At 30.7% G+C, this 132,922-nt stretch overlaps 1 protein-coding gene across 1 annotated transcript; it reads left to right on the top strand.

The window, feature by feature from the left end:
- Positions 1-44,365: 44,365 nt before the first annotated feature.
- LOC147067849 (uncharacterized) lies at positions 44,366-128,294 on the top strand. The gene is made up of 10 exons (XM_085952561.1): positions 44,366-44,634; positions 105,170-105,291; positions 109,508-109,616; positions 120,838-120,950; positions 121,268-121,380; positions 122,096-122,174; positions 122,912-123,060; positions 123,390-123,503; positions 124,210-124,355; positions 127,716-128,294. The coding sequence occupies exons 1-10, from the start codon at positions 44,575-44,577 to the stop codon at positions 127,908-127,910; spliced, it is 1,200 nt and encodes a 399-aa protein (XP_085808687.1). The 5' UTR covers positions 44,366-44,574; the 3' UTR covers positions 127,911-128,294.
- Positions 128,295-132,922: the final 4,628 nt, after the last annotated feature.

The raw sequence follows: 132,922 nt of genomic DNA, 5'->3' as shown, positions 1-132,922 counted from the left end.
CTCCGCCGAATTTTACTTGTATATTGGTACGACCGCGTTACAAACACCCGAGTTCGTGAGCGGACTCAGCAGCCTTCGGTGATTGAGGTTATCGAAGAGACGCTTTACGTGGCTGGGACATGTGTTTCGGATGTCGCGAAAGAGTGACACTTCGTACCCTTGAGGCACAGCCTCAATGGCTCCGTCGTCGTGGCCGGCCCTCCCTCAACCTGCAGCGGTGCAACAAAAGCGATTTACGCGTTGCAGGTATGGCATGGCGGGAGGCGCAAAAGTTGGCGATGGATCGAGGGAAGTGGCGCGAACTTGTGTTTGCCCTATGCCCTAATGCTGGGTCACGACAGGGTGAAAGAAGAAGAAGACCTATTTAAAAAATAAAAGCATATTACTGCAGGGCTATTCCAACTACATAGTTACTGCCATAACACATTTCCGTTATTTTTCTTGATCTGAAATAACACAGATAACTCTCGGATAAATTCTGTATACACATCACCTATCTAAAATGCAAGTTACCACTTAACACCCGTTGCGCATGTATTATAACACTGATATTTTTTATTATTTAATTTTGTAATTTATTTAAACCAAAAAAGGAACTGTAATTATGTAACTATGTCCTATATTTCGGTTAATACATATTATTGTATTATATGTGGCATTTATAGGTAATATTTATAACATTGTATATTCTACATTGTCTTTGCAGTTTGTTGAAAATAATTTTGCGTACTCAATAACATGCGGGCATAAACTATGACAACTTTTATTTGGCGCACGGCGCGTTGACGCAAGTGTTGCAATGACAGTATTAATTTTCTAAATAGCCACATCTTATGATGTACCTAATTGTTGTCCTCTATCTCGCTCTAACCATTTAGCGCTAAAAACCATTATACCTGACAGTTCATATCTCAATAATAGGCCTACTAGTTTGTTTTACTATAATATGACTATAGCTCTTGGTCGTGCATAGATACAACCAAAAGCTATAACCGCCGACTTCAACCACACACTGTGGACTGAGTTTCTAATACACGTATAGACGCAGCCTCCGCCAAACGTAGCGTCTCACTATGAGTATGATAAACCTCGTAGCTTCTATACTTTACTATGCATCAACGATTTAAGATACTTGATAATTTGACTCTATTGCTCTATCTTGACTTACATCTATGGTAGGTACCCCCCATATGTATGGTCACCTACCAATCAGAAGTGGTTTCATATGCACCTGTAGTTGAAAAAAAAAACGTTATCAAGATCGCACCATTTAAAATGTATTCTATAAAATAATTCTTTGAGTGTCCAGTCTGAGAGAGTCACCAATTTCAAAGTATTACGAATAGCGAAAGAATGTAAAAGGTTCGTAGCTTCTCAATATTAAGTGCCGAAAAATTGCTTACCTAGAGCACATATTGCGTCATAACAAATATAAGATACTGCCATTGATATTGGAGAAAAAAAATGAAGGGCGCCGATGTAAGGGTAGAAAGTAAAAACATTACTGGATTATGATATACCGAAATGTTGTTTTGGAGAGTACAAGGTCAAGATGAGTTCTTAAATGCGATTGACAACTCTGGAAAGACTAGACATACCAATTTAAAAAAAAAGTAGATTAATAGGTTTTTAAAGTTATTTTTAAAACGAATGTTGCGTGTACGTTATTGTAAAAATGTCTTGGAGAAGATAAAAAATATATTAAATAACAATTAAAATATTCTCTTTTTATGAGTAAGTAAATGAACATTGAACAAGTTGAAAATTTTTAATTAATATCCTTTTATTATTTTTCTCTTTTTAAAGATGGTTCGTATTATATTAAGCAGGGTTTAATTTGTTAATCATGAGAGAAAGAAATAATTAACTAGAATGAAATCTGTTTATTCCTTAAATAAATAAAATATGTCCAGAGTGCTTTAAAGGAGATTAAAATGATCATAAAGAAAAGAACGTTATAATTATACAGATAAAAAAATATCTATTTACTATTTTGCTGTCTGACTATTTCGTATGTCAATAAAGATTATCCACAATTTTGGCAGGAACAAAATCATATTATGAAATAACAAGTAAAAATTATTTGGAGAAATAAATAAATAACTAGGTATTATTAAACTATAATATTTACAACGTTTAAAAAAAGGGAAGATTAAAATCATTACCTAAAACAGTACGTTCAAAATATTTATCGAGGGAAGGAATTGTACAAATAAACTTGACATTCTCAATAAAACAGTTGCTATTGACTTTAGTACTCTATAAACCCGTAGGGCGTAGACAATCTCACGTTACGTCGAAACCCGCATCGATGGAGCTAGTTGAGAATAGAGATCAGTAAACTTTGTAAAGATACTACGGCATAGTTAAGATTTAATACAAATGAACAAAGAACCACCGTAATTTGGAATACCTCAGACATGTTGATATCGATTGTAACTTTTTAATCACGTTTAACTATTGATATATCTAATTATTTTGTATTTTGATTCGTTTCGATAATATATCGATAATACATCAATATTATTGCGTTATTCTGGGATTACATACAGAAAATTGCGCAAGCCTCTACATCTTTTGGTCTTTGCAGCTATGACGCGTGACGGAGTATCAATGTTAATCTGCAGATAATAAATTAACGTGTTTAATTTTAATTGCTATATGGCTTAAAAAGCTAGCACTCAAAAAAGGCAGCGTTCCAATACTTCCAATGAATACTTGTGCCACCACAAAAATTAAAAAAATACATCGATAATTTGAAATCTATTGAATACACAAAAAAATATTAAGATATTAGGAACCAATACACCCTCCTCCACCCGCTGTGTCTCTACAGCCGTGAATTATGCACGGACGCTTTCCACAGCGCTGTATTGCGACATAATGAATATTGTGTAATTGCTCACATTTCGTCCCGAACGCAGCCGCGCGGGGCCGATTATTTGCAACCATGCACCTCGGTGCTTAAAACTGACTCTAGAAAGAAAGTTAGGTGAAAAAAATTGGTCTCTGTTGCAATCAGGTCCGCGTGGCCAATTGGGCCCATGTGAGGATGGATCCTGGCAAACAGCTCCGCTCGTTCGGATTCCATAAACGGGCAATTCCAGAGGACGGATATTAGGAACCATTGAAGTTAAGCGCCCTCCACCGAAACCCGCCACGCACCACACTTGGTTTTAATCGAGCGTATCGCGGGACCCTACAATTGGTGATGTGAAGCATCTGAAACAATTGGACTGGGAGTGTCCTGGGAGAAGATGCCCAAGACTTAAGTTGCTATGCTCAAAGTGAGCTCTGACTGAGTTTATTCTAATACAAAGTGCCAAGAAGAGAAAAGCACATGAAAATTACGAAATGAAAATGAAGTTATATTGTGTATCCAGCAAAGAAAACGAAGCTAATCATACGGACAGCAAAAATTATGTGAAGAGATCTTCACGCCCGCAGTACATTATAAATATATCGTGATAGAGATTGCTAAGCAGATGCAATGGCAATGAGCTGGACATGTCGTTCGGCGAGTAGACAACCGGTGAACAAATGCCGTCATATAAAGGCATCCAAAAGGTACTAAACTCCCACAGGGATACCCTATAATCCGCTGGATAGATGAACGCATAAAGTTCAGCGGATGTACGTGGCAGTACCGAACTAGAGGCCGAAGAGAGTGGAGGGAGCTAGGAGAGGCCTTCATTCAGAAGTGGATCGATCCTGGCTGATGATCACGACATTATATCGTGAATTTGACCATAAACATTTCGTTTAGCGCAGAGGAATTTGAATGAATTCGAGACTGTTGCACGGACAATATTGTATGTTAATAATGATATATTTTTAATAACGAATGCTACATTCTTAAATCTTGCGTGTTATCTACTCATGCATATAAAAATAACATAGAGATAAGACCAAAATATGAAGAAATTCACGTGCTCTTATTATTATGAGATTTCGGTATGTTTTTAGTGTGGTCGAATTGGCAGCTATACAAAAAATAATATTTCCTGTCTGCAGAATTGTAACATTACAACATAACTAGTTCGTTTAATGTGATTGTTCATTCAAATATTTAAAACTTATATAAAAACATGCATTACAACTGAATTAAGATAATTTTGTCTTACTGCAGACCAGACAATCACAGAGCACAAACGTGTTATTATTTTTACAAATGAACCTGCAATGAAAAATTACTTGCAGCTAATATAATCATTACTCTCAGTAAACTTCTTCTATGCCTTACTTTTATATATTTAGATTTTCGATAAATACGTAATAGTGAAGTGTGATTAAACCTGTCAAAGTAATTTAATTGATTTATATACAGATTTAAAACAAAACATACCCTTGTTTGCAATGCTTTTTAAAACGAAATAAAAGAATTTTGTTTCACTTAGTTTCATTCTCAAATGAAATGGAACCATCTAAAAAAATACGTTTTAAAAATGTTAATTTATCATCCAGGATTTACTGAGTAGGGTAAGCCTGCAAAGAGAATAAGAAATATACTTTTTGCTGTTACACACCATTAAGGGTTCGCGTGCAGAAGTTTGCGGACTCCAACACAGAAGCATTATTTCCAGGATACAAATGGTTAAGGTTTTCGTACTGGCTGGATATAACGAACAAAGCAAACATTACGGACGTCTATATTTGCTTTTATCGGTTTTGATATTGACACTAAAAAAAGAAAATCAGCAGCGTCAGGAAACAATAATCAATACTGTTTTTATGTCCCGTGGAAAGCTACGAGAAGCCGTTAATGCTATTACCAACCTGCCACGTTTACAAATAAATAATTGATGACGAGTTACAATAAATATACACTTTCTCATAGTTTACTTACGGACTATTAAAACTGCCCAATAAAATAAACACGTACGTTTCTATTTGGGTTATATCCTCTAATTATTTTACGAAATTATGTATAACCTGAATGTGTTTTTTTTGTAAATAAGTATAGGTAAGGTGTTTATTGATAAAAACAAAATCAAACTATGTAATTTATTATAAAAATATAGCTGGACAATAAAGAAGCACTATTATTTTATATCGTGCGGTGGCTGGACTCTGCAGAAGTATGAATCTTCACAGTGATCAAGTGGAACTGTTTTGTTCTCTTGCCTCTTTTAAATTGAGTTGTTCTAAAATTTACGACTCAATGTACTTAACCGCCTTTTGGATTATATTTTTTTCTTTTATTACCTGTATTCTCTTCATAAATATTTGTTTTTATGTTTTTCAGTATTTAAAAAAAAAATATTCTCTCAGGATTACTAATTGTGTGTTTTTTTCTTTTAATAATTTTTAATAGTTCTCTCTAATAAATTCTTAGTAATTGTTTTTAATATTTGAATTTATTATGCTTTTTGTGTCCGCCTGTTATTGGGACTATCACATATTATTTTATTTTATGTTCTCATTTTAATAATTATTGTTCTCCTGTGATTGATCCTGTTGGTTGACTTAATTAATTAAATAAAACAAAATATTATATTAGAATATGTTTTATAACAAAATATTAAATAAAAAAAGAATAGCAAAATATTATTTTATCCCACCGAGTGAAAAAATTGATAATTTAGTACGATAAAATGAAAAATAAACTTTATCGTATAAAGAATAGACTTTACAGAAAAATAGTTTATCTCTGATCATGGGCCCATTTTCCTTATTTCAACACTTAGACGTCTTCGTCTCAACGTTTACGTCAACTTTCTTAATCACAGTAGAATTTCTTTATTATCCGAATACTTTTTGTCATTTCCCTTTTGCTTAGACTTTTACTATTATGTGTGTCATTTTACTCCAATCAACGGATTTTGGAAATTCATTTTTAAAAAGCACTTTATGAATTTACATCAAACATGAATATTAATAACGACTAATTAAGCTTTAAGACTAATTAAATTATTTAATAATATTAAATATGTACATATATTATTTATTACATTTTGATGACAAACAGGTAAAAACTTTGAAATTTTTTTTAATATTCTTTTGGTCCAAAAATCTTCTATACTTAGTATGATATTCTCCTGTATAGATTGTTTTGCGTGAATTCAACTGATGTTGGCATTTTTTTGAATTATGAATCATGTGCCATGGATTTATAAGCAAGTTAAATCGAATATATCATTATAACAGTGGAGAAAAATATTATTTTCCCCTACTATAACATTTCATACACATTTCTCCTACTGATACCTAATTATCAGGTAGGTATAAATAACGGTAGACCTGTCAACGCCCAACAGTACGGTATAGTACAGAGATGGCGAACCTTTTTAGGTACGCGTGCCGAAATTTCCCAATTAATATTTTTTAACTGTCCGACGTGCCAAGCAGTTTTTTATGGCGAATTTTTTTTAAGTTTTATAAAAAAATAGTTAATAATTCTATTAAAAAGGTTCAAAAATTAATTACATTTGAGTTACTGCTATTCTATCTTTCACCGTATTTGTAGCCGAAGGCATACATTTTATTCATAAAATATTTTTTTCCTTATTTTCAAATTACTCAAAGTGAGATTTTAAATCACTCTTCTTTATATTATATTCTCCGTCACTCAGCGGTTTTCCATTTTTTAGAGATTTTGTTTCCACGTTTGAGGTAAAATAACAAGCAGTTATTTATATTTGAATGACTGCCGATAATTAATTTGATAAGGTTTGTTGATTGTATATTTGTATGTTTAATTCCCTGACCCCAAGGACCAACCTATGCAATAGTATGATTACATTAAATTAAGCGTAATGATTTGCCAGTAATTTTTTATACAATGCAATTTGTCATTATTTATGCATGAATTTCATCGTTTCCGTTTGCGCATCGATTGGTACCTAAACATATTAAGAAAAACCCTAGAAAATACGGATGGTTATGTCTTTATTATTTTTTTATTATTATAAGTAAATACTTACTGATGTACTAATATATATATATTTATTTGTAAAACTTTTTTATAAAAAAATACATTTTTTAACTATATATAAAATAGTAATATTTCTTTCCTCTTCAAAATAAACATTCGCGTGCCATAGGTTCGCCATCCCTGGTATAGTACGAGTACAATATTCTTTCATAATAAATCAGCTGTTAAGTGTTTCTTTAGTCTTTTAGCTTATAAACAACGAGATTAAGATTTGAGAATATTACAGTATTTTATTGAACTATTGTATACTAAAATAATGTTTTTTGAAAAAAAAAATTGACACATAGTAGGATTCGAACCTGTGTCCCTCAGGATGTGGGCTAATTAGTTAACTTTATCGCAATAGGATAGGAAATGTATTCATAATGATCAGTGCACACGTCCGCGGATTCAAATCTTGCTGGGTGACACATTTGTTTCAAAAAAGGTTTTTTTCTAGTGGTTATATAATATTTCTCAGAAGTGTTTTCAAATTATGTGTATTCAATAAAAAAACAATGTATACATATTATGTAAGTCATATTTTTATTTTTCGTATTACTTCCTGACTGATTTCACAGTCATTTTAATTGGAATATAATTGATTGGCAAAATTACAATCAAATTTTAAGATAGAGTTCATAAAAAGCTTTACAAAATTATCATTATTAAAAAAACCTTTGATTTGGTGTAGATTGAGGATTGTCTAATTCTAAAATAATATTGTACATACAAAACAATTGATGGTTTTACAAACAAAAGTGGCAGTCTCCATTTTCGAAAAATGTGTGCAAGTCAATAAAAATGTCTTATAGCTTTCTTATAGGTAAAATTTCTGCAAAAGTATTCTTGAATGTTGTTTCTATACTAATAACAAATAAAATTTAAAGTTCGTTTTTTCAGAAAGTATACCTATAAGAATTTTTATTTTTTTATTGACTTAAAAAAATGAAAACTGCTATTTTTGTTTCTGGAACTCTCAATTTAATAAGAGTGATATCCATAAATTGTTTTTTAATAAGAGCATATTACTACAGCCTGCGTATTTTCAGGAAAGAAAATTAAAAGCTCAATAATGTTGTGAATCGTCAGTTGTGGAATTAAAAAAGCTCTTTAATCTGTCCGTGTCACGCAAGCTTTCCATGAATTTAATAACGAGCAGCACCTGAAAATTAAGACCTGCTACCCTCCGGTCACAATTTGCCCGCAGAAGCAATTATAAATTAAAAAAATAAAACAAAGCAAATCGTGGCAGGGAAAATCTGGTTTTAACTTTCAGATTAACATCTTTTTGATTGTCCTATCAACATTTACATCTGTTAAGTAAAATTGTTTTAAGTATTAAAACAGTTTAGCTCAGAATAATTATCTGGAATTTTAATAACATTTATTTATATATTCGTGCAGTACATATTAGGTATTTATTATGTTATAATGTACTCTTTTGATGATACTCGATACGTATTCAAATAAAATTATTAGACCACATATTTGCAACCCTTTTTTCCAAACGTGAAATACTCTGAACTATAGTTTAATGATCAAGACTTCTAAGCTAATGATCATATGTATTTAGATATTTTACAGAATAGAAATTGTAATTTTTTTTAATTACTTAAGAAACTAAAAATATCTAACAAAACTAATAAATAAAATAAACTTTAGCCAAAACTCGCGTTATGCTATTTTGGGTTAGGAATATCTTTAATTACACTGAATTAATTTATATAGTTATATTTGAGTCAATATAGCCTCAATCTCTCCTTCAACTATTATACTGGTATTAATATTATCGTCTGAGGGTAGGAACTGATGGAAATTAATTTTAAATTCTAATTGATGAGGGTTTTGTACTTTTAGATAGTAATCGGGTTGTCGATAACATTATTAGTTTATTACTAAGTATAATTTTAATTCGATACCTATCACAATTTATTAAATTCAATAAATTTCGGATAATACAATTTGGTTCAATTTTCTCTCCCCTATTTATAAATAATGTCATTTAAGATCGTTTATTTTGTGAATAGAACGCTTTTAGCAATTTGTTTTGGACTTACTTTATTATTAGAAATAACAAACATTACAAAGTTTTTAGTTATAATTTAAATAGTATTTACTCCACAATTATCATATTACACCATATATGAATTAGATATTACTTATAGTAATAACCTAATAACATATTATCTTAATTAGTACAGAGCGTATTATACTAACTAGATTTTAACAATAAATTAGGATTTTCAAGCGATTCCATTTTTAATTTCACATGTTTATTTACTAACATTAATCTTTGTTACATAATTGCGCTTCAATTAGAAGGAGTACTGTTTGAAATTTCTAATAAAATTTCCCACTACAGTACCTCAGTCACATTATGAGAGGACAAAAGTACAGCATTTTCCAATTTATCATCCAAGGAAAGACCAATGGCAGAAGACTTAAGAACCTCCGTGACTGATACGAGTATAGCTCCACTGAATTGTTCTGGGTAGCAGATGACAAACCTAAGCTCGCCTAGGGGGTGGCATAATAATAAGAAGAATATAATTTCACATTATACATTGCGCTAATGATTGGTTTATTTCTTTCTATTTTATTTCCCTTCTAGACCTACGATCAATGTCCATGAGCTCTTTGTCAATAGGTATACAATCACAAGGTCCAAATATGGCGATGATAGAAGATTGTTTAGCCAAGGTACCCAAACTATACCTATATAATATAGATAATCAAATCAAATGCATATATTATATGCTTACCATTAATATAAAAAGAGGCAAAAATGCACGAGGTAATGGGAAAAAAGATTTTTATAAAAAGTACAAGATTCTCAACAATTTGAAAATATAGCAGTATTTAAGGGGGGACATGCTCGTCGAAGGTCAAAATTGAGTTTTTATTGTATTTTCAAACCATGATCCTGGACACTCCTTAAACGTTGTAGATGATCTATTTATATAATTTTGAAGCCTTATTATCCTTTATAGTTATTTTAAACATTTTATGACTGCATAAAGTATTTTTGTTACATAAAATAGTATTCTTTTAAACCTCTCGCTCTAATGTTTTAGAATATAGTCATATTTCGGTACAGAACTGTGCAGTGGTGTTAAGATTTTTTACATTTATTAATTTTTAAACGCATTTATAAAACCATTAGCATAATTTATTACGAGATAATTTTTGTAAAATATTCACGATAAAAAATTATATTGATAATCTCTGTGATCCCAAATTTGACAAGAATTAGGCATTTTATTATTCAAAAAATCGGCAAGATTAACACATTTCAAGATGATTCTAAAGATATTTATTATAAGCTATGTCTTTGACCATTTAAGTGTGATAAACATCTTATGAATAATGATTGCTTTATAATAATTATTGACCTAAGAATAAGGTAGTGTTTTTTTGAAATACGCCATTTCTTTTGTCATTCCCCAGTGGTTAAGCTACAACATACGGCCGTAGCCATAAATTGACAAACTATAATTGAAGTAGGGAGTAAAATGATATTGACGCGTGTGTTTGAACATGTACCGTTTAAAAAAAAATAAAAAAAAATTCGGTTAGGTACATGTTCAAACACGCGCGTTAACATAATTTTACTCCCTACTTTAATTATAGTTTGTCATTTTATGGCTACGGCCGTATGTTGTAGCTTAACCACTAGGGAATGACAAAAGAAATGGCGTATTTCAAAAAAACACTACCTTATGCTTAGGTCAATAATTATTATAAAGCAATCATTATTCATAAGATTTTTATCACACTTAAATGGTCAAAGACATAGCTTATCATAAATATCTTTAGAATCATCTTCAAATGTGTTAATCTTGCCGATTTTTTGAATAATAAAATGCCTAATTCTTGTCAAATTTGGGATCACAGAGATTATCAAAATAATTTTTTATCGTGAATATTTTACAAAAATTATCTCGTAATAAATTATACTAATGGTTTTATAAATGCGTTTAAAAATTAATAAATGTAAAAAATCTTAACACCACTGCACAGTTCTGTACCGAAATATGACTATATTCTAAAACATTAGAGCGAGAGGTTTAAAAGAATACTATTTTATGTAACAAAAATACTTCATGCAGTCATCAAATGTGTAAAATAACTATAAAAGATAATAAGGCTTCAAAATTATATAAATAGATTATCTACAACGTTTAAGGAGTGTCCAGGATCATGGTTTGAAAATACAATAAAAACTCAATTTTGACCTTCGACGAGCATGTCCCCTTAATTCTGTTGTTTAATTATGAATGATCTTTCAAATGAACAATTATACTGGCATTTTATAAAAATAATGCATTTGAAATAACTCATTAATAAATTTTGTATCCGGAAACGCATTTTTGGATTAATGATGGATTGAGTAACTAGAAACGATAATGTTTTTATTATTTACTATTTATTCATATTGGATAAAAGCAATACATTATACAGTGAAAAGTAGTCAAAACCGTGATATATTGAATGTTATATTAGCATAATTTAAAAGGGATAAATCCGAGCTTTTAAATTAAATTGTCGAAAATGTAAGTGGCTTACAAAGTCGTTTTTTCATAAAATTCAATTTTGTGAGATAAAAAAATAATTGCACATCCTACTGACTATGTACTTGAGCGTAAAAATGAGATGTTTGACGTTTTACAAAAAATCGCGAAAATATCCGAAAAGAAATAAATCGTTTAGCAAGTTCTTCGCCCCAGGCAAAAAGCTTCTTCAGACTCCTCTCCGGGAAGCGGGAAGGCCTCTCCGGGAGCGAAACGGAAAGAGGAAATGGATTTTAATTCACCCGCTGATTCAATTAGCTACTTATCTCAGAAGGAGTAATTTTAACGAGAAAAAAAATGTTTTATGGGCTTAAAGGATTACAAAGGTAAACAATAATAGGTGCTCAATGTAAAAAATTAATGAAATTATCGAGTCGCTAAATACACCGTTTGATTCAGTTAAATATTAACTAACTTACGAAGAGATTGCGTGTCTAATTGTTACATTACATGTTTAAAATGGATATTTTTTTATTGAGCGTATTTTTTTTTTGTAATAGTTACGACAACAATTTTAATAGTAATTATCATCGAAATTATGGCGAAAGATTTCAAGTGAAAACGTCAATATATTTATCGTGAGGTTTTCTAGCACGAAATAAGACATAGTTGGAAGAGCGCCGGGTATATGAAGTGATGTAAGTTCAGTCGACAATAGTAGCTGTAATGATGATCACATTATTTTCATATTTTTTGTGTCATTACTGAAATTACAGCCGTTGCGAACAATTTGTCGCTCCATCTGAAAGGCGCATGCCTTCGTACGTCCGTTCGTACGTTCGACTCTTCTTACTAGAATAATTATTGGAGAACCCGTTTCTTACAGGTGTCCTAAAGACGTTTTAAGATGTCAATCTGTTCCAGTATACTGTCGAATAATAATTTCTTGTCCACGTGTTAAAACTGTGAACCAATAACCCCCTTCAGCGCAGCTAATCGCGTTTCCGTTTTCAAATGAGAAACGCCCCCAAATTTATCATATAGTTTTATTGTCCCGTAGTATACGGATCTGTCAATTTACGTAATTTGAAGTTTTTATAATAAACATATATTTAAAATGATCAGGAGCGATGTTACAATTATTATTAGTAAATTTTTAGTTTATTGCAAAGAAAAAAAGGAGTAGTAATACATTATTTAAACACGCCTCCTAGCACGCGTTACCGCCATGAAAGGTACGTCTACTCACTACTACACTCTACGTCACTAGAAGTCTTTTACATACAACCACAGCGACTTGTCGGAAAATAGTGACATTTATGCTACTGGCCGTCCATGCAATGCTAATGGTGAAGCATGCTTCTCCAGCACCACATAGCAAATACGCTAATTCTCATCCTATCGGATTTCAACATCACATAAAGAGATCAATAAATTCATAAAATCTAGGTGAGACAACAGTTCTTAGAAATCGCAATTTTTTGACTTTTAGTTTCCTTCTCTTAGCTACCAGACTCGTTGACGTTTGCGATGAGGTATATGAAAGCTTTTACTCGAATTGATTTAGTATTTCGATATGTGGGTAAATTATGTTATAAAATCCACCATAATAGTGCCTGTACGTGTGCGTGGATTTACTGGCATTTGTGGCGTAATTTAAACTATCGTGACAATAACTGTTTACACTTAAAAGTGCTGACTGTCTCTCCAATCTCATTCTTCAAGAGTAAGCGAGACGCGATGTTGTCATTTTATGGTACTATTATTGATAGTTAGTAAAAATCGGTTAACATCAAAATGAGAATAGTTCGTTTTTTTGCCGGTAGGTTTGCCACTAACGTTTTACTGCGCAGATGCAGATCGAAAATATCCCTACTGTCACGTGAAAATTCGGAAACTTCAAAACTTTTTTGATTCACGCATGCAAGCTTGCAACTACAGGATAATATATATTTACCCATAAATTTTCTTGTTATGGCAGCGATAATACTTACTGTCAAGAGTAAATCCATGCACATGTAAACGGGATATAAGATCATTTAAATTAGGTGTTCAATCCGGAATAACTTATCTATTTTTTCCGTTAGAAGCAATAACAATAAAGATTTTATTAAATAATTGTGTGGTTGATATAATGGTGTAATGATTTTTTAATGAAAATGAAAGAAAAAATGTTTGAAAGAGGTAAGTGTCATTTTGTATTATTATTGAATATAAGCAATGACCGTTAATTTTATGGCGGTAATTCATGATAATCGTAGAGGCCTTTGAGTAATCAAAACATGATTGATGGCTCGGTTTAAGTATCCGTAAAATAATATTATCTATTAACATATCAATATTCTTTGACATGAATGATTGATTCTGGCCTATATAATAAAGCTTGTGCATATTATGTAGGTAGATATACGAGTTAAGTTAGTACTTAAGTATACATCGGAAACATTGAATAATAATATTAGTTAGAGCTAGATTCTCGCATACGTATACAACATTATTATAAAATAAAGGATATTTGTTTTAATAAAGTAGGTAGATAATTTGTATAAATATTTATATACTGTTAAGTAAAGAACAGACTACTTTAATCCGTTCGAAAACCGACGTCTAAATTTCATCTCAAGTTGAAAATATTATGATATAATATACAAGTAGGTATAATATAAACTATTCAACATATTACATACATACTTAGGTATTTGAACATAAACCCTTTTGGATATTATTTACTCATGTAAACTCTATTATTAAGGGGGATTCTTAAACCAGAAGAGGCACCTAGCGGAAAAATACGAAGCTTGCAATTTGAGACATTTTTTTGTTAATTTACAATTTCAACTGTATTAATTAATAAATAATATGTACTTATCTGAAAACATAAAAAAGAAAAATATTTTTTTTAAGTCAAAGATAAACTTGATATTAAAAAAAATTGTGAAAACAGAATTTGCAGATAATTGCAGATAAAGAGTTTGGTCAACTTTTTTGTGATGAATTTATTTTATTTTATTTTATAAGGCACCTACAAAAGATCAACATATAAAATTAAATTGCGGTATAGCATAAAGCTAATTATGATAAGTTTTAATCTGTTTGCGGTGTCATGACGCATGTTGGATTTATATGACAAATTATATTTCGTTCGGCATGCGTCATTTGCACCCGCAACCCGCAATACGCGCATCGCCTAGCCTCACCTGAGTTAAAAAGGTATATTTCATAAAGGTAGTCGGTAGAAAACAAATTTTATATTGTTCCATATCACTGTGTGATAAAATATGATATTTCAAGTTGGCAAGTACACGACATGTTTAGAAATACGACCAAAAGGTACATGCGGGCAAGACAATGAATAATCTAATTACATGGATTAGCTTGCTAGTTATAATCTGTGGGTTCCTGATAACTATCTAAGTATAAGGAATCAGCGGCATACATTATTGTTTGTTCTCCTGAGGCAGGGATTGGAGAATTTATGTAATATTAATTATGCTTTCTCGTCTCCAATTTTAACGTACACCAAAACTAGCTAATTGTCCTTAAAATGAGGAAAAACTTTTCTCAAGGACTGTAATTAATAAAATAATTAACAAACCACAAACACTATAGTAACAAAGGCTTACATACAAATAAAACAACTAAAATATTTCGTTGGAGAAACCGTATTGTTTCATTTTATATAATATTTGGTAATTTTTTAATATTAGAGCAAATTTGTTACTGTCTTCGGGGTCCAAGCGACATCTGTAAGTAGGTATTTGGTTCTTTTTTGTTTATAGCGGTATAAAATTATTGTTTACAAAATATATAGGTTGTTGCAAAAGATAGCAGCTTCATTGTACTTAATAATATATATATTATATTTATATACTTTTTCCAGCATGTCCGATGATAAGTAGTTCATATCGACTGCATAATCTGTAAACCAGCCAACTGCACTTTTGACCAAAAATGAAATTTTTATGGAATTTTGTTAAAAAGCATGTTTTATATGCTCACACAAAAATTGAAACTCCTAAACCTATGAATAAATGCGTTTTCTTCAAACAGAACAGCTAACCGCACGTGCCAAATTTCCAATATCATAAACAGAAAAATTCACTTTTTATATACATATTTTATTTATATATAAAAAGGGAAGCTAAAATAATGTATTAATTCATATTGCAACTTATTTGTAAAAAAAATATTTATGCAATTGTTAATTTCCGCTAGATAATTAAATTATCATGTTTTTTCTCCTTCCTGAACAATTTGCCCAAATGGAGTTAGTCGCAGTCGATATAAGCCTTTTATTTTTACGAGAAATGGATATTAGCCACATCCTCGACCTATTGAGTCCATAAATACATTTAAAAAACAATTTGTAAATTTTGCCAGATCCGGGATTCAAACCCGGGGCCTTCGATATCATAAGCCGACGCGGTAAGTGATTATTTGATTTTTCGCATTTTAATTGTCCATTTGGGAAAATTTATTTACCTTTACTTTACAAAGAGTGGTATATAATAATATGTTCAAAAAACACCCTTCAAATATTGATTCCACTTACTCGAGTTTTAATTTAGATTTTATATTATTATACCTAAATACATAGTTTTATACTTTTATAGCGCCTTAGAAATGGTATGTTTAATTAATTCAGTGGAATCCTATTTTAATGTATTTGTTTGTTATTTCTATACTTTACAATTAAACTTCGTTTTCATAAATGTCACCAAATAATAATTTGTAATTAATTATTATTCATAACAAGCTGAAGTACCCGGCTTCGCACAGGGTCGCTTCGTGGTTATATATTTTATCTTAGATATTTAAAAAATAATAAGAGGTAATTATTTTTTTTATATTAAAATATCTGTGTAATACAATATGGCAATATGAAAATAAAATTCTAATAGAAGTAAAGGTCAAATAGAAGAACACTAAATTAAAATCGAATCCAAAATATGAAAACGTTATTAATGTTATTGATATAGTAAAAAAATATCACAATTTGATGGAACAAACTAAAAACAAACTTTGTATATTCTATAATACTAATTTAGAAACCTTCGCAGGTGTGCGCACAACAACTGACAAAAGTTTCATCGCAATCGGATGAATGGTATAGGAACGCATACGAATAGAAGAAGAAAAATATGGTTGTATCAATTTACAAACCTTTGCGGGCGTGAGAACAACACTTGATCAAAATTTCATTGCAATCGGATGAATGGTATAGGAACGCATACGAATAGAAGAAGAAGAAGATGGTTGTACTAATTCAGAAACATTCGCGGGTGTTGGCACAATTACTGACGAAAATTTTATTGCAATCGGATGAATGGAATAGGAACGTATACGAATAGAAGAATATAGAATAGAAGAAGAAGAATAAGATGGTTGTACTAATTTAGAAACCTTTACGGGTGTTACCACAACAACTGACGAAGGTTTCATTGCAATCGGATGAATGGTATAGGAACCATACGAATAAAAGAAGATATAATGAAGACGAAGAAGATGGTTGTACTAATTCAGAAACCTTTGCAGGTGTTACCTCAACAACTGACGAAGGTTTCATCGCAATCGGATGAATGGTATAAGAACCATACGAATAAAAGAAAATAGAATGAAGAAGAAGAAGAAGATGATAATTTTTCTAATTCAGAAACCTTCGCGGGTGTGCATACAACCACTTACCAAAATTTCATCGCAATCGGATGAATGGTATAGGAACGCATACGGGACAGACAGACAGACAAACAGAGGGACAGACATTCATTTATATATAAGATATAGCCTATACTCTTTGCGCAAGTGCAAGCAATAAGTTGACAAAGTTTTATCGCAATCGGATGAACGGTATGGCAGCGCATAAAACACGAACAGACAAACAAATATTTATTTTTATATTATAGATTATAGCTTAGCAAACATTTATTCAAATATAATGACGATATTGATAATTAATTATACACAATATGTTGAATTTTTCAATATTTTTACATCGAAGATAATTTAATTAATATATTAGTTATTCAATTAAATTTTCTTTTTGTTGTAATGATAACATAATACTCGTATAACGATATGCCGATAATATTATTGGACCTGCAAAAATTATTAGACGAATTCTCAATTGAAAATTATTTATATTTTTTTTTCTACATTCGATTTTTTATTCAATTTTAAAGTCACATAATACACGAAAATTGTATTTTTAACGACTTCCTCGGTAAAAATTTGGGGGCAGAATAAAACAAATACATTTCCATCCCCGCAGCGAAATAAAACCGCGATTTGAAAATGTGAAATTAAATGAAAGCACGCGCCAGTAGACAAAATAAAAATAATAATACGCATAATGTTGCCAGTGGGAAAAAATGGCGGTGACGCAGAAACATTTGCAATAAATAAAAAAAAACGGCGGCGAAAAGTCTAGAATCGTGAGACCGGCGACGAATGGACGCGGTACTAATCCGAGCAGGGTCGTCGCGATGCCTACCCGACTCTTCTAACCAGACGTTTCCCCTTTTTTATCTCTGTACTCTGTACACACAATAGAGATTGGGTACCCATTTTACTTCTCTATTTTATTTGTGGATATAACAAGTTTTAACAATAAAATATAGAATATGTACCAACATATATGTTAAGCCTGTCTGGAAAACATTATTATGTAATCTAAGTCTACATAATATTATATTATAAGCACAGTGGAAATATTCGCACAAAGCTTTTACGTAAGTAGTAACTAAGTTATTTTTATAGAAGTATGAAGAAATAATATATAAAGAGATAAATCATTATCAATCCTTATTTACGGAACTACATGATTTGTATTTAGGTACTACATCTCTCCACTAACTACTGGCCCATGTCATTTATTATTTCTCAAAACTATGAATTAATATCCGATCATCCTCTATGCAGTCATACTAATTCCATTTTCAAAATGACATTATAAAAATATTAATACTATGAATTTTCGATGACTAATAACGTGCTACCTGTGCTTTTGTATGGCAGTGAGACATGGCATATTACTAAGCTTCAAAAGTCTCGACTTTTGAGCTTTGAGAATCGATGTCTCCGCCGAATTTTAGGGGTACATTGGTACGACAACGTTATAAACACCCTAGTTTGTGAGCAGACACAGCAGCCTTCGATGATTGAGGTAATCACAAAGAGACATTCTACGTGGCTGGGACATATGCTCCGGATGCCGTCAGATAGTGCGACACCTTGTACCCTTGTGGCACACCCTCAAGGGTTCGGTCGTCGTGGCCGGCCCTCCTTCATCCTGCAGCTGTGCTATAAATGCGATCTATGCGCTGCAGATCTGGCATGGCGGGAGGCGCAAGAGTTGGCGATGGATCGAGGGAAGTGGCGCGAACTTATGCTGGGTCGTGACAGGGTGAAAGAAGAAAAAGAGAAGAATTCAATTAAAATCATCATTGTTATCAAATTAACATGACGCGTGTGGTGATAATTTCACAAATAATAAATCATCCTATTAACAATTTATCGTTATTTTATTGTTGTTTTAATATAATAAAACGCTTTTTTTTGTAGTACTTATTCCACTTTTAATCAATAAATTAGGACCAGTTTCGTCCGCCTCAGAGGGACATTTTCAACTGTGTTGAACAACAATGTTGAAAATGTCCCTCTGAGGCGGACGAAACCAGTCCTAATTTATTGATTAAAAGTGGAATAAGTACTACAAAAAAATTGCGTTTTATTATATTAAAACAACAATATAATGCAGTTCCACCATGAATTGACAGTTAACAAAATAAAAGAAATTTATCGTTAGCCGAAAACCTCATATAAATGTAAGTTTTCGCTTGTCTTGTAACAATTTATTATAAAAACCAGTTTTTTCTGAACAGTAAAATAAATATAAAAAAGCGCTATAAAACATAACAGGATGTGCGGAAGTATCATTAATTTTCAACACATTATTCCTGAAAAGAGTTGAAAGTATCTTTTGTCAGTTCACAATGAAGCGGAAACGTAGAATCGTCATTCACTAAAAAGCTTGAATCGATAATTCCGTCTCCTTAATTTCTCATCCCTTCCGCGCGGCATCCCTTGTTGTGACAGAGGTCGCCAAAGCAATTACTCTACAGCAGCGGCTGAGTAGAGTAAGGCGGGATTCTGCCTGGGGGGTTACCAATGTTCTCATTCACTGTTAGTGGTGGGAAAACCAGACTTAGACTATGGAGACGAGGACAATTTATCGGGACATGGGTTAACGGGGACTGGTGAAAACATTTGCGCATTGTTTGAGCCTTTCAAAAAGAGCAAAACGCTGTTTATTAGCTAAATATCCACGCGGGAATTAATATAAAAGCCCGTGATAAGCAGAGGCTAATTTATTTTCGAGGTAATTTTTGACGCTACGGTAAAACACAAAATATTACCAAGTTTGTCACATATAATAATGCAAAGTCACTACTTTTCTGGAGTGGCGAAAGGTGTTTGTTGGAAGTAGGTAGACTATGGTAAGTAACTGAAAGAAAATCCTAGTACAGACATATTATTTACAGAGCTTGAATTGAAATTTTGTTCATCTTCGGTGAAAAAGGTCTTTCAAAAAAAGTTATGGTTTACCGTTTTATAATAGATATTTCACGAAAATATTGTAAACATAGCTATAGCGTCATAGCGCCTGTACACGTGTATGGATTTACTGGCAGTAATACTGCGTATTTTAAACTATTGTGATAATAACTGCTTACACGTAAAAGTGATGACAGTCTCTCCAATTCCATTCTTCAGAAGTAAGCGAGACGCGATGTCGTTATTTTATGGTAAATATTTATGGTATTATAAAATCGGTTTACCTCAAAATGAGTATAATTCGTTTTTTTTTCCGATAGGTTCGCCACTATTGTTCTACTGCGCAGGTGCAGATCAAAAAAATCCCTACTGTCGCATGAAAATTCAGAAGCTTCCAAACTTTTTTGATTTATGCATGCAAGCTTGCAACTGCAGCATTATACATTTTTACCCATAAATTTTCTTGTTATGGCCGCGATAATACTTACTGTCAATAGTAAATCCATGCACGTGTAAATGGGGTATTATTTTGGGGTTTGATTACCTAAAAATTATACCATTGTACCTATAGTATAGATACTATGTAGAAGTAATATATATGGTTTGATCCATGTGCTCTTATTTATATCTGTGCTATTTATGGCAATTGTTAAATGCTTGTAATTTAAACCTTCACCTTGATGAATGTTAAATAATCGTTAAATAGCTAATTTTCATAACTGGTAGGTATTTTTTATATATTATAATAATGTTGAAAGTTCGTGAAGTTAATGAACAAAACATTTTTTTCTCATTTATATTATTATGATTAGTGAGGTAAATATAGAAAATTAAAATATTAAGTATCATTGTACATATAAATACTAAATAGTTTGATTCATAGTTTTTGTAATGCTATTTAAGTTAAGGTCTCATTTGAATAAGAGAATTCAAATGTAAAATTAAACTTTTAAAATAGGCATCTGTGATATTAAGTTATTTGTTATTTCAAAAATAGCTTAGAAAATCTACATATAGAATAAGCCAAAACATATTCTTAGGTTGGTTAAATTGACAATAAAATGCCTTAGCAAACTTTCTGTAATTAGAATGGAAATACATATTTTTTTTGTTAAATTCTGTAATAAATTATATTGACGAACAAAAGAATCGGATTTCGAAAGAAAGCTCATATTTTATTCAAGTTACGTTTTCGACAACTTTTACTTTTTACCTAAATTATTATTTGAATACACAGACAAATATAAAAGGAAAGAAATGGAAAGAAATAATATAAGTACTACTAAAGATTTTTTGTGGAGAGGATTACCTTTCCATACGTCACGCACATCCCTATTTTACCTGTTTTCTTATCTTGACATACTGTTAAAAAGATTTGTTTTCATCCAATAACAAGTTCAATGATTTTTGTTTTAGCAAAGGTCTTGTTTTTTTATGTCAAATATATCGCATTTTCGGCTTTGCAAAATGACAATTTGATTTGTAACATAATCTCTAAATCGTACCGAAAATAAGAATTTTCCTGCTATCAATTTCCTCGAATACGATTATAAAATAATGCTCGTATATTGTATGAACGAAATAAACAAGTGATTAATCGCTGTAAGAGAAAAGTGAGGCAAGTGAAATTTTTTGAGAAAGTCGGGAGCGAAGTACGTTTTCATGTTAACTTGATTAAGTACCGTTCTTTAGGGAAACATCAATGATATTATGTGAAACCGTACTTTGACCCAAGTAGGTGATAATATTTTATTATTATTATGATTATGAAAAAATCTAAAGAAAAATAAAAAAAAATACACACAGTTGCGTCCTAGTTGATAGAGCATCTGTCTCCGACATGGAGAGAAGACGTAGGTTGCGGATTTAATACTGCGCCTGGCAAAATATACTAAAGCTGTGATTTTGCAGAATATTTTGAACAATCACTATTTAAATTCAATGATGCAGAGTGCCATCTCTAACGTATTAATATTTTGAATTATTATTCATTATAATTATCCATGCTAATTTCAATTAATTTTAACAGTTTCTACGATATTACATCCATAGATAATATTTTGAACAGAATCCAACCCGCAGACCATAGATTATAGATAATACTTAGTGCCAACCGCTAAAAACAAAAAACACGCGATTTTGACATGAGATGAAAATGTGTAGGCATGTAGAAAATACGTTCATAGACTCGCTTAGGGGTAGCCAACCTTTTACATACCATTCGCAATTTATTTTCACAGACCAGTTCAGATGCGCCATACAACTCAAGCACCTTTTCTAAATTCTGACGTTCACGGTTGGGGTTGAAAAATAAGGATAGGGGTAGGATCTGCTTCGCTTAGGGGAGAAAAAGGAATAACTGAATCACGCAATTAAATTAATTAATTTATGCCAATTCAAAAAACACACGTTTATTGGAGCACCAATCTACAATAGTCAGAAATGATCCCTTGGACGAGAGGGTGATCGCTGTCGTGGACCCCGCTGATGGTGCTACACTCTGCTGCTCTCGTTTGGTAAAGATAACTCTGTACCACAGTTGTTGGATTTGATGAGAGAGAGAGGGGTGGAGCAAAGAGAGCTTTTGAGCGTTTGGATTTCGCTAGTGTTTCAATGTTTGGTGTTAAATTTGTTACTAAGAGCAGCAGAGAATTCTTTAAATTTCAGTTATTCGCGGCCTTGTTTTGCTTTTAATCAAATTCATGGATGAAAATGTTTGTTCACATCTGTAACAAAGCGACATATATAACTTTTTGCGAATTTTCTCAGCTCTGGAAAATGTTCACAAGGTAATGAACGCCAGAAATTAATTATGTCTCCGCTCGTTCGAGTTCCATTAGCGGGCAATCCCAGAGGATGTGCTCAAAATCTTGGTGGTCATGCCTGCAGGTACAACCCGGCCCGTCTACTATCAAGAAAAACTCGTGAAGTCTGGCGGCGAAGTTGCGATGGCTGGTGAGGAACTGGCTAATCCAGTGCGAAGGTTGGAGTCTTTTAGTTTGGTACCTGCAGAATACGTCTGGAAAAAAACGGTAAGTGTGCCGCCCCTTGGGGGAAGCGGTCCACCTCGCCTGCCATGCCGCAAATGCGGTCGTATGACTTGAACTGAGAGCACTGAGGTGTTGAAAATATGAAGATGACGTATTCAATTATGGCGCCTACTTCAAAAGAATAAGTAATCGCAATGATGCAATGCGCCACTTGTAATCATCCAATTCAGCAAGCCTGGTGCATGCGTCACGGTTTGGCCACCACTGGCTTAAAGCGTCAAATATTATTATCGCGTACTATCACGTGACGTCGAAGTAAGCTGCCGCTATGGAAAATAGTGTGTAATGTCGTTTTTCTTGGTGTTTAAAATGTTATCAAACTGATACTCCCATCCCGTAGCACATTTTGAACCTTTAAAAGAACATTGTCAGTTTGAAAAATCTGCCTAAATCACCAGAACAACAAAGGGGTCACCTCACGCGTACCGCACTGCATTGACACCTGCATGACTCAATGAACGTTTTTCATCATTTTCTACATGCCTACACATTAATTTTCGACTCCAAAAATACGTGTTTTCTTGCGGTTCGTACACTTTGAGTATTTTCTATAAGAATGTTGTATATTATCTATAGTCTGCAGGCTCTGTTCTGTTCAAAATATTATCTATGGATGGTAGATTAAATTTGTCGCTAATAGCATGACAGTACGCGACGTGCATCGTATTGTATTTGAAGCAATATTGTCGTTTTTCAGTGTACATTAATTGATCCAGTACAAAGATATAATAAGATGGACAAAAAAGTCTATAAGTCATACCTAGTATTTATTTCGCTATACCTTCCGGTTAAAGTATGCAAAACACTGGTAAATTGAAATATAAATTAATTGATAAAAGAGTTGTTTTACATATTATTGCAATTTACTAAATCAAAATAAAAATTGGGAATAGCGATTTTATTTTGTGTGTGTAATTGATTTAGTTGTATATAGATAGGCTTACCATACGTCCCGGTTGACCGAGATTGTCCCGGTTTTACACATTGGTCCCGGCGTTCCGGTCGGTTTGGGATTTTGTCCCGGATGTTGTTCTACATATAAATGATTGTCAATAGTAAATTATTATTAATTTAATTTAATAAATCGAACTTATTCTACTTTTATTTAATATCTGAACCGGTTTTGCCTACCTCAGAGGGACATTTTCGAGGGTTTCACAATAAATAAATAAAATAATTTGAATTTCTGCTGCAGCAGACATTTTGTACGTAGTTTAATAATTATAAAACAGTTGTTGGTGGTTAAATTTGTTTCTTTGCACTATTTCCCGGTTTAGAGTTTCATAATTTATTATGGTAAGCCTATCATATACGTATGTTTAAAAAAATATGTTTGTTCCTTCCAATTTCAAATTTCGATTTAAATTTGTTGATCTTTTGTTTGACTTTACTTCTGTCAGAATTATTTTTATTTTGACATATTGTATGCGTAAATACTAAATGCGGTTATTTTGATATTAAAGCATGTAATTATTATTGTTTTGTTAAATAAAAGAAATAATGGTAATAATTGTGCCGCAGATGCCGTGCCGTCATGAGCGTTTATAACAGTTTATTCCATGTCAACATTTATAGTATTTATATAAAATTACTTCCAACAGGTACACTATAATCTTGATATTTAAAAAAATCCCCTATGTGAATCTTTCCCAAATACCACAGATATTAAGCATATTTAATTGTCAATACACTATGGAAGCATTTTGATAAGTATATATTTTTCCCGTTAACTATATGTTTATTACAATGCCACATAAAGCTAATTTATAACGATTTCGGAATACTAGACTAAGTGAGTTTTATACTGTAAGTTGTTGGTAAGAAGTAAGTAGAGACTAAGTCCTTATTTCTAGTTTCCGCCTGTAATCTGACGGAGCTTAATTACTTACCCATGTTTTATAAGAAAATGTTTTCGGAAAATTCTATTAGTTTTCCAAGCAAAATTATAGCTTAATAGATAATTTGGTTCCTAATTTAAAGAATATTTAGCATCGGGGCTTGGCCAGGATTTCCAATCACGATACTACGTTATTAAATTTTTGCAATATTACAAAAAATGTACAGATATACTTAAGTACGAGCTTTATGATATATCAAATAAATGATTCATATGGCAAAGCATTGGTTTGTTCAAAATTAAAATCGAATTTCACCTGCATCGTCGATAGTAGTATTTAAAAAAATTATACCATTTTTAATTAACTATTTTTTTTATTCGCGCCCACACACATATACCACTATGCCAAAGGAGGCATACCTAATTGCGACAAATTTTAACTAATGGCTTTGAATACTCTCTGAAGCGCTTTCCAAATTGAGCTACAATTGGCAATCGGGTTTTGTATTTTAAATCAAAGTAGGTATTACTTTAATTAGTAACCCACGTCACGGATCACTCCAAGATTTTTTGTTGTAGCTTACTTGAACTTGTTAATTAACTATTTTTTTTGTTTAGCGAATAATTCACAAGATTTAAGAATATAACAATCTACCTAATTATTGAACATACATAATTTTGAAAACACTTCTGAAAAAATTTATAAGTATCTAAATAATATATTTTCTCAGAATATCTTATTAATTATGTATGTTCAATATTATTATGTATTTAGGTTTAAAAACAATTATTTTGAATAAAATTCCATAATAAAAAACGTTACATCGTAAGTATGTTTATTCCATATAGAATTATTGACTTTTACCTATTGACACCCGATATTTTTATGGTGGCTCAAAACAATTTGATTCACACCCTTGTCGACAGATGCCCTGGGGCGCTACAAAAAAATCTACACTTCATGATGAAAAATTCTCGTGTTTGAGTGGGTAAACAATGAATATCAAACACGACACATTGTGAGGGCTTGAAAGCCAATAGGTTAAAGTTACTTAATAGTTACAATGTATACATAAAACTTCTTCTTTATTTGTACCCTGTTCAATCCTAATAGAACTTATATGGGCCTCCATAGAGTGGAGGTTTGTATTAACAGATTTTTGTTTTTATGAGAAATGGGTGTTAGCCACTTGCTCAAATTATTATGTCTATACTCTGAATTAGTATTTACATGTAGGTACTTAATATGATGGTTATATAATATAATAAATATGTAAGTAACATTTAACTATGCACACAATTTTACATGTACGGCGTACGAGATGAATAATATAAATATTTAATCGACTACGTCAAGTTTAAGTATTAATAATAAATTTATTTGACGTCTTTTTGCAGTACTGAAACCCAGTGAAATACTATCCCAAGAAGATTCCAAGCTAAGAGGCACAAGGGCTTGCGAAAATTTGTGTAACATCTGTTGCCTATATTAAAATCTAAAGGGGTTCCCGAAAACTACGTTTTGCGCCATCTATGTTACATTGTCGAAAAGAGCAGGCATAAGAATACTGAAAAATACGCCGGTTGGTGGTATACAAGTTCACGCATTTCTTTTTCCAATTAGACTAGAATTAATTATATCCCCACGGCATGGGTCCAGTTTTGTTTATATTATGTATATTCATTATTCACAACAATGAAAATAACATAGCTTGTACACGTAAACACACCACTTGCACTTAGTATATAATGGCAACTTTTATAAAATATAGCAGAATAGGTAACTGGAGATGTACAGCATTGTAGTTAGACCCTGCGTAGGTATTTCCTTTCAACGAAATATACCCACGAGTTAAATTAATTTTCTCATGTTCCTTGTTTATATGACTAATAATAATATACGTTTTGAATGTTTAGCTATGGAGATGATTATATTTCATATTATATTTCATATTATATTTCATATTGTATTATGATATTGTTAATTATTAAGTACTTAGAATGAAAAACTCAATAATATATTATATAATAATATGGGTATAACAAATCCCAATTGTATATCCACTATTAAAATATATTATTTTTATTAAATTATTTTGATTTTCATATTGTAATTATTTAAAGAAAAAATAAAACTATGTAAGCACTTAGTAGAAATACAAAATATATACATACAAATATTATTCTATTTATTTTATTGGAAACTGATTATAGTAGCGTACATCCACTTTAATTTTATCTATCATTTAATGAAGAGAATATTTAGTATTAGTATACTTTATTTACCTTCCATTACACCATAATAGGATAAAATAAAATAATACAAAGTGCAAGTATAATCTATTGATTTTAAAACGACCGAGTTTTCTAGCATACCTACTTCTTTTATATTTAATATTTTTTCTGTATTTGACATGGGTTTACGTACATTTGGATAAATGAATGTACCTATCCTTTGTCTTTTATAATTGAAAGCTTCCATTAAACAGTGATATTTTGAACCTGTTTAAGAGACATAAAATTGTCTGTTGAGTGTCTTTAAGTATAACAATGTCCTAAAGTAACGACATAGATCGTTGTAATTCTGAACTATCATATTACTTGAACACACATCATTTGAAAACATGTCAGTGAAATACATAACCACTAGAAAAATCTTTTTGAAAAAATACGACGCCCGACGGGATTCAAATCCGCGCCCCTGGGTTTCGCACTAATGTCTTCTACCAAATAAGCTATGTGCGTTTTATCTAATTGCGACGAGATTAACAAATAGTTTTTTACAATACTCTCTTAAGCACTTTCTAAATTGCGTTTATTTTATTCGTAAAAAAATGTTTATTATATCATATTTCTGTATGATTACGTTCGAAAAAGAATACCGGTGGAGCGTACGCAATTTTATTATTCTACTTTTTATTGAATAAAAACATTAGAAACAAAAGGGTTTCTCACCATTTTTAAATATCCTGCAGCCACTCTTTGTAATGTTAAATTAATTTAGACAAATATTTATTTTTTATTTAAACAGAGAATTAAGTTTCTCATGATACTTGATATAACAAAATACAATTTATAATATTGATATCTAAAATCTAAATTATTTTTATGCACATAATATTGTATTAATGTGTAGGTGACGGACAGAAGTCATTTTCCTGTCAACGTACTCAATTATAGAAAATGACATTGACGAAAAATATATGAACTAGATGGAAATACATTGCATAGGACTGAGAAGATTATAAGCAACACAGAAAAGCTTTAACTCAGCAGTGGGTTGATTCAGGCTGATGGTAAAAATATAATGTAAAATTGAAAAGAAAATAGCACATGCGCAAATGCTATAACAATATCAATACTGTGAGTATTTCTTTTTGTAGATAAAAATAATGTGAACATAACAATGGGATTCTGCACCTGTATATCAAAGAAACAATTTACTGTCCATTTTATAACACATTTCAAAAGCTCCGGGAAATGCAGAGCCGACGGTTGGTTTTATCAAATATTTACCTCACTCGCGGAAAATTTACTGGGAAAACTTCCTTGAGTCATCGTTAACTTCGCTGTAGCATATTATTATAAACATGTAATACATGATGCTCTCACCTATTTCAATTATTATTGTCTTATTTTAATAAAGTATATGTATATTCATTATAACGATATTACAAATTAAAACATCAAAAACATATATAGATAACATATAATAAGTATACATACTATGAACATTTAGGGATATACGTTAAACGGTAAATATGTGTTGTAATTTATTAATGAAACTGGTGTGAATGAAATTTAAACACAGTTCAATACTGATCTGGATAAGTACATAGCTTAGTTATAGTATGGTGTGTACCAGAGCCTTCTATAGCCAGGCCGCAGCATGAAACTGTAAATATCAATCGTAGTGTTAGGTATTGCTTATATTTTGAATGCAATATGGAAAACCGTTTGTAGAAAAGGTGAAGGAGTGGCTTACGCGTCGGCTTATAAAGACATGGATCTCAGGTTTGAATCCTGGGTCCGGCAAATTCACATATTGTTTTTTAATTTGTGTTCGAAGTCAGATTGTGGACCTAATAAGTTGAGTAAGTAGCTAACATACATTTCTGATAAAAAAAAATGTTAATACAAACGTCCACTCTGTGGAGGCCCATAATACTATCTTATTAGGATCGAGCATGGTAAAAAAGAAGAAGAAGAAAATGATGACTGTTTCATATTGAAAAAAGGCGACCCGTTGAATAATTATGTAATCGTCAATTTTCATTTGCTGCGAACAGGTTATTGCATTGTATTCTAAGCTAAGCAATAACTTGCCCATTATCAGAATTCGCAATTCGCTTGACTTAAACAAGATTAATGCTGGTTAAGTCATGAGCACCATATGAACGACAATGACACGCCATAAAGATTAATGTCGAGAAATCCGACAGGTTGACAAGAAAAGGCAGGCCAAAAATACGTTGGTTAAATTATAGCACTAAAAATAATTGTATACTTGGGGTGCCGAATTGGAAAGCGGGTCCACTTTTAAAATAGGGGTATGCGGAGAAAATTATTGGAGGAAACCATACCCCACACCGGGTTGTCGTACTCCTACTGACAATACTTATTTTTACCTACATATTTGGTTCCGAGAATTGCATAGCCAACAAGTTTGTTTACATCTTACACTATATTTAATCAACGTATAGTGTTTCCGATTTATTAAATCAAATCTCCTCCATTTACAGTATGTCGGCTTGGGGTGATACAATTACCTTTACGTAATTACCGAAATAATCTAGACTGTCTAGATTCTAGAATACCGAAAGCGGAAAGATGTGTTAGGCTCTTGGGACTGCTAATGCAAGACGACGGCAAATAACTAATTACTTGAAATGTGCCGTAGGATAATATATAGACCTACCCATGACAACATAGAGAAAGCCGTAATATAATATATATTTATATAAATAACTTTATAGGTAACCCCTGCAGTATTTTCAAACTTTAGAAATAGATTTTTTGTTTGTTTAAAATTTTAATTCAAGTGTTCAATTCAAATACAAACGCTTATGTTTATTACATATTTTATTTTATATTTAAATACTCTTAATTTATATGTAAATAACGGATTCATTTATTGTATTTATATAAAATGTTTAATATCATGATGCATGGGTACCTGACGAAACCGGTATCAGTTTAAATATAAGATCAATGAATGGGATACTATAACTAATTAATACTTCACCCTGACAAGCCCCAGTATTGGGCAAGTATAATGTGGTGCCACTTCCTTCGGTCCATCGTTAAATCTCACATCTTCCGCCATGCGAAACATGCATATCGTTATAGATAGCTCACGTAGATCGCTTTTGTAGCAACGCTGCAGTGTGAGGAAGGCGAGTGAATCCTTGAAGTAGTACCACAAGGGTATGGAGCGTTGCTCTCTCTGGCCGCATCCAGACCTGAAGCGTCTCTCCATGATTACTTTAATCACCAAGAGCTGCCTTGTCCGCTCATAAGCTCTAGTGTTTATAATGCAGCCGTACTAACATACCCCTAAAATTTGGCGTAGACATCGATTTTCAAAGCTGAAAAGCCAATGAATGGAGTACGAATAATTAATTTATTTATGAAGGCCTTTTAACATAGCTTAACTAACGGCAGCATGATACAGTCAAAGTGAATTTTAAATACCTATGTAAAATGTATGTAGGTATCTACTTGTCATTTACCTTATTAACAATTTAGCAGGACAGTTTATATCTACATAGTACCTACATAGTACCTGCATAGTACATAGTATTTTTTGCTATAATTTAATAATCATAAAACAATTATCTGAGTATTATTAGTATTATGTATGACAATATTTCTCGTAAAAAATATCGTTATATTATCTTAGCCCAATATAGAAAAAATCAAAATCACTTGCATGCTACCTATGAACTCAAAATGTAAAACCGTATAAATGATGTTGCACAACATCCCTTACTGAAACATCGACGATTTTTTATTGTATATATTGAGTGATACACGTGAGTTTGTTTATTGTATATATTGTATATATAACGGTAAAAACGTATTCAGAAAATTTGACTCGATGAGAGACACGCCAGGTTTTTAAAAAAATACGAAGTACTATTGATAATAATCAATATAATCAATAAAATTAAAAGTAAACACCAACAGGTTAAATGGCATTAAATAAAACTCAGTTTAAATAGTAAATTTTCCTTGTATTTACAAAAAGATACATATTAAAATGTAGGTGCCTAGATATTATGGAAAAAATATTGTACGATACTCATATAGATCAATCGCAGGATGAATTTCGGTTGTTCGCACTATAGGCTCACAAGAATTGAGACGTGAACATGTAAAAAACCTGTACATTGTAATAAAATATGGTTTCATTGAGATTTTGAAGGGAAAGCATTAATCATTTCTATTTTTATTTCCTTAATAAGTGACGTAGAACCTATTTTCAAATTAACCATGAGGAAGCACGTGTGACCTCTCGTCGTATCAATTTATGTATATTGCATCACTCACGGCCTGTCGCAGGAGTGAGAGAAAGAGCAAATGTAAATCTTCGTGTTTTAAGCTGATGCGTAGATTACCCTTATCATCGCGTAACAGAGTAGGTATTTGCATTGTATGATAATAATTGGACGATCAATGCAATGAGTGCCTAATAGAACATTAATACTGATAATGTTGATCGCTCAATTGGTGTATTCAGATTGGCACGCGGGTCGCAAAGAAGGCGGCAACTACGGATATTTTCGTGCGTTCTCGGCAATCTCCGATAAGGCTGTAGTAGAATCGTGGCCAAAAAATAGGACTTTTTTCCTAATTGCCGTTTAAGTGACGTTTAACTATAGACAATATTATCTTTTCGCAATCGTGGCGGACGGTCGGGTGAGACGGAATCTGCCAATGTAATTGGAGAGTAACCTCAGTCAAATATAATTTGTTTGTTTTAGTTGAGTAATGACAATTTGAGAGGAGTGTGGAAAATCACTGCTTTTCAAAACCAGTGATATTAAAATATGTATTCTTTTATAGCTAATTGGAACAGTGTTTCATAAAGTACAATCTTATATTAATATTATAAACAATATAAACGAAATTAATAAGAGCATTAATTATTACATTTGCATAATTTATCAAATGTATAGAAATCTATGTATATCGCTGACAAGGGTACCTACATAAAATAATATAATGTTATCTCATAATAATTTACATCATTTTTTTTTCTATAATGTGTCTATCATAATATGAGAATAACAAATTACGTAGGTAGATAATCTATTTACTAACATACAAAGCTTGTTTATTAATATGAATGCAATCATTTTAAACATGCTACAATATGTCTGCTTGTTAGACAGTCAAAGGAAGTTTACAGCATAGTAAATCATTTCCGAAAGGAGAAGATAAACGGTAGCGTTTCCTGAGAGCTTTTTAAAACATTTCCCCTGACACACAAACCAATTAAAATATGCAAGCGAAGAAAAATACTTAGCAATATTTTTATAATTCTTACTTACTTTAACATAATATTACGTTTTAAAAGCTTTCATAAAATTAATCGAAGTTACATTATTTTTAGAACTATGTAACTTTGTTTAATATGTAACTGAAAATATATTTTATTTTGTATCGTAGGTATGATGTGAGAAGTAATTATTTATTTATCAATAATTGAATTCGCTATTTAATTGTTTGAAAATCAAAGTATTTTTATGTTAATATTTATTTTGTAACATCGACACTCATTTGCGTGTTTCCGGATGGTGACCAGATTTAAATACGTACTAGGTGTCATGGTTGCAGATAATGCTAATGTTTCTAGTGAACGTAGTATAATCAACATTGGCAATCGTAAGGAATGTATTCAGACAAATCAAATCCGGTTTTTCAAAACGTGCGTACTAACTGTGCTATTGTATTGCTGTTAAACGTGCCATATTATCAAGGCTTAAAGGTCTAGATTTTTGAGCGTTATGAATCAATGTATCCACCTAATCATAAGGGTGCACTGGTACGACCGCATTATAAACACTCGAGTTTTTGAGCTGATACGCCAGTCCTTGGTGAAATCGTAAAGAGTCACCTCATGTGGCTTGTACGGACACCTCCGAAGAATATAAATTCTGCACTCTTCTGACACGGCTGCGTGGATTCTGTCACCATGGCTAATCCTCCCTTTAATGAAGTGGTACCTATAATCTTGTTCTTGTTTTATGAGAGCATTGGTTATCCGATGCTGGAGCGTAATTAAGGTAAGTAAATAAGTAAGTTGCTATCGAAGTTCAAATATCAATGATAACGATTCAAATAATTACTAAATTAATAAAGTGAATTCAGAAACAGCTTTTTTACGACAATTGATACCTAGTGAGTCTCACTCAAACTACCCCTAACTCTCGAACATTGAAAATACGACACGTGAATTTGTCAGACGTTAATACTATAAAACAACTTTATAACCACGCTTACGATTATATGGATATACTTTTTATTTTATAGCGAATACCATAGTCATTGAGTATGGAACGTAACTCATTTTTAGCGATTATTATGTAACATACAATACGAATCCATTTGTCATAAATTCTTGTGAAAAGCAATTTTATTACTGGGACGTCACCACGGAAGCTTTAAAGGGGAAACGTATGTAGGTTTATCAATTTTACGGGCATAATCGTATGGTAGATGTCATACTGATGTACTGCCTACATAGTACTCGATGAAGGGGAGTAAATATACATAATATGAATGTATACATTCTAATATCTAACATTTAGCTGAAAATTTACAGTTGTAGATATAAAAATTTATCGACGAAAATCACTAAATTCTGGGATTTTATATAAATTATTGTAAAATGGAAATCTACCAGGTTATTAGTATGATTGATTGAATATCTCAATTAAGAGCTTAAGAGGAGTGTAATATTTCTTTGAATATCTGGGAAATAATCATTTATTTAATGAGTACAATTTTGAGAATACAATGTAATTCGAGGGTGTCGATAGGATTGTGATATAATACTAATAATACATTAAAAATGATTTATAAAAACAATTAAAATCAGACTTGTTCAACCCGAAGTCTTCTGTAGTTAATAATGTGGCTTATAGTTAATTAGCCCCAAAAACCAAGTTTTGTCCTATATTTTGAAAATCTTGAAATCGTGAACCTCTCTTGAAAAAAATATATAGACAAAGCTTTAATTTTAGGCGGAAAAGCTGATGAAGACATTTTTTTTGAAGAAAATAAGATCCTAACTTAGATTGTAGACGGATTTTAAAATTTTGGACTAATAATAGTAGGAAGCCTAAAGAATTCGTCCTCAATGTCGCCTATCAAAATCAAATGATCTATGGTTATAACGCTTTTATGATTATTAAAGCTAATACCCCGTTTACACGCGCATGGATTTACTAACTGTTAACACTAAGTAATATCGCGGCAATAACAAGAAAATGTATGGGTAAAGATGTATTATCCTACAGTTGCAAGTTTGCATGCATGAATCAAAAAAGTTTGGAAGTTTCTGAATTTTCATGTGACAGTATAGGATTTTTTTCGATTTGTTCATGCGCAGTAGAACGATAGTTGCGAACCTGCCGGCAAAAAAAAGATCTATACTCTTTTTGAGGTTAACAGATTTTCACTACCTGTCAAATAGTACCATAAAATGACAACATCGCGTCTCGCTTACTCTTGAAGAGTGAGATTGGTGTGACAGTCAGCACTTTTACGTGTGAACAGTTATAGTTACGATAGTTTAAAATACGCACTATTGCTGCCAGTAAATCCATACACGTGTACAGGCGCTGTAAGTTCTTATTAAAATTATTTAGATAACTATTGTCTTAAGTAAGTAGTCAAAGCTGCAAAAAGATGTTATGTAGGCACGTTCAGTTAATGTATTTTTTTTAAATGTTTCAAGCCATTTAAATTTAAAGTTTTAATACATTCATTTTTTTCTAGACGGGTATTTTGACTTCCAAAAGACTTTATCACATTTTCATAATACCTTTGTGTTAGCGCAAAATTTACATAACATGTATACGAAAAACCGTACTTATGTAAATGGTGAACCTGGGAAAATCTGAAACGTGGGAAGGATTTTTTAGAGGCTGGAAATTTTTTGACCATGTATAGACAGCGAAAAAACGTACACTGCTAATGTACCTATAATATTCTATATAATGTTATATATTATATACCCTTATTATAATATTATGTAGTGTTATAACAAAGTAAGATGTGAGTGATATTATAATATATTATATATATTCATATATAAAACAGCCTTTATATAATAACCCGAATTAACATAATATTATACAGTGTATCAAGTGTGTAGATATACTAAAAATACTAAGGAAGCCCCCCCCCCATACAAGCGATGGAAATTGCTTTAAGAAATAGCCAAATATTTTTTTAACAATATATGTAAATGAAAATACGAGTATTATGTAATTATTTTGAAAAATCTTAAAAATATCCAAAATTCTAAATATTCTTGAAAAATATTGCTCCGAATGAAATTCAAACTGACATATCTTATTTTCTGGATGATGGCTTCTATTCATTAAGATACCGCTTCAACTGTCATTATTCTGTCAGCGGCCCTTGTAGTGCGTAAGGGGCTAGATTTTCATCCGGGGGTTCGATTCCCGATGATGCCACAATATATTTATCTGATTTTTTCAAAGACAGGGTGTTTGTGATTATTTCACTTCTAATACTAACTACACTACCGTCATTGGGTGTCATAGCCTATTGTAGTGTTAACAAATATATAAATATTATATGTGTATTATTTTAATTACTGCGCTATCCGATGTCTTGAATATAAAATATATTCTATTATTTATAAATTAATCAATATTATATAATTTTTCAAAGGTCCGTAGAGTTGCACTTCTCTACTTCATAACTTTGTACTCCGGCTCTAGGATGAAAATGATGTAATATATTATTTTACAAATATTTTTTTACATAATATAGTATCTATTTATTTATTTATGTATTACTACTTATGTTAAAATAACCGAATATCATTTGATCAAATTTTATGCAAGGTAATCAGACAAAAAGGGGTATCAGTGTAGTAAAAAGTGGAAGTTATAAAGCGCATACTTTACCAATCAAAATATATGGCATTACAACACTGCACTAATGGCTTGAAATTTTATCTAAAGAATATTTTATTAGCAAGAATCTGAATTGCACTGTCAAAATCAACAAGTAAATTATCTATGATCCATTCTTTCAAGTGTGAAATATTACATTATAGCCGTGGTAGACGTTTTGAAATATTTATCTTACTACTTTTGTTATTGGTGCTTACAATAAACCAATGTTCTGTGTAGAAACAAATTACATTACTCAGCTTAAGAACCCTTTGTGCGCTGGTGGAGAAGAAAAGCTTTAGTGTGGAAACCATGGCAAAGCAAAAGGAATGACGGAAGATCACTGACGTGTTGGATATATTCATTGAATGAAGGTCAGTAAGATTAATTGGACTACTTCAAAGGTTTTTTTTTTTTTATTATTTATTTTATCAAATCAGAAAAATATGAAACCTTAAGCTTTTAAAAACGATGTCTCCGCTGAATCTTATGGTGAATTATCCATAAGATATAGATAGGTACGTATTGATTAATTACACTACTTGAAATTATTATTCTTTAGTAAATTATATTAAATTGCATTATTCGTATTGTATCCCCAAGTATACAGTCCGTAAAGTCACAGCACTGGCCTTCCCTTAAGTACAACCGATGGTTGGATGAAACATCACACGGCAGAGTTATGTCACGCGACACACCTACCAACATCGACTATATTGACCCCCCTTCGAGGATTAATCCGCAATTGTTTTCTGGTAGTCTTGTAACTGGGAGTTAGCTTAAGTTTTCTGTTTCTTTCACTGATACTATAATTTGATTAGCTGTAAGGTTTTAACATATGTTCACCTGAATATCATGGCATGTGAGATATTTCCTAGAAAGGTTACACGGACATCAGCCAGCAATGCTTTCAGGTTAAGAGAAAGTTATTGATGTATCAGAGGTGGTGATGATTACATATTATTATGTGGACTATATGTGGCTCACACAGTCTAGTACATAAGGCGCTGGTCTTTCATCGTGTGGCTGCGGATTCGTTTCTTAATGCGGTCACAATATATTTATGTGATTTTTTCAAAGGTGGGTCATTGTGATTGTTCTTCTTCTATTACTAACTACATTACTGTCATCACTTGCCGCTCCACATGGTCCATAGATAAATAATTTGAAAAGGCTTAATGCCTTAATAAATAATATTATGATACAGTTGATAGAAATATTATTGTCTGAAGTTGTAAGTATCAGTAGTGTTGAAGTTACCCTGTGCGATTCCGTCTGCCGTATTGTAATAACGTCAATAAATTTTTGGTCGCAGAGAATCCGAAATCTCGGCTTGTAATTTCCTCGGCCGAGTCAACTCGGCGCTGCCTTCGACGACGCCGGATCGGAAAATTGGAAAAGCGTGGGAAGTGGAAATGTATGGAAACGCTTTAACGCTGACCTATATACGTAAGCATCTACTCCACGCGAGTAGGAACGGAAATTATATCAAGAAAAAGTGTTCGGCGCTCTTATACTCGGAATACATATTTATGCGAATGTTTATTTTATTTTTTCGCACACGGCAGGCGTCTTACGAAAAAAACCACTTTAAAGTTGAAGCCCTCTAAATTTAATCAATTACCGTTTTTATTATTAAATGTATTATCAACCATACCTTGTTTTTTCGAATAAGACGGTTTTGTTATCAAATAGATGACAGGGGCTAACTAAAAAATACGTGTTTTGAGTTAAATACGGTTTCGGAAATGTCATAAACATAGGTTTACCAATCCGGGACGTATGGTAAGTTACCATACGTCCCGGTTTGACCAGGATTTTCCCGGTTTCACACATTGGTCCCGGCGTCTCAGGCGGTTTGGCATTTTGTCCTGGCTGTTGTTCCGCGTATGAATGATTTTCAATAATAAATTGTCATGATTGACCGTGTAGTAGCGGCTATATATGATGAGATGGCGGGGAAGGGTGCGAAAATAGTTCATTCCAGCGAGAAATACGACTGGTACAATAAATAAATTATAATTTCTGCTACAACAGATCTTCTGCATTCTTCTTTTGTACATAATCTTAATAATAAAACAATTTTTTGTAGTTAAATTTGTTTCTTTTCCCTATATCCTATTTTTGTCCCTGTATAGAGTTCCATAATTATGGTAAGCCAACATAAATATATTTATTGGTGACACAAGTGTGACAAAGCTCTATCTCGTACATACAGTTATGTACCTACTATATTATAGACGTTTGAATATAATTTATTATAATTTATAAATTAAAATATTACGTTATGAACACAAATATAATATGTTACCTGTTATTCATTAAATTTGTGCAACACTGACATAATAGCTGTGATAATAAAAAATTAATGTTTTAAGTACCTATTGTATCATAAAAAATACTTGACCATTTTTTTTTATTTTCCGAGTTTTATTTCACTAAAATATTTATTTGTATTTATCTCAAAGCTAGGTGTTTGTATATATGCCATTATAATACTAAAAAACCACTAAAAATGTAATGTTAACCGGATAATGCCGGGATTTTATTGTTGTGTTCTATATCCAGTGACATCCTATGGGAATAGGCAGGTCACCCGTTCTATAGGGGCGACACCTTATTATATATTTTTAAGATTGCCAAAAATGAATAATATAATACGTAAGTAGGTACTGAACGGGGTGAAATAAATGAAAGGGGGTGGCATTCTAATTCTCCTTAAGGGCGGTACTTTGTCAGGTATGTCACTGGCTATAAAGTAGAAAGTAGTTATAGTTGATTTAATTTCAATTGCATAATACCTACATAATTTTGAGTTTTTAGACGTAAAGAAAAGTAATTAAAATGTTTGTTAAAGTAGAGAATATTAAAAAAATGTTAAAAATGTGTTATTTATTTTATTTCTTTAATAATGATTAAGGTATGATTTAAAAAAAAGTATTCTAAGATTTTATTTGTTATAATTATCAAACAAGACTCATAAATATTTTGACTCAATTTTTTTTTACGGAAAGAAAGACTGCCGTTTTTGATCCCAAAGCCGTAAATTTATTACCAATGATATTATCATATTCAACTGCATTAATTTACTTAGTAAATTCAGTGACGTCCCTAGACAAAATGCCGCCCCATTTTTTATACAGTATTTTTATCATCCTTTCATGTCTCCGATATTTAAGAAATGTGTTGTATGGATACTTCACCTTTTGTATGGATTTAACTTTCAAAACTCGCGAGTGACTGGGAAAAATATATGTATACATTTATTAGGTTAGTATGTACCTACCTACAATTAAAATATAATTCCACAATTTGCACGTGTCATTGCTGGTCATCAATGACGTGACGTCCAAGAACAACGTAAGTAAACTAAACATCGTGAACTCGACAAAAAATTACATTGCGGTTAAACCTTTCATGTTAATTAATACATTTTGTTTCCAACTAGTGAGCTCAATTTTTTAATGAAAAGATATTTCCGTTATTACTAAGTTTAGGTACCTATGTCTATATACATATTCCTAATGATTATCCTCGATTTACTGCCCTTCGAGCAACTGCCGCCCACAAGCGACGCTCAATCTGCCTACCCCCACGGGACGTCACTGAGTAAGTTGATCTAATATGAGTATTCAAATGGATTTTACGCGAGGCGGATTCTTATTAGAATTTGTTTATTTTTTTAATCCACTTCTAACCCAATTCATAAAAAAATACTTAGTTCAGCACTGTTTTATACGATTCAGTTGTATGTTCAATGTGGGCTTATTGACAGTCAATTATCTGGTTTTATAATCAAATGTTTTCTTGGATCTACCAAACCATCTCTGAAGATATTTTTTTAGTTATATAGTAAAATACTCACCTATATAAATATATATCAACATACTTACTAATTAATAATATCTCCATAAACTTAACTTATATTATATTGTAGATGTTTTATAAACGTTCACATTATTTTTATTACATACGAAGTAGGTAGCTATAACAAAAAGATATAAGTAACATTTTGGCAATACTGAGTTAATTACGGACTTAGATTGTTTGATAAATATCGTCTATCATCAGCGTCTCAAAAGTAAAATAGAAAGAGTCAATCAATGACGAAATTACAACTATATTTTGGTAAGGTAGTTGGTGAAAATATATAACTAAATCATTAAAAAATATATTTCAAAACGCTCTCGTCTAAAGTTATAAAAAGTCACTTACGGCCCTCTTTTAAACCCTCTTGGCTTTTGTCAATAAACTGAATTATGTAAGTATAAATTAATTATTTTATCTATATAATTAATACAATTTATTAATATTTAGTGTTGTATATTATATATGCTATGAATTTGTATTTTTTTTAAATAACTTTTTTATGTGTGTATTTAAACCAGCGACACTAATACTGTAGGTACATATATTTACTTAAAAATATTGGTTAGTATTAAAAATTAAAAATTATTAAATTATAAAAATTGTGTTGATTTCGAATGGATAAATAAATAGTAATATGTTATACAATATAAAAACATAGATTATTTGATTTCAAATATAATGGAAATTACGCAATAAATAAAAGTTTTGTTAATTAAAAAATCCCTTTATATTTTTAAATATTCACTACAAAGTTCACGCGATAGTACGCGAGAAAATAATATTTGTTTTGCGGTGGCAAATTGTTACTGAATATATTTTTCATGAATTAAAAAATGTTCATTATTGATACTTACGCGTGTCTCGTGCACAGGTGACGGGATAAACTTTACTATTTCAGAGGATTTCTAAAGAAAAGGGCACAGAAAAACCACCAGATAAACTAGGAACGGTAACACAATCCACAGCGCACGCCGGATAGACTGACTATTGATTTTCCAGGGCGCGACATCCTGATTTATCGCAACGTGATAACAGCGCCGTAAATTTCACGCGTGGTGAAAATTCAAACTAATGTCGGTAAAGAAGGAAATTTATACGCTTGTAAGCGAAGCCAGAGATGGCGGTAAACTTTTAGTGAGTAATTGAAATAAAATAACGTGTCCCTAGGGATTTTAGTTATTCAGTGAAGTAATAAAGTTTCCTGCCGAGTCCACACCGACGTGATACAATATTATGATAATATTATAAACTGCGATATATATTATTTATTATGAACTATTACTAGTTTATATTTAAAATGAAGTCTTGGCATTTCTGTAGTTATTATAATTATTATATGATCAATTTTATATTAATTATGCAACGTTACCTATCACAATCAATTTCCCAGGATTTTTAGGACCATTTTTGAATAATGCATTTTTGACTCTTTTAACTTTACAGCAGCGAGTACCTACCCAATGCGGGCTATTTTTATCAGTAGCAAATAGTTGTTTTTTCCTATATTCTCTATACATCTCAGGGACGCGACAAGCGGGGGTGTTGGGGTACGCTAGGTGACATGATTTAGTAGGCGGCAAAATAAACAGAAATTATATTTAATAATATCCAATATTTCTTATTAAAATATAATATATTCAATTACGTACATAAAATAAATCTATTATTGAATATACTAAGCTCCTACCAGTTTGCGTACTACTGAAAGGTGACAATTTTTATGAAATGGAAGTAAATCGTAGAATTAACGCAAAATATATATAAACATAATATTTGCACATAATAATGATCCTATTTATTAGTTCAAGATTTTCGATCTATGACTAATAACACGCATCAAAAAATGTATATAAATATAGGTAAATACTGAAAAGTATTCTCTCGAAGTCTCAGTGAAGATCGTGCTTTGAAAATAGCATAAAATCTCCATTTTGACGTACGCTGAGCATGTGGGCCGGTAGAATTGAATTCATTTTCAGTGAATTCTGTTTTATATGAAAAGTTATTTCGGAAGAAATCCGTAATCCAATCCACCATTATTGGTTGCTAAGGGGGTGGTCCTAGCAACTACATTATTAATATATACATGCGTTACTATGGAAATCAAAATGACATTTTAGTATTCTATATTTGTTTGTTTTTTGCAAAATTGCAAAAATAATATTTGTTGACAATTGCCTTATTTGTCCTAAATTATTAATACATAGAATTGTCAAGTTTATATGATTCAACGGAAAATCTAAAAACGTGGTAAGTATATAAAAAGTTTTTTTTATCTTGTAATTATTATTATGTCCTATTATGAAAAAAATGCTATTCATTATGTTTGTATCCAAGTACCTATGATGCATTGTATTTTTAAATATATTAGCAAGTGCCGCTCTTTGAACGTGTATTTTTATTAAATACTGGGCCCCTCGTAGATTCCGACCCCTGGCATTATGGGCTCTTGATGGAAGTTATTTGACCATCGATGTATGATAAAATTTTGCCTACAAAGTGGCCGAAATTATAATAAACGACAATCATTAAAAGTTATTCAGACTTGTTTATGGTAATCATCTTCTCTTGAGACTAGTTCGATAAAATGATCAACAAAACGAAATAATGCTCTGCAAAAAGCCACATAATAATCTGAAGGAAAATGCAAAATAGTTTCTTCAAAGCCATTATGTCTTCAAGCCTTGAGCCCATCAATTTTAATACTCCTACATACAAATTGCATGTGCAATGCAGAACTATAAAATACGCAAAGTCTTGCTGTCTCTTTCCAGCAGATACTTCTCTGCATTGAAGAAAGAGAAAGTGATATCAAGATACGTCAATTTATTTTTGTATAATAAGGTATGAAATCGAAGGTAATATCACTATTTAACTCTTGCGTATGCAACATAATGGTACATTGAGAAGTGTCGTCTCTTTCCGATAAAAAGAGGTGGTGGGGATGATAACTTCAGTGAAATCGAAAGTTGTTACCTGCGTATGTTAAAAGAAAGACAGGGCTTGAAATGGAGAATAATAACATTAAAGATTTTGTATGCAATGGGAAAAAAGACTAAAAATGTATTAAGTATAATAAAATTACGTAATATAATATGTTTTATAATGCTAATGATAAAATAATTTGTAAAAGGAACCACTAAAATAATAGATGTTCACAGAAACTAAATATTATTGATTTATTTTGTGTTGAAAAAAAATCGTTTTAATTGTAGGTAATTCAACAAGCTGCTTTTGACGGTGGATTATTAATTATTTACCAAAACCCTAAACCATTGAGTTCATAGTCTGGATCAAACACATATATTGTTATAAACAGAAAAAAATTGAGCCTTCAAATAAGGCTTTATTCCAAGGACCACCTTCATATTATACACCAACTACATTAAAATGGGTATCGAAAGAAAAAAGAGTTTACAGAAATAGTGTTTTACTTCATGGCATCATAGACAGAGCTGTATACTTTATATTGATAATTCATTGGGGACGCGTACAAAATACTCACTAAAACTGACTAATTTCAAACTATACGTATTATAAAATATAAAAAAGGTTAAAAAAAACTGCAATCATGAATGTGAATAATTGTTGCTCAAAATTGGTTGGACTAACAAAGACACTACATATTGACTATGTAGACGTCTTCAAATCTCAATACTAATGTTGAAACCAGGAAGTACAGAAATGTTGGTAAGTAAGTTACCTTATGGGTGAGGTAGTGGCAAGTTTTATATTCCGAGTATGGCAAAATGTAGGATAAACTTAGACATGTGTTAAAGAATATGTTGTCTTTAATAGTTACATCTGCATCATAATATACATTAATGTTTATCACGTAAACGAAATGCGCATTCGACATTGGTAATGTAGGGTTGGATACCCTACCAAACAACTCCTAATCCCCGTAAGTAATAATATTTTAAGACATTCGGTGCCAATTGTGTTTAATGAAATATATGACTTGGGTAATAAGCCGAGCCCGGCTTCAAAATGTTGATTCATGGCAACTGACTATTATATATTTTCTGTCTTATTAATTTGTTCTGAGGTCAAGACCTTGACAGAATAGATCAAAGCTCTCTTACGACAATCTTTAAAAACCACTCTTATTACTGTGCACTATTATACCTATACCACAATGATATGATGTATTTGTGCAATGAACTTCGGATGGTTCGGATGTATAAGTGTTAGTACAATAGTATGATATAATAATGTACCTACCTATACAAATGAACGACATTTTGTAAATTGATCTAATTTTTCATTAACCACTTTTATCTGTATTAATTTTATCGATGTATGATTGTCTGTTTACGATCTCGATCACACTCAGTGTGTATAGATGGTTGGTTGTCCATTAGACAATTTTATTTTTCAATGTGTCTATTTAATACGTCAACGGATCCATTTGAAGAACTGACAAAAGGAGTCACTGACGCGGTTGTTCCTCACGATGGCCGCTTGGTTCAGTGTTGCGTGCACTGCCTTCAGAAGCACTCGTTTAGAAACAGCCGTTAAAAACGCCGCCACTGCCGACTGAGCTGCCATCTGTATTTTTCGCCGATAAGATTACCCAATGGCCGGCTAAAAAACGACCATCCCGCCTTTTTCGATTATGACATAAACATATTTATTCATTATCTGTTGTGAAAGAAAGTGACATCAGTGTGTGAAAATGGTGTGGTTTAAAATATTTGTGTGCCTGGCGACACTGGCGGCCCTAGCGAATTCTCAGGTGAGATAACACAACTAAAATAAGAAAAAAAAAAAACACCTTACACCCTCTGTCAAACTAATGTAAACTTTGAAAAAATGATTAGAATACTATTTAAATTTCATTGTTTCAACAGTGAAGTAGGAGTTATTTTTCATTGTAGGATGTTTGTGGGTTATTTAGCAATGTATATTATGATAAATTAAACATATATTTTCCAAGGCCATTGCCCCCACATTCTTTTGATTTCGTTAACTTTCGGTGTGTCTGTTAATATACAGATGTGATAATTCTCTTGACCAATAATAATACAACGTCTGACATGCGTTCATAATACGATTTACTATTTTGTAACAGTCCAAAGTAAATGAAAAGTGTTTTGATTACAGAAATGGAAAGCAAGTCTAGTACACTTTCATTTAATTGGCAGAATACAACTAGTCACTAAGTATGAATAATTTGTTGTGACATTGGTACTAAGTATGATCGATAAATAATTGATTGACTCGGAATGAATGACTGTTGTTAGAAACACATGAAAATTGACTGATCACGGTTGCGAATGATTATTACAGCTGATTAAATAAAAAAAGTGCCAAAGCATTTTTTTTTGTAATAAGATGAATATAAAATAAATATGCATGAATTGAATTATAATAGTTTTCCATAACGATATCTTATTGGATTCTGGTTGACATAGTAGGTATACTTATTATAAAAAAAACGAAGTATCACCATTGGCACTACAATCCAATGTAGATCTTTGTCGCCATCAGGAACGTCTCAAATCCATTCTGTCTGCCACAAACTCCTACGCTGTCTTAGTTTCAAGGATGTTTTGTAAATTTTTACTCCATTAATAAATAATGTTCCAATATATAACACTTAGTACATAAACAAATAAATAATAAAATAATTTTGATATTTTTCTTCGACTACAAAAACGTATTTTTTTTTAAATAACCCAGATTATTTCTTTGGATTCAGATGTTTTTGTAACACAGTGTAAGATGATATTATTTTTTTGTTGTTGAGGTAAGTAGTTATTTAAGTTTATTAAATTACTAACACAATTTTCATTACTTTATCTTATATCTGCTAGCGTATTGCATGTTCGTTATTATTACATGCATGAATATTAGGATTGATTGAGTAACGATATAACAATCATTATAAAAATAATGTTATAAGTAAGTACATATTATATTCACATTGTACCATAATAAAATACTCCCAACTGAAAATATATTTAGTAAACAATGTAATAGTCGTTAAGAATGAGAAAAAAATCGAATTCATTCTACAATAGATTAATATGTAATTAATCAAGCCAGTCACGGCTCGGCGGAAGACTATTTTTGACCCTGCAAACATTCATGATGGCATACGCCCAGCCAGATGTTGCAATGGTATTCAAACAATCATCAGCAATGCTCCCAGAGGCGTAGGCGGCCGCAGCTCCCTAAAAGGCGGCTCCACCACTCCCGCCTTCTGAAAGCACCTACAGGTTTACTTATTTATTTATATCCACGTTATTTAATGTTGCATCGATATATCTTGCCCCCGCCCACGCTCTGCCACTGCTCGATCATGTCAATGTGTGTAATAAAACCTGAATATAATTAAAAGTAAGACAATAACTAAATAATCCAATTATAATAATATCGTCTATAAAATTTGTAATGCTTTAAGAATACTGTACGAATAATTATTAGAAATCTTGTGCAGTCTAGAATATTATTCTGTTCATATTCCAGATATTGGGATGTTCTTTGTAAGGAAAACAATATAGTACATTTTTAAAAGAAAGATGAGATGCACAAATTGTGAATACTCGACGGAAAAAAAAATCATTGACAGGCCATAACAAGTGAGTTCTGGAGATACGACTAACGAAAAGGTTATGTTTAAAATCCTCCATAATATTATGGTAATTTTTGTAGGCACTTATATTATATAACTGGAGAGTCATAAGAAATCCTGTCGAAGAAATTACTACTAAAAAACCTCCAATACACAGAACATGTGTAAATAACAGAGGAATTAAGTAGTTCAAAAGTGTGTACAGGGATGCGTCAGTTGGAAGATATCAGTATAACAATCTTTATTTGAGCTTAACGCTATAGAGTAGGTAGAATAATAGGAAATATATTATTTAGGTGACATATGAATTCTTAGAGTTCGGTATATTCATGTAATTTCAGAAGCTCTAGTTGTTGTGTCTAGTCTGTTGACAATATTATAATATTTGGAGTTTTATTATATCTTATGTAAACTTAATTCACGACTTCATACGTTGTTAAATCATTACATTTTTAGACAATATTATATAAACAGCTAGATATACAGTTCAATAAATTATAAGAATAATTGTTTTTAGTAAAATATGTTACTTAACTTTCTTTGATGTCATTTTGTGAATGATCATCGATTAGTAATGCACATTGGTATGACAATGATACCAAGGCAAGGAGTGTTGATTAAATTATGTATCCATTGTCTTTAAAGTCAGCAAACATAATAATTTAATTATTAGTTTGTATTCAATGGGGCTTAGCTATTTCAATATACATAGATACGAACTCCATGTGACTGCTAATAACATTCGATGATCTTCGTCGGTGTGAGGTCAGATTAAATTGCATTCCGATGATAAAGACTAGATGATTTAGAAATCTATGAAATGTTTTAAAAACAAGGTAATTATTTGCCACCATACTAGAAAAATTCAAAACATTATCAAATTTTCAACTGTCAAGTTTTTATAATTTAATGGAACATAAAATAATTACTTTTCAACCAATGTGTAAATCATCTTCAATTATTTGAATAGAGGTTTCTAAGGCTTAATCTTTTTCCATATATTTCCAACCTTTAAATAAAGACCAATTAATGATTATTCTCTCACATTTAGATAATTAATATGTGAAATAGATAATATACATGCCATTAAAAAAACCATTAAACTTTGCCAGTGCCTAGGTAAAAAATAATATTGTAGTGTCGTTCACTGTAATTCACAAAAATATCCCATATAAAATGTCAAAAAATGACTAAATTGATCAAAATTATTTTTTTATCTAAAAATTAGCTTTAAAAAATAAGAATTATTAAGGTCAACAATATACTTTTGTGCGAAATTGTATTTAACAAGAATGTTAATTGAATAGTATGTTATAAAAATGTTGTTTTCTAGGTAATTGAAAATGTGGGATGCAAACGGTCTTGTGTTAATTTAAAATTGTTAATGGTACGAAAAATAAAATATTACTTACGTGTTTGTTTTTAAGTTGTACTATATATCAACATTGTTTCACGAGAACAAATATTGTGGAGTAAAGTTTTATTTTACAACTAATAAATATGTCATTAAAATAAAAATAATAATGTAGTTATGAAATTTGGTATATAATGAGAAAGGGCCAGCACGTTGATTTTCAAGCAAATCTGGTGTAATATTCTTGCCTTTTTAATGAAAAGTTTGAAGCTGCTTGCGGTGTTGAAAACTGTAGATTTAACGCCTGATGAAAATTTTGCAAGCTAGATGCTATTTAAAAATAAACCTAGAAGCGTTAGCAAGTTATAACTTATAACTATAAGGTATATACGGAGTAAACCCCCTTTACTAGTTAACGGTCATTAACATAATGTACTATAATAATATTATATAGTCTAATAAATGTCTCCTATTGGTGATTTCATTGCACTCATTACTTATTAAATCACTAGGTTGTAAACTAATTGATTGGTAATTTGTTTATGTATATAGTAATTGATATTTACCGAGGTACCCAACGAATGAATCAATAGAAAGCAACGTACATACGTTGTAAAAGTAATCTCTTTTGACAGTATAAAAATACTCCTTATCGACAATGTTTTTAATTTTCAACAGCACTGAGAAGCTATCTAAATAAATTTAAATTGAAAAACAATGACAGCTGTGCGTGTGATGGTAACTCATCTCAAATAATGTAGTATGCAGGGAACTCAGAAATAATGGGAACTGAAATACATAACGGTTAAGGCGAAGCAGGTAACCGACTCCAAGTAAGGAAGAATCCGGGCTAAACTTACACACGTGTCAAGAATACGTTTTACCTCGAATACTGAAAACTGCTCTCGGTTTATGCATTAACGCTCATTTAATGTTGGTGTATTACATACACTATTGCACGTACATAATGCGTACTTCATTTTTCGTAGGACACTTACACATTCAAAATACTGCATCAACATGTGGCGTATTGAATATAGCCTATCGATATTCTATTTATTATCTGTTCTATGGTAGTATGTCATTAACGATCGCCCAGTATTGGAAAAGTAGCTATGGGCTTTCGGAGTTCTCTGCAGACAACATAATCACAAAACTGACCTCGAAATATCTCACGAAATGTCAAATAACAAAATTACACACGAAATAGCTAATTCTGACGATTAAAAAAATAAAGAAATACATGGAGGAATATAATTTATCTCACTATAGACTTTACGTACAACTCTAATGTAGCAAACTTTTAATATCTTAACATCTCACAAATGCAAATACGTAATTATTTATATGTAAAACAATCTCACCTTATACGGAAAAGCAAGGGCATAATTTGTAAAATACTAAAAAAGTTCTTTATTTAATTATAAGTAGATACTACTTGTTATAATGATTATTATAATTCATGTAAAATCCATGTAATGATATACCTATATATTTTTTATAAATTATTACTATTATAAATGAATAAATTTTCCTGTTATATTACTTATTTTGTAACAAGTTAATCGATAGTGATTAGGTTGCGGTTGTAAAGTAAACTTAGATATGCATTAAAAAAAACTCCTGTTATATACCTACCTACCGCAAAATGTGTAAACATTATTCATAAAGGCATGTAAATGACGTTTTTCCTTTCGAAGTACTTAATATAATAATAAACACTGTGTTTAGTTATATAAGTATTAGATACTGACATACGAATTTCATTTCACCTATAGGTATCTACTTTTACGGTTTTACAATAATGATTTATACAAAAATGTAGTACTTTCTATATTGTATCTAGTTCTTTAATTGATACGTATCGTAGATATTATTATTTTCTATTGGATTGGTATATATTTATGGGATATGTTGTTAGTATGAGTCAGTTGCAGTGACATTAGTGATAACTGATGACTAAAAATGCAATTCTGAAAATTATTAATCATGTACCTACCTATTAATTTTAGTGCCTGACAGACACGTGTATGTATTACTCGTATGTCTAGTCTAGAGCTAGACCATGATACAAACTGTTGTACTAGAGGTGTTCCCGAACATTTACGTAGATTTTTGAACATTAATTTAATATGTTCTGATACAATCGCCGATGTTAGTAGGTATCTACTTATAAATCACTGAATAAGACCGTTTTTACTATATATATTTTTATAATTATTATTTTGCAAAGTTTTTTGAACTGACAACAAAAAATAAAATAAAAATTGCTGACCAAAATAACCTGTTATCTACATAATTTATTCATATTTTGGTGAATGTTTTTAAATATTTAGACAACAGAAAAATGTTCAGCCTCGTCCTTTGATATTTTCAATTTAATTTTAGGTTATAAATTGACATAGGAAGGTACATACATGCTAATAAAATAGCTAAATAGTAACGTAACAAATAATGTCATACGCTTACAATATAGTGGATATAAACGATCAGGACATAATAATATTATGTGTACAAGTATGTATCCTATAATCATTTTTAGGACTAGATATTTTGGCAATCACATCATTATTAAAACATATTAACCTATTATTCAGGAGCAAACATATTTTAATTTCGTTCTATGTTGGTTTAAATAACATAAATTTGCAATATAGTCTTTCATTCGATATCAACTAACTATCCATATAAATTGCAATAACACTGAATCTTTTGTAATGACATAAAACAAGTCAAAAACCATTTATGGACGTATAATGTTAATGATATACCTACGTACTCTTTTATATAAAGCTCTGAGCATACTTCAAGTATATGAGAAAATTTAAATTAACTGTGTAATTGCATACATAAAATCCTGCTCTTTACATACGAGGGTGGGTCAATAATTCCTTAGAAAAAAGCATTAAAACAGTTTTTATTTTTGTATTTTTTTTTATTTCTCAACATAATCTCCTTGGAGCTCAATACACTTGGTTAGACGTTTCTCATTTTTTTTAAACCGTCAGAAAAATAAGTTTTCGGAAGGTCCTCAAAATAAGCATTTGTCCGATCGATGACTTCTTCATTTGAAAAAAAACGTTGTCCACTTAGCCATTTTTTTAAGTTTGGGAAAAGGAAAAAGTCATTGGGGGCTAAATCTGGCGAATACGGTGGGTGGTCGACCAATTCGAACTTCAATTCTTCAATTTTAGCCATTGATCGTAAACATGTGTGAACACGGGCATTGTCCTGATGAAAGAGGATTTTTTTCCTGTTTAAATGAGGCCGTTTTTCTTCAATTTTGTTTTTTAGCTGGTCCAATAAAGATGCATAATAATCCCCTGTTATTGTTTTTCCTTTTTCCAAATAGTCAACGAAAATAATTCCACGTGCATCCCAAAATACAGTACCCATAACCTTACCAGCTGATTTTACGGTTTTCGCCTTCTTTGGCATGGTTCGCCTTTCGCAATCCACTGCTTTGACTGTTCTTTCGTCTCGAGAGTATAGTGGTGTATCCATGTTTCATCTACAGTCACAAAGCGACGAAAAAATTCATCCGGATTGCGTTGCATGAGCGACAACAGGGCTTTAGAGGCCACCACCCTATTGCGTTTATTGTCGACTGTGAGCAAACGCGGCACCCATCTTGCAGAAATATTTTTCATGCCCAATTTGTCATGTAAAATAGAAATGACGCTACCTTTTGAGATCCCTGTAACCTCAATTATCTCACTCAACTTTAATCTTCGGTCACTTAACACCATATCGTGGATTTTATTGATCATTTCTGGTGTAGTCACCTCTACAGGACGTCCTGAGCGTGGTTCATCCTTTGTTGATGTACGACCACGTTTAAATTCATTTAACCAGTTATAAATAGTTGCAAGTGAAGGAGCAGATATGCCGTGAACTAAATCCAACTCATTTTTTATTTCCTTTGCTTTTAACCCTTTTATATTAAAATGTTTAATAACAGCTCTAAACTCAATTTTCTCCATTTTCCATTTTTCCATTTTCCACAAGCAATTTTTTTTTTTAAATGTACGAGAAACACACAACAACCCGACCAATCTGATTGAAACTTCGCAGCATACTGAATCGGTAGTGCCGCTGCATGAAAACAAACCGCTTACAGTACTAGTCGCGCCACCTGTCGGCTTTTCTGAGGACTTATTGACCCACCCTCGTAAAATCAATATCTGTTAAATACCATATAAGGATGTTTATGCTTAATAATTTTCATCCTGCAAGCTCCTATTTAATTAGAGTAGTTAAATGTTTCTTATATGCTGAATAGTAATAACGAAATCATGTTGTATCCACTATTATATTAAACGTATATACTCGGAGCAGCTTAAAGTCGTCAACACGCAAGTTTTGAAGTCGTTTTGTTTTATAATTTTGCATAACTATCTAGTATTCATCTTAGTCGTAATTTACTGGCATTCTGTTTATCAAAAAAACCATTTTTATCCTTATTTGTCTGACAACATGAAGGAGGGTGATTAAATGCTACATTATACTCTTTTTTGTTGTATATAGAGTCATGGATGAAACATAACCATTGAGATTGTATAGGCGTACATTAACGATTTGCTGGAGTAATTATTATGAGAATATTTTATGGATAAACATATAGTTTAAGTTAAAGCAAATATAGTTTATAGCTATTAGTTCATCAAACGATGAAAGTCGTTAATTTTAGCCATATTTTCCAATTCTTTCTGCAACGAACAGTAGAAAGCAGGCATAGACAAAAAGAAATTATCTTTATACGCAACCTTAGTAAAAGGCTATGAAGTGACAATGATAGGGTGATGTACTGCAGTTAAGTCAAAAACCTTGGTTAGAATATGCCACTAAGAGAAGAAAAAATCTTATTTACGATTTACTTGATTTACAGTGTGTAGGTAGAAGCTATTCATAATAATAATGAGCCCACCTTCCGCTTAGGTCACGCAGTCGTATTATTGGAGTGCATCCTTAGGCTTTAAAGACATAAAACACATGAAACGAACGAGAGAGCCTGTATATTATGTGTATGGAAAATACAGGAAAATTAAAGTTTATAATATTTATTGATCAGGGATCGTAAAATTCAAGAAAATTTTAATTATATTGTACGTAATAATTTTATTATAGTTAAAATCCATTTATTTAATATTTCAAATAAGAAGTAACTTTCATATTATAATTATTAATTTGTCTTTGCGATTGTACTATTCCTATATTAATTTCATTAAATCCGATCCGATGAGAGAAATATTGTCAATTAATCAGTTGAAAATTTTCTTATATGCCGATGAAACTGGTACTGATTTGACTTTTTATCGTTTAGTTAAATTGATACATACTTTAAATGTCTAGTGTCAAAAAAACAAGAATCGGTATGACAGTCGGTCGGACCACATTAGTGTGAAGTTCGATAGTTTTGAAGTTAAATGGTAATGAATATAATACAAACTTATATAGTAAATTATTCAGCGCTTGAAATAGAAGATTTTAAGAGCCAGAGCGCTAGATGATTTTCCGAAAATAATAAATAGGTTAATTAATTTTATTAGTTTTTAATAATTCAAGAACAGGAGCTGAGCTCCGGTACGTGCCGGTCCATTCCGAGCGCTGGAATGATTAAGCAGAACTTGTTTTAATAATTTATAAAACACCTCACTCTTACATTGATTCTTCGAATATATTAATATGCCATTTGGCATTTAAATCAGGATTTACCTTCTGCTCTGCAGTGTTGATGCAAACCCAGGTGGGTTCCGTAATGTCGTAGAAAGAAATCTCATACTCTATTGATCGCACAAGTAGACGTTTTCGACATATTTTATTTGTGCCCTCTATTGTAATTCATTTCTTGTTCACGTTGCCATGCCTTTGCATAATATTCTTGCTGAAGTTTTTCAATAAAGCCTCTTTTGAAAACCTCACCTGATAGTCAATGATACGGCAAATTTTCTTCAAACTAAAAATATATTAGTGTTTCTTCAAGGCAGAGGTAACACATCTTTCAACGAGGTCGAGAAAAATAATAATATGATTAACTACATTATCTTGTTTTGATTGCAGCTATTATTTATTGCAGTAATTAAAATAAATAATGATTTACTTCCAAGAAAAGACATCTTCAAGGTTTGTTATTCAAACCAAGTTTGGCCAAGAGAAGTTCGGCTGTCCAAATTCAAAACCTAGTAAGTAGGTACAATAAGCGACAATTTTTTGAAATTCAAATTTTAAAACCAGCTATAAGCACATGCCAGATTTTGAATTAAAAATAATATTATAACAAATAAAACACAATATAAGTTATTGCACATAACACTACATATCTACGCATGCTACGTTAAATATGTTTTTTGATCTTTCTGACATATAATTAAATTTATGATACTATTTTAATAAATATATTTAATTTACTGTGCATCTGAAGTAACAAAAGCAGCGCATGATCGTTCTGGAATTTGGATGGAAGGAGACTGTCGGCAATGCTTTTAATTTCAGTAATCACCATCCTCACTGACGACACAAAAATAATTACAAAATTTAGTGTTAAAACACTTAGGTACCAGGATTTAATATTGGACAACTGAGTTACTAGAAATATGTTAATGGCAGAAAGATTAAAAGTAAAAATATTAAATTGGGGACATATATGACAAACCAAACAACAATCAATATCATACAGAAATATAAATACTACTAGAGTCTTGATCGGGTGATATGTGCTTATTATTGATTGTACAAATTAATAAAACGGACAAATGACATAGCATGTATCAGAATTATCCCTCTGCATTAAACATACACAATACAAAAAAATATGAATTTAGAAGTTATGATACAAAGTTAATTATTAAGGTAGATTGAAACCATCTTTTGCGTTATCCTCAGTTATCGTATCCCTGTTGTCGGAGCAGTGTCGCACATAACAATAGTCGAGTCTGCAAGAAACGGTTCTCCGCACCTTGAACAAAGGTGAACTCGAGAACCAATCAAAATGCTTGCGTGAGCTCTTGCTGCGTATATATCACCAACTTTTTATCGACACCAATCGTTTGGAAACGGGAATCTCTTGTCAGGAACGTGTGAACACAAATAATGGCTGATTCTATCGCATATCGCAAAAGGTTTTATTGTTTAACCCGCAAGCTTATAATAATCATTTCAGCTTATTTCCTCATTCAATGACCCTTAATCAGCGTTTATTAAAAACTATATTTAATACAAATAAATGTTTTATTACATTACATAAGTAACATATTAACAGATGCATCGATACGTTATAATATTGTAATAGTTAGCTGCGCTATACATTTGTCACCAATACTCTTGTATTCAAAAGCCCTTAATAATCCATACGTAAATTTATCATAAATATCGTGACATCCACCGGAAAATTATCGTAATAGATCGACAAATTGCACTAAAGTTCAAGACTTTTCATTATCAGCCTTCAAGTAAATATTTAAAATTAGAAAGAGGGTTTTCTCATTATATAGGTATAATTTTAGACATTTTTAAAAATAAAATCTCCTTTGTCTTTTTCTTCGGGTTTAAAAAAGTAACTTAACCAACCAACTTAGATAGATATATTAGACATATACAGTTTATTTATGTTTTATTTTGATGGGTAAAATAATAGAATTTATAAAATAATCTTTTTCTAATAGATACCTACATTATTTATTAGGTATACCTAATATATCTTGGTTTGACATTATATTGCATCTCAATTATTGTTGGAAGAGTTTTAAGGAATCTTTCAATAGAGCAGTATTAGGAATACTTATTGCTATATATACCTACAATGATCTTCATATTATTATCAATGGAATTAATCCTCTGCAGAACAAAAAATCTAGATCATTATCAATAATGGATCAAATCACTGCAAGATAGAGACTTCTAAAAGTTTGATATGTACTTGCTCAGAACACAATTATCTCTGAATGCTAAATTATGACTATTTAAAGAATAACATCACTGAATTGATACTACATGTATGATATTTTATTTATTTCTGCATCGGTACATTTTTTATATGTCTGCTGCCTACTAAGTATACTTATACGGATTGTTTTTTTTTCAACATTTGCCATTGCCAAAAACACCCTATACAAGAGATTTCATGAGAAAGAAAGAATGGAAAAATATGACATAACTATTTACTTACTTACCTTTTTTTCTTTTAATTTATCATACATACATTGTTTTTATTATATTTAATGTCATTATTACCAATCTACTTCATTTTTACTACACAATCGATAATATATAAAAATAACAAAATGTAATTTAAATATTATATATTTTGATAACGCTTATTTACGTATGAAATAATTTATTATTGGATAATAAACATGATTTCTTTTTATTAAATTTGTAATCCAACATTTTCACTATTGGTTACGGCGTGGTCCTATGCAAGGCTTGGAAAAATGAATATTAAACTTGTAAGCAGTAATTATTTTTATGCAAAAACCCATTTTGATGACATCACCGCAAATGTAAAATTCTATGCATTATAAGAATTATGTAAGTAGGTATTCATATTTTATACTTTCGTGCAAATAACATATAAGTACATCCTCCGCTTCTATTGTTAGAAGTATTTTGAAATATATTATGCCATTGTAAGTTCTAGTTTTTTTCAGTGGATATTTATTTACCTACAAAAAGTAAATAAGTATGTAAATGCAGATAATATATTTAAATGCATTGAATTAATTTTTTGTAGGTACTGTATCACTTCGACCTTTTATTCTCTTTTATTATCGCTGTGCATTAATTAAATGACGTCGTTGAAGTAAAAAAATAAACTGATCTAATATATGATAATATGTAATACATAATCAACATAAAGTTGTTGAGCTGTTAAAATCTCTGATGTGACCAGATAATTTTTTTACAGGAGAGACAAAAACAGCTAAATATAATATTATAATCACAAATTCGAAAGTAGAATTAAATCTCTATTTTAAAGGCAGTGAAAAAATTGATTTATCTAAATAACATAATATAGCAAAAGCCTCGTCACCATCAATTATTTTTAAGTGTTTACAAAATTGCTACATGAAAATTATATCCTACATGTTAAATCGGAGGTTTCTACAGTTTTTAAGTTTAAGTTCTATCTAAGTAAGTACATCAAAAATTGAGTGTGTTATTAAACTAAAAACCTAAAATAAAACAGAGAATATACATGAAATGTCAAAATTGTCAAATGGGAGGTTTTAACAGTTCAATATAGATAATTTAATCAACCAACCAGTACGGGTTTCGTCCATTTTAATCTGTAAGTATATTTATTGTTGATTGATCTAACATCTAACAAGTGGAAAACTACGCTGAATACCTACTTATTATTAAATTCCTTGCACTAGGCACACCATTAAAGTAATTTAGTCGAAGCGACCAGTTCTTTTAAAAATAATACCTAAACATGAATATTTTTAGATGTAACTTTCAATAAAATTAATTTGTAATAATGATGCAGCGTTTACATAGATAAAGAAATTTTTTATTTATTTAATGTAAGTATATTTAATATTAAAAGTTTTACTGTTGGAGTAACCTGACGTTGTTTCTTCCGTTAAAATAAATTTATTAATGTTAACTAGGTGTTATTACTTAAGAATAACAGTAATGAAATATTGCTTGAGTCGTATTTTTTGCACTGTTGCCAGATAATTTTGACGCAATGTGACAGGTTTAGCCATTTTAAAATCCACATCGTTGAAATCTCCGCTCACAATGACCACTATTAATAAAATGTAGTATAAATAAGTCCTTACTAATTTAGATCTTATATGACTACATTGATATGATCGAAATATAGTTTATTGAAAATAATCACGGTTGTTAAAGATCCATTTTAAATATTAATTATTAAGTATATTGTTATCGGGAAGTGATAACAAATAGCTGATGTAGCTAGTATTAATTTATCTAAGTATTACTGACGTTACTGTTATAGTTGGTATCTACTTTATCAGTGATATTTTCTATCATAACAATAATATAATTTAAAAATCGATCGTTAATTGCATGATATTAATAATCAGTACATAATAACAATACTATAAAATCTTACTACCCACTTGACTGCTGAATACCTACATATTATATAAGTTGATATTTTTTTTAGTAGTGGCCACTATTTACAGTTTACAAAATTTGACTCTAAGCGATGGTGCCCATAGAACGCGTCGAGCGGGCGAAGTCGGCGTATGAAGTGTTTATTCATAACCATAATCACACGTCTCTCGCCGTGCATTACCCTTCACCTATGTAATAAGCGGCCCAAGCAGCACAAAATAATTATTATTACAGCGCCTCTCATAACAAAGCAATAAAAATATTATATTATTTCGGGGCTTGTAATTAATATTTACGATGACATTATTCAACCAGCGATAAACTGGACACGCAATAAAATTAAACAATGACTTCCCTGTTATTAAATAATTGCTTTTCGCCCGTCGATCGACGACGCCTCGAGCAGCGTAATTTTGGTAGCCGTGTTCAATGAATGGACTTCTTTGTATTTTCATTAAATCGTATCGCCGAGAAGCGAAAAACGGTGACTCATGCGGCAGGCGGGGCGCAAGGCATCGTCAAGTCCAGTGGGCGCTGGCGTATTTGATTACGTTGTATTTTTGATGATTTACGCGCCACTTGTAGAAATTTTGCGCGAGCGCCGCACTCGCTGCGTCAATGGGCTTTATGCCTAAAGATTGGAGTAATATATTGTCGTATGGATTACACAAAAAAAATCTTTGTGTACACTAACTGCTAAAATACAATTTAAAATTGTTTCCGAATGCATGTTCATTTTGTTTGGTCAGGTTAGTGGATCGTTTTCAGTCATGATCGATGGAACCAAAATATATATTGATATCATGAAATCGTACAGATAATAATTATTAATAGTGACAGAAAACAATAATTAATAATTACGTGGACTTATATACTCATGTCAAATGTTTTTTTTATCCGATTTTAACATAATGTGTTCCTTTTTTACGGGACACCTGGGCCGGAACCCGTATTTCCTTTATATCTAGGATAGGGGGTGATATGTTGGTTGATAGTAACATAACAAATAAAAAGGAATAATTTGAAATAACGTGAACGAATATAATATACATTTGTATACCGTTTTACCATCGCAAAAAAGGCAATTATTTGTTATATCATAATTCCCAATAGGGAGATGGTTCAAATGTTTATACTGTAAATCAAAATTGGGCACAATCTTTCTTTAGGCGAGGCCATGCTGGGACAGTGACATCACGCGGCTAGTCAAAATGAATGACAAAGTGCGACATTTTGGTATTTTACCTGCGCCACATGTCAGGTAAAATTTGTTACTTGCCACACCTGCTGCTTTATTCCAACCTAGAATGTCGCATTAGATCTGTGTGCGAAGGTACAATTGCACGTGTTTTGTGAATACCAACAAAATCACATTGACACATTCGACGTGTTGTAGTCGAGACGAGTTTAGATTTACCACCCGGTCTAGTTTTAATATTTAAGTAAGAATGAAGAAAGCGATGAAGAAACTTGTACAAATTGATCGTTTGAGATAAAATTATTCTGATAACTAGCAGCTATACCGAAACAAAACTCCATACAATTTATTCCTTTTATTCGATGTGACACCTTATAGCCGGTCACATTAATACACATCCAAAAGTTTATTATATTTTATAATTTTAAATTCTCTTTTCTAGAATGTAAAGAAAATATTTAGTTACCATAATAGTAAGTACCTACCTACTTCAGTTTTCTTTTTTAATAAACAATCCAGCGCATTTTCATGTATTATTAATATAATCGAGATACAACGTCAAGTTTATACAACAAAGATAATTTTGTTCAAAATTAATCTTTCATAGATTCCACAGTTTTTTGTAAAAGCAGTAGGTAATATTGTAATTTCTACGGAATTATTTCAAAACGTTCATTTATGTATTGTACATAAATAAATACCTACTCTTTGACAATCCACTTAGGATGTAAGTAAAAATATGTTAAATTTTACTAAAAATCGAATTACTTTTTTAAGGGATCCTTCATTTTTATAGACGTTTCCCATGCATAAACAGTAGCCAATATTAATCAACCTGATATTTAATATATATATACAAGTATAATATATTATTTTATTTTGTACTTACCGACTCATTTTTTGTTGTAGTATCAAAGTCTCATCATTTGGTTCAAGGAATATGACAGTAGGTAATACCATTTTTCTTTATAAAACAAATAAATTATCTCTATGACTGACCGTCTCTTCGGTCTGTCATTTCTTGGTAAACCCATTCTAATAGTTGTATGATAATCGCATTTTTCTGATAGTTGAATGCGTCATTGTTATTGGCTCGATCACTCTATAGAGACCTTGGTTTTTACTAGAAATTATAAATTATGTACCACAACATATTGAGCATGACCACTAACCGTATCACGTGACACCTGTCGTGTTCATGTATCTACCATGTACCTAAGTAATAAGTAGGTATGTACTTTATATAGACTGACATAATATATTATTTCCGTCGTGCGTGTGGCTAACTAATTATATTAGCAAGTACCACAAGCAACTAATCAAAGTAAATAATAGCATTTATGGTAGTTAGAATTGTTAGTTTGAAAAAATATTTACATGACAAAGCTAACCTCTAGATTTAATAATAATTTAACAATTAGGGATCCCGAGCTATTTTCGATACTTATGAATCCCGGAATTAATTATACCGAAACTTTCGGGATTGACTTTTTTTATCAATTTTTATGGAAAATAAAATAAAACGAAAATATAACAGAAAAAATACTTTTAATAACAAATAACTACATTAGAAATAAGCTGAGTTTGAATGATGTTTGATTTATACCTATGTGTAAGGTTGCCGATTCATTTTATTTTTTCACATAAATTAATAAAAATGAGAAAGATTGGAAAAAACAATGCTTAGCACTATTAACAAAGTAATTCCACCATGATCTCATACGTTTTACGGCAGTTTCATATTTGGCTGACTAATTAGATTTATGAAGCGAAAAAGCCATAAGTACACCATGATTTGCATTACTATTTTAAATCTCTCTAACGTCTTTACTATCAGAAACAGCAATCCCATATGAAGTTCACACTATTATTTTTATTACAATATTATTTACTCCATTAAACATGTATTTCCAAGATTGAACGTATCAATAAATGTCTCAAATAGTATAAATTATACTAGATTTATTTTTGACCGATTTTATAAATGTTATTTGTAAATATAAAAATTATATATTAACAATGGAAAAAAATGTCAATTCCGGACCAGTCCCGGGATTGTCAAATTGTAATTCCGAAATCCTGCGATCAGAATTTTGGCTCGGGATTGGATTCCCTAGTTACAATGAATTCGTTAAGAATTTAAGCAATTTGATACATATTTTAGAAGTAGTTTTAATATGATATGAATTTATTTTAAGCCACTATTGTTAATGCAGCAAAAAATATGATAACTATTTCCACGATATTTTTTTTGTAGATAAATATTTAAATGTTAAATTCATTACGTTTTTTTGCTGATTTTAACACACCAAAAAACGATGCGTGATAATTTCATTAAATCCCGCGCTGTTTTTTTTATGATTTGATTTTGAAAGCCTTCAATAAACGCTTCAAAAAATATACAAAACTAAAATAAAACTACATTATTAATATGCTGTAAAAATCATTTGATTTAAAATATAGTCTCTACTCACCTTACGAATCCATTATAGTTTTCTACAATATTATTTAATCAATGATTTTGTATAGAATTATTTAAATACAATATATGATCATTAATACTTAATGCTAGATGAAGGGTTTTTTCTAGCTCTATTCACTCAAATTAACCCTAAGCTGTTTGTTGAACTTCTATTAATTTGGAGATACAGCTGACAATAAGATATGGCTAACGTTCATGTTTTGTATTAAGACTAATTGAACTGGAAATAATTAAAAGTAAACATATCAAGATAGTGCGATAAATAATCTGTTGAAAAAATAACAACTTCAGTCAAAACAAAATAAGTATTATAATTTGTTCAGTATTGGCAAAGTCAATAAATCAATAATTTGTTCCGATATACGTACACTTTTGCTTGAATATATTAACATGCCAGGGGCAAGTATAATGATACAGGTGGAGTCAAACAGAGCAAAATCAGTATGAGATAGTCGTGCTGTAGTCTGGTATTGGTTCTGCACATCTCTGAAGCACTGCTATCAAAATACGGCCTTGTATTCGCCTACACGCCAATATCCGAGTCTACATAACTAAAGTCTTGGTTGTTTCGATATCAGAGGCGGTTTATTGTTTTTATTTTATCGTATATAGCCGTTGAATTCGTATTATTTAATGAAATTACCATATATACTCCGAAACGATACCTATAATATAAGTGCTTCCAAAGAGTAAGCGTTAACTTCGCAGAACAGATTAGTAAATAGAATTCAGATAGGCTATACCTACCCCAATACACGACATTTTGAAGCAGGGTTTTGAATGTGTGAGTGTCCTACGAAAATTAAACACACATTATAGACGTGCAATAGTGTGTGTTGTAACCTTCAAATACACCAATATTGAGTGGGCGTGAACGAAAAAGAAGCTTGGAATGACGTATTCTTGACACAAGTTTATCCCATATTCTTCCACACTTGAGATCGGTTGCCTGTTACTCCACATCATTTAGGTATTTCCGTTCCCATTAATTATATGTTTCCTGGATAACTTATTTGGAACATCTTAGAAACACAAATAATATTTTAACGAGTATATGTGTTTCGTGAATACGTGTATCGAGTGGGTCTCCCACAAACATTGCATTTCGGGCAAGGCATTTCGCATCGAAACTTCCTAAAAAATATTCATCAGAGATATTATCTAAAATTTCGTAATTAATTCCAAAAATGGATTATGACAAGCCGTTCACCACGAAAAATCTAGTTTTTCTGCAAGTTCAGCGCACTCAATAGGTACAGTAGCTAGCAAGTAAATTCGCGCATAGCGACATTCGTACATGTATAGGTAGACGTCACGCAATGTTCATTATGCGATATCACGCATCGGGAATTTATAGCAATATCACCTTTATTGTAAATATACTTGATGAGTAACAAAATAACATTGCTGAAGATATAGCTTATTAAATTAATGTTTAAAGTTTAATGTGTACTGTAATCTTTATTTGTGTAAATAATAATTTTATTGTAACTACTTAATACAATCACTAAAATCAATCAGTATGGACTGGAATGTTGTAGGTAATTTCTCGTAAAACGAAAAATCTGTTATTACAACCTCTGCACTGTGTCTGTAGGGCCCATAATATTATGATCTTCGTAGGGTCGGACATGGTATTAAAAAAATACAATGACCACAAGTACTTATTTCTAATTGGTGTGAGATCTATAAATATTTTATAAAAAAAGTATCAAGTCGATTATATTACATTATTCGTCCAGGAATCCATCATCAGAAAAGCATTCTTCATAGGTACCATGGCGAAACAAGTAATTTTTATAAATCTCTACACTGCACTGACCATTGACCGTTTATTGTACAGATTTATATTTTTCGAATATCGTATTCCTTCATACAAAAAGTACTCTTTGCCATTATCTAAACTACCTAATAAAGGTATAGTGTTATAGATATCTCTTGAATCCGCTACTGTAATCGATTTACATTCGCTCGATTTGGTTCGGCTAGAATGGCCTGCGGTGTTTGACTATACGAGATAAAAAAAATAATCACTGCAAAATAATAAGAACACTGCCAATACTGGACTATAAAATAAATACCAATATAGAATGCTTTCCGGGTATTCTTTATTTCCTGATATTACTGTTGAGGTATTACTAAATACAAGATAAAAACATGCAGAGCTTGATTAGAGTTTTATATAAAAATTGTTGTTTTATTATAATATCATCATACACTTTGTTTTAAGTGTTAAATATCACGAAAAAAATGAATGAAAACTGATGTATTTATTTGACGAATAATACTAGGTGAAATCAATTTACGCTTATATGACGTTTAGCCAGATATAATAGAAGCAAAACGCTCATCTACTGATCCGTTGGTTTGCGGATGAGAATCCTACGGCAGTATCGATTTGGCATATTATTTTCCTTAGCAACATTTGTTTTTATATTGCGGAGAAATATATAATGTTCATAACAACGTCTGGAAATGTCCTTAAATGTGTACGACAAGGGAAAAACTGGTCAAGTCAGTACTATAATTTTTAATTTTGTATCTACGTGCTTCTCAGTCCCATGGGCACTCTTAACTTATAGTTATGTAAATTCATCCAAATAACACTTGAGTGAATGGCGACCTCAGTCTTGGCACATTTCTAACCATAAAAAATAGTGATGCTTCTCATCAAAAACCTCGATATAGAATATGAACTTGAGTTAGACAAATGGCCAATAACAAATCTTTATTTTAAAACAGTCGGGTATTTACCAATTTTCAGTGATCACAATCGTGCACATGGACAATATTGTTTTAAAAAAACTATTAAAGCTCATAGTCACTGTAATATTTAAGTTGAATTTATATTCGCAATGAAATTACAAAATAATAATATTTGTGTGTTCACTTTGTTTTAACACAAATAACGACAATTTGGATTAACGTATTTCCTTTATTATTTTGAATATTTTGAGTTAATAGTACCTAGTCAATAAAATAAAATTATAATAGTGAATGAATCATCTCTTGACGCATACGAGATTTAAAATAGTATTTCAAATTAATAAGATATTTTAATGTTGCTTTTAGTATTCATTATTATTAAAATATTAAATCGAATTTGACATAATACTATGACAGGTTTTACTAGAAAATTTTCCTTTGTCGATATCAGTTTTACAAAGTAGTGTTATGAATAACAAATATTGTTTTCTCATTATTACAAATTTACCCATCATTTAAAAATCATCATCATAAATAATTTCATAGCAATTCAAAGACATTATTTAATCATTTTACTTTAAAATATCAATATATAAATATGTTTCTTCACAACTTACTTATAGCACACTAGCGGAGCCAGCGGCCTTGCCTAGATATTAGATTAGGAACGGAGTCCTACCCACATAGTGGTGGATTTTAATATAACAATGAAGTAAATCTAATACGCTTTGACTTTGACGAAATCGGTATTTAAGATGGCAGCGCGGTTTCTGCTTTAGCGTGGACTTTCGCTCTAATTATCTCAGTTTGATATGATTTTCTCGCTCATTTGTCACTTTTGCGTGCATAGTTTTATTTTTCGTACATTTAGATGGTTGTGGTAAAAAATATAAATTTTGTTTATCGATTGATTGTATTGGTCAAATGGCCAACATGTATTTTAGTTAACTAATAAGGTTTTAATACAACTATGTGAGGGGAGGGGAGCATATATGGTTGGTATTGGAGTTAAAATGTTAATTTTTTTTTTTTAATCGGTATAATAATTGTCATATTTCGAGTACCTATATATAAAGTATTATATTATTTACAAATAATTTGTGATACGATGGACAAATAACTATGAAAAAGTTTGGTGTTAAATAGAAAACGTGTTTATTATTTAATCATATATATTTGATTAAATGAATTTCTTTAAGATTATGCTCGATTGAAATTGAAGTACTTTCGGGACTGCAAAAATCGAAGTGAACATTTCAAAAATCAACAAACTGACAATTAAATAAGAAATTAATGTGTTATCCAAGAGATCGTAGAGTATTAAGTATTATATTACTACAAAGTAACTACCAAAAGGCTATAGTCAATTAATAATGATGACGGTAGTTTTTTTAAATCCACAATCACATATAAATCTAATGTGTCCTCTCAGGCTTCCAACGTTTACCTACCGATAATAATGTTTGTGGGAAAAATTAGTTGTATTATTGTTTCTCATTTTATTACTACCTATTAATTACGAAGGTTGATCACTGATAAGAAGATTCTTGAGACTATTTCGCCAAGCAAGTATTTAATAGAGATTTATGTCGGAAACCAACATTTATGTATAATTATCATTAAGTTTACAATAATAAATAGGTATAGAATTGCATTATTCAAGTGGATGTAAAACCACGGAGGAAATAAAATACTAAAGTAAGTGTGGTGTATCTTTGGAATACAATAGAATGAACCTCTTTTTTAATAGGTGCTGGTAATTTTTTTATAACGTTGGATTTGTTGGAACATTTATTTCATTGATTAACCATTCTCAACATTCCCTTTGCGATGCAAATAAATTCCGTTCATTCCGGTGATGTCACTTTGGGTTACCGTACGAGATTGATAATGTTACGGTTAGTAATAATATAATGCCTAGTTTAGAAACATAATTAAGTCTAATAAGGTTACATTATAATTATTTGCTATATGTTTTATCTATAAAATGATAAAAATGCATAAAAATATAATCATAATCATACCAGTATTTCTTTACATTATTAAAGCCTACGAGTCATAATACTATTTTGATGTAATCAGGGCTCGAAATGGACCGGAACGCACCGGAGCGCCGTTCCGGGTCGTAAAATCGGCAACATTGTCGTTCTGTCTCATGGAAAAAAGAATTTTACCATTTGAGCTAGAATGGCCATAATATAACAAAAAAATCACACTTATTTAAAAAAAAAACACATAAAATTAGATAACTATGTCAATATTTTCATAAAATTACCAAGCGCTCCGGTTCGTGAAATTCTCCATTTCGAGTGCTGGATGTAATCCATTATTTTCATATCCATTTCTCACAATTGAGTTAGGTAGTATGTATTTTTGTGTCGAATTTATTTTTACATCTATCACTTTTGTTCGTAATGGAATGCAACGCTCTGTTTTCAATATCTATTTTTATAATTTATGACAGGTAAATGAAATTTGATGGATATCTATCAATTATATTTATTTACTGGATAATACTATGGATTTTGAAAATAAAAACATATTAATTAGATATAATATTAATTAGCTTAAGAATATTCATAGAATATTGGATATTAACTGAAATAATTGCAGTTTAATGAACTGGGTAACCTAAGGTGACATTACCGTAACGGAAGTATTAAATCAACTGATAGTTATTTATCAATATATTAATTATTTAGCTACATACATTTCACAAAAAACAATATTTCGTTCTTAAATAGATAAATATAGATAAATTCCGTTAGATTTTTTTTAATATAAATATTTAAATAAGGGTTATTATTGCTGATTTAATATCTTTGCAATATATTATTTGAACTATTTTTTTTAAAGTACATGTTATGTAATATAGTTTAAAATGAATTCTAAATACCGATATGAAGAAACACATCATTGAAAATCTTTGAAAACGTATCCACTTTAGTATTTTTTTAAATGAGTGACCATCCTGGCAGATATCATTGTTCAATTAAATACCTTCTAGGAATGTTTTAATTTCTTAATACTATCATGGTCGTGCCTCAGAGTAGGTATAATAAACGCAGAAGGTCGTGCCATTTTCTTGATTCCGCCTCTTGTACGGATTTATTATCATGTCAACCCCATATGGCGTAGAATGATATCACATCATTGGTAGGGGGTAAGGTGAAAGAGTGGAAAGACGCCAAATTTATAGGGTTGAGATATACATGCTACTCTTGTGTGGAATTCTGAAGGTATTCCTCAATCGCGTGAAGCGCATTTTATGTTTACATTCATCACTAAACACCGGTAGATACATCAACTCATAATAATCGAACGTTAGCGCCGTGGTCATACCAATGTATCCCTAAGATACGGCAGATATATTTTATATTATCATCTTTGAAGTTTGACCAGGTACTGCATCTTACAACCACACAAGGGTACTTACTGACAGGTGGGACATGCTTGTTAAATAATTGGTATTTGGTGTATTGTATTGAATGCAAAGTTCACTATACCCATTTAGTAGCCTTGCTGACTCAAAGACTATCTTCGTCGACAATCGTATAAAGCACTATCATGCTTACTATATATTCATAGAATGTATTCCCTCGACCCATCTACTGTAGGTAACACGTACACTTACCTATACAGTGACGATGGGGACTTTTTTAATTTCATAAAAACTGCTAAACTTTTGGTCATGTCAACTTTTCAAAAAAAATAAATAATACAATGTATTAACAGAAAGTGATAGTGCATTGTGATATTTTTTATTCAAATAAAAAGTTCTGTTATGTATGTACAGAATTTTAATTTTGATTGTTTTAATGCGTGTTAATGGCGTCCGGTGTGACTATTCCAGTGGCAGAATTGAACCGTTTTGTAGGTTACAGCTGTTATATAATATTGTTTGATTAAAGCGATTGTCCCATTAGACAATGCAGATTGGTAAACTGATACATTTGAAACAATATTGTTGCTCCAGTTGTAAGAATGTAAACACAATGGTAATTAAATTCGGTCAGTGGGGATTTATACAAACGCCACTGGCTGGTCAATGACCGAAAAGGCTTTTATGACAACTTTTCATAGGCATTTTTTAAAGTGTGAATGGATTACCTTTTTCAACCATAATACTATTGTGTTGTTCATTTTCTAGAAGGCGCCTTCTTGGCTAAAAGTCATCGGCAGATTTTGAAAATATTTCGGTATATTATTACGGGTTCGAATCCTGGCTCAGGAAAAAAAATCATATGTTGTTTTTCAATGTGCGTTTGAGCCCAGAGTATGGACCTAATAGGTTAATTAACAAACATCTATTTCACGCACAACAAAAATCTGTTAAGAAACCTCCACGTAAATCGAAAATCTTACACAGTGATTCCCAAAATGGCCATTATCGCCCCCTTAGAGAGCCTATAATACTCGAAGGCATGTCAAATGATAATGGGCGTTAAAAAGTGTTGCAAAAGAAGGGAGCGTTAGGTTGCTCAAAAGTGGCAAAGTATAAAAATATTTCAGGTGTAAGCATGACATTCAAATGGTTTTTCATTAGTATGTGTCATTTTATGTATTTTACGTGATTATATTACGTTCTACTTGTATAACGAAAGTTGTTTTTTCAAACGTGTTATATATACCTATGCTCTAAAAGGTTTTAGTTTATAATGTTTCAATTTGTGTCTGAATATATTTCTACTTCGTTATTAAAATCGGTAAATACTCGTATATATTATACTGACACATGATGATATCTAACTTTTTATATGGTTATTGGAAAACTCATACAAATCGTCGTAAATGACGATTTTTAATACCTGTCAAGGCAATAAGGAAATTATTTTAGGATTTGGTTTGTCGTTTCGAAATGCATATATTAATAACTAACGATACAATTTTAATATCTTCATGCATAGGTGAATCCAAAACATATATTTATGTATTAGGTATAACGTTATTTGTAGTTGCATTGACGATGCTGTAATGATAGGCTAGTCATCGTAGTAACATAGAATTTAATTTACTTTAATTAAATACATACTATAGATATGTGAAATACGAACCTGTAGTACCCACTGAGTCCGAGAGAAAGTGATGTAAAAAAGTAAGATGTGAACATATTATTATACATTAGGTATTTTGTTGTTGATATAGATGTACGTGGAGGCGACAATAGACAATACGTACCTAAGACAATTGGAACTGAGTTTTTTTCTCACATAATTACTAGAATTTGCATTTGTGGGGCGTGCTTTATTTACCGACATTTTAGACGTAACATCGTTATTATTACAAGTGTTTTTTTTTCTTCCACCGATAGTAAAAGTGATTTGATTACATAGTTAGGTGTTACTTATTATTCAAAATAAAATAACACAGACGAGCTCTGTTATATGTTATAATCTAACGTCTAACGTGTGGATTAAAAAGTATATAATATTGTGTTTATAATAATATATAGATGAGAAAACTATTTTTTTATTTATTATGATATTTAATATCATTGTTTTGTGTTAAAATATTTATTATATATTTTTCCAAAATAGCCTCTTATATTTTCTGTTTATTTATATTAGACCGCATAATTTAATAAAACTCTGTTTCACCATTTATAAATATATATTATCAAAATTAAAATATAATTCATTATATAAACATCTGATTTAATAAATCTCTTTTTGAAAAGCTTGTTTTAACTTTGATGTATGTAGTCATCATACTAAAGATGTAACAAAATACTTGATGACGAGTATCTTACTAGTAATTAATTATATTGACCAAGTTATTCAGAGACGAGAGAAAATTGAGAGTCCACTTTATTTTTTGTAAGTACTTGTAAAGTAGTTTTTCGTCCCTTCTGCAAAATTCAATTTTGGCATATCGTAGATTTTAACACATCAAGAACGTTATAAGATCACTTTTCTAATAGATAGACTAAACAACTAGTCAAATCATAATACTAATGCTTTGATACTGTAGAAACTGGATATGCGTCGCATCGTGAGTTTATTCGTAGGTACTGAGGAAACTCCGACAGCCTCAAAAATAATTATTTTAGGTTGTGTGGCTGGCAGAAGAAAGAGAGAATTCGGTAGAGTGAAGATGAGTTGAAAAAAATGACTAGAATATACGATAAGAAATATATACCTAATTTATACTGAAGCAGTATTTTTAAGATGATCGCATTCCGTAGCTGTGATGGTGATAAATAAGGAGAATATCTAGCTCAAGGCTTTCACTGTTCTTATTTTCTTTCTGAAATTTATTACAATATTTGATGTAATTATGAGATGAATATATATTAGAGTTATGTATTTGTTGCGTGTTTTTGTAAAGAAGCTTTATATAGGCACATATCTAATCACCTAATGATCACTATTGCATTACAGAAATATAGTAACTACGTATTTACCAAATTGTTTTGCCATATTTAATATTTGATAATACGGATTGGGATGTATTATTGAGAATTTTGAATAATTTAACATTATAGTAAATTAAATAAGTTATGTACGTAAATTTTAAAATTTATTGGTACTGTTCGGTTATACGGAATACATCGGAAACGCATTTTGAAAATAGTCGATAAACTGGATTATTTGTTAGGTTAACCTAACCAAACCTAACCTAACCTTAACTAACCCAAACTGACAAATAATCCAGTTTATCGGTTATTTTCAAAATGCGTTTTCCGCTGTATTCCGTATAACCGAACAGTACCCCAAAACTTCATATTGGCATACTAGTTCTCTTAGTCAAATGCGTATGGTACTGAATTTTTATCTAGGGGCTACGAATTCGATTCCTCATATCACAGTACATGTATGTGATTTTTTCAAAGCCTATAATTATATAATAATAGTCCTGTGATTTTTTTACTACCGCTACACACACTACCGTATTTGGGCCTCATAGCTGATTTCACCAATAAAAAAGATAAACAGTGATTTTCGATTCAATATAATGATATGTTTACGGACATTAATATATTTTTTTTGAATAAGATAGTAAGGCAATTAAAAAGATAAATCATTTTGTCGGCTACTGCAATCTTGAATTTGATCTAAAATACAACAAGGATTCGAAACAACCTTTATATTTTTTTGCATACTAGTCTGAAGACGTGAATACAGTTAAGCAAATTTAAATGGAATGTATATTAATTTAACTGCCTAATCACCACGCACAGTATGAATATTTGCCAGACTAAATTCAATAAAATAAACCGGTTTTTTAACGTTATCTTTAAACATATCCAAAAAACCGTGTTCATATTTTGAGCGGAACATGCAGCAAGGAAAAATGGCATGATTAAATTTCCAAGAAGGAAGACTGGCCATAGTGAAAAAAAAGAAGCATCTATTACGAGAATTTGAAATGATTCGCTTCATAGAAATGTTGTATCATTTAATAGAACGTTAAAGCTACATCTAGAAATGATATTGCGAAACGTCTATTGAGATGATATTATTCTATGCATGTTTCTTATTACTGCATAGTGCAGTATTAATGCCGATATTCGTATATTGCGTATCCACGTATCATATGATAGTTGCATAGTTACATAATGTAATAACATCTAATGATATGATATGATAGAATCTGATTTTTTCAGTGACGAAGGGTGGAGATATGTTATTAAGATTCGACATAGATAGTGCACACTAAACTTTGTCAGTCATCCGTGTTTGTTTTCAAAGAATTAAAAGTACAAATAACAGATTGTTATTTTTTTAATATTTAATTAAACCCTGTGTTAACCAGTTTCATTTTTTTTCGTAAACCAAGCCACAATAGATAACAGTCAAAAATATTCGTCTATCTATAAAATATCTAAATTTATGACATTAAATCACACATAATTTTAGATATTTCATATATTATAGAAGAATATTTATTTTCTATTATAATTGGGTTTAGCCAGGGCTTAATGAATTAAAAAAAAACTTACCAACACCATCTACGTTTTGTACTCTTAATTCAATGAAACAATTAAGTTTGACTGAAAAAGTGTGCACCATTTTTGTCGGATCACCCATACAATATCTTAATTATTATGGCTTGGTTAACGAAGGGTTTAATTGAATTTTACTATTAACTAACCAACAGTACCTGTAATTTGTAGTCTTTGTTCAATGACAACAAGTACATATGACTGACAAAGTGTAGTTTGCACCATTTATGTCGGATCTTAATAGCCTACCTTCACCCTTCGCCACTACAAAGGGCCGATCATTTCCGATTGCGTACATTTTGCAACGTTCAAAAAAATGATAATAATACTCGGATCGATACTCAACTAGTGAATACCCGCCCTTATAGGTTGCATTGCAATAAATGTTTAGTGCTCACTGAGCACATTCACATAATAATTATCAAAGCACATAAATAATATCGGTGTCAGTCTTAAGTAACTTTACAATCAATGTGATTTATTTATTCATTTAAAACTTTGAAAATTAAGTGGCTTTCCTTGTAAAAGCGGTATTTTAGTGAGACAGCTTTTGCTGCAATACATTTTATTGTTGAAATGCCATAAACCATAATATTACGTGTCGTATTGAATGATAGATGGTCTATTGAAAAAAAAAAAACAATTGTAGCAAAAATATTAATACCTATTAATATCATATCTGTCTTTTTATTACGTATTTTAAAATATAGTACAAATAATGCAATCAACACATGACTTAGGTGACACGAACTGACGTTCACGTTCAATATTATATACAGCAGATACCTAGGTATAGAAAATAATAATATTATGATTATTTTTATATCTTTTTAATGATTTCGGAAAAACAATTCTCACGTTTGTTAGGTAATATAACATCGTTTCATATGTAAGAATCAGTTTAAACGTAAGTATGTTTATAATTTCTAAAAATTTACATTTATTTACTAACTGTGGTTAGTAAATAGTTAGTACCTAGATACAATATTTAAGTTAAAAAATATAAAATCCATTTCTTTCCTATCTATATATTTGACAAAAATCTGTTGGGAAAAAATGGCTGTCAAAGTTTTTAAATATTAATAGAAGATTAATTCGATATTTTTATAAAGTATTTATAGGTATATTATTATTATGTAAATATCCTAAATAAATTAACATTGTATCTAAAATTATAAAGAACCACCTAAAATTGCCTCCCATATTTAAATTAAATCGATTAATGTAATAAAGTGTAGTATTGCACTAAAAAAACTATACTCATTTGATATTCATGTTGATGTCATACAAATTTACCTGAAATATTATGGTGAAATAAATTTCTTCAAAAATAGTGCAGCTTTGCCCAGAAACATGATAAGTTTTGTTGATGGCCTTCCATCAATGCTTAATAGTAAACAAAATTAATTATACAGTAGTACAACAAAAAATGTGGTAAGTAATTTACAATAAAACCCGCATAATAAAGTTTAGAGGAAACCAATACAATTATTTGTCAAAATTTCAAAAAAAGATGAAATAATTTATTATGTGCGATAATTATATTGATCAAAATCTCAATGTTATAACATTTCTACAATGACAACGTATATTTTTTAATTATATATTATAGCCTATGTAATATACAAATCCATGCTATGATCACACAATTGGCCTACCTACTAACATAAATAAATATGCTCTGAACAGTTTTTTGAACACATAATTTCCGACACGTAAAAGAAACATTATCACTTTCTTACCTAATAATATTTAATGCAACACAAAATGCGTGGGTCTCTTTTGTAATAAAAATCATAGGTGTGAGTACAACAGCACAGTGATAAAGTAATTTTATTTTATGTGGCAAGGCCAAAAATTTCACGTGGGCAAACCGGATTCTTTAAGTCTTTTTAAACCTGGCGTTTTATTACTCAGTAAGAACTCGCCAACGATTGAAATGAATGGAACTATTTCATTATCTAACGATAGCAATGCATTTCTGAGACATTGCATTATTAATCATTCTCATAATGTGGTAAAAAATATTACGTTACCATACTAGTTTTGCGATGATTTTATATTTTTTAAACATATAGGTAAAGGTACATATTCATAATTTGGCACACCTTCGGAAACATACTTTTGTGTACTTGCTATTTTTTTAAATGATTTTTTATTCAATGATTTTTCACGAGATTTAATAATGATTTTTTTGTTGAGTACATGTACATCTTTTGATACTTATTCAGAAATCATTACGTCGTCTCACCCATTTTTCATAAAAATAATCTATTATTACACATAGGTTTATAGAGGTAATGAAAAAAAGTCTACGTACATTCGATGCTATAGACTTGACGAATGTTACGTTAAGTCAATGTTATATATACTTAATTATGTATTAAAATTAAAATGTAATAATTACAAGATAAAAATAACTTTTTATATACAACGTTTTTAAATTTTCTGTTGAATCATATAAACTTGACTTGACTAGCTAAAGCGATCAAAAAAAAATTGTACTTGATAGAAATAATACTGCAATGTCATATTGATTTCCATAGTAACGCACGTATATTTTAATTTAGTTGCTAGGACCCCAGATCCCTAGCAACCAATAATGGTGTCGAAATAACTTGTCATACAAAACCGAATTAACTAAAAATGAATTCAATTCTACTTAAAGATGGCTAAAAGATTTGTACCGGACAAAGAACCACCGGAAAAATAAGAATACGAGCTAAGAAAAACGTTGTAAAAAATAGCTGTACAATCCAGCAATAAGGGATAGATGACAAATCCCCACTCAGTTATATCGTAGAATATACTTTTTTATTAGATTTCCAATTATATGTATGATCCGGGGCATATATTATTATGTATCAATGGGTTTGGATAACAACCATTCAATGAAAGCGAAGAATTTACACGGAAGACATAGCATCTTTCAAAGCTTCAAACATCTGGACTTTTAACTTTTGAGAACCAATGGTGTTTCTCAACCTTTTTACATCTGCGGAACACTGAAAATAGGAAAAATGTTTTGCGGACCGCTGACACAGAAATAAAAAATGTTATTTAGGTATATAGTAACGTATAATGACGTCTGATCGCGGTTAATTTTGTCAGGTACAACTATAAATCTATTTCAAAAACAAAAACGCAATTCGAAACAATTGCAGGTGAGCGCATTTTAAAGATTTTATTGGAATTTTTAGCATATGCATTTGGACGCCATAAATTTGCGAACCACCGGTTTAAAAACACTGGTCTAAATTCTAAACTCTGTGGCATGTTAGGTCTTACCGTATTATTAAAACCTTGATTTAAAATTTAAAAAAAAATGTCAATACTAGGCAACACAATTTTAAATTACACCTCAAATGTATAATTGTTAGAAAATTTCTGCATTATAAATAGTGTCAGTAATTTAATTGTTAAAACTCTAAACTAGAAATTGCAGTTGATGTGGGTTCAAGTTCCGTTCAGTACATTCTTTTTTCTAATATGAATATTTCTGAGGTTGTTCCGAATTATTTATGGTTTAATAGAAAATGTACCTACGTCTAAATCTTGGGTAATAATATTCATTAGATACAAAAAAAAAAAAAAACTTCGTCATAATTTGTTAATTGTGTGATTATAGAAAAATTAAATAAATTAATGGATATGAAGTGAAATATACAATTTATAAAATTTACTTACGACACGTCTTTTGCCCACATCATAAGCCTTATCAAGTATAAAATATTTTCATTAAGTATAAGTGTGGTTTGGACAGGAAAGGTTAAAGAAACTTTGAATAAAAATATTACATAACTTTGAAATACTACGATTGATTTAGTTAAGAATCTGAAAATGCGGTATCTTGAAACATATTTAATTTATCCAAAGTCGTATATTTTCCATTAAAATGTATTTATATTTACATGGGTAGATCTCATTTTGTTGTGTAGTTTCATAACAAACTTTCGATTCCTACCAACTATGGATATTATATAAAAAAAGTTGTCGTATTGAATTTTATTAATAACATATTAATGTTTTGAGTGACAACTTGTATGATAAAATTAAACAATTATTAAAATAATTATTTATTATAATTATGTCGTTGATTATTTAATTACTTTTTATATTTATCATAATACGAGTATTATCAAATATATTAGATAGTCTTATTATTAATTTCACCTGACATATAGATGTCATTAAATTTCTAATGACTTAGAATGACGATAGAATATAACTAGGTATATACTGAAAAAATATTTCATAATATTTAATCGACATATATATATGGATGTATATTTGACGAAATTGTTCGCAGAGTAAAGCTAGGTTGGAGTGCTTTTGGCCGCCTGAAAAATGTCTTCAAAAGTGACCTTCCACTGTGCCTAAAGCGCAAAGTGTTCAACCAGTGTGTGCTTCCCGTTATCACATATGCGTGTGAAACATGGACCCTAAGTAAAAGAGAGATCCAGAAACTTCCAGATCCAGAAACAGAGTAGCACAACGTGGTATGGAGAGGTGCATGCTGGGCATAACGCGAAAGAACAAAAAGAGGAATGAGTGGATAAAGAAGCAGACAAGGGTTTGCGATGAAATAAAGTTTATTAGAAGCCTTAAATGGAGATGGGCTGGATACATAGCTCAAAGAAGAGACAATTGTTGGACAAATCTAGTCATCCAGTGGTATCCAAGAAGTAAAAACGTCCGGAAGGTAGACCTAGAGGCCGCTGGATCGATGAAATGATAAAGTTCTGCGGAAGTACGTGGTAACGCAATGCACAGGTCCGAGAGAAGTGGAAGCAGCTTGAAGAGGCCTTCATCGAGCAGTGGATAGATTCAAGCTGATGATGATTGTAGAATGATAAAAGTAAAATCCTCATCTCGATGAATTAATCATCATTGAATTGAATTTTAAACGAATTTTAATCTTGATTCAACGTATTCTGAGATTTCTTTATTTAGATTGAGATTTCTCTTATCGAATAAACATTTAACTTTTGATTTCTCACTCTCTCTATAAGGACAGGATAGTATGTATACATTTTAATAGTTATATTTTACAGCTTTAGTTAATAAACCTATAAGTCACATTATCATATTTCGATAATTTACAATTTCAGCTGTATTAATTAATAAATATGTATCTGAAAACATAAAAAAAAATACTTTTTATTTTAAGTCAAAGATAAACTTACAATTATTGTAAAAAAATATTATAAAATGTGAATTTGTCAAAGAACCCCATCTTATTATTACATATTATATTTTGTTTATATTGGGTTGGGACCATACCTACATAAGATTTCAATGTTTTCAGATACATACATATTTCTTAAAAAATACAGTTGAAATTGTAAATGATGATAATTTTTTTTCAAATTGCATTCTCATTCACATTCTGATTGCTCCTTCCCAGTAAAATAATTCTTACTACGAATAAATTTTATTCTGTTCTGACTGATAAATTACATTGAATGGACTATATGAGTCGATGCCGGCCATTTAACCGATAATATTTCTTACTAGTTACTTATTTATGAGTTGCTCAATTTTCTTGGTTAGTTGTTAAGCTCTTTGTAATCGTATTACAAACTTTCACTGGCAAAATCATAATCAGGTATAAATTGAATTCGATAACTACACCACTGTCACTTCATTGATTTACTTCTTGTGCATATCGTTCTGATAAAACAGTGTTCTTCAACCTTTTTGATATAACGACACACGATAGAACTAATTAGAATTTTGCGACATAATAACATTGTTAATAAAATATTTTGCTTGAAATAATAAGATACTAATTGCACTTATTATAGTTTTCGAAAACACTGCCATAAAAATAGTATTTTAAAGTAATGTGGTTTGTAGAATTGTCCAATAGAAGAATAAATATACCTATACTAACTTTAAAAAAATCAACATTTAACTACTTCACCATATTACGCTTCAACCATGGAAGCACAATACTCACATACAATCACGCTACTTCCCTGGGTCCATCGCCACATCCCACCCCGTCCACCATAGTATGAAATGTGTAGCATGTAGATCGCTCTTAAAGTACAAGATTCTGTCTCGCTGTGCATCAAGGGTGCGGAATGTCGTATTCTTCATCACCAACCACCGAGGTATCAGTTCATGAACTCGAGTGTTCGTAACGTGGTTGTACCAGTATACTCCTAAGCAAAACATTGGCGTTAGCAATTTTATTCAAAACATTATTTTATATTGGAACAGCGGATTGATTTATTGATTTAAATTGTTTTTTTTCAACTGCTTAATTAAGGCACTATGTCGGTATAGGTATTTGGTTTTCATGTCTGATTTTTTTTTTAAATTTTAGTCATATTGTATTGTATAGAACGGCCAGAGAGCTGTCGTGAAATATGTTGAATCGAAGAATATAATCGATAAAGTTTATCGTAACTACGTGGTAAATAAAATACACATATAAACACGTGGGGAGCCATAAGAGCTTTTATTTAGTAAGAAATTTACCCCAAATGCTTATGGTGAAGTGTATAGTATACCTAAGTCTAATATTTACAATACGTGCATTATCTGAGTGATACTAGAAGACAAAAATATTTAATAGAGACTTCACACTTTTCTGAATTATACCTATCGTGTTTTATTAACGTGATCTTCCAGTACTAACAGTAAAACAGCGCGGTATGGAGAAATACACGCTGGGCATACCAGGTAGAGATTAAAAAGAAACTAAATCGCAAAGTAAAGATCATTTATGAGTGAATTACATCATCTAGTGGTAGGTACGTAAAAAAAGTTTATAAAAAATTAAGTTTGAAATAGAGCCCCCTAGAGTTTAATGATAATGTTAAGTTTAACGGAAGGAAGTGGTAAAACTGGTAATGGAAGAATAGAGGACAGTGGAGTAGCAAATATAATATGTCTTTATTCACCACTAAATTGACAGTAGCTGGGACGATGGTGAAGGTATAAAGAATAAACTAGTCTGATCATAAAGATATGTAGGTAAGTAAGGTTAAATGTAACATAACCATACTAGAGCAATACGAATTCTTATTGCAAGAAATGCTTTGCCAAAGATCCAAAGACCTACTTACACACATGTGCTCAGGATGCGAGTCACGACTTCTGAATTATTAAGCAAGATTCTTCTTTGGAGATGAACAAAAAGGTCACCGTTTTTATATCTTGTGTGTAAAACAAACAAACAAACAACCATCAATCTTGATCGCAGATTTTTACAACGACTATCTAGTTATAGTAACAGTTATTTTAACAGCTATTGAACTTATCCATAGATGGCATTACATACGTGCGATATTACTTCATAATATCATGTATCTGAATTATTCTTCTTTAGAAAGGCTCTTAGATAACATCGTATAAGAGATGAGTAGGTACATTTTTTTATGATATTATATCATATCGGTACTACATACGATGCTATGTTGTATACTGTTTTTATTGTATTTAGACCACGTTGTGCATTAACGCGGCATTTCAAAAAAAAATGATTTAAGTATATAGATTTTTGACTCATATTTTCGTTTATATTCGTTTGTCCATCAAGTGGTACTTTTTACTGTAAATATAGATTAATTATCAATCAAATGTACCTACTGTCTTATCAACAAATGTACCTAGGTATATCGAGTAATTATAAATATTTGTTTGGTGATATATTGAAATGTGCTTATGTAAGTGCTTTAATTGCTTCATATTTTATTTTATGTTAATAATTTAGAATATATGATTTAGTGTCCATAATAATATCTACTTTCATTAATTTAAATTATTGAGAAAGTATTATTGGACGGATAATTCAATGTATTGGTAGATTATTTGTGTCATCTTTTGAATTTATATTGATAAATGCCGCGCTAAAAGCATCGGACTATTGTGTCGTGGGTCTCAGGTTCGAATCTTGGGTCTGGTAAGTATACATATTGTTTTTCAATTTGTGTATGAGTCAGAGTATGGATCTCATAGGTTCACAAAGTGGCTGACATCCATTTCTCGTAAAAACAAAATATTTTAATACAAACCTCCACGCTGTGGTGGCCAATATGATCTTATTAGGATCGGACATGAATTAACAGTTTACACAAAAAACTCTAATATTTAATAATTTAATGGTGGTGTAGTAGTCGGTCTATAACCCTGTGTGTGCATCCAATGGGACGCGTAAATAGCAAATAACGATTAATCGTACGACGTCTGTTAATATAACCTCAACTTTATAAACACAAAAATGCTCTGATTAGGTTAAAATTAGTAGCAACATATTTATTGTTCTTATTGTGTCATCCCGTAGCGGAGGTCTGCCACCATCAAGGCGATCGTAGCTTTATCATCTGATACCCGTAACAGTTCGGTAGAGCTGCACTCCGTACACATCACGGAGGTTTTTAAACTACGAAATGCGGCGTCGTCCTCAGCTATGCTTACTATTGATCTTTCAACTGAATGAAAAGTTGGGAAATACTGTACTTTTGTCATCTTATAATTTGTTTTACAAGGAATTTTGAGGATACGTCTATACAGCCACATCTTGAAAGCTTTACCTCTCCGTTGTCAATCTCTTGGTTTACCATCCATACTTCCATACCATAGAAAAGAATTACTCTTTGCGATCTCAATTCTAGTTTTTATTTGCTATTTCTCATTGACCCATGTGCCAACATAATATTTATTGAATAATAAATCTACTTAGAATTTTGAATTAAGAACATTTTGCACTGATCGTATGAGTTTAAAAAAAAACACTAATTTCAAGCTAATAATATCAGAAATGTTTTTGTGAAAAGTTGGTAAATGTTGCTTTAAAATTAGTAGGTACATAATCTTAGCTAGCATGCATACCCCCTACATTCTGATATCTATCATGGCCACCTCCCGAAAGAGGATTCTTATGAAATTTTTATTTACGAGAAACGGATGTTAGCCACTTACATAACCTGTGAAAGGCTGCCCCGTAGTCCAATACGTTAGACACAGGCTTCTCAAGGTTCCTGGATCAATTTCCGTTGTGGCCACATTGAAGTTAATGACACCACCAAACCTTAACCTTTCCGTACCACACCCACGCCGCCTCATACCCGATCTTAATCGGGCGTATCACGGGACCCTACGTTTGTATATGAAGCACTATTTTTATTACGGTTTGGCCACAATACTTTTATGAGATTTTTTTAAGTTTTTGTGTTTCTATGACTTACACTGAGGTTACCAGCAACTTGTTGCCAATGTAACATGGCTTAACACTACTATCATTGGTCATCGTCATGTTTTTAGCGAAAATAATATATGTGTATAGGTATTTGAAAATATATAATTTTGAAACATCTCAGAAATCATATCTATAAAAAAAACATAGGAAAAGATAGACTTAGTAAGACTTGAACCTCACATAATTAAAATGTTTGGGTGACCGCTCTTGTCCCTTGAGCTATCGACCTGTCAAAATTATGTAAGTATTTTCAATAATAAGAATTTATCATTTTTAAATCTTGTGGGTATTCGATAAATGAATAAAAAAATATTAATTTACTATTCATAAATCTATCTAGTGATCAAGGTAAATGCCTATTGGTGTTACCTTGATCCAAAGTACAAAAGCCAGTCGCTAATACTAAAAAAAATGTAAAAGAATTTAGTTGAATGACCACTAGTTAATTTTGTCGTAATTATGTAGGAGATGATGACTAAATTGGTAAAACACATTGGCCGGAATCGAAATTTTCGAATATGTTTATTTCTGTATGATAAAAATGATGTAAGTATATTATATTCGTATAAAATAAAATAAAATTATATGCGTGACCCACGGCTTTCGAAGACGGACACTATGATAATATACAAGTTATTATATTAATTGCGAAGACTCAGGTGTAGTGTTGATTTACCTGTTTTTATCAGTAGTGATAGAAAAATAGTCGTCACACAATAAATTTCCATATGATCGTCACGACGCCGTCAAGTGTAGCGCATGAAGCTCACGACAATGTAGTATATTTTGCTAAAAGCCTTATAATTCATCATATTGTATGCACGTGAGTAGAACTCCGTAACTAATGTTATGTATAATATAGTTTTAAAATTATATTATTTTGATTAGTTACTAGTTACTCCATTCAAAATGATTCTTGCAATTGCAAAATTGTTTTAAGTCGTTTATCGTATTCGCTGTGAGTTTTTTGGGCTCATCCTTTATTTACTTACCTACACTAATATAGTAGATTTTTCAAAGATATAAAAAAATCTTCTTATACAGAAATGGACCCTAAACGTATGAAAGTGATCCAAGAACTATTACGGTAATTTATTTTTATCGTATCAACTCTGAAATGTGATTGTAATGATTGTAGGAATCGATGTAAGAGTCATGTTATAGTTATAAACATCTTGATTCAAATCTAAAAACTTGGTTGCCAATATTAACGCCGGTTGATAAGCGTTTCTGTCGCATATTTTTTGGAATATATAGGATAGACGCGGGTTCAAGTCCGGCCCAGCACCAACATTGTTTCAAACATATTTATGATAATAGGTATGTTTTTGAGATGTCCAAAATTATGTCAATATATTGTGATTATTATTATTGTGATTATTGAGCTGAACAACAGCGACTTTTTTAGATAGGTACCCAAATTAATAATAATTACAGTCTTATGGTGGAAATTATTCGGAATGTTGTATCGTATTAAATTATTTAAGAAATATATATGTACTAATTACGATGCAATAGAATTATAAAAAATACACGTTTCCATACGAATTGTATGATTGTATTATTGTAAAATATAGAATGAATCATTATTTTCTTGAAAATGTTTTTCAACAATGTAATCGAAAGCCTGTATTACGTCTCTTACGAAACATGCGACCATTAAAACTAACTACGAGTACGTACACCATTGTCTTACATCCAGATACTATCTCCATTTTCCGCTCCGCTTTTCCATAAATCATTTCCGCCGGAGAGTCGTCGCCGGCGCTGTGACGCGCGTGACACTCTGCCGCACAACAGTTCTCCCCCGCGGACCTCGTGAGCGTCACTCGCGCTCCCTCACGTTCGCCCACGACGAATCTCACGACTCAGAGGTCAAGGGTTCGGTCACGGCTACCCTCCCCCCGCACTGCATGTCCACGGAGACACGGAGTCGTAAAGTCTCCCAACATGTCAGGCGATTCGTCACTGCACTTTTTAGTGTGCAGGTTATTAAGTGGAAGATAGATTGCATCAACAGTGCGTAGAAAGTATTCGTGGGAATTATGGGAATACGTGAAACTTTACAATGATTCTATCAATGCTGTCTTTTCACAATACGAGACATTATTAACCCCAACGTTAAATGTGTAGTTGTTTGCAATAATATGCAATTTGCAATCCGGTAGTACATCCCGAATTTCCCGAATGGTTTAAATCCACATTTAGTTTTTTTACCGAGTGTATGATCTAAAACAAAGAGAACATAAATTAGTTAAGAAATGATGAACCATTTGTACTCACAGTTCCAATGATATTCCGTAAATTCCATTTTGAATACATATGTATATTAGGGTAACACAAAAATATGGGAATTCGGTTGCCTACTCCTGGATGTGGTGTATGTAAAAGGTACGATTCTCGAGTATGGATAAATATAAAGTAACTGAAACACGCGATAAAGAATAATATATGTTATGTTCAATATGTATGTTTTTATGGGTGTTTCTGAAGTATTTGAATTAATTTTTATCACGTAAACGGTAATTGGTAATATTTGAGGACATCCCGGAAGCTTATTATTTCTTGCTTCTTTCTTATTTAAATGATTTTAAGATTAAAAAAGACAAAATACCTACACGTATTTTTACATAAATAAATACAATACCTTTTCATGGCATTTTTACTAGAATAAGCACTAAATATGAGTACCAATAGTAATTAATTCCCAAACGATAGAAAACATCCTGGATCCTGGAATAATAGGCAGTGTATAGAGATGAATTTTCTGATAGTGTAGCCAAATATAAAGAAGAAGGAAATGGTATTCTCAGATATTAACATATTTTATAATACAATTAACATATATGAAATATATTAGATAGGGTTTGATATACTAAAAGCTACTGACTAACCATTCAATAATGTATTTATTAAAACTTTTGTTAGTTTAAAGGTTTAATGATAAAGAGGCTCAATATCATGAAAATGTGTTTCCGTAGTAACTGGCCTGTGGATAGTATTAGATTCTACCACTATCATTGGCAGAGAGATGCCTTCAAGCACTTATAAAGGTACTATACTCTATAATCTTAGATCTCCGTTGAAATCAATATCACAGATAACAAGGAAGCATTGTATTTTACCTCGAGCGTATAAACAACGAGTCGCAAATCGTTTTGCCAATCCTCGGTTTAAAATATCACAATGAATTTATAAAATTTTCGTTCCCATGCTCTAAATTTATAATTTCATTGCAAGTGCAATGACGATATATTTTTGTACTATCAGATACTAAAAAATTAATTAAACTTCTTTTTAGATATTAAAAAATGATTTGCATAGTTTTTCTTGCAATAAAATTATCTTGAGTATTTATAAATACTTTCGTATCGTGTATTATCATCATTGGACTCACTACCCAAGTTAGTCTTGGTGTATACAACAAGCAATTTGTTTGAGGTTTCGTAACATTATATTTTTTTCTCTTTGGGATTGTTAGCTAAACGCCTAACCATCTATTTGAAGGATCGTCTCCCCTATTATTTGTTTTTCATGATCTTAGTTTCCAGAAGGGTTAAGTACCGATCCTCTGTTAGGTTTTTAATATGTATATCTAAGTCACACTATCTTATTGTTGGAAATATACATAAAAGTGCAAGGAGCATCGCATATTATGTGTGTTCTAATTCCCATTTGAGACTCTGAAGTAAAATATAGAAACTTACAATATTAAAGTTACGAACACATCACTTGTAACATAAAAGGGCAGGATAGGCCCTGGAGTCCTCAAGTTATCGTCACTAGTTAGGTGTATACTTTATAACACTTATTCATTCCGGCATTCCGATCGCCCACACAACCTGGACAAAGTTATCCAACCACCAAAATTTTAGGCTCTTTGCTCCATTCGTTGAACATGACCAGCTGATTAGTAGGACAATTTGATGGTTTGACGTATGCACTACACTACATCTCTATGGCTCAAAATGTCACACTAATAATATTTATTTTGAATACCAGGAGACCATTTTCAAACTTGTTTCTGATGACCCAAAATTTTGATGAGGACTGACCTCAGCAGCGTATTGTATTTTAGTCAAACTGGTTAATTGTTAAAAATTAAAATATTAATTAGTTAAAATAATAACTATTAAATAATAATGCATGTATTAATATGCACTTAATTACATTATATTACATCACCATATTTGATCCTAAGAGGATCGTAATAACAGAAAAGAGATTGTATTAACATATTTTTGTTTCTATGAGAAATATCCGGGTGGTTTTGTCAGGGAGCCGTTTTAGGCACTTACTGGACCTATTGGATCCATTCTCTGACTCAAAATACACATTGAAAAACAATATAGGTATAAACCCAAGACCTACGACATTATAAGACAACGACATTATAAGATTACTCAGTCAGCGTGAACATAATATATTTAACTAGTTGGTGATTGTTCTGTTATAATATATGGATTTGTGAAAAAAAAACGATAAAAATAATATTACGCATTTAAACTCCGTAGTTACTTACCTAAAAACACATTATATCTGTATATTAGTATAAGTAAGTAGGTTATTTCTTAAATGTTCGTTATGATATGTAGGTATCTACCAAAAGACAACGGTTTTTAATGAGTATAATGTTTGAAAAATGCGCAATAATAATTACTGTCATTAACTAATATTACTCAAAAAATTTAATAAGTCTCCACAAAGAAACAATCAAAGTGATAAATGAACACGACCTACTTATTTTATAACGAAATTAAATCAAATTACCCTAGCTGTATTGCAGTATTCTTAAAATATGCTACCTATATTTCATTAAGGCGAAGACTAGTGCTACTGTAAATGAACTGGATGAATTATAATACACCCGATCCTCTTTTTGCACGTTGGGGATACGTTCCAAAGGTTACCGTGCAAAACAGAAAAGTGTAAAAAAGATAAGGTGCCCATACAAAAATGGTAGATAGGTTCCATTACTTAAAATCAACTCAAAATACGAAATTCTTGAGCTCAAAAATAAATCGAATTTATTTATTATTTATACCTACATTAAATATTAGAGTATACATAAAAATACATAGTTTTTGATTTAAATTAAATGTAGCATAGAGGAATATATTCATTCAGTCTCGTTACTTGACAATAAACGTGCCGGTTTACTGCTGATTTTCTCTGGCGAAAAATCACTCTCATCGCTGGAAATATTTAATGACGTTGACGCCGAAGCACACGGCGTGTCTCTCGTATCGAACCCGAAGTGACTGACTAGTGGCGCCATGTATGTCTGGGCGGCATCCGGTGATAACATATGGTTGCACCAGTGGCGTGCGGTCCATTGCAACGCAATTTTTACATACATACGTATTTTTATTCTTTTTAGTTTTTTTAAACCGTGTTAAAGCAAAAAAAATCAGTGTAAATAAAAGTTAATAAAAAATAATTGGTACTTTAAACCGTGTTATTTCGAAACAGTGCAAAAAAAAGCCGTGCAAAAAGAGGATCGGGTGTATATACGTAAAAATACGAAAAATAAAATTTTAAAATTAATTTAATAGAAAAATATTGTTTTTAATTAAACGATAAAGCCCAGTATCAGCTCCAAGTAACTGTTCTCAAAACTCAGTAGGTATGTGGTTGCTCTGTTTTTTGTATGTCATTGTATGGTGCCATGACTTATTACCATAATTAAGACAACAGTGCTAATATGCATGATTTGGATGGGCAGCTTTCTGCAAACATTAAAAATTAATTGATTTATCGTTTACTGTGTAGAACCCCATGCGATAATAGTTAAATAAGTTATATTAATTTCTAAAAACGTGTTTCTCCATATGTACCTATATAGTCAATAATCGAATTTAATATATTGAGTAAATTATTTTGTTTTATTCAATACACAATACTTAAGAATGTTACATTCATATAATAATCAAAAAAATACATAATTTAAAAAAAACCTCAGAACCTATATTAAAATAAATCCTAGAAAATAAGTTAAACCGAGTGGGATTGTAGCTCAAACCTTTCACTGTACGGGTAAATAGTTGTAATCTTTGGCCTATATAAGGTTTTCATTATAATATATTTTTTATATGCATATATTTAAATATATAATTTACTATATGTTAATAATAGAAATCTGTATGTCTCACTGAGTTTAATTATTATATTATAAGGTTAAACAATATTTCTAGGTATCTATACCTACAACAAAATATCGGTTGTTCCAAATCGGTTTGTAGTGAGGTTGGTAGGTACATACGCGTCACATAAAATATGTTTATTAAAATAATTAAACCCGTTCTTAACAAGTCACAAGCCAACTCATTTCTTTTTTTATTATTTAATACGCATTGCAAATTAATAATTACACCTCTTTATTTAAGTATGTGCCATTAGTCAGTAATGCACAAATTACAGAACAGGAAACGGGATGTTTTGCAAAAAAATAACGATATAATTGGTTTTTATTAAAGCAAAACCAATTATTGTCATACTAGAATACTAGTCGGGTTCCTAAACATACACAATTTGCCTGTTTCTATATTTTCTATTCACAGCATTCTTATAGTAAATAGCTAGCTGTTCACAGTATAATTAAATGGTACAAAAAAAAAATTGGACAAAAATAATTCTTTATATTTTATATTTCAATAGATACAGTCACGGTCATAATGATGCGTCTGTTTTTTTGTTACGAATGAATTATTTGGTGCTTGTAATTAAATTCTAATTGCTATAGGTTTTGTACTATTCAATTTGAATAATATTTAGCAACTTCGGTTAAGCCTTTTGGCATGTCGATTTAATGTCAATTAAAACGTACATTAATAATTTACAGAACATCGAAATTTTATCCCGCAAAGCGACGTTGTCATTTTAGGGATTATTTAAGTGGTTTTGTCATTGCAAAATCATTTTACTTAACGTCAACACTATTTACATAATACAATAGTAATGATCATTGTTGGTTAGGTGAAACTTTGTATGATGATACTGCCTCGCATTATTTTTCATTTGTTTGACAGTCAATTTTGAATGTTGATACAATTGTTTCTCTCAAAAAACCTTGTATTGGAGGCCAACAACACTACCATCTTTCGGTTTACTAATATTTTTTTATTATAAACGAAATATAAAATAAATAATTAAAATAGGTATATGGTGAATGAATTAATACTATTCCTTATTTTATTTTATTGTATTAACTATCAATTCATGGTGGCGTTTTATTAAATTAAATTAACAATACTATTCTTTATGACATTTTTTTTATAAATAACAATAATTTATTTCATAAGCAAAATGTCAACAAAAAAAAATTAGCGGAAAGTGTTAATATTTTGTCTAATAAATTTACCTAACTACTGTTGCACTACCTCATTCTGAGTTTCGTCATGCTGGCCAAAAGCTATAATAGATATGTCACCTGCAGTAATCTTTATTTTTGAACCATTATGCCAAAACTCTTCCTCTGGGTCTGACAACCTTGCCAACGCTGACTAACATGAGTCTCCTCGGTCTCAATCGACATCAGTTTTCTAAACTTTAGGTACTGAAAAACACGTAAGGAGAATATAATCGAGAGCATATTTTCTAATATCCCTATGTTCGCTGTCCAAATTATTTTAAGGATACTTCTTTAATAGCATATTTCACACGTATCAACCCTTATTGTATATCATGATGATTACATTGTCTTCTTTTGGTACTGTCTTCTATCGAAGGTTGGCGACCAAATTGCAGTAAGTATATCTCCTATTACTGTACCAGTAGAATTAGATTATAAACGCCTTGGAAAATGCCTAGTAGTAGTAGTACTTATTGAAGTAGTGTAGCCAATAAAATATCCTTCTGTAGGCCTCTGCTAGTTTATATCTTTCTCTGCATTTTGAGCTGCTGTAAATCACACTATTTATTATTTAGGAAAGTATGCAGCTTTAGTGTGCTTAATGGTAGTTATAAGTTAACTTAGCTTATTGGGTAATTTTAAATATGATCATCAGTACAGGAAATCTTAATCTGATAACGAGTCAGCTTTGTTTTGAAAGCAATCAGTCTTTTCATGATCCTTTTCTGAAGGTTCGATCGGTGCCAAAAGTCTAATCCCAAAACATTTGCGATGCAACGTATACATTTCAACTCTGCAATCCTATATTAAGATATAATAATGTAGAACCTGATTCCCTTCAGCGAGTTCTCAGATTTATCTCGATTGCAGAAGAGGTTTTCCATTTTTTAGTATGTATTTCTTACCATCTCAATTCTGATCTTGATTTCATGATCTGAACTGATCTTCTTATCAATGGCAACACAGTCCATAATTTTAACCGGCTTGACCTCATTAAAGTTTACAAACTTTTTAATTGCCAGTGCTCGAAATGGAAAATTTCACGAACAGGAACGCTGTATAATTTTCCGAAACTAAGTACTTATGCTAATCCTTTCTTTACGTACGTACGTACTTTTGATATAAAAATGCAACAATAAACTTTAAACTTCTTACGTGGATCTATAGGTTGGTAAGGATTGTCAGCGCCGCAGGCGAAATAATCTTGTTTTAACAAAGTATACCGTCAAAAATTGTATTATTCTTTATTTTTACTTTATCTACCACTATAACCAGTGCATGATACCTCTACCACCACTCGTCACTGATTATAACTTACTGTCTCATTTGGGATAGATAAGTTTGTAATTAATTAGTCATAACAAACAACATATCCACATAAGTACCTTATAGATTCAAATTAAAAAAATATTTACGTACTTATAGAAAATTTTACAAATTCCATTTAAATACGAGCACAGAATATCAAACATCAAGAAATAGTATTAAAATAGTGTTTAAAAAATAAAGAAATAGTATTAGAAAAAACAGTAAGTGCCTACCTATACCAAGAATTTATAAAATAGCGTTCACATAAACTCGTTCTCACGCAGGTGGAATATACGATTATCCGAAGCGATTTGGTTGAACATAGTTATTTCCTGCCCAATTATCATTAGCAATTATTGCACCTTGGCAGAACAAACAACTTAGATTATCAAGAAAGTTATAAAATAATATATAATAAAATCAATACTAAGTACCAATAATGGCAGAGTTCTCATTTGTACTGGGTAGATATAAGTTGGAAAAAGTACGTAGCCTAAATACCTAGCTCTCTTTTTAACTTTCAGAATACAGTATGTAAGCATACGTCTTGAGAAATCAATCGGATAAAACCATGGATAGTATCCACTATCCACACAGCTTTAAAGGATTCTCAAAGATTTATTTTGAACCTTCTCCACTATAAGGGGCATAAGGCCGTACCTACATCTAATAAAAGTTTCAAGTCATCCAAACAACGTAAACATAGCATTATTTGTAATTAAATTACCAATGGTGTGTCATTTTCATTTATATAAGATAAAACATGACGGAAGGTGAAACTCAGGTTGCTAAGCGCGATTCTTATAGAATAATATAAAATTGTCATTAATTAGTACCTACTATATTCAACATTATAAGGACTAATATTGTATTGTATGCATGTTATGTTACAATGGTGATGCTTTGGTTACCATTATTGTAATATACATCTACCACCGTATTTATTTAATAATCTATGACTAACACCACCTAAGATAATTAGATGTCCGCACTGGACACATAGGTACCTAATTTGTTAGTACCTACTTATTCTAAACGATTCAATCTATGTTGTTTGTCCTTCCCTACTCACATTATTATTGCCATGGAAATGATAATAGGTACCTACATACAATACAGATATTATGATAGTCGTACATTTTTATTAAAGGATATTCCTATATTTTTTTTAAACAAATTTACAAACAAAAATTAAGTAAAAGTTCTCTCCACACTACCTATGTATTATTTCTATTATTTTTAAAGTCACAAGCTACAATGCATGTAATAATAATTGTAATACAATAGGAACGTCCCAAATAAATAAACTCTGCAGAAGGCTATTCAATATTTTCTGCCCAAACCATCAATGGCCCAAACACATTTTTGTAGAAAAAATCATTCATTATTCATTGTGAAAATTGGGGTTTACGACTTATCATAAATATTTTTTTAACACAAGTCAAGTTGTTGAGATGATAATAATTATTATTGAATCACAGAACAGATGTTGCCACTGTATTGTCCACCGGAAAGAATTCCTAATGTTTTAGCAGATTTACACGAAGTACCTACTACGTAATTAAGCCTTCATTATTTTTATAAATATCCACAAAATTATCAAATTGTGCGTGTGGCCAGAATTATCTTAAATCAGTTTGGATACCAGCGACAATAGTATATAGGTATATATGTAATAATATAATTATGTAAAAATGGCGAATTTGTATCCCACAGGAAAGTACTTATTAAAAACGATAATTGTAAGGGTGATTATCCACTTAGAAACACAAAACTTTTAAAACACAATTCATTCACCCGAAAATAAATGGCGAAGTAATAATTTTTGTCACTCCGAATAAAATAATATAATAAATTAGTAGGTAAGTAAATTAACAATGCGTAAGTCAAAGGCAAGATTGTATTGAGATTTGAAATGTTTCATCCTTTAGAAATTATTAAACAATGTATACTTTATTTTTTAAGAGTTTTCAAATAGTGTCAGCAAGGCACATTTTTTTGGGTAATAAAGTAATTTACGCTTGCAGCTGGTTGTTTCTTGTTATTTAGACAATGCATTTAGGCATGGACATATCGACACAAAATAAGAAGGTTGAAAGAAATTTAGGGATGTCATAATTTTTATTTTTAACCCTTGCACGCCCGGCACAACATAACTTCGTTAATTTTTAATTTTGAGAAAAACTTTAAAAGATACATTCATATATAATTATCTCAATCTAACGAACCGCAACGCAATTTTAAATGAATCCACGAGCCGGAACGGTATATTTTGGAATTCCACGAACCACAACGGCGCTCCGGTGCGTTCCTGTCCATTCCGAGCGCTGTTAATTGCACAGAAAGCCCAGCGTCAATTTCAAAATATTCTCATTTGTTATTTTTTTCAAACCACATTAGCAAATAATACGAAATATCGGTCAAGTTTACCAAAAATTAATTATCATAAAACATACAATAAGTTCAATTAATAAGTCCATGGCTGGCTTTAAATACAGTTAGATAATTTTAATTATACTGTTAAATTGACAAATTTTGACTGACACATCTGACAGTTTGCATATTATAATTGATTTTAAATGACCACGTAAAGAAAAGATTGGAGGTATACATATTTGAAAATATTTTAGAAAGGAGTTTTGAAAACTGTAAGATGCATTTCTAGAAATCATAAAAATACATACAAAACACACAGGCGATCAATATATTCGGTTCAATAAAGAGTTTGGAGCTTTACGTCACATTAAATCTATGTTAATATAAATCTATATCATGCTTTTAAATTACGATCGACATGCTTTTGGTTGAGGCCAAAGTTCGATTTTTTATTTCCTGAATATACATATACACATTATTAATTTAAATAAACGTAAATTTTATCGTACTGATTCAACTTTTATTAAACAACTGATTTTGTCTGCCGTAGAGGGATATTAAAAAGTAATATACACATGTTCTACAATCATTTTTAAAACGCAAAAACCCCATTAATTATTATAAACTTTATAGAAACGTGCCTCATGCAAAATAATAGAAAAAGATTACCTAAAGTCCCCCAACAAAGTAGATAACTAATACCATCATCATTGTTTTAACACTTCCAAAGAAAATACCTTGCGTATATAAAAATATTATTTCAAAAATTCATAGTAATTAATGAAGTCACACAAATGGCCAGTTATTTTATGAAACCACCACAAAATATAATAATATGCATGTATAATTTAATTTAATTAATAACTATTATTTCACTGCGTAATGCTGATAACTACAACAACGTTTTTTTTCAATTATTTTTTTACATCTTACATGTCATCATTTGACTTCATTAATATTTTTTTTGAAATTGGAAGTATGAAGAAAATCAGCCTTAAAATTTGAATAATTTGGAAAATCATTTTGACAGTAATTGCGCTTCAAACTATAAATGGTTTCCAATCTTAACAGCGCCATCTTGTATTACATGCCAAATATAGTATGGTGATTCTTAGCAGGATTTCCAAACATAGATTACGTTGGCATCTGAAACGAAAACTTCATGGAAATAATATTTTAAAGTCATCGCAGGATTGTGTCACAGTTGCAAGTCCATATTACACGCGGAGAACTGCCGTATCGGGTGCGGCCAATCGCAAACCGGTCTGGAGTTGTGACGCAATCCGGCTGTCTTTAAAAACTGTTCGACCAAACTTCTTGCTATTTTGTATGCAGACGGTGCAGAATTCATATAGCGCAGTATGGATATTTTTCTTAGAGAGGTAATACAATTCGAGATATACAACGGTATTTTGTGTAACTATTACGCTACTGTAGAAACATCGTTTCAAACGTGTCTTTGAATTATATCCTGCGTTAATAAACTTAATTATAAGTAAGTTAAATGATTAATGATATTAGATAATGTAGAAGTTTTATAATATATATATATATATAAATATATACGAATAACGATTGTCAAGCAAGTCACGGTAGTCTGGTTGATAGAACAGTCATCTCTAAACCAATGGATCACGGGATTAATCCTTGAGCTGAGCACAAGAATGAATATAAACTTTTAATGAACGTTTAAACCAGTACAGGGACCTAATGAGTTAGGTGAATGGTTAATAGTTTTTCTTTGCGTACGTTTACATAAGCTCCGCTTAGAAAAAAAACATGGTAGGTAAGTAATTGGTTAACATGGTAAATGATTAGTTGTCAGTCATTGCCTCAAACCATTGAGTTCATGATTTGGATTCACACACACGTGTAAATTTTATCCAGTCGCTGAATTTGATTTAGCAACCAACAGTTTTAGAAATGGGCTTTCTTTTTCTTACTTCACGGTGAAAACTGTTTTATTGAGTAATACAATAAATGCATTGAAGCTATGTGGAAATTGTTGATTACTTGTTATTGTCGTCAGAAACTTACATTGAGTTCTGCCTCGTTTTGGACTTTCGCAAGGCACACCGTGGTTCCTTTTTATATAATATTTGACTCTATAAGGTTTTATGCATGGCCTCTTGTGTAAAAATGTAGAAAGAAGAGCTGGGCTTATGCATGTGATGGAATGTGAAATCGTCTTATTATTATCACCCTCACTTTTCAATTAACGCATTTTATCCATAAGTATGACATTACACTGCAGTGGCAAAGGGCAGAGGTAGTCTGTTATTTGACATAAATAGTGCACATTAAACTTTGTCAGTCATATGTATTTGTTTTTAATGAACTAAGACTACAATTTACAGATGGAGTTGATTAAATTGAAAGTTTCAATTAAACCATGCCTAAACCAAACCTTAATAGTTTTGGTGTTCTTTGGGCAATCCGACGAAATTGTGCACATTTTTTAATTAACACTTATTTGTTTCCATTGAATTAAGAATACATATTACACATGTTCTTGGTCAGTTTTTTTTTAAATTCATTAAGCCCTGCTAAAACCAAGCCATAATATATAAAATGTTATCCTATCTATAAAATATCAAAAACTATGTATGATTTAATGTCATAATTATAGATATTTTATAGATAGATGGGTATTTTTTGACTAATATCTATTATGACTTGGTTTCGCAGGGTTTAATTCAATTTTAAAAACTAACCAACACCATCTGTAAATTGTAGTATTAGTTCAATGAAAACAAATACTTACGTATAACTTTAGTGAGCACTATTTATATCGGATCTTGAAAGGCTACCTCAACCCTTCAACACTGCATTGCAGAGGGTTTTAGTTATTGTATTACTTGTATTTGAAAATGAAGTAAAAGCGTATATACTATTGTTTAAAGACAATAGTTGATGTGTAATTTTTTTTTGTATTACAATAAACATAGTAGGTACTTAAATAATCAAATAAAAAATGACATTCAATTTTGTCATCAAAAATAAATTAATAACTGATTGTCCGGTTGTCAACACTATACTATTATATGGCCAGTATCTCTTTGACCAATGTGGTTTGTCGCACGTTGTTTGAATATGCAACAACTTGTCCGGTATCTACAACTGCCTTCGGCTTGCTAGTTTGTCTTTTGTGCAAATGCAGGAAAAAAAACTCAGACGGAATAATGAAAACCACATTGTGTTTGTTTTCGCTATTAAATTCCTGAATAAATAATACGCACGCGGTGGAGCGGACAATAAATGACCCGCAATTTACTCAATCCGCTGATTAAGTTATCGCAATTATATAGTGTAGGTATTATGTCACAAGACACATTATGAAATCTTTTTGATTTTTATTATTAACATTGTATTCAGTACATATGTTTGTTGAAAATAAACCCAATTTTTCGTAAGTAGTCGTAAGTCAATGTTTAAGATACAATAATATGTAAGTATTTTAATTCATATAAAAAGACAATAATGTAATATACTTACCTACATATTATGTGTCGAAATATAATGTAATTATGGTGGATTACTGATCTAGGGGGGGGGGGTTACACATGATGCCGGACACTGACTTATGTTGAGAGGGCTGGCGCGCGCTGATAAATTGACGGTACACTTTTGATGGATGTTAATATGTTTGAGATTGATGAATGATGATGACAAGTTCAGGATTGATAATAGACGCGACGTTCGCTCAAACCGTATCAGATTTAGCATAACGAAAGTCAAACATATGCGTTTTGAGTTACTTGGTAGTTAACGACGGTTAAGCTATTACAAGCCTGCAACGCGACCGCTTTCTTAATGTCACTCGAGCTAACTTTTGAATCAGTCTATATAGTTGAATTAATCAATAAACTGTGGTTTAGCGGTAATAGGTCTACACGCACCAGTTGTCTTGAGCTAACTGAATGATATTCGCAATCATGGTCGTTTTATGACCCGTAAATACTCGTCGCCTGGTCTTGTGACAATATTAAATAATGAATGACGGCCACCATATTTATTGGAAAAGAGAGCTCATTGTAAAGTGTTATCCTTTTATGAATAAAATACATAATTAATAATTATTGATGCGTACTAGCAATGTTTGGTCTACCACAGCTACACCCAGTGTACCCTTTGCGCCCTTTATGTGCAAGACTGTCGCAAGTGTGGCACCCTTCTCACTTTTCCGAATCGAATCCCATGTTAAACACGGCCCTGCAATTAATACCTGGCCTGTGACTTGTCTCAACGTCTGCCGGCTGTGTGCGGTTGCAATTATACTGATTTTACAGAATAGTTGAATCTAAATTGTAAAGATAACTTTGATACTTGACTAAATTTCAACATTTTTATATTATATACCAATATACTTGTACCGATTGGTCCTATTGACATGGTGAACATATTATGCACGACAGCTATAATATTTTATTAAAAATCTGCCTAATATATAGTCGAAAGAGGGTATTACAATATTAATATATATATATTTCAGTAGAAATGTCTATATACAATACAATATATAATATATGGATTATTCGACAACAAAATTAAGGAAATGCGATTAAAAAGTCCAATACAAATAGCTAAGCACAAAATATTGTTTTTCTGATTCAACCTATAGATAACAACATTAATTTTTAATTCAAGATAAGGTGGATGATTAATATATTTAAAATTTATACCACATGGTAAGGATATTATCGTCATAGATGAGGGTTATTAATTACCTCAAAGCATCAGAATCCTTCGAACCGTTATATATAATATTATACAGATGTGACATTTTTATTTAATTTAGAATCGATCAAAAACCTGTTAATTTAATGGTGTTAACTACCAAAACTTGGTAAAATGACATAAAAATGAAGATAAACCTCAATATATAGTACTTAATTAACATTAATTTAATAGCGATAAATACTGATTTAGTCTACTTAGATGGCCGTAGCCAACTGAGCATTAATTAACATATATAAAAACTGATATCAAAATCATGTAGTAATGCGGTTTGTTAATTATATTTATAAGTGAATCGGTTGAAAGCAAATGGGATTCTCTCCATCACTTAGACATTAAGATATGCGCATAAAATAATGACTTAGTTCTCTGAGAGGTTTTTAGATATATTATACATTCAATTGTATCACGTTAACATAATTTACTAAGCTACTTCGATTTATTGTGAATTTAATGAAAAAAAAATCCTTTTGCTTTTAACCTACTCAATAAGGTATATATTTTGTTTAACTGTAAGAGAATGACAAAAGTGTATTGTTGATTCAAATACGTTAAATTAAAAATCGCAATACTATTATAATTTTGAAACGAATTGTGATTCATTAATTAGAAAAAAAAACTTTTCGGAGTGCTCTAAAATAAATTGAAAGTCTATTGCAAATTTATTATTGTGATTATTATGAAAGAGTGCCAATTTTATGGTGATAAAAAATACAGAGCCATCTTGATGATACCCATTTTAATATTACCCAATCTGTTTATCACGACAACATTGAAAAGTAATAATAAATAATGTAAAACTTATCTCTTCGGGTCAAATGCACAACACATTAATAATTTATATAATTTTGCTTCGGCAAAAAATAGAATAAGCATACTATAAAAATGTAAAATATAAATTGAATCAAATAATTTTACAACAATCGTGATTGTTTTATTACATAATTAAAATATAATCTTAAAAGTGCACTGAAGTCTTAATACCATTAATCTAACTAAGGTTTCTTCTGTAACGTATTTAGGAAACTGTTCGTTAGTATTTTCCCACAATACGTACGGTCATTCCATTTCACTAAGTTTCTCTAAACATTATAAATTTGCATGCTTTTGTACGACAACCGTATGAAATCAGTTTAGAACTAGATCAAAACCTTTACTAATTTGAAACTTTCTGAATTGGGTTACTTTCACTAAATCTTTGGAGCATTTAAAAAAATTACTAACAAATAGTAACCACAAATTAAATATCAATATGTAAATATAATATAATCTTATTTTATTAAACACAATTGGTAATATTTTAGTATTTCAGTATTGTATTAGCTTGGAACATAATATGACACGCCTAAAATCCCGATTTTTCTCAGTCGCTAAATTCTACCGTCTTTTAGAATGCCAGACCTGAAACGTGTAGATCGCTTTTGTAACATTGATGCATGCTGAGGGACGGTCAATCAAAAAATTTAAGCTTAGTAAAACTCGTATGTATAATATAAAATAATACTTTGTAAATTGTCGTATATTTAATTAACTAATGTGTACCTACTTTCAGGGGGGTAGTTTATTTACGTTTTCTGTTCTTATAAGAATAGGGAATCCAATCCCGAGCCAAAATTCTGATCCCGGAATTCCGGGATTACAATTTGACAATCCCAGGATCCCGGGACTGGTCCCGGGATTGGCATTTTTTCCATTGTTTATATAAAATTTTTATATATACAAATAACATTGATAAAATCGATCAAAAATAAATCTAGTATAATTCATTCTATTTAAGACATTTATTGTTAATATTGTATACGTTCAATCTTGGAAATACACAAATTTAATGGAGTAAATAATATTGTAATATAAATAATAATGTGAATTTAATATGAGATTGCTGTTTCTGATAGTAAAGACATAATGAATGGATTAGCGAGATTTAAATTAGTAAAGCAAATAATCATGGCGTACTTATGGCCTTTCCGCTTCATAAATCTAATTAGTCAGCCAAATATGAAATTGCCGTTGTATACGTTCAATCTTGGAAATACACAAATTTAATGGAGTAAATAATATTGTAATATAAATAATAATGTGAATTTAATATGAGATTGCTGTTTCTGATAGTAAAGACATAATGAATGGATTAGCGAGATTTAAATTAGTAAAGAAAATAATCATGGCGTACTTATGGCCTTTCCGCTTCATAAATCTAATTAGTCAGCCAAATATGAAATTGCCGTAAAACGTATGCTATCATGGTGGAATTACTTTGCTAAAAGTGCGAAGCATTGTTTTTTCCAATCTTTCTCATTTTTAATAATTATTTATGTGAAAAAATAAAATGAATCGGCTACCTACACATGGGTGTAAATCAAACTTCATTCTTTCAGTATTTTTTCTGTTATATTTTCGCTTTTATTTTATTTTCCATACAAATTGATAAAAAAAATCAATCCCGAAATCCCGGGATTATGTTTATCAATCCCGGGATTCATAGGTATCGAAAATATCCCGGGATTGGAATCCCTATATAAGAATAATATGTAAACGTCTTATGTAATTTTAATCAAATACTCTATCTATAGTACTAGTGTATTTCACTATTTTTTATAGGATATGTTTATTTTCTTCAACTACGTACCTATACTCATACATGATTGATTAGGTATTTTCATAATTATTGTAAAAGTACTTTTTAATCAATATTGAGAAGTATGCTACCAAATAGACAGGAGTATAAACCTCTTTTCAAATTACATACATCTATGCACACTTTCGTTTTCTCGATAAACATTTCCTGGTGGCAGTAAACCCGATGAAAGGATTAACAAATTTGGTGGGCTTGTTTTATAGCGCCTGCTCGATTTGTAAAAGTGTGGGCCGTTGATATTATTACGTTTTTTTTATTATCATTTTAATCTCAGGTGGGACGTTGATTTCGCTCGGAAGTGAGCTTGTCACAGCCTTGCCTGTAAGTGACTTGGCAGAATTAATGACAGTACCAAGTTCGATGAAATATCTTATATTTGAATTGAAAATCATTTTTATTAATAATTCCATTAAGAGCTAATTAGTGGTTTGGAAAATATAAATTAGGATGTTGAAAATTATGATTAGATTAAGATTAATTCATTTTACTATAAACTCAACAGTCTAAGTAGGATGTAACCATAAAAAATGAAGATTTTAAAGTATATTTGAGAACTGATTAGTGTAAAAAATGTGTATTTACACTTTGTATGAAAGATAGAAGGCAGTTTAATATGTCACTATGTGATGTGCTATATTTTCTCATTATACATACAAAATTAAAATCAATCACAAAAATATATTAATACCTACAATAAAAGAGTGTTGTGGTACGGGTCCCCGTTTAAAAAAAAACCTTATTCTAGTATGTGAGATATCCCGGGTTATGGTGCCTTTTAAAATTACCCTTTTGCCAACACATTATATATTTCATTTGATGTGTTTTTGATAAAAATATGTTTGATAAAATTTACATTGGCAACTTACAATTTTGTTTACAATGTAATAAACACTTAATTATCGGAAAATTGATTTGTTTTTGGGCCTATACCTATTTGAAAAGGTGTGTTAATATTATTTTATGATAGTATTTTATCCCAAGATCCATTCTTTATTATTATTAAAACTATATTTACTAAAAAATATAACCGATAACCATATTATAATATCATTATGAATATGACATTTTTGTTATTTTGTCATTGTTTACCTCAAAGCAACAACAATAAGTACCTAATTCTATATGATTTAAAATAATTATATTATTGACGTGAATTCTCTACCAACAAGAGGCATATTATTATAACTTGCAATTGAATACATCAATTATTAATAATTTAAATTTTTAAGTGATTTTTTTATTTACGTAGAGTTTAGATTGGGTATGGCTACAATATTGAAGCTCGATTAAATATAAATAAAAAAGATGTAAATTGAAATCTTTCGAATTGATGGAATATAAAATACATTAAAAAAAACAAGAGGCAATAATAAGCTAAATTTTGATGATTAATATAACAATACAAATATTACAATCATAACGTTTTTATAATTGTTAGTATATATTTAAAAACATATTGTTTTTTAAGTAATTTTAGGTAAAAATGTAAATTATCATTAAAATGTTTAGCATTGCTTAGCTTCATATTTTGACGTTAAGTGTCTCTAGTGGACAGTAGTAGTAATTTATAAGAAAAGCCTATTGTTTCGTTACATACCTCCTTAAGATACACTTAGAGATAAATTAACACCCATTAAGTTAACAGAAAATACCAATTCATTTAACTCAAAAATATTGCAAGGTTTTTGAATGTAAAACATTCTACTCGTATATATCAACATAATTATCTTTCTTACTTTGTTACTTCCGATTGATAATATTTGGCTGATTTTAATTTGATATAAATACTTACATGTATTGACTGCGGCCGATGGCCTTTCGAATATCAGGTTTTAACTTTCGTCTTCGCGCAGCCAAAAGAAATAATGAAATGTCAATATAATAATATATTTTTTTTACGCTCGAAAGTTATCCAACAAGCCGATTCGCCACCGTGTCAAAAAATAATAATATGCCTTCTTGTCATTTTGAAAGTTATAGCTTGGACTGAACTCGGGCACATATTTTATTCTCAGTGATAAAAAAACTGCTGTAGCTAATTCTAATAAATGGCGCGAAATATTTTTTGCACAAATCAGTGTTTCTTAAACATACAACATACTAGTATCTCCTAAAAATACCCATTTTACAATTAATTAGGAATCATTTTTTTTTTAAATTCTGAGCTGTCAATTGAAAAAATTCTCTCCTGAGCCACCACTGTGCGAATCATTGATAAGTCAAATATTTTTCACGAAATTATTATAGTTCCTTGAATTTTGTTCAGTATGCGTAGAGTTGCTTCTTCATAACTTTGTACTCCCGGTTCTAGGATGAAAATGATGTAATATATTCTAAAAATATTTTTTACATTTTATATTATCTATTTATTTTCTTGTTAATATATGTATTATTACAAGTGAATATCATTTTATCTCATTTTATGCGGGGTAATTAGGCAAATAGGCGAATCAGTGTAGTAAAAAGTGCAAAAAAAAATGCAAAGTTATGAAAAGTATACTCTACTACTGTTTGAGAAACACTGGTATATCTTTACGTCAGCTCGATTTCAATATAACAAATAAAATCAATTTTAATTTGTGAAATATTATTGTAGCAGATTCGAATACATCAAATGATTGGTATATGTATTCAATATTGAATAGGTAGTTGGATAGTAATTCATGGAAAATAATTGATCATAGACAATATTGTTTATACTAATTTTTATTTATTGTCTTTTTTTACCTTATGGTTGCTGCAGCATTTATTAATCGTGAGTAAATAATAAATCCCTTGGTAAAATTTAATTGGCTGTAAATTCAAATTATTCAACATTTTAAGGGATACCGTTCCATTCAGATTATCAAAAGTGATCTGGATGTTTTGCAATGTCATCATGATTATCAATTTTCTTCAATATTAAGCATAACTTGACAAGCCTGTAAATCTGTCCGAACGTGTAACTTTTCCATACTCAGGGTACAATGGTGGACAGTGTATGATATGCCAGTGGCGAAGACTCCATACTAGACGATTATTTGAAGTCTACCTTCTTAAGAAAAATATTTTTTAATTGCATACTGACTTATTTATATAATCACTTGATTGCATAATCTATAAAATAATTTATTTTGCCAACGAGAGATGCCGTATGTGTAGGAATGTATTACACAGATAATAATTACAAAACAGTCTGCAAAGGTTTTAAAAAATATACCACAGCGCGCCATCTGTCTTGACGTAAATAAAGGTCGGATTATGTTTCAAATAATTCTCAATTTTTTTCATATGGACTTTACGTCACGTAGCCCAGTCTATCGAATTGTATGAACTAAGGTAAGCTCCAAACACAACCTCTAAACGCAAGTGTAAGATTCTTATATTTCCAATACCAATGTCGATCACTTATTATATTATTTATGATTTCTTGAAATAGGTTTTTAGTATAGAAAATATAAACAAGTATCCATAATCAAATTCAAGGAATTCTTCTAATCTATTGTTTGCTGTATTCTAGACTCTAGAGGAGGGCAATCATTCAAATTGCTCAGAGTATTTTCCATCCTTGCCCACTGCTCGGGCCAGATAGTTCATATCATCGTAATGGTAATACAATCTCCAAGTTAAATCGATAGGTAAATAATTTATCCAATTACGCTATTCTTCTTGTCCACCGGGGGGTGAAGCATCGACTGAATAATATTCTGAACAGTGAACACCTACCTATAGTAATAATATAATTTTTATCAGCGTTGAGTTCTATGACCTCAGCTTTTGTTACAAGTCAAGATCGTAAAAGCTCTACTAGTGTGTTTGCGTTTACAGCTAGTAAGGATAGGTTGTAAGATTTCACCTCGAGATTATTTTGTAAAATTAAATTAGTGATACCTAAGGCGGTGTATGCTATTCCACAACTGTTAATAGAATTATTATCTACAGTCGTTATTTCAATAGTATTGAGGAAATATATTTTATTAACCACACACAGCAAGCGAATTTACAGAGTACATTTAATTAATTTAAATTATATATATCAGAATGCATATATATATCAATGATTATCGATAGACTTTGATGTTTATATTCATTATTTGATGTAGGTATGTAATTTTATTCGAATAACACAGAATATTCTCAGCTCTCTACTTAAAAGAGCATACATAAGTGAAACGGCAAATAATTTTCAACAGTAGGTGGGACGACATTTTTCACTCGTCGCCAATCGGAGACCGACAGTCGAGGTGTAAGCACGTCAATTTGTTTTGTGATGGCGTCGGAGGAATATATTCTTAAATCGTGTAAAGATGACTAAAAAACGTTACCCATTTACTTGAAAAAGAAAACATGTCAATTAATATAATATTATTATTACTAATATAACAATAACATAACAATAAATGGACGCATGTTGAATTTTTATGAAAAATTATATTGCTCGCGTCATTTGCACAATCCGCGCATCTCCTAGTCACGATCTTTTTAGACCATGCCTCAACTGAAGTAATAGCCTTAAGATGGTACTTCAGTGAAACGGCAAATAATTTTCAACTATAGGTGCGACGTTGAGCTGTGAACACGTCAATTTGTTTCGTGATGGCGACGGGGGTATTAATTCTTAAATCGTGTAAAGATTAGTAAAAAAACGTTACCCATTTACTTGAAAAAGAAAACATGTTAATGAATATATTATTATTGTTACGAATAGAACAATTAACAAAACATTAAACGGACGCATGTTGGATTTATATGACAAATTATATTTCGTTCGGCACGCGTCATTTGCACAATCCGCGCATCGCCTAGCCACGATCTTTTTAGACCATGCCTCAACTGAGGTATAGCCTTAATAAAAACCTTTTTGAAATACAACAGTGAAATAATAATGTTATATTATAACTGCACAAATTGGTTTAATGAGCAGCTATTAGTGCAAGAACGTAGTGGTCGCGCGGCGGCGTCTTGCGAAACTCAAACGTATAACCGTGTGTAAAATGTTCGTAGACAGTGTGTTTTTTGGGGCATAATACACACGGTTATACGTTTGAGTTTTGCAAGACGTCGCCGCACCGCGCCCGCCAAATGACTACGGACGAGCACTTACATAGATACTTTATATTTCTATTATGCTTTATTTATATATTTATTTATATTTTGTTAATTATCAATTTTTAAGTAGTCGTTGCGAATTTAGCGATATTCACCAATCCGTATATTTCTTTCTGTGCTTTACCTAATTCAATTTATCAATATCATTGATGTGTCCCCTTAACCTCATTGTTCCCAATGAAAACTAATGATGAAAATTTTCTCTTTCAGGGTCTCGAACAGGCTATAGAATTTTCTCCAATTGTCACGGCAACATGTAAGGCCGGATTCATGACAATTCGAATCAACTTCAACCAGTCATTCAGTGGAATTGCCCATGCGAGAGACTTCAGGTAACATTAAGCCATATAATACCAGTTTTATATTTTCGTTATTGAATTCGTAAAGAGAACCGATTCAAACTGCTAAAATTTTAGATTTGTTTACACTGTTGATTAAATCTTCAACTGCCCCAAGCTCATCTGTATGATCCAGTGTCATGTTCCAAATTCCAATTCCAAATTCTTATATGTATTATTAAATGGAAAGGATTCATTTTGTTTTGAAATAGTTCATCCATTGTCATGTTTTATACCTCCATTTGGAAATTGAGCTGTACAATTCGTTAACATTTTGTTTCGAGCTATCAATTTGTATAATGATTATTTATCTAATCACGATGTATATTGTATATAATTGTATTGTATATATTATTTTTAATTTAAGTATATATATTTTTACTATTGTAGGTACTTTATGTTTTGGTAAGATTTATGCTACTCTTCGTGTAGAAGAAAAGGCTATATAAATTTATATTATATGATGCATGCACTGTTGATAGCCATAGGCGCATTTATATGACTACCTACGAGGATCATCGAGGATAGATCATGCGATTTCATCAGGGGTTTTGAAAGTGACGTTCATTGGCGTCAATATATAGTTCTCCCTTTAATTGTTCTAATGGGTTAAATGCTTTTGAAGTAACGTTAACATATTTTCCAAATGATCATCAAAAACCATTATTATATGGCGGATATTAACTTTTAAAATAATAAACATAACGTTTCGTTTACTACAATCACTATATTATATTATTGTCAAAATGATAGTATTTAAGGAGGAACACAGTGCGCGTGCGCGTGAAAGATGCTTGGATGAACATATTAGGATTCATCTAAAGGGAAAAAAAGAATAGGTTGAGCTACATTCATTGTTCTCCCCAGATTATCATTTCCGATGATTTATTGTTCAATGCATAAGTAATTGCTAAAGGTTTTACTCAACTCTACAACTGCCACGAGACGGAAACGTCGGTTGTCAAGAGAGCATAGTATATTATAGAATAATATCTATATTATAGACATTACGAGACACTAGTCTTTTCCTAAAATATCGAGTCAAAAGAATCATTATATACATGTACGTGTACATAGATTAATATACATTTGTATACCCTGTCATGTAATATCACCAGAAGTGTAATTGCGACAAATACAAAACGATATAAATGCTCACGCGCGTTTTTTTTTTTTGTAAAGACCCACATAATATCACATCGACACATCTAAACGCAACCTGGCTGAACATAAAATGTTAACGAGGATAGTTGACAAACGCAACAACTACCCCTCCCCCCTAATATATTTACACTGATAAATTTGGATGCTTTATCCACGACGATCATCCAAAGTGATCCGTGCCAATGCAACTTTACAGATGCATGTGATTTTATGGAAATTGACACTTAGAAAGTCTTTATAAATGCGTTTAGCATGTCAATAATTATTATAAAGTGTTCATGTTGAGTATACTATGATACAGCCTCCAATATCAATAAATTAGTTTAATTTATGACAATGGTAATAGTTTTTTTATGAGACTCGTGAAATTAACATCAGGTTTCGAAATTGTCTGTTAAATTATTGAAGCATTCGTTTGACCTATACCCATGCTCGATATAAAAAGAATGCTATTAATTAAATTGTGAGAAAATAATTATTGAATCTGTTTCGATTTATTTGATTATTTTTACACTGCATTTGACCCTATTATTCAGAGTAAATGAGTATTAATATAATTAATAAAATTATCAATATAAATTATTATAATTATCAGTTATTGGATTTAACAATAATAATATATTTTGTGCATAAGAGTTTCACGCTAATAAGAACTATAGATAATTTTACCACCAAAGAATAGTTTTGTTATTGCAAAGCCATGTTTACTAAAATTGAATAGTAGTGATATCTGCAGATTTTGCATTAAAAAATCTCTTAAACATAATTCATTAATGCGTAAATAAAACATATTCCCATGGGTTTTTGTTGTCGTTTCCAATATAACAATAATTTATGATTATTATTTTACCATTGTTCAGTACGCATTGAATTTATTTTACAAAAAGAAAATTATACGGTATGTGGTTTACTTGGCCTACTTTATCGTAGGACGTGATAAATGAAATCAGTTTTTATAAGTAAATGTTATAATAAACTTATTTTGAAAATAACTGAAATCACCTAAAAACGCGTGGTTTAATACTTTATCGAATACCCTTTCATAAAAAACTTTTAAAAACACAGTTATTCATAATTATATTGAAGTTTTGAATTGACACCAGGTACTACGGTTATACAATATTATCATGTATTTTGGAAAAGGCTTCACTTTTACAATTAACTATACAAAACGAAATATCTATCTTCAATAAAAATACTTAACATTGAGTCATAATATAATATAACAAGGATATCCAACTTCAACTAGGCTGTGATCTACTATCCAATATAAAAACCGCCAGTGATCTACCACACTCTCCCATTGTTATTTTTGAACTTAAAAATCTTATTATATTTGTCTAAGGACACACCGATGTCACAAATATAACGACATTTATCTACTTGAAAAGTTTTGGTCATCTTTTGGACACTCGTTGTCAAAGTACAAAGAGGCTCCTGCGCGACGGTAAAAGAAAAATATACCTCAGTTTAAAGCGCGTTAATTCACATTTTCTCTTTCTCTTACTATTGCGGCAAGTCGTGAGTGTACTAATACGAATCAAATTATATACGGTCACACCGGGTTCTTCATGATTACTTTGAAAACGACACTCACGCAAGTTGGTTAAGGAAATGAAAATGGGGATGGTAAATGATTTCCTTTCAAAATGTCAATGAAACCATATTATATTACAACTGAATGTACCTACATGCTTTTTATATTTTCACGATTCATTTCTTATGTACCACCTATGGCACCATCGATCAAAATCCATCACACGATCGTCCGGTCAATTGTGATCGACGCATTGGTGCATATAATTAAATACAATATACTTATAATATTAAGAACTATACCCATACAAAAATACATTAAAAATTTGCATTATACTACTTTTTCTCCCAATCCGTGAGTCAAAGGTTTGAATGTCACCTTTCATCGCCTATATTATCGCTTAGTATCACATATTCTACCTCGCATGTTGACTTTTCAATCAACACCTGCATTAAAATATAAGACACAGTCCTGAAAGTGAGTAAGTTGCTATCAGCTATTTATTACTCGTAAAATATTTTAAACTACCTTTAGAGCCTAGCTAGACCATACATAAAGCTTGGGGAGAAAATCGCTGTCATACTTACTTTCAATCACTTTAATGGTGTTTATTGTCAGTTCTTGATGGAGAGTCATTATAATAATATTATTAATTAAAACAAAACAATATAATATCATCATCATCATCAGCCTGAATCTATCCACTGCTAGATGAAGGCCTCTTCAAGTTGCTTCCACTTCTCTCGGTCCTGTGCATTGCGTTGCCATCTTTTTTCATCGATCCAGCGGCCTCTAGGTCTACCTTGCGGACGTTTTGTACTTCTTGGTTACCACTGGATGACTAGAATTGTCCAAAGATTGTCTCTTCTTCGAGCTATGTGTCCAACCCATCTCCATTTAAGGCTTTTAATAAACTATAATACATCGCAAACCCTTGTCTCTTCCTTATCCACTCATTCCTCTTTTTGTCCTTTCGCGTTATGCCCGTATAGATGGATGTATATTTGATGAAATTGTTCGCAGAGTAAAGCTAGGCTGCAGTGCTTTTGGCCGCCTGAATAATGTTTTCAAAAGTGACCTTCCACTGTGCCTAAAGCGCAAAGTGTTCAACCAGTGTGTGCTTCCCGTGATCACATATGCGTGTGAAACATGGACCCTAAGTAAAAGAGAGATCCAGAAACTTAGAGTTGCACAACGTGGTATGGAGAGGTGCATGCTGGGCATAACGCGAAAACAATATATAATGTAACTAAATAGTCCTTATAATTGAATAATGACCAGGATTGGTTTTGTCCGCTAATACTGAAGAAAATGAATCTGGACTAAACGGTTGAAATTGGCCGTTGTTTAGTTTGTAGGGTATTTCGTTATGAAAATAAATATTAACGATTTAAATATAAATACTTCATTTTTTGGAAGCGGTTGTTTTATGTATGTACGAGTAAGTAAACGTTAGAACTATGCATATTTTAAGACTCCTTACCTACGTAATATTTTGTATTATTTCAGAACTGCTCCATGTATGATGCACGGAAACGGAAGTAGTTTTATGCAGCTAGGAATCAACCTTTTGGCCCCACATGGCGCAGCAGACTATTGTGGAGTTCTCGTCAACAATGTAAGTACATTTTGATTATTCAATTAACATTAATCGTTTATCATTTTTGTATGAAGCAGATTCTTCTGTTTAATATATTTACATATCATAGAAGAATCTACAACACGTATGATTTAAATTTGAATATTTATACGTACCATTTTTGTTACTGCAATATTTTAATTAATATTTGATATAATAATAGTAAAAAAAGTAAATACCTATTCACCATATCGATATAATTGTAAAATTGTATGATTGTAAAATACGAAAATTGAAAAAATATATATAAACACAACGAAGACATAATAATATCTACTAATTCGTATTATAAATTGTTTGATTTCTAGGCGCGCGTTTCTCTACCCGCAAAGTACAATATTTTACAGAAGAGTCTTATGTTATTTAGAAAATTCAGATACTAAATTAGTAGATGGGTTAACGCGCCTGCTTATTTATTATGTCATGGGTTAATAGGTTGAGCAAGTGGCTAACATCTATTTCTTGTAAAAACAAAAATCTCTTAATAGAAACCTTCACTCTGTGGAGGCCCATATTATGATCCTATTAAGATAGAACATGGTTGTGATAAATAGTATTATGAAAAAACACTGTAGGTAATTAACTGTGTAAAATTTATCAATATTCGTCCGGTAGTTTTTAAGTTATAACCAAATAAACAAACAGACAGACAGACTTCATTTCGGATTAGGTTTGGCATAATTTATAGTAAAATTACTAAATAATGGAATACAAATAATATTATAAATATCTTTCCATATAATGTAGGTAGGTACTTAATATAATTTTGGACTATTAAGTTTGAGAGAGAATTTCCGACTTCAAACCATCATCGAAATAATAGCATCTGATGGGAAAGATTTCTATTGTTTTGTATTTATATTGTTAACATTTAAATACTTATCTATTATATAATGTAATCACTGAAGGTTGAATTTGTCTATAAATCTTATGACCTTGGCAAAGCCTACTTTTGAAGTAGCGTTTTTCATTGTAACAGTTACTTTACGAGAATAATTATTTCTTTCAAAATTAAGTGGCCATTTTTATTACCTACCATTTAAATTCAATTGTTAAAATGTTTTAGTAGCGTGATAATTATGTTTTAGATTAGTATCACATTTAAAAACAGTTTCATCTGTAGATATGTTACATTTTTGTATCAGAGCAGTAAGAATTAGTACAAATTTTGTAACCTTACCATATATTATATTTTTTTACTTGCAAGATATAAATATATATTTTCATAACATCCTTCCTGCGATTTACTGTGGATTGTGACTACTAAAATTATAGACGTTGACAACAATCTCCTTACATCTGAAGCGATGTTGCGCTGATCTTGTTGCTTTAGTCATTATTAATTCAGCCGTTTTCTTGATAATGTCACTCTGCCTGGAAGGCATATGTCCTCACGTCCTTCTCCCTTATATTTCACAAGTGATCAGTCTTCTTTCCAGGTTGCTCAAATATCTTCTTACTATAAGACAGAAGAAGCGTAGAGTGCATCTCTTGTAGATGATCAAGTGATAATCTACGATGCTAAGCTCTTACGATATATTTATATACATTAAATTTATGCGCCATCTATACACTGTCTATAAAATGCGAAGTATATTTGGCAAGTATATCTCTAACTTTTAATTGTATATTTCTAAACTTTACTTTTTAGCGGTTTTTGTATTTTTTTCTCTCCATATTTTGGTGAAACGACTCAGCGTTCTAGGACAGTGGCGCACCCAGGAGGGGGGGGGGGGCAAGGGTCTTACTAGCTACGTAATACAATTTGTGTCCATATTAATTATAATGTAGATGTTTCGTAAACAATAATCGAATTGTATAATTGTGGTATTTTAAATGGTGGACAAGTGGATTATATCATTTAATTAATCCACGAGTCTCTAAAATTCACTTACTTATAGTAATTTCAATTTGGTGTATAATTCAAAGTGGTTTATTTAATTGGTTAAACGAATGGTTAACAACTCTTTATCATAAAAAAACTGTTAAGAAATCTCTTCGAAAGATGCCAAGATCATCTTCGGATTGCAGAAATGATGATGATTGATAACCATGTTTCAAATTCCAAAAAGAATCTTATCTACATTATAAAGTGTTCAACGGAATCGAACCAAAACATTTTTTACGCCGAGCTACTGCTATAACAACTTTTTAATTGCCCGACTATGCTTATTTGAAGAAAAAAAAAACAAATAAAATTTATCATTTAAACAGCATAATAATGCATTTGATTTTTCATAATTAAGATAAATTGTTTAGTCTTTATAAAACATAAAATCTTAAATCGTTAGCTTAATTTCATTAAGGTGGTTACTTTAGATTGTGATAATATTTTAATTAACGGTATCTACCATAAAAGTGTACTAACAAACTGGTATTGTTTGGATATCAAATTAATTTAGATTTTTAAATCATAGTATTTTTAATGATAATTGGTTTCTTAAAAAATCATTATCTTATGATAACATTGTGATGAAATTTTTATTGCTAGAAATTATGTACCTTAACCGGATATTAATTGAAAAAATAACAATATAGAACAGTTAATAGTACGTATATATAAATAGGAGAAAGTGTTGAACGTTTAAAACATTTAATAGTTAAATTAATAAGTAATAAATCATTCTCAAGTATAAGACAATATAAATTATTTGGGAGTGTTTTGAAAGTGACAGAGTATGGAACAATTAATATTGTAAAATGTTTATTTGGTGCTACCTTTTACTTTTTACTTATATATTTTATACTTATATGTCATATTAAATATATACATATATACTATGTACACTTTAAAGTCTGTTATTTATAGTTGTTCCAAAAATGTCACTCATTAAAAAAAAAAAAAGTATTAATTCTCGATATTCACACAATAAAATAAATTGGTACATTTAGTTGTTATTTTTTCGTGTTTATTTGATATTTATGCCTATGTGATAAGGTTATCTAGGTATAGTATCAAGATCAACGAGGTTGAAGAAAGCCTACTCTAGGTAAATAAGCGATGCTAATATAATATTATATGAACGTGATAAAGTTAATGAGACTGGTAATTAAATCAACTGTAAGTTGTTTCATATCACAGATTCATTTGTAGCAAACAATACTCAATAATTATTAAATTTTATAAATAATTACATGTGCATATTATAAACTTCATTATTAAGAATATTTAAATAAATAATCACAAAAATTGCATACGCCATAATATAATATGCATAATAAGTAATTTATAAAACATGTCAAAGACGGTGGCTATAAAATAAAAGTTTATCAATGTTGCAATGTACATACTATTATTTGTCTCATAATTTAACCAGAGTAGCATATTATATTTTTATTATATTTCCACCAATTCAGCTGTACTACATATTAGTTGAAAATATGCCTTGAAATGTGGCTATACACAATATAGTTCACAAGATTTCCTCTAGGCGTAGATCAAAATTAATTACTATAGTAGTGTAAATAGAATGGTTTTAATTAAATCAAAACTAATAAATCACTGGGATATCGATAAATTTTCAATTTTAAATTATGGGTACAACAATCAGCAAAACCTCCCATTTCCACAATACAATATAATTACGCGCTTTGTTGCTGGTAAGTTGTTATTACTTGTATGTGGAACGGACGTTTGCGGATTTACGATGTAAATCTTCAAAATTTTCAACGGATACAATAATTATTGCATAATACAGGTAACCCACATATAAACAGTTATTAAAAGAACTGTAAATAATTCTTCATTATAACAAAAGATATGTTTATAAGAATTTAAGACGGAAGAATGTAATCATTGTGTATTCAAGGATAATTTTTAATAATGCGTAGATAATATTATATAAATCAACTAACTTAATTAATATTAGGTAAGTTCGTTATAAAGTAGGTACCACAAACAAACATTTAGCAATACGCACATAATCAAAATTGTATAAATAATAACGTTCATTGATATGTTGTAGGTACCTATATTTATATTTAAACTGTTATTTGTTGACATCTAAAGCTTTTTATTAATTTGAAAATAGAATAAAGTATTTAATGGATTTAATTTCGCAATGGACACAAATAGGTTGCACATATTCACTTGATTATTGAACAAAACTATTTCACATACCTATAGGTTTGTACTTTCATATTGAAATAAATATTATTCATTCTAAAATAACAATTGTGTATATAATATATCAATATCAAAGTATCTTCTTTAGCATTTAAAATAATTCTATTTTATAAATCGTCAGTCACTCTTGTAAACCTCGTAAATCGAAGGCAACTTATATAAATTAAAAACTGTCTAATTTTTGTTTTAAATAGAATTTGGATTTTTTTAAATTGAAAAAAAGAACGAAATCTTCATCAATTCCTTGTATTGAGATTTGTAAATATTTCTGTAATATGGACACAGTGTTTAGTGTAAGTGTTTTGTGGATTCATTAGAATTTTCATATATCCACTTCTGTCTGTAGTTAATTATTGTCAATATGGCCAATTATATGTGAACCCATTATACTACGTATGTACCACAACTACTCTGTGGCTTTCCTAGCATGGTACTGGCAAGATCCATGAGTGTGGACGTGTTACACGACAAACATGTCCATGTGGCAGTACAGGATGCATACCGTACCCTTTGAGAATATCCTGAAATGTGGACAGAAAAACAGAGCTGCTCAAATAGATGCAACCAGCTGTTAGACCCATCGGACAATTCAACCTGGTCAGGACAAAAGCCAAATATATTGCTTTCAAAAATAATGCGGTATCATACTGCAGACATGATGATTTTATCACTTAGGTCATTTGGCAGTTTTATATTGGCGTTTAATTGATGTTTTTTTTTATTTTGTTCTTCCTGCTCCTCTCCTCCATTCTCCACCTCCGTCTTGAATAACTGCTCATAAGACATTCCCAAGCATTAGCAATTGGTGATGTTTCACATTAAAACGTAGGGCCTCGTGATAGACCAGATTATGACCTCTTTTAAGGGAAATTTTTATGTTTTATATGTCAGAAAAGGTATGTTAACGTCGCGGGTGTCAGATGGAAAGCATTTGGATTGAGTTTGACGAAAAAAATTGAACTAACATTGCAAAATTACTGTTCCATTGAATGTCTACTTTCCACATTCCCATTGTAATAAAACTTATTATCAGAAAATTAACCATATCCAAGAAAATATTCTTTTATTAGGGATCCGCTCTGATAGCACTTAATTATATTAAATTAAATGAAAGTTTTTTTTATCTAAGAAAACTCGCAAAGTTGATACCTACTTACTTTGGTGTGTTAGTGAAAGTGTGAAATATATTATATCATTGTTATTACACTTTAGTACCTAGAAATAAATTATAAAATGATGAAATCAATATAAGTAGAGAGTTCTCTAAGCCTTCAGACTTTATATTATCATTAATTTGGTTTTGATTTGCTTATCCTCTGGTCTGAACTTGGTCCATAAAATGTGTTTAAATCTTTATCTCTCTAATAATAAAGCATTGATTCATTTAGTGATGAATAAACAATCATCACAAAAATATTGTTTAGTAAAGAATGGCGAATCTATATATTTTTTTCACTGACGACTAGAGTATCCAAATCGCTTTAAACTGAAGCCGGTTAACAGGGTAGCCGCGCGTTTTACAACTAACCGAAAATAGTGTAATTTTACACGGTTAACCGGCAAATTCTTAGTAGGTGTTTGTAAAAATGAAAAATAAAATTATGTAAAAATACACATCATGCTGTTCGGCATGGCAGAAAATAAAATATTACCATCTAAATTTTCTTGCTACCCTATTAATTGACTGATAATCCTAATTGCTGAGAGCTGGTCTAGTACACTGGCCACTAATAAAACGTTTTTTGTGTCCAATTGGAATATCTTAAATTCCCATCTACATACAAAATATGAAATACGTTAGTTATTCGTAAAAAACCGCTAACCGGGTGGCATTTACCCCGGTTAATTGAATGCTCTGCTAAGGGTAACATGTTATATTATTATTATTATTATTACAGTTGGTTAGTGGTACTTTTGAAAGGAGGTGGGTGATGAGGATTTAAAAAATAGTGCACATTTGTCATCAACACGATTATTTATTTAGTTGTTTGGTAGAAAAATAATATGTTCTTACATTTAAAAAGTTACTGAATTGACTGCAACTAACTTGTCACGTTACCACTTAGTCGAAGTCTTTCAAACTGAAACTTACTTCAGTGGTTTATAGGAAAACCACAGTATGAAACATCAGCTGGAAGAATATTAAACATATTCGTTGATGTATGATACTAGCGCCTGTGAAAAAATGAGTGATCAGTGATAACTAGGGCCCGGATTTGTATGCAACAAAAAACATGGTTATATGCATGCACGTATGCACTTAACATCAATAAAATATGCACTAAAATCGAAGAAATATGCAGTTAAAAATTAACATCTTTTGTGGGAAAAAATTGTAAATACCCACTTTACCCAATATTACTGACAAAAAATCGAATAACTAGTTAATAATTTTTCAACATAATACGATATCAGAACAAAAAACACAAACAAAGAATATAATAAAGTTAATCAATTACAATTTTCAAAATAGTTTCTTCACAAGTACCTACAAATAATTGAATAATAAATGCAATGTAAACCAAACATAACTTAAAAAACAAAAACGACACACTTAACTATTCCTAAATACTATTTTCTGTTTTTTGCCAGAGAAAAAAATACATTACTTTTTTCAATATTATGCTCTGGCATTAAATTTTGCCGCATAGGTATCTGTCAGTATTTTGTTTATATGCAGAAAACTACCTCTCAACGTCCACTTGGACAAACTTTAAATAATAGTGCCCGAGTTGACTTCACTTTTTCCACTGATAAATCCACAGCTCGAAGATGGTATTAAAAATGCAAGTGCATCTAAACTATCTTTCTTCCTAACTTAGTTATATTTCGATAAAATAATTTAAAAAACTAAAATTATACATTCAAAAGCTCTAAAATATGCATTTATTTATGAAATATGCACTTATGTCTCAAATATGCTCTAACGTCTCAAATATGCATTTATATGCACAGTAAAATTTTATTTTTGGATTCTGTGTCTTTCAAAACAGATTTCTGTGCAACTCTCATAGCTGTGCATACACCCTAACAAAACATGCACTAGCATATAAATCCGGGCCCTAGTGATAACGTCCCGCATACTGTGTCATGGATCTCGAGTTAGAATCCCGGGCCTTGTAAATTTATTTACTGTTTTCAATGTATGTTTCAAGTGAGAGAATGGATCTTATAGGATAAAAAAGTGGCATCCATCTGTCGTTAAAAATCTCATAATAAGCCCCTTAATAACCCTTTTAATGAACTATTACATTTTTACTTAGGTATTTATTTTATTTTTCTCTCTAATAGCAAGTATCACACCACGCCACATTTATTTTTATCTTATAAAGAGCAGTATCGCACAGCTAGTTGATATTAATTATAATGAGAGTTTTTAGAACTCAATGTATTATGTTATAAGAAGAAGGTTGATGATTTAGTACAGTGCGGGAAGAAATCGTATCTCCTGTTATCATCACACAATACGGTCAATGTGCTGCAAAGTCAAAATTACTCAACACTTTTGTAATTCGTGCCCTTGCAGACATGTTGCAAACTTAAAAATCATAGTTTCCCGCGGAAAAAGACGCGCATGCGCAGATCGTGGTGATGATCATTGTTCTTCATTCATGGCCCGCGCTTGTTTAGTTTTGCAACCGAGATGCATATCAAGACAATAATAAATAATTGCGTTATGAGTTTTGATAGTCGAAGTTGTAAAATTAGCCGGGAAAAACATGTTGCGCAACACCTCTTGTAATTATGTAGGTATTTTTGCTGTTTCCGGACCATTTTTTTTTTATAAAAGTATATTTTAATTGATTGTAACACTCAATTAAAACATTACTGATGAAATATATTTATATGGCGCTACTAGGGCATCTAGTTACAAAATTACGAAAGATGCAATTGTTTATGAAAGTGTTTTTAACTCGGGTATATTACCTTATACGTATGCTTATATGTATACTCATATCTAAATAAGTACCGAAAATAGATTTTTACATTAGGGACCGTCCACATATTACGTCATGCTCTAGAGGGGGGAGGGCTTAGAAAAAAGGGATTTAAGGGTACATATACTTAAACAAAATCAACATTTAGGGGGGGGGGGTGTCAAAATATGACGTAATATAGACAGGGAGGTAAAAAGTTATGTGACGTAATGTGACGATGGGGGTTGAAATAGCCAAAATCGTGTGACGTGATATTATGTGGACGGCTCTTTATGCTAAATTCATTGTGACAATACCTAAGTTTGATTATGTATGAATAAATTGGTTTATTTTAGAACAATCAATACTTTAAAATTAAATAAAATTTAACAAACTTAATTTTAATGATAAAAAATATTAAAAAAATGGTGAAACTGTTTTTTTTCAATATTTTAAGTATTGATTAGTTAAAATATTATAAAATGTTAATTTTCAGTAAATTACATATTTTTCAATAAACAATGAAGAGTACAGGTAGGACAGATTCATTTCACATTGCGGCCACGACGAAATCACTTTGGAACGGTGTTAGTATCATTAAATTAAATGAAGCGATACCAACACTTAAATGAGTCGCCTGTACTGTCACAGGAATCTGACACCATTCTAGGAGACACTTAAATAGTGTGCTAAATAATTAGATTTATTATTGGAGTTAGCATGCATGGAGTAGAATATATTAAAACAAATACTTATTATATTCTACAGATAGGCTATCAACTCATAAACCGGTCTGTAGAATTTAATATAATTTATATAATTTGTAAAGAATACGTTACTATTAAATCGATTTCTGTCTTAGGATAGTTTTATGTCTTTTTTGTACCAGTTAGGTTCTACATAATATTCTGAACCGATTTTTTTCTAGTCAGCTATAAAAATGACAAATTCGGACCAGATATAAAAAAGGACAAAATAATAGTAGACATTAGATGATTAAATAACATTTTGCAATCTTGATTTTAGTTGACAGCTCGATTGTCAAACCATTAATATTAAAACTATCGACATGGCAACCGAAGAGCTATCTACTAATGCAATTATTAAACTATTACGAAACACATTTATACTAACCAAGAATAATAATAGAATTCAGTTGATTATAAAAATTATTTTAAAAATATTACCATTAATGGTAGAAATCGTCTATATAAAAATGTCGGAACACGTCATTAGCAGTGACCTCACGAGTTAGTCAGAATATTTACCTAAATACTTAAGTCTCTTTTTTTACTACTTTGTATGAGCATCTCACTAATTTGTATTCTGAACACTCCTTGGGATTCTTTTATTTGTGTTAATGCGAGATACTGATGCTACGGCCTGTCTATTCATCGATTTCCAAGACACGAAATGTTTATTTTTGTACAATTATCTATGGGTTGTCTGTATACATAGTATCTTATACTATGTTATGGTCTGAAATAAAATTATCATTAGACGCGGTTGTGGTTTCTTTAAAAAATATGTACTCGTATTTATTTAATAGAAAGAGTTCAAAAATATTTTAAGTAAGGATGCATGACTTCGCATTTATACCATTTTTAAGTCTACATAAAAAAATATTTTGTGGGAAAATAATATAATTTAGAATTACAAAGTTCTTATTTATATTATCAGGCGTCGGCGATGATTTTTTTCATTTTTTTTCTGTCTACCACTATTCTCGACAGGTATGAATTGCAAATCTGTCTCTGTGATTTTTAGCGACGATGTTTTTCATTAGATTCAGGCTATAGTTAAACAACTTAGAAACGGACCTGTGCAGAAGCGCACGTACTTAAGTGCGCATATAGTAGGGGTGTAAATGCTGCGCCTGTGAGCGTAAACGCTGCGTCTCTGTGTGAAAAGTCTATAGTATATTTACAGTTTTACAATGAATACCCCATCACAATCGGGGCATTACAGAGAACTTATACCAAGACAGGCACGAGAAATAATTGTTTTTATGTGACAGAATATTTTTAGAAGTGATGAAAAACAGTACAATTATAATGATAGGTAGATGTCGTTTTATAGCAACTTTACTAAAAATACCAATTATTAAGACATCATTTGAAAATTATATAACAATGTGATTGGGTCATTCATATATTTAATACGTAGGTATACTATTCACTTCTACTTAATAGGCCATAATTTGTGTTCTCCTAATTATTAAATTAATAAATACCTGCAGCAATATAAGCAGTTAATGTGGGTTTAATGATATACTTCTTTCCATACTAAATAATTACCCAGTATTAATTAACCTAACTATCATAATATAATTAAGAGGTGAAATTATTTTAATTTATTTTCCTATTGTTAATTATCGAATAATAGTTGAATTGTTTTAATTCTCAACTTTAGATTCCGAGATATACGTTAATGAATTTCATATTAAGAAGATAAAGAGTTAATGTATTAATAAATAATATTCTAAAAATCGCTAAATTGCCATCTATCAAAGTGGAGTACTTATTCAATTTTGAATTAATACACCGAAAGACAACATTTGTTAGCTATGCATTTAACCAATTGGGTTCTTGCTCTGTATATAGTATAAGCTCCAACACACGTTTAACGGGTTTGCAGGTGATCGTTCTATCACTACTTCACTATGGGCTCTATAGAAATAGGTACAATATAATTTTTATTAATATAATTAACAAACATTTATATTTGTCTCGAAACCAACATAATTTTTATTTTATTTTAAGACGTTTATATTGAATAAAAAGATCGATTATTATAAATATAACATTGTCTTGAATATGTAATTCATTTCCATAAATTAATAAAGCATGTCAAGGAAGTCGACATATTATTTCACAACATCACATTTTAATGAAACAAGATATATTCCTATATTTTATAAATCTATACAATTCTTTTACAAACGATTATCTTATATTTCTGTGTATTTTCCTGTTGGAGAAGAGCAATTATCGAGTGAACCTTTACGTTACACGCTAGGGCAGGAAATAGCTCAATAGGATTGCATTCGAATACGACATTTTTCATTCAGCAGTCTTCGTATTCCAGTTATTTTTAAACCGAAGATCATTAATACCAATTATTGCGTTGCTAATAATATATATTTTTCTATTTGCAGAAAACTGAAGAGCGATCAGTTCCATTAGCAGTTCGAGTTCATCGAACGCTGGAACTGGCTGATGATAAGTTCTACGTCATAACCTGCGGTAAAGCTGGGTTTCGCAATTCCAGGTAAAGTATAATTTTGAATTTTCGTGTCATGCAATTGTATTATTATACTATACAAATTACTGAGTGTTATGGTTTTCCATCGAATGAGACTCAGAAGTTGAATTTGCAAGTGCAAACTATAAACTCATATCCAATAAAAAGAAGAAAAGTTACACGTATTATGTATGAATATAACTATTGTGTTACTGCTTTAAATTGTATCGTAATAAATAGTTAAAAATAAAATTAATGCACATTATATTTTCTTAAAAATATCCAGTTAATCTTTAGTAAAGGTGTATTACCACAAATAAATTTATTTTTTGTTCATTTTTCAGGAACGAGACATCCTTAGTATCCCTGAAAATTGTGAATGAAAATGGCCGTAGAATATCAGAAGCCGTATATGGAAACTCATATATCTTGAGAGCAGATCTTAGTAAACCAGATGGTAACAATATTTGTCTATTTAAATGATCATTTCTAAAGTTAAGTAAGGTTAGATTAGGTATGGTTAAATGTGAACAGTCTCCTTGATTTTTCTTGTTGAAGGTTATTTGTTTTTTTACCATAACTTCCTCATTTTATCGAACATTTTGTTTGACATATTTTTTTGTTATGGTATATGTTACTATTTAATTAAGAAATAATTAAAGTACAGTTATATTTAATTACACTGCCTGCATTTTCATGAAAATGAATATTATATCACAGGTTCATAGTGTTAGGTTATATAGTATTTAAAGTGAAACGTTTTCTCAACCTTTTTATAACAAGTACCCCAATTTTGTATTTTTCCCCATAGATTTAATAATAGTATGCTTACCAATCATTGTGTCTGATGCAAACTATTATATTATTTTAATATTGACGTAAAGAAAGTGGTTTATTTCTTTAACGATGATTGCTGCATAATATTGTTGTACTTATAATTAACAAAACATCTCAGAATATATTGTCTATCTATATCTATATATCTATAATATATCTCAGATAATCAATATTAATAATAGAACTACTCAGATTATTGTTTGCTTGTTTTAAAATGATTTATTTTATGTTTGGTAGCACAAGATAAGTTATAATAATTTTATTGTATTCATAATAGGAATAGTATTTTATATCAGTAGTAAAAAAAATGTTGAATGATATTTTCTCGATTTCAGGTACCCACGGCATTCGAGTGAAGTCTTGTTTTGTATTCAGCAAACGAAATTCGAGCGATCTTTTGATTGACGAACGAGGGTAAGCATATTATGAAAACATCTGTTTTTTTGTTTCATTTTGTCGCCAAATTCGATATTCGAAATTCGATTAATTGCACTGAGATATTTAAATGGCGCCTTTTTATGAAAGTTTAACTTTAAATTATTAATATTGCCAGAGATAATTGAGGAGCAAACATTCAAAACGTGATTTGTCACACAGATGTTGAGCTGAGATAATCAAGAAAAACATATTGTACTCAAAATGTTTTTTTTTATTATAAAACTGTTTAAGGAAAGAATTTTAAACCTGGTATTTTGTATAATCCAAAATTCGCGGAAGTGTTTCATTTTTTGATTTGAAATTTGGACAAAACACGATTTGCATGAAACTTGTGGGCAAAACACTATTTGAATGAAAATCAAGGCATTATATTTTTTTATAGGATAAAAGGTTCTTTGAACACTGATTCTGGTTTCCTTTCATAGATTTAAATATGGACTATCAGAATTGACAATAAACGGCATTTTTCAAAATGTGTGACAAATCACTTTTTGAATGTTTGCTCCTCAATTTAGGGAGAAATAAAATTAAATAAAATTAATGGAAAAGTATAGGTGTTTAAAAACTAGTGATACTTTTGTACCTACTGAAATGGAAACAACAAACTTTCATTAATATCAAATAATTCAATTTTATGGCCGATTTAGGAATCAGCCCATGATCTAATTATACCTACATATATTAATTTTAATTATAATTATGATTATTTTCAGATGCCCTGTTACATCTTCACACAATCCTTTAATATCTGCATTCAAATACGACGCAAGTGCTGGTCGGGCTGATGCAGCAATCTCTTCTATATTCCGGTATTCGGACTCCGCACAGTTAAACTTCCAATGCGATGTGGCGATTTGTAAAGGTAAAATATACACACATTAAAATAGTATTTATTATTATGTTGAGTATGACGCAAGTGCCCAATTGGTTAAGCATATTGGCGCAAATCGAGGGATGCGAAGTTTGACTCCCGCTGGGTATCGTAGATGTTTTCTTGTAGGTATTTTTGTAAAATCTATTGTATAATGATATGTAATTTTCATAAAATTTAGGAATGTATAAATGAGGAATGTTGTTAAAAATTACGACTTTTCCGATACAATACTACGTATTTTATAATTTGACTAGTAATATTATTTTAATCTCCTCTTTTGTGGCAACCATAATATAACATATAATTATTATTTTCAGGTGGTTGTGTAGCAGTCGACTGCTCAACTGCAAGCTCAGGATCAATTCCTGGAGAAGATGGGTCAGTCTCAGCATCAACCAATGTCTTCGTTTTAGATCCGGGTGAAATTCCGAGTATGTATATATCAAATCTCAATGTAAATCTAGAGTTATGGGTTTTTTTTAAATGTTTGGAAATATATACTGTATATTCTTTGTCAGTTGTGTATTTGCCATATGTGAGTGTGGATACTGCTTGATGATGCCAAAAGGTGAAACGTTTATCGCAACGCATGGAAACTCAACTCAATAGAAGCTTAAATTCAAAATCTATCAACATCCTCAGTTATTAATAAACTTTTATTAGTAAAAATTCTTATCCAATTTGTAAAAATCTAGTGTATAGTGCGGGATGATTCGTAATGAATTAGATATTGTCAAATTTATAAAAGTCCATAGCGAGAGAGAAGATAATATAATATAATAATATAATACACGGTAGATGACATATTATTGTCATCGGTATGCCTCAAGATTACAATCCAGAAAAATAACGTCTCTCCTGGACAGTTGAATCCGATGGCTAAGTTTAAAAGAGAAAAGACCTCCCGACTCCTGAGAAGTGAGAATGCATATAATTGTCAACAAGAAGAAACGACAATGCTGAAAATCAATGTTATATGTGAAAGGTTTCCACGGTGGGCTGTAGTTATATACTAAACCTACTGAATGTCATTAATTTTTAAAAAAATATGCAATAATATTCATGCATTTCGAGTGCACATTAAATATTGTCAGTTACAATAATATGTATTTAAGCAAAAATCTTGTATCTTTCTAGGAGTGGAAGAACTCTGTGCAGAAGGATCAGTTCATCCTGCATGGCTTCTCTATCTGGCAATTGCTTTAGGAGTGATGTTCCTTATTATGCTCATCATCAATTGTTTCCTGTGCTCTGCTATGACTTGCTCTTGTGCAAGAACTGAGGTAATTTAACTTTTAATTTATTCAGTCATATAACAATAATAAAACGGAGTACCTATTCAACTACTGGGTAAGTAGGTACTCCCTGTAACGATACACGCATGCAAAACATAGACAGTCTGTAAATAAGGGGTCCAGAAACTTTGAGCAGTACATCATAGTAAAAAAGTGCATGGTATGTAGGTATAACGCGTAAAGGCAACATAAGAAAAATATAACAAAGTATAATGGAAATTGTTATACTTATTATGTAACTGGGTATAACACACAGCTCGAAGAAGAGACAGGCCATTTAGTAGTACTCAACCGGTACTAAATGTTTGATAGATAGATCTAGATGGTTCAGTTTTGTGGAAGTACGTGACAATTCAGCCACACAACTGAGATGAATGGAATTAGCTTGTAGATGCCTACATTCAATAATCATTTAGTAAGATTTGTCGGTTAAATTCAATGACATTAATATGGACGAATCATCTGGAAAAAAAAATGACTCACTTTATTGTCGGGTCTGCCGAATGGCATAAACTGTTCTAACGCCATTACAATAAAGGTGATAATGCTATAAATTCCTGATGCTTTTTGTTGGGTCTGCCGAATGGTTTGGTTCGAACGGGTTCGCTCAAATGAACATTGATATTAGAAACACTGCTCTAACGCCATTACAATAAAGGTCATATTGCTATAAATTCCCGATGCGTGATCTCGCATAATGGAAATTGCGTGACGTCTACCTATACATGCGAATGCGCGAATTTACTTGCTAGCTACTGTATTGAGTGCGTCGTCCATTAATAATGTCATTGGTTGAATTAGTATTTTGAGAATGATTTCATATAACTAGACGCATTTGTTCCACTGCTACAAATTAAAAACTAATAAATATTAAGTACTGCTGCTATTACTGTGGTCTAATGATTCTTTTTGTAGATCGATTAATTCACAAGATTAGTGTAACATACTTTATTGAATATACATAATTTGGAAACATGTCAGATGTACCTAATATTTATTTATTTAAGAATACAAAATATTGTGGACATAACAAATCTAAATTCAAGACGTACACAACATGAGATTTACAATATAAGTCAAACATTACCCTCAAAAGAGAGAAGAGAATATAGAAAAAGAAATATATACATAATAACAATAATAATAACAAAAAAAAAATCAAAACATACTTAAGTACAATTTAATACAGAAAAATATAATTTTTGAGAACGAAAAACATACAATTTTATACAGAAAAATACAGTTTCAAAAACAAAATGCAAAGTACATCACTGAAAATGTCTATGTCTTTAGGGAGCGCATTTACTAGTCTTGCACTCCTAGCTAATGGTGCCTGATAGGCTTGACACGAGGAAACGGTTCCGATCCAGAATAAATCATGGCTGCGACCACGTAGGTAATTGACAGGCGCATGGAAATTCAAATTCATTAGGACACCAGGATTGGAAATCATCCCTCGCGATAACAGGCAAAAGTGTTTCAACAGCAGAAGAGACCGACGAGATTCAAGAGAGTGAAAAGTAAGCATGCCTTGTAAAAAGGCAGTCGGAAAATAATCATCTGACTAATTATCGAAAGGAAAATAGTTAAATGTTTTAAAATAAAGACATCGAAGAAATATTTTCTGGACGCGTTCTAAAATAAGCTTATAGGAAACCTCATAAGGACACCAGATAATCGACCCATATTCAAGAATGCTACGCACTAATGAGACGTAGAGTGTACGTAATACATTAGGATTCTTGAATGGTTTGGATTGTCGCATGATGAATCCTAGAAGCTTACTCGCACGTAGAGCCGTGGAAGTTATATGCGCGTGAAAGGATAATGAAGAATCAAAAATTATCCCAAGATCTTTTGCCTCAGATTGACGTTTTAAAGAATTTTTTGACATAATATAATTATATTTAATCGGGGTTCTTGACCTAGAAAAAGTAATACAAAAGCATTTGTCAGTATTAAATTCTAATTTATTCTTTTTTGACAAACTTTCAATTGAACAGAGATTTTGCTGTAATATGCAACAGTCCAACTCATTGCAAATTGGTGCATATAATTTCAAATCATCCGCAAAAAGTAAAAATTCTACTCCATCCATGGCTTTAACTATATCATTGACAAATATGAGGAACATAATTGGTCCAAGATTTGATCCTTGGGGAACACCTGAAAGAGTTTGAAAGACTTCAGATGAACACCCAGCGTACTCGACATATTGACAACGATGCGAAAAATAAGATTTGAAAAAATTTATAAAATTAATAGATCCGCCTACTGCACTCAGTTTAGTTAAAAGAATATCATGATCAACTCGATCGAAAGCCTTTGACATATCCGTATAAATTGCATCAACTTGACAATGTATGTCTAGTGAACGAGATATGTATTCAGTGTACTCTATGAGGTTGGTAACTGTTGATCGAGTAGATCGAAAATCATGTTGAGCGTCAGTCAGCTGACCATCCACATGTTTATATATATATTTATGTAAAATGGATTCAAATAGTTTGACCGGTGCAGAGAGAACAGCCACTGGTCGGAAGTTAGTTATTTCAGATACCGAGCCATTTTTATACACCGGTCGTATACGAGTTAAGCTCCAACATTCAGGGAAGGTAGATTTACTTAAACATAGATTGAAAATATACAACAAAGGATCGCTTAAAAGTTTTTTGCATCCTTTCAATAGCCATGGAGGAATGCCATCTGGACCTACTGAGGATTTTGGATATAGTCTAGAGAAAGCATATTTCATATCTGACTCATCCAGAGGACCAATATTTAGTATGTAGTTATATCTCTAAAGTGTTTTCAAATTATGTATATACTTTACATAGTAATCTATCAGCGAATCTAAATAATCAAATAGAATAATTAAATAGTTAATTAATAAATTATGTGAAATAAGTATCCACTTTGTATGTTGTATGTAAGTTTAAAATAATAAGAAACTCACATTTTTGTCATGTTGTTTGCACCAACAATGAATAAATAAATGAATGATCAAGACAACAATATTAATTTTGAAAACTGGAGAAAGTTTTGTTTATTTTTAAATGTAGCATATTATTATCATGTTCAAGATTTAATATAACCTTAAAATTATGATAAAACCTCACGAGTTTTGCCATAAAAAAAGAAAACTTTGAATGTCGTATTTTTCTCACGAGTAAAATTATATTTTTTCACTTAAATGACTTTTACATATTCATCCAGATTTTTCTTCATAATTTTTTAAGTTTATAGTGGGCGAAAATCGTGATTATTTTATTTTTTATTTAAAAATTGTGCGCAACTCAATAATAAACCAATGATTATTATAATAAAAAAAAACTTTAATGTTTTCAGGTCCTAGAGAAAGATCCATCAGTTGTGGAAGATTATGATCCTTACAGAAGTTGGCATGGCAGCCAATACGGCTCCAGATACCCATCATCGACGATCCACTCTGCGAGATCAGTATCAGACAACAGTGATCATTACGCGATTGTGCAGTCCAGGCCAGGCAGCCGACACTCCGGAGCTCATCGATCACGTCACTGAACTCTTACGACACTCGTCCGATGCCACATATTTGCGATAATTCGATGTAATGTCACACATATACTATGGTAATAAATCGATAATGAACATTAACATCTAACTGAAAAAAATCCTCATATCTATCCATTAAGCTACTAACTTACTGATCCAAGTGTATTTGAAAGTGTAACCAAAAATTGTCTATTAATATAAATTTGTGTAAATTATGTTCGCTCCTAAGCAGAGAATATTATCACAGTATTAAACGGACATTAAAAAACAAATCATGATTTTATCCCAGCAGCGGGATTGGAAAAGAAATTTTAAATTATCTTCAGTCACACAGGCAGGTAATGCTAGACGGCAGCGACTTGCCTGTGCGGTGTAGTTGTGCAAAAATAGGGCAAAAATTGTGCAAAGAACACTTTCACAGCGCCACACGGGCTTCCCGATACATTCCGGTTTGCACAGGAAAGCTCGTGGTAAAGCATGAGCGTGTAGCCGGTGTAATAAGAATTCCCACAACAATGACACTTGGGTCGGTTACATAATGTTTAGAACACTCACTCGGCTTCTAAAAGATATGTGTATAGCTCGGTTCAAAATATCTGAGATAGGTGCCTGTTATGTATTTTTAATAAAGAATTCTACATTATTAAATTTAATGTGTATGTGTGTATAAATTTGATATTATTTTTTTAATTGCTTTATAGCCATGGTATTAATGACGTCACGTGACATTGAATTATCCAAATACGTCCGGTATATTAAGTATAAATATAATAATTATGTCTCCGTCCATCGTAATAATTATAAATCCTGATAGAATCAGGAAACATTTGACAGTCTTTATAATATTATATGTGTATTGTGAATTTGAAGATAAAGATCAGTAATAATTGAAGTATGCCAAATCAAATCGCTTTGTCTCTACTACTGCAATTTAGTGTAATACGGTAGGTACAATGTTTGAGGCTAAAAAAAACATAAATTATTTGGATGCTTCGGACATTTAGAATGTTTTAGTTTGGCACCCTTCAATTATTATTGTTTGTGGTGTTAGTCAGATAAATGTTATATTAACGTTTTAATAATAAAATTAATATTAATAATGACAATATATTTTGTACTGCCTTTACTGACTCTATGAAGCCTACCGAATATATGATGGATGTACTTATTTCAATAATTAATTGTTTAGTATATATTGATGCACTTTATTGCAATAAATTGATGTGCTGGATAAGAAAAGAGAGCCTGGGGAAACTGCTGTGACAGTACCAAGTTTTAGAATTATAGATTTTTTTCCCATGTCGCCAGAAAATTTTATATCACATAACAATTGAGGTGATGATAATTTAAAGAGAACAAGTTACATGTTATAATTAAAAAAAATATATTTAGAACCTCCAATACTAAGAAAATAATAAATATCAATATTATTTATGGAATATTAGTAATACATGATCGTTGGAAAACTACAACTGATTTTTAGAGAATATTAAGAATAGTTATGTAAAATTTACAACCGAACAATATTCTAGTACAAGTTTAGTTACTGGTGAACTTCCATTAGTTCAATTATCAGCACCTCAATTATTTGTGTCATTAATAGTGGCGATATAACACCTTTATAATATAATTTACAAAAAAATTTCATCAACAGGTTAAATCAAATTTTCCTCAAATTAATATTTTAGCACTTAAACTCTTCTTCTACCCTAGCACCTTGATGTTGTAAATTAAGTAAAACAGTTTATAACAACATTGAAAAGATTAAAATATTATTCGTTTTTTTTTAAATTAAATTCCACAATGATGACTATTCTATATTTTTATATGTAACCTGAAACAGTATTTATGCATTATCTTTGTCATTTTAAAAATATGTATTCATAGTTGACTATATACTTTATTACTATATTGCCTATTTTTGCTAAAATATTCAAAATATAAACTACGCAATGTATTTAACTGTCCAATATTAAGTTATACTTCCCAATATCTATCTGTGCTTTGAATCAATATTTAACTGGATGATTGTAACGTATACATATATTTTTAAATTATATTTTGGATGTTGTATTTAAATAAATAATATTCAAGATATTTTGTGTTCAACGAATTGTAATTTTCTCACTATTTATTGTTACTCTAATAATTCTTCAAAATTAATTTGTGCAATTTATAACATTCCATTGTTATTTAGGAATAGTTTACTATGAATAGCGTACAACTTTAAGTCAACAAATACAAAACGAAGAAGAAAAAATATTATTTGGATCGCGTTATGCATTTATAGATCGACCAACGTACTTACCAAAAGAAAAATATGGTAGTAAAGAATAATGGATTTTTTAAAATTATTTTTGGTTATCGTACATCTGTTTAGATTAAATTTATCTATATACTGAAGTTGTTAAATATTGATGTTTGAGCTACATGGAGAATTATAATCTGCCATAGTATGTATTAACGTCAATTAATAATAATAATATAATATTCATTTTTTAAATTGAATATTAAATCACACAAAATAAATAGATCACACGTATTTAATATAAGATAGAAAATCAACAGCTAAAAAATTCATGTTGTTTTGTGAGTGTATTGAATCAAGTTCCATTCTACTAATTGCATACATTAAAAATTATATTAATTTTACAAAAAACGTCGGTTGATCAATAAATACATCACGATCTAAGATCATGGTTATATTATTAAATTAAGCATTTTATATATCGTCGGTATTTTGTAAAAAGGGCGAATTAACCAAAATGCTACTTTACAGGAGGATTTTTAACTTTTGACATTTATTTGTTTTTTACCTGTAGATGATTATAAATATCTAACAAGTTTATAATAAAGCTTAGAAAGAATACTGTCATTATAATAGGTATTATTATATAATATTTTAAAAGGCCTAATATGTCACATTTGCTTTTTATTTCGTAATTTTAACTAATTTAATTTTAGTCGATTATCGTTTTTAAGTACTTTCCTGTGGATATAAAAATTCGCCGTTTTTACACAACAAAGCTAGCGGGGTACATATTGTATTTTAATTAAAATCTCGATTTCGCCAAAATGGTTGATTCGCCCTTTTTACAAAACACCGACGATATTATGTAATAAGTATGGACATATGAAACGAGATTTGTTTAAACATAATATGTACTGAATTTATGTACTTCAAATTTATTGCGTTTATAATCAATCATACAAACAAAATTTTATTCACCGTATGTATCAACTGGTTGGTTTTTTGTTTTTTTTAATAGCTTTTTTGGATCAAATATATTATCTTCAGATTAGGATAGTGCTATTGTAGAAAAGTGATATTTTATATTGAATTATAATACCAGAGTGCTGACGATTTAAAATATTATAAGTATATTAAATATTATTATTATATATTTCCATAAAAAAATGGCTTCCAAGGATAAGTCATACCAGAATTCCTTTGATATTGATAGTATAATGATTACCTTACAGGTGCCACGGATCCCTAAGATTCCATTAGAATAATAATTTACTTAACCATTATTTACATATAAAATATTATTACTAAATGTTAATCAAAATCTTTATTTAAGAAAATATGAAATAGTGATTGATTCAATAATAATTAGGCTATTGTGAGGCGTATATAAAATGAATGAATTATAATGATTTATGGAATTGTTTTATGAATGCTTTAAAGTCTTTTTCTTATATTGTATACTTAAATATTATTATAATAAATTAAGGAAATAAACATACATTATTATAAATATTTTTATGAGTATTTGAAGTTGAACTTTAATTATAATATTTAGAAAAAAACTTTGTGGTTGCTACCACAAACATTACTTTGTAAAATTCATAGTATGGTATGTCTTAATGTAAATATAATAATATGATACCATAGGCTTTTTTATATATAAAAAACAACACCCTTTAATGATGTAAAAACTGATATAGTATATATGCCATTCGTTTTTATGTTATTTTTAATTGTGAAAATAAAAAACCACAAGAGCAAAAATAGAAATGGTGTTTTATTTACGATTATATTATTATTTATATTTACAAATAATTAAAGTAAAAGCAACTTTGATTACTTACTGGTGGATAAAAGAGAACACACGGATCAACACAAAGAATGTCATATCTTGGAAGCTACACTTCCCCCATAACCAAGAAGGCAGCTATTTGCCAAAGTCACATTTTGAGATAATGAGACATTTACGTTTATCAACTTTTCTTAAGAAGTTTTTCAATAATGTGGATGAATCTTTTGATTTATGGTATAAGCAAAAACTAGTATATTTTCAATCGATGCTGTGTTTTTGCTTAGAAATATCGTTATACTGTTTTTTTATACTGCTTTTGACTCTATGTCAAATGGTTCAGAATTTTACGTAGAGCATTATCTATACACTAACTCAATATGTGATTTTTGTCGAAAAGCTATCATTTTCCTTATACGTTCAGTTTCATATTTATAAAAGTATTTTCTTATCGCCGTTCTGATGATAAGTTTTTTAGTCTTAAACAACTTCACTGTCAATATAAATAACTAAATTATCGCAGAATTAACAAATATCTATTACAATGCAATGATACCAAGTTGGCGTCAATTTAATTGAGTAATAAATTATTAAAGTAAAATTATTATAATAATTCATTATTAATAATTATTATAGTTCATGTTGTATTAAGTTCTATTAAATTAAACCTCATTTGTGGAGAAATGAATTATTAATGAATTAAAAAAAACACAGATTGTATCAATATTAGTAAAGGACGATTGTCAATAGTGTTTCATAATATGAAAGCGACTCTTCAAAATGTATGTTAAAAGGGATGTTATATGTTTTTTGAAAATTATCAAAATCATTAAAAATCATTTTTGGCTGCTTTACACAGCATATTAATTTTATTGTTAGTTGGGAAAAGTTGGAGAAATCACGAAATAAAATATATTTAATATAGGAGATCAAAATATATTTAAATAAATTGTTTAATTACATGTTTTATTATGAAATAAA

This window comes from Rhyacophila brunnea, unplaced genomic scaffold (genome assembly GCF_057557595.1).
Source record: "Rhyacophila brunnea isolate RB1 unplaced genomic scaffold, BYU_Rbru_1.0 scaffold_3, whole genome shotgun sequence".
NCBI lineage: Eukaryota > Metazoa > Arthropoda > Insecta > Trichoptera > Rhyacophilidae > Rhyacophila > Rhyacophila brunnea.
Note: the sequence above shows the minus strand (reverse complement) of the source record. Positions and strands in the feature narration are given on the sequence as shown.

Excerpts from the sequence above, each read along its gene's own strand:
- LOC147067849 (XM_085952561.1), top strand. The coding sequence starts at position 44,575 with ATGGTGTGGTTTAAAATATTTGTGTGCCTGGCGACACTGGCGGCCCTA. Across the intron at positions 109,617-120,837 it reads GTGGAGTTCTCGTCAACAAT|AAAACTGAAGAGCGATCAGT; the intron begins GTAAGTACATTT and ends TTCTATTTGCAG. Across the intron at positions 124,356-127,715 it reads GCTCTTGTGCAAGAACTGAG|GTCCTAGAGAAAGATCCATC; the intron begins GTAATTTAACTT and ends TAATGTTTTCAG.